Genomic DNA, 144,179 nt, shown 5'->3' with positions numbered 1-144,179 from the left:
ACAGTATGTTTTATTTTTTGTGTGTGCACTTATCATAGAGAACATATCTTAGAAAAATTTATAAATAAGGATTTTAGTCTTTAATGCATGTAATTATATAATTCATAATGTTAGCTGTGGAGATTTCTTCTTACTTTCCCTACTTCTCTAACTGAAGATGTATATGAGGGGCATATATATATATATATATATATATATATATATACACACACACAAATATATAAATATATATATAAATATATAAATATATATAAAATATATAAACATATAAATATATAAATATATATATATATAGAGAGAGAGACAGAGAGAGAGAGAGAGAGACAGACCTTTGAGATTTGCTATAGGAGCACATGTCTGTAGTTTGAAAAATGTGTTCTTCTGGGATAGGCATAGGATTTATAACAAAGGTTCAAATTAAATCACATAACCATGAGACTGCATTCCTCTTTTTTTTCTAGGCTGAAAGGTATATATGAGTTTTGATTCTTAAATTTGGACTTGAGAACCTGGTTCAAGCATCAGATGTAAGAGGATACTATGGGGAGAGTCAATTAATATTCATTGGATTTTATAGATTTAGCACAGGTATACACTTTGTGTCCAAGGGAATACACTTTCTTGGTACTGAATTTCAGAGAACATTGATCCCAAAACGTACCTTATATTATCAACTTGTTTAATAGGTTGAGAAGAAGGACAGACGTTTATATTATTAGGAGAGGAAGTAGAGGTTCATGTTAAATATGGAGGCAGCTTTATTTCTAGGAAAGTTATATTTAAAATCAATCTGTCATAATGGTCAAATCAGGTAAACACACACACACAAGCACCTCCACAAATAGTCAAACAGTTTGGACAAGACTGTTCTCAGTCAACATTTCTGCTTTTTCTCTCCTGAAGTCTAACTATATTATATCCCCTCCTCATTATTAATTAATATGTAAAAGGAAAAAAAAACATTAATATGGTAGATACTCTAGACTGACTATTCAAATGTCTTTCCAGCCTTCTTCTCTCTTGCCTACCCAATTAAAGGGACTTGTTTTCCATGCCCCCCCCCCTTTTTTGTAGCAATGGGTGTCCATGTTTGCAAATTATGGCCAATAAAATGTGAGAAAAATCTGCCTGTGAATTCTGGGGAAAAATTACCTTCCTCATTTAAAAGTACACGGGCAACTTCTTTATATCCTCTTTCTGCCTGAAATTTGAATGATGTTCACAGATTTGGCAATTTTTTTACCCTCGGAGTGCCAAGCATAAAAAGAAAAGTCAATATGCTAAGGACTGCAGAGCCCAGAGAAAGAGTCCGGTCCTTGAAGGTATAGTTGAACAAGTAAGGTCCTAAACTTCCTGCCTTGGGTTATCATTATGTGAGGACAAAAGATTTATTTTCTTAAGCCATAATTAGTGAGTTTTCTGACACTTCTGCTGAAGGAGTCAACATCTAGAATTGGTGGAGAAGCCCCAGGAACACTTTGGGAAGCATCTGAAAGTTAGGGGAAGGTGAACTGCCCCTTCTTTTTCTCAGAGGCAGTTTGATTATAACTTGGCCTTCTATCAAGATGAGAATAAGAACAGTATTATCAACTATCTAAGTTTTGACCCTTTCCTGGAAGTCAGTCAAGGTCATGATTTTGACAGAAAGAGAAGACTTATCTGGGTAAATTCCTTCTTCATCTCATTAGGTAAATGTATCTTCAGATCATTTGTACCACACAAAACCTGTTGGCTAAAATTTTCTTTTTAAGTGTTTTACCTAACAGGACTGTATGAAAAAGTCCCTATGCTTTATTTACTCATTGAGAAAATATTTGAGTATCAGCGTAACTAAACATAGTCTCTCTTATGTAGTGTAGCCTGATGACAGAGATGAGCATAATTCCAATAATTATAAAAGATGAATATACTTTTACAAGCTAAGTGTTATGAAATCAAAGGACGAAGTTCTAAGAGTGCATATACTAAAGATATCTGGCCTTTGAGATACTGAAAGTTAGGAGACAAGTCCTTTGAAAGTGCCACTGGAATATTGAGAGACGAGTGGGTGTTAACTAAGGACTAAGAGGGGGAAAGAGCATTCAGAGAAAAAGGAAGAGCAGGCACAGGGGAGTCAGGACAGAAGGCAGCATGGTGAGTTTGAGGATTGCAAAGATCCCTATGGTTGGAGTGCAGAAGATAAGAGGGAGTCTGGAGAGGTAGGCAGGAGACCATACACAGCGCTGTTGTCTATCTTAAAGTCCCTGGACTTTATCCTAAGGACCATGAGAAGGCATTGAAAACTTTAAATGAATTATAAATATTTCAGTATTTTGCAAAGATGAATCTGGCTGCATCGTGAAGAATGGATTAGCACACAGCCAGTCTGAATGCATTTAGAGAATTAAGAATTCATTGCATTAATTCAGGTGGGAGATAACGGTAGTTGATGGTAGAGTGGTTCTGTTGGTGGTGACTGTGATGTTATTGGAGGTGCAAGAAATGAAAGGATTTGAGAATTATATTCAAGAGGTAAATGGGTAGATTTGTTACTAGCTGGGATACGAGTTCTTAGAAAAAGATGTTTTCAAGGATGACCCCAAAGTCCTTTGCTTGCTACGTGGATGAGTCATGATACTATTTTCCCAGATTACGAACACAGGAAAAAAAAAAAAAAAGGAATCAGAGGAAAATACTGTGATTTTATTTGTAGATCCACTGAATGTGTTTTAATGGACTGAAGTATAAAGGGTGGTAGTAGAGAGAATTTAATGAAAAGCTGCAGTCTCATTTACTAGTCTGTTTATCATTATTGATGACATTTTTATTTCTCCTGTTTGTTGCCACTTACTTTTCTGATATCTTTAACTGATGGTGAGTTAGTTGCTGACATGGGGGCTCTCAGGATAAATGGTCTGTTTATGGCATCTAATGACTTTGAAGATGTTGTTCTTGGGAGGGTATTTCTCCCCGCCTGCCCAGAGTTTTATTTTTCAGCCCAAAATGCACAGTGCCTCTAATCTAAAACGTGGAATATGTTTGGATTAAAATTGTAAAGTCTCCCTTTTGCATTGGTTCTGTTAGGGGAAAATCTGTATTTAGAAAATGGTTTTAATTTTCGGAAATATTGAAGAGCTAGTTCAGACAGTTCCCGCACATTCTCATGTACTGTCCTCTACTTTTAACATCTTACGATAGTGTGGTACATTTATTATAATTAATTAATCGACATGATAGATTTTTATTGATTAAAGTCCATACTTTAAAAAAAAAAAGTCCTTGGTTTTTACCTAATGTGCTTTTTCTTTTCTAAGATCCTCTCCAACTTATTATATTACATTTAGTTGTCATATCTTCATAGGTTCCTCTTGGTGGTGACAGTTTCTCTCCTTTGTTTTTGATGGCTTTGGCAGTTTTGAAGAATACTGGCAGCTATATCATAGGATGGCCGTATACTGAAAAGTAATTTTTTTCTCATGGTTAGACTGGTATTGTGGGTTTCGGGAGGAAGAACACAGAGGCAAAAAGCTCTTGTCATCATACTGTGTTAGGAGTACATACTTCCAATGTGACTTACTACTTTTGATGTTAATGCTTAGCCAGGTGTTCATAAGGCTCTACTATAAAGTTGTGATTTTTCCGTTCTTTCTATACTGTATTCTTTGGAAGGAAGTCGCTATATGCACAGTTCCCACGGCAGGAGTGGGGAGTCATTTGGAATCCTTTTGCATGGGAGCTTTCTCTATTTATAAGTATATTTATCTTGTATAAGTCCTGCTCCAGTCCTGGAATCAGCCATTTTCCAAGGAGCTGTCATTTATTTTATTAGAGAATGGTATTAGAAATTAAAATCCGGATGCTAGGTGTGATGATTGCTATCGGATGTTATTTCTTTTAGGCCCTCTTAGTTGGCACAACTAAGAAATATATGTGTATATGCTAAGCCATGTATAACATGTGTCTGTAAATATTTATGTATTTGTCTGTATCTGTATTAAGCTAAATAAGATTTCTTCTTGAGGTCTCTCATCCATTACTGTGTGGATCATTCTAGCCTTTTCCCTTGCTTTTCTGTAAATCCTCACTTTAACATTGTGAATCCTTGCTCCCATAATCTGCCACCTTTTTATTTAATTGTTCCTTTCCAGCATATACACATAGCAGGTCAGGATTGTTACCTACCCTCCCTTGGGCAATAATGTTACCAACTAGAAATCGGTGTTTGTGTATAGTTCCTTTTGCCTCTAGCCTTACAAAATCTAATTTCCAGAGTTACTTAGGTTAGTACCTCTTCTTCCCTATACCCTTCAGAGAGGTTGTTTGAAACATTTATAACACAGTTAGAGTCTCTCCCTTATAGTCTGCATTGATCCATGGGATCCTGACCTACTAAATGACTTTTTTTTCTAATTTTCATACATCAAGGTTCACAATTGTTGTATGCTATGTGCTATATATGCTCGTGCTATAAGGTTCTATAGGTTTTGACACATGCGTAATGTTATACCATCATAAAAAATAACTTCAAATCGCCGAAAATCCCCAAACAGGATGTTTTCATTGATTCAAGAGGGTAAATGCGTCTAGTAAGAGGCATGAGCAAATGAACACTCACCTAAGTACTCTGAAACTCTAAAATGAGTGCAAATAGCTAAAAATAGAAAAAGAAAACTCGATACACAGAGAAATAGCTATCATAAGCCCTTATCACAAACCCAGGGTATTTTTGAACTACAGTGAAATTTGGTTTGAATTCAAAGAGGAAACCTAAGTTGATAGCATCCGCCTTGTTTTCGAGTAATGGGGGCTATTTTCAGGAAAGGGATCTGGAAGGCAGTATAAATTGTGCACTCATGGTGGCTATGGACATCCGTGAACTAGGGGACAAGCAGACAAGCATTCCCTCTGAGACTCATTTCCTCCTCACAAAGCTTTCCAAGAGGTGGAACAGAAATGAGCACATGGCAATGCCATTTTTACTTTCTCCCACTCAGCTTCCTAAATCGGAGTGGCAGCCTGGAGGCCAGGCTTGCAATGGAGCCAGATCCAGCTTTGCCAGTCCTGGGTGAGACTCGTTGAGCAGAAAGAAGTAAGTACCGTCCTGCTGAGTAGAAACTTCCTGAGATGTAGCACTTTATGCTCCGACCCCGTATCTACCCAGGAAGATCTACTCTGGTATGAGAAAAAAGGAAAAGCTTCTCCTTCCCCCCAGAGGACCAGACATTTCCCTCTCTGTACAGACACGGGAGCTTTAATGCTGTAGAAACAGGTGGAGGGTGGAACGCTGTGACCACATTTGCTCTGGAGAATGTGGATACAGTTCTTTATCCAGGTCAAGCAGCACTGAATACCCATAGTCCAGGTATGCTTACAATCAATGTGTTTGCTTTTTATTTCATCTTTCTCAGCCTTAAAACTGATGTTCTTCCCTTCTGGCATTTAGAGATAAGAACAGTTCACACACAGGAAATGCAAGCCTAGAGAAATTATCAATGCTTTGAGACCGAAATCAGCTTCTCTCTCCATTGACAGACTAAAACGTATCACCTGCTCGGAACCGGGGAGTAGGCTGTTCTCTTGCAAAGGGCCAGATGGTTTTGTCAATAATTTACTCTGACAGGGTAGAAATAGCTGGGCTCTAGGAAAAGAGATCCAGGTTTCTGATGCTCATTTTGCCATTATAGCCTCTCTATAGCTTATTCTTAGCTGCTATTAGTTTTAAAGCTCCTAAAATGGAACAGGCCTGTTAGACTATCTTTAGTCGATAATTCCCTTCCCATTCTGAAAAAAATGTAGTGCCTTATCTCAAGCAGAGATAGGAGAAGGGGAGGAGAACCAGTTTCCTTAAATGATGTTGCTAATGCAGTGGACAGTGTTAGTGACCCTGCGCCTCAAACTCTCTTGAGAACCTATCAATGCTGTCAATCTTGAACACCTGAGCAACCCAATAAATATGAGATTAAGATCACCAAGCTCTCACTGACTGCAATTCAAATGTAAGCTTGACTTCTTGTGAGTTTTTCAGAGTTCTCAGGTTTTTTTCTTTTTTCTTTTTTCTTTTTTTTTTTTTTACCTTTAGCTGTAGAGGAGTTATGAATGTTAACACTGGAAAATTAACTTATAAAGTGTTAGCACTGAAGGGCTTTTAATATCTAGTTCAGTCCCTTTGCTTCAAAGATAAGTAAACAGAAGTTCTGAGAGGTTGAGTAATTTGCCGTAGGTCACAGAGCTATGAAGAGGCAGAAAGAGGAAGAGTGTGCTGTGTGCTGTTGGAGAAATTGTGTGTATTTTGTCACCGTCTGCAGAAGCCTCGGGACCCACAGACTCCCCGAGACACTGTGATTTTCCATTGCTCATTTGTAGTTGAGCCTCAGTTTCTATATCTGGAAGTGGGGATAAAAATGGCTACCCTCACAGTGTGCTTCATGTGGGAAGTGTGTGAAACGGCTGAGTACACTCGTGTGAGTGAATGTATGCGGAGGGGTGCTGGTAATTTTGGTTTCGTCCATCTCGAAGCATGGCTTTTTCACAAGTCAAAAGCTCCTAGCCTGGCATTTAGCATTTACTTTCAGGTCACATGTTTGTTTGTTGTTTGTTTCTCAAAGCACTTCATTTGCAGAGCTTGCACTCTGTTTATAAAGGAGGCTGAAATGAGAAGGTTATTGTTAGCTTGGAAGCAGGCAATGTTGTCTAAGCAGAGTGGTCTTTTACTTGGATAGTTAAACTCAGATGCTAAGAAATGGTTGGTGTCAGAGCTGTCCTGACTTAAATCCTGGGTTCTCCAGTCCTCCTTCAGTATTCTTGCACAAAAGGAACACCACAAGTCTGTGAATTTCAAGAGTTTCATTCCACATATGGGTCAGTTTGGACTATCTTATTCCAAAGCCCCAAGTGCCTCAAAAAAGGAGTCTATGGTCATAAGAGTCGCTTAAGTAGGAAATACAGACAAGAACATATATTTTCTCAGCAGCCTGAGCTTGTGAAGAGAAGCTATTTTTTGTTTCTTTTTACCCCCAGGGCCTAGTGGGAGTGCAATAATAATTATTGAAATAAAAAACTGATATCTTTACCTCATACCTAAAAATAAAATTAATTCCAGATGGATAAAAATTTCAGTCTAAAAAGCAAAATGAAACAGAAAAATGCTAGAGGAAAATTGAAGTCTATATTTACATAAATTTGAAGTAACGCCACAGGCATAAACCACAAATGAGGGTTGATTGTTTCCATCAGATAAAATGATCAATTCTTACATGGAAAAACCCAATACAAAGTTTAAAAGGAACTTCTAAATTGGAAAAGAGATTTGCAACTTGGACAGCATAGGTTAATTCTTGTTATGCATAGCAAACCTTTAGAAAATCCCAATAGGAGAAAACGAGAAAAGGACAAAAACAGGCAATTAAACTAAAGAAGAAATGTAAGTGCTTAATAAACATGAAAACATATTAAATCCTATTAGCGAGCAAAATTACGTATCAGAGAACAAGGAGCTATTATTTGTAGCTGTTAGACTGACAGAGGCTTTAAGCACATAATAATGCCAGGCATTGATGAGGGTGTCACATGTATGTACTACAGTTCGGGTGTTTGGTAAACCTGTTTTGCATGATGTATTCAGTATCTTAAAATCATGCTTGCCTTTTGATCCAGAAATTGCACTTTTAAGAAGTATTTGAGAGAGTATACAAAGTGAACATGCAGGAGTATCTACTAAAGCACAGTTTAAAATGTAAAAAATTAGGGGTACCCAGGTGGCTCAGTCGGTTAAGTGTCCGAGTTCAGCTCAGGTCATGATCTCGTGGTTCACAAGTTCTAGCCCGCCTTGGGCTCTGTGCTGACAATTCGGAGCCTGGAGACTGCTTTGAATTTTGTGTCTCCCTCTCTCTCTGCCCCTCCCCAGCTCATGCTCTCTTTCTTTCTCAAAAATAAATAAAAAATATTTTAAAAATTAAGATGTAAAAAATTAGAAAAAGCCAAAATGTTCCAAAACATGGCATTTGTTTAAAAAATAATATATTAGAAAGTATCAGAATCTTGGGGTGGCTGGGTGTCTCAGTTGGTTGAGTGTCTGCACTTGATTTCAGCTCATGTCATGATCCCAGGGACATGGAATTGAGCCCCATGTTGGGCTCTTCATTGAATGTGGATCCTGCTTGAGATTCTCTCTCTCCCTCTGCCCCTCTCCCCACTTGCATGTTCTCTCTCTCTCTCAAAGTAAAAAAACAAAAGAGAGAGAGAGAGAGAATGTATTGGAATCTTAAAATTTGATATATATAAAATATAAAATTTAGAATGATGATGTAGAAATATAAATACTGATATGGAAATATATTTATAATATGTTACTGCATGGAAAAAACTTCATATATATTTATATGTACATGATGATACATAAGTTGAAGATTTGTCAAAGGTAATACACCAAATATACCAAAATATTGAAGGTAGCTATTTCTGGGTGGGGGAGGGGAGTTACTAGTGGTTCTTTAATTTTAAAATGTGTATACTACTGAAAGCAATCTACACATTCAATGCAATCCCTATCAAAATAACACCAACATTTTTCACAGAGATAGAAGAAACAATTCTAAAATTTCTATGGAAACAGAAAAGACCTTGAACAACCAAGTAATGTTGAAAAAGAAAACCAAAGCTGCAGGCATCACAATTCTGGACTTCAAGCTGTATTACAAAGCTGTAATCATCAAGACAGTATGGTACAGGCACAAAAACAGACCCATAGATCAGTGGAACAGAATAGAGAACCCAGAAATGGACCCACAAATGTATGGCCAACAAAGTAGGAAAAGTATTAAATGGAAAAAAAAAACAAAATAAATTTTCTTTGTATGTACTCTGATTTCTCGACTGAATACATATAAAAATTAATTTAAAAATAAAAAAAAACAAAAGAATAGCACAAAATTAGTTGGCAGATGTTATTAAAACCATACTGGGTCTTTTATGGAATTATCTTCACTTTTTAAAGGCCAAATGTTAAAATGTAGGAAGTTTTAGTTTTGATTTTCCACGGAGTCTGAGGCAAAGGTAAACTGTAAATTGTTAATTTTGGAGCCTTTCCCAGGGCAGTGGGGAAATGAGAGTGGGATGGAAACAAAGTTGCTGATGTTTCCATTTGGAAGTTAGTTGCTTTTGGGAGGAACTAGAGGTTAACTCTGTTAAGGAACTCAGGGAGATTAGGAGGAATGCTAATGGTGGAAAGCTACTCCTGGGGATGGGGTGCCGGGGGCGGGGGTGTGTAAATTTCCAAGATTTCTGACCTTTACTGTCAGGTAAAGTGATGCAAACTCTGGTAGTCAGAAATGGACTGGCATGCATAGAAATGCTAAGGGCTAACATCACGTGGATGGGACAGCAACAGCCTCTGCTACACTGGAGTTAGAAATTTGCCAATCAGCAGGGGAAGACACTTGGGTCATTAAAGGAAATACATTTATTTGTGTACAGTCATATAATTAATGGATGAGCCAGCCGCAAACATCAGGTCAACTAACTTGCATCCAGGAATTTTTTCATTTTACGATGACCAAGGCCATCTTTGTCATGGTCATTTCTAAGCATGACAGGTACACAAGCAGGATGCTTGTGTTCTTGTTCTTTTCCTAACTACCATGCCACAGAAGAATAGGACCCAACCCAGTGGTCTTTAAATGGATCTTAGCCATGCAACCCTTATTTATAAGGAAAGCTTATGAGGATGACCAATACGTTGAAAAAATGAATATGGTGCTGCTCAGATTGAAGGGAATGAAGTGGCCTTCTGTCCTCATTACATAAAAACCCTCTGAAGGGATTTCAAAGAGCGACATTTCAAAACACACATTTCCCTTGTATTCTGGCAAGAGAAAAAGGGAATAATTATCCCAGGTAGTCTCTGCTAAAGGTAGTTTTACAGAAGAAATGGTTAGGGAACAAAATTTTTTCTTTAAGGTTCTTCTACCTGGTCTAAGAATTGAAGTGACATGAGACAGGTTAATAGGAGAATGAAACCAAAGTTTAATTACAGGTGCATAGACACCCAGTAATAAAACGAGACCCTAAGAAATGACCAAAGACAAAGAAACAATATGTGAGGAATTCATAGCACAAAGAATACTTAAGATTGGGAATTTTACTTAAGGAATTCTAAACAGATTTAGGCCGGGGTAGTAAATTAATAAAAGTAACAAGGTTTGTTGATTCAGTCTATTCAGTTTCAAATTACCTATCTCTGATGATAAGGATGTCTCTTAAGTAACTTTAATTCAGAATAATCAATAAGCCATTTTGGTGTGTTTGGGGGTGGCTGGCCCCTGGCCTCTCAAAAAAACCCATGCAGAAAAAAATGAATATGGTCTGAAAAGCATGTGATGTCAATTGCAAAGGGATGGATTTTCCTGGGAAAAAGCCCCAACTTCTTTACTTACGCTGCTGATTGTTCTTCTGTAAGACGCTCAAGTAGAATGATGGGACCCAGACTTCCACAAGAGCTCTTTTTGTTTTAGAAGATTAAATGGTGGTAACTGTTTTGAAAATTATCATCTGAATCTCAGGATCTTTAAGTTTACAGTGCAGTTGTTTGCAAATAACCTTAACATATTGTTAGAAAGCACTGCTTTCTCTCTGGGTTATTTTTTGTGAGAATAATGACAAAGAGCCCATGGATCCTGTGACACTTTTTGAAATGGGTTACATAAGAGTCACTGTTACTTTGTAACTCACTTAAAAATTCCTCCTCTCTTCTAGCCATACTTAAGGGAGTTGATAAGGAAATATGTTTAAATACATGACCTATATTTAAAACTTTGGCTTAACTTATGAAAAATGGCTCAATTTTGACGTTCACTTAAAATATGCAGGTAATTATAGATAAAACTAGTATCTAATTTTCCTTCAATCCCAATTACAAAGTCTGATTTAACTGATTATTCACATCACCACCTTGATTTATATATGATGTTGTAAAACTATCAACACAGGGGCATAGTGGTTATGAACATAAGCATTTGAGCCAAATAAATGTGGATTCATATATCTTATGACCACAAATCAATAGCTGTTTGATGTTGGGCAAGTGTTAACTACTATTTTGAAAACAAGGCTCACTGTGATTGAAAATCAGATACAATATGCTTAGTATCGTGGCTGGCATATACGAAGCAATTAAAAAGTTACACCTAATATTCGTTGCTTCTGGCCTAGATTTCAAAAAGGAAAATTATTTGTAGCCATGGAAGGTGATGAGGTATTAAACATCAAAGTTTAGCAGGCAAATTTATTTCAAGCACATCAAATGTTACGCTAGCAAGAAAGATCAGTTTGTTGGCAAAAAATTTATGGTCACAGGGGGTATAAAAACTGATGGGTTATGTGGTGAGTATGTGTGTGTTTTAAGAAAGATTGCTGTTTCATGTCACCAGGTCATAAAAAACAGGAGGTCCCATGGGGCACCTGGCTGGCTTAGTCGGTTGAGCGTCCGACTTCGGCTCAGGTCATGATCTCGTGGTGTGTGGGTTCCAGCCCCGCGTTGGGCTCTGTGCTGACAGCTTGGAGCCTGGAGCCTCCTTGGGATTCTGTGTCTCCCTCTCTCTCTGATCCTCCCCCACTCACACTCTGTCTCTCTCTCCTTCAAAAATAAACATTTAAAAAATTTTTTTAAATTAAAAAAATACAGGAGGTCCCCATGATTTGTTACAAGAATGTGTTTAACAGGTGGTCCAGGTGTACAAACTTTGATTCAGAGGCGTAAACATTGCAGCCAAGAAGCAAGTAAGGAAGTATCTGTGTCTGAAATTAGAGTAGCAAAGTTCTTGCTCAAGAGTGGTGTCTAATAAGTGAAGCTAACATGAAAGAATGTCAACAGGGATCAAAAACGGTGACGACAACGCTTCTAAATTTTTTTGTGACCATGTTTTAATGTTTTACTTCAGACTAATAAAATTTTGAATAAATGGAAGCATATTATACATATGTTTTTATTGAATATTGTTAAACATTTTTTTTTCTGTTTTGGAATTCTAAATTACATTGTAAATGAATTTTAATGAAGTACACATACATTAAAATATACATATTTTGAGCATGACAGCTTAGTGAGTTTTGACAAATGTCTCTATCCTTATCACCACCAACCTGATTAATCACTGATGGGATTTCTATCAATGAAATATCAGTGATTATTGTTAATGAATAATACTAAATATTAATGAATACTAGTTTTTCCTGGTTTAGAACATCATATAAAATAGAATCATACGCTATGTAGTCTTTGCATCTGGCTTGTTTTCACTTAGTGTATATCTTCCGGATTCATTCATGTTTTTGCATCCGTGTTGCATTATGGCGGCCATGAAAATGTGCCACTCAGCTGTCTTGCTGCAGTGGATATAACTGACCAAGAGCTTCAGTTGCTGTGCCTCAAGTTCATAAATGTGTTCATGGCTGAGGCCCCACTTCTCTCAGGCTGCTCCCAGCCAGTAACGGCACATGGCAAGGATGCTAGGGCAGGACTTATCTGGTAACAAGCGTCAATTTCCACCTAGCAAGTTAGGCTCTAGCACTCTTTGTTGGTCTGGCCAAAATCTTAGCACTCTGCAGCTTTGTGAAATGCTTCTTATCCAATATTTCTACTTTCTTCTTTCTTTCACAGGAGCCAGGTCTCCATTGCTATTTGGTGTCTGGCTTCCTCCTCTTATCCCTCCCGTTTTTCTCAGAAGGTGTTTTCCCCAGCAAGTCTCTCCTCAAGTTCAGTTCCACATTATCTGCATCTTGGAGAATCTTAGCTGACTCATTTACTTTTTAGCATTTCATTCATACTTTTTTTTTTTTTTTTTGCTCACTATTCTATAGTAAGAATATATCACAATTACTTATCCCTTCTAATATTGATGCCCCCTTGGCCTCGTTCCTGTTTTTGACTGTCCTGTATAAAATTGCTGCGAACATTTATGGAAAAGCTCTTGTGTTTTCATTTATCTTGGGTAAATGTCTAGGAGTGTAGTTGCTGGATCAAATGCAATGATGCTGCCAATTGCTTTCCAAAGTGGTTGTACCATTTTCCATCCCCACAGGCAATATAGAATATAGAGGGAGTCCTCACCCTCACCAGTACTTGGTATTGTCACTCTTTTTAATTTTAGCTGTTTTAGTGAGCATATATTGATATTTCGATGTCACTTTTATTTGTATTTTCCTGATAACTAAAGATGGGCGATATCTTCTCAACTGCCTTTGGCCATTCAAAAACTTTTTTTTGGGAAAGTACGTGTTCAATTCCTGGACAATTTTTATTGGACTCTTTTCTCATTCTAGAGTTGTAAGAGTGCTCCATATATTTGAATACAAATTATTTGTCAGGGTATGTTTCGCAAATGTTTTCTCTCAGTTCTTGGCCTACATTTTCACTTTCTTATTTGTGTCTTTTGGAAAACAACTGTTTTAATTTTGAAAAACTCCAATGCATCGGCTTCTATTTTTTTTTTTTTAACCATTGGTGATTTTTTTTTTTTTTTTTTGGTCTTCTCTAAGAAATCCTTGCCTCACATGAGGCTGTGAAGGTTTTCTTCTATCTTCAGTTAGAAGTTAAATATTATAGCTTATATGTTTAGTTTTGTGATCAATTTTTGTTACTTTTCTTGTATAGGAGGTTGAGGTTAATATTTTTCTCATATGGGTATACACTTGCTCAATCACTACTTGTTAAAAAGGCATTCCTTTCCTCATTGATTTATTTTGATGTGATTGTCAAAAATCAATTGACTTTATATGTACGGGTCTGTTTCTGGACTCCTTAGTCTATTCTATTGATGTGCATGTCTATTTTTAATACCACATTGTTTTATTACTATAGCTCTATAGTAAGTCTTGAAATAAGGTGATAACATCTTCCAATATTGTACTGCTTTTCTTCAAAAATATCCTGGATATTCTAGGTTCTTTGCGTTGTCATAGGAATTTTAGAATCACAGAAAGAAACTGCTGGGATTTTGACTGGGTTTGTGTTAATCAGTTTGGGAATGAATCTTAACAACAATGAGTTTTGGGAACGTGTGCTGCTTTCCAATGTCTGTAAAGATATTTCTCATATGGTTTGAAAGGACTAGTATGGTTCTAGTTACTCTGTTGTGGCAGAAGGGGAATCTGACAATTCTAATTGTAAACAGATTCCAAATAGGCCATTGCTAGTGATAATTCTCTAACTGCAACCAAAGTTTGCCCAATTTTAGTTTTGATAATTCCCCCCCCCCCTTGAAAAAAGGGAGTAAAAAAGAATACTGGAAAAATCTATTTAATGTAGTTAGTCAAAGTTTATCATTAAGGAGACAGGAAAGGTAAATAAGAGAGAAAGAGGTTGGAAAGCCAAAGCTGAGTACTGGCTTCATTTCACACTCGTATGATCTTGGGCAAGCTACTTACTTTATTCCAATTTTAAGTTTCTTATTAGAAAAATGGTCTAATCCTATCTTTGTTTTTTTTTTTTTTTTTTCAGGGATATTGTAAGTCACTTGTGAAATAAAGAATGAATGTGAAAACATTCCTTAAAATCTAAGGCACCAAACACAACTAAGCTTCTCTTAGTCTTTACTAAAATAAAACCTTCTCTCAGATGACCAGTTTTCTCCACCTCTCCAATTACTTGGATCTTTGTCTCAGGATTCTTCTATGCCTCTTCTTTTCTGTTATTTTGTCATTTGCAGTAGGACAAGGACACCTCTGAGCACTCAGCTGGAAAGAAACACTCTCCAGAGCATTGACTTTGTAGGGAAAATTTTCCTCCTTTCAATGAGATTATACCTGAGAAATAATATGATTTGGGCTTTTGGTCAATCAAGACAGCTATAGCAAGAAAACCTTACTTTCATTTAGATAAATAGAATTTTCATTTTATAAGACTTCCTTATTTTAAAGTATTTTTGTATATTTTTAAAAAAAATTAAAATCAAATAAATCATTGCTTAAGAAAAGCATCATGACTATATATATTTATAATGGAAATTTTTTTGGGTTTAGTACCTATCATCGTCAGGAGAATTGAATCCTGTGACTTTTCACAAATGTTTATATATGAGATAAGCAGCTTACTTTGTTTCATTTTACCAAAGAAATCAGAACCCACAGATACTTTGGTTTTCTTGATAAGTTCTATATAGTCTACAGCCTGAAACCAGACTCCTTTACTTCTGATCTGAGCTCTTCTTATTATTACTTGTAACTTCAGGACGTTATTCAGCCTCTCGAGGCCTCAGTTTCCTCATCTCTAAAATGAGTTAACATGAGTACCAACACACAGAGCTGATGGAGGATTGAATTATATAATAATATTATGAAGCACTTAGATAATGTGAAGTACTTAGAGTAGTACCTTGTACGTGGTAAGTATACAAGGATTCAATAAGCTTTCAATAACAATTATTATAAAAATACTCTCTTGGTCTTGTGCTATACTTTTAATATATACAGCGCCAAATTTATTGTAGTACGAAAATTATTGGTAAGAGCTACTTCATTTTTGGAGAATCTGAATTAGGTATGCAGGAACCCTGACATTCCCCAGTCAGTTTTGTTCCAGATCTAAGGAACTCCTGTAACTCACCATCAACAAAGTTGAAGACATCTCAGTTTATGCAGTTTACAACTTGGAGCCTGGTTTTGAGGGTTGAAAGTGCAATTTTTATTTTCAAGAGTTCCATCTGTTTCACAGGTGGGGAGGAAGAATGCCTGAACATCTTTGGACATGTCTTTTTCCTCACCACCTTGGGTGGGTTTTTGGAAAGGAGAGAGCAAGTGTCCTTGCTTCCCATCAGTGCTGTCAGAGAGTCCACAGTGATTCCCCAGCACCCGGTAAGTATCTCCAGCCAACAACACTTCTCTCTTTGAGTTGCAGTTGTTTGTTTTACTAGGTCTGGCTTCCCTGTTACTTTGCTCTTTGTGAAAAGAGGCATTTGAGTCTTTAGCACCTAGCACAGTTCCTGGCACTTAGTAGTAGGTATTTAATAAATGTTAAATTAGCATGAAATCCATTCCTGGTTTTGGACTTCAGTCTTATTCTGTCTCTTTATGTTAGTTGGCCATTTAAGTGAGTGGTTAAAAGAGAGATAGAAAAACATTAGAAGGTAGTAGTCTGTCCCACTCTGTTGAAAAGTAGAGTCATTCAGCGTTTTGTACCTGCTCTATAGTGTTGGCTCCAAGGAGAGTTGGAATTCATGGAGACTAGGAGAGGGAACTAATGTCATTCTCTCAACGATGCATATTTAGCTCTGACTGAGACATTGATGAGAACTTCTACTTCTGATACTTTATTAAATATATTCTCCATGTGGCAACCAGACAAATGGTTTAGCAACGTGAGTCTGGTCATACACTTTCCTGCTTAAAGGTATATTCTTTCATGGCTTCCCATTGGACTTGGAAGGAAATCCATATCACTGTGGCTTCTAGGGTCCTAATGCTTTGGCCCTTGCTGAACTTGCCGTTGTACTTGAAACCATTTTCCCCTCATTCTTTGTGCTCCAGTCACTCTTTATTATTCTTTAAATCTTTTTTCTAATGTATATTTATTTTTGAAAGAGAAGCAGAGTGCAAGTGGGGGAGGGGCAGAGAGAGAGAGAGGGAGACACAGAATCAGAAGCAGGCTCCAGGCTCTGAGCTGTCAGCACAGAGCCTGACTGGAGGCTCAAACTCACGAACCGCGAGATCATGACCTGAGCCGAAGTAGGATGGTTAACTGACTGAGTCACCCAGGTGCCCCTGTGCTTCAGTTAGTCTTAACTTTGAGGTCCTCAAGCATGCCCTTCCAGCTTTAAAGCCTTAGCATTTCTTCTGACGGTATTCATTTCCCCTCTGGTATTTATGTGCTTGCTTTTTCTTCTTTTCACATCGTCTCTGAGAACCACTCTAAAGGAGAAACCTTGCTTTAATTGGCAGACTGCACTCTGTTTACATTGTTTCTTGGCACTTACCGCTATTTGTTAATTATGCATTTACAAACAAACTTTATTTGGTTTGTTTTCATGCTTGTAGAATATAAGTTTTATATGGTATTGGACTAAATATTTTCCCAATAAATACAAATATATAAACTTATAAAGTTATAAGACTTCCTAAGTTTTCTAAGTTTTATGTTTGTCTCTGTTATATATATATATATTTTAATATATGAAATTTATTGTCAAATTGGTTTCCATACAACACCCAGTGCTCATCCCAAAAGATGTCTTCTTCAATGCCCATCACCTACCCTCTGTGTTATATTCTTAATGCCAACCACAGTGCTGGTTTCTAGTAAATATCTAATGAAATAATTGTGTATTGGCCTGAGTTTTGAAATTTACTTTCTATCCTTTTTCTTGTGTCACTAGACAAGGAGGTGAGGATTTGGAGGTGATATACCCTAACACAAAAGTGTGTAGGTGGTTGTTAAGTGACTGCATTTTTAGGTCTCTAGATTGTGTTGGGTGGATTTCTCATCTTGGCTTAGCCGTAAAAGCATTATGTCTGAGAGGAAGTAATACATCAGATGAAAAAGAAGCTATCAAGTGACTTGGGAACTGGGTTTTCAGGGTGGAGAGCTGAAGCCTTACTCCTTCAAGTCCTGAAGAAGTTCTCATGTTCAAGGAAAGTGTCTAGTTACAAGAGGGATATTTTGGGAAAATGTAATATAATCCTTGTGCTCAGTGCTTGCACAAGACCTGCAGAAGGGCAAGGAAACTTAGTATGGTTAGCATTATTCTGAGATAGTTTTTTTTCATCCTTTGGACATGTTTAGTCACTTTCAAATCATTCCAGCAATTCACAAAGAAGGACCCGGAGTTATTGGTATATATCAGAGTGGGAAAGCACATGCAAATAAAATAAATGTCTTCAGTAGAAGTCAAACTATGAAATGTTTTGTACACAAAAATCAATCAAAATCTCAAACTAAGTATACATAGATCACCTGTTCAAGGCGATGAAATCCAAAGCCACATCATGATGGACTCTCCACATTGAATTGGATTGCCTCCCTTATTAGATAGCAATGCCTTCTACATTACATTTCTGTGTATTAATTTATTTGCATGATAAAGGGACGGCAGCACACCTTGCTTTATACCATGGAGAGCTCCTCTCAGCACAGAGATAAATTTGTATTTCTCCCTTAAGACAAAAACTTGGCAAATTATAGCTTCGAAAAATTTAGTTTTACCTCAGGGGTAATTGACGAGTTGAAATCAGTATCCACACCCCTGGCGCTCCTTCCTTTTTATGACTGATGTAACAAAATAAGGTCCTTGGGGCAAGTGAAGGAGAAGCTAAAGCTTTTTTAAGGGTGATTTGTCAGTAGAGTAGCAAAATGTCATGTTGCTCTCAAACTGATACTATTAGCAGGCCATAAAAATTACCTGTGATCAGTATTTATATAGTATAAGCTGTGTACTCAATTAATTGGGACACATACTCAGTGTCTTTTACCAGGTGGAATAGTCAGTTTCATTTGCTTTCTGTAGCATACTCAGCTACCCAGGAAGAAACTGCAAAGAAAAGTACTATTTAAATTAGCTTCTCTGTAAATGGAGTTCTTGTTGCCTTTGTCCAGATTCTTGTCAATATATAACTTCTCTTTCCCCTTAGTTACTTTCAAAGGAATGTCTGTATATACAGGAGAGTTCAAACGTCTTTCTAAAATTTCTGATCACTAACAGGTCTCTTTCCAGTCAATGCCAAATATTAACACTCTGCTATATTGACTTATTAAAAGGATGTAATGTTGTGGAACTGGAGGCTTGAAACCTGAAGGGTCTGCTTTTTATTTGAATTGTTAAGCTAAATTGTTGATCAATTTTTTAAATTTCTCTAACCCTCAATTGTTTTATCTCTAAAATGGGACTAATAATCGTGACTTTGGGGGTGTAGTGAGCATTAGTGGAGATTATGCATGAAAGTGTTTATCACAGTGCTTGGCATGTAGGCAATGCTCAACAGATGGTAGTTAGTAATTTTAATAACAATGACCCTGACCACCATAACTGAGTTAACCTGAGTAAAGTAACATGTTTGATTGGATTATACACCCTCTGAAAACAATGAAAAAGTCAGCATTTTCCCCCTCGGTTTTCAGTCTTTCCAGATTATGGTATTATTATTCTGAACTATAATATGTCCTAATTTTCTATTGACAAATGACAAGAAAAGCAAGATAAAATTTTCCCAGCATTGCTCTTACAACATTACTCACAGCAATATAGGCAAAATCAGGAGAAATGTCTCTGTGATGATCGTTGGGAAAGGTGTATCCTTTGTATGAATTACCCAGGTATGAAATATCCTTTTTATGCTAATCTACCTCCTAGGTCACTGTTGAACCCTTTGCTCTACTTGTCCCTGTAGACAGAGCTGTTGAGCCTGGACAGGTTTTGATATGTGGAAAGTGCAGGCAGGAAATACAGGTGCAGGTAGCCTCGGGAGCGCTCAGGAAAACTATATCCTGACTAAAAATAAGATAAGACACTGCATCTTCAATCCAATCCAGCGTGTAACCAGAGTCAATGGAACAGAAGAATAAAACGTATTTTGTTTGTAATGAACTGAGACTGCACATAAGAGAATCTTTTAAATATGTGAATGGTTAAAAATGGATTATATTTCCCTTTGGGAAAGGAAGTACTCAAAGGGATAGGGCTGATGAACTGAGCTTATTAAATTGGCTTTGGCGGTGATGAAAATGGTATTGACAAAAGCACAGTGGTATATATTTCACACACATTTGCAGGGGTAATGAACATAAAATAATCCTCTGGTAAAAGCTGAGATGCTTTATACTCTGACACCTGGACTCTGGTGGCATGCTTATCACCTGGAGTAGATTTCAGCATTGAGAAACCAAAGTAGTTTCATGAATAAACACCTTTAATCACTGGTGGGGTTAGTTTCCAACTTGAGAAGACGCTGTATCATTGGAGAAAAGATATGGGAATCGGACAGGTAGGTACCACTTGCTTCAGTTGACATTATTAGGGAAACTCTAGTCTTTTTCGTCAAATACCAGAGAATCCCTGAGCACTGTGATAGAATTCATGGTGATAGGGTTCATGGCAGGCTGCCCCCAGGTATGCCATGGTGGCATGTTGATTAGTCTGAATTAAAGTTGCTTAAGTAGCAACCTATGCAAAGACATCTTGGCATTTCCCTTTCCTTAGCGATGACAAAGATCTCATGGTCCCTGCCTATTTCTAATGTTTTCTTCACTATGAAATGACATAATACAGTTGAAAATGCTTGGTAAACTCTACAGTGTTCTCTAGGGTATCATGATTACTTATGGACAGGATATTAAGCTCTCAATTGAAAAAGAGATACTTGGAGGGGCACCTGAGTGGCTCAGTCACTTAAGCATCCAACTTCAGCTCCCCTTTCCCACTGGTGCTCTCTCTCTATCTCAAAAATAACATGAAAAAAAAAAATAAAAATAGATACTTTGAAATGTCCATTAGAAGAAAAGCCTAGGGTGCTATTAGCTCACAACATTCACTGATCCCCCTTTCTACTAAAAATTGGGGGCTGTTTTAGAGAATTACTTCATGTTTTAAAAATTTTGTATATGTACCACATTTTTTTATCTAATCATCTCTTGATGGGCATTTGGGTTTCACATTTTGACTGTTACGAATAATGACTGTTATGAAATGCTGTTGTTATTTCTTTGGGTGAATACGCAAAAGTGGGATTGCCAGATCATATGGTAGATCTATTTTTAATGTTTTGAGGAACTTGCACATTATTTTTCATAGTGGTTGGACCAATTTAAATTCCTATTAACAGTGTATAAGGGTACTCTTTTCACCACGTCCTCAATCAGCATTGGTTGTCTTCTGGACAGTAACCATTTTAATAGGTGTGGGGTCATATCTGATTTTGGTTTTGGTTTGCATTTTCCTGATTGTGATGTCAAACATCTCTTCATGCATCTGCTGGCCATTTTGGTCCTTTTTGGAAAAATGAATATTTAATTCTTCCTATTTTTAAGTGAGATTTTATTGTTATTGGTATCGGATTGACTGAGTTCTTTATATATTTTAACCCTTGATCTGACTTTTGTTTGCATAAATTTTCTCCTATTCTATAGGTTGTGTTTTTATTCTGTGTGTGTGCGCATATGTGTATATATACATATATATGTGTATGTAGGTATACATACACATATGTATGTATATATTTGTGTGTACATATATATATATATACACACACACATATATATATTTGCTGTGTAAAAGTTTTTGAGTTTGATATAGTCCCATTTGTTGATACTTTTCTTTTGTTTGTGCTTTTGGCATCATGTCCCCCTGCCCCCAACCACCTCAAGATTGCTATGACCAGTATTAACGACATTCTTCCTTCTTTTTCTCCTAGGAATTTTATGTTATCAGGTTTTATGTTTAAGACTCTGATCTATTTTGAGTTAATTTTTGTGAGTGGTGTGAAATATGGGTCCAATTTCATTGTTCTTTATGTGTTTCTCCAGTTTTCCCAGCACCATTTGTTCAAGGGACTACCATTTCCCATTGGGTATTCTTGGCTGTCTTGTCAAATATTAGTTGACCATGTATGCTGAGGTTTAATTCTGGGCTCTCTTCTGTTCCATCAGTTAGTGTGTCTATTTTTGTGTCAGTACCATACAATTTATGTTATTACAGCTTTGTAGTATAGTTTAAAAGACAATGTGACATATTTCTGGCTTTTCCACCCACATCAGGATATCTTTGACTAGTTGAGTCTTTTGTAGTTACATACAAATTTTAGATTGTTTTTTCTATTTCTGTGAAGAAGGCCTTTGGTATTTTGGTGGAGACTGTGTTGAGTCTGTAGATAGCTTTGGGTAGTTTGGTAATTTTAACAGTATTAGTTATTTTGATTCATGAGCACAGGATGTCTTTCCGTTTGTTTCTGTATTCTTTCATTTCTTTCAGCAAAGTTTTGCAATTTTCATTGTACAGATTTTTCACTTCCTTGTTGTCGTTGTTTATTTATTTATTTCAATATATGAAGTTTATTGTCAAATTGGTTTCCATACAACACCCAGTGCTCCTCCCAACAGGTACCTCCTCAATGTCCATCACTCACCCTCCCCTCCCTCCCACTCCCCATCAGCCCTCAGTTTATTCTCAGTTTTTAAGAGTCTCTTATGGTTTGGCTCCCTCACTCTCTAACTTTTTTTTTCTTCCCCTCCCCCATGGTCTTCTGTTAAGTTTCTCAGGATCCACATAAGAGTGAAAACATATGGTATCTTTCTCTGTATGACTTATTTCACTTAGCATAACACTTAGCATTTCCATCCACATTGTTACAAAAGGCCGTATTTCATTCTTTCTCATTGCCACGTAGTATTCCACTGTGTATATAAACCACAATTTCTTTATCCATTCATCAGTTGATGAACATTAAGGCTCTTTCCATAATTTGGCTATTGTTGAAAGTGCTGCTATAAACATTGGGGTACAAGTGACCCTATGCATCAGCACTCCTGTATCCCTTGGGTAAATTCCTAGCAGTGCTACTGCTGGGTCATAGGGTAGGTCTATTTTGAATTTTTTGATGAACCTCCACACTGTTTTCCAGAGCGGCTGCACCAGTTTGCATTCCCACCAACAGTGCAAGAGGGTTCCCGTTTCTCCATCAGAGATACTAGTCTATAGTTTTCTCGTGCTATCCTTATCTGGTTTTGATATGAAAGTAACACCGGCCTCATCATAGAATGAGTTTGGAAGTATTCCCTCCTGTTGAATTTTTTGGAAGTGTTTGAGGAGGATTGATGTTAATTCTTTTTTAAAGGTGGTGTAGAATTCTCCAATAAAGCATTTAGTCCTGGAGCTTTCTGAGTTGGAAGACTTTTGATTACTGTTTGGATCTTTTTACTTGTTATTGATCTGTTCAGATTTTCTATTTTTTTTCTTGAATCAGTCTTGTAGGTTCTGTGTTTCCACAAATATGTTCATTTGTTGGCATATAATTGTTCATACTAGTCTTTTATGATTTTTATGTAATATCAGTTGTAAAATGTATCCTCTTTCTTATCTAAGTTTGAATTTTTTTTCTTAGTCTAGTTAAAGATCAGTTTTGTTTATCTTTTCAAAGAAACAGCTCTTAGTTTTATTTATCCTTTCTATTGTTATTCTGGGTTTTATTTCACTTATTTCCCCTTAGATCCTTATTATTTTCTTCTTTCTGCCAACTCTGGCTTAATTTTTTTTTTTCTGGTAACTTGATGTGTAAAGTTAGGTTGTTGAGATCTTTCCAATTTTTTAATATATGTGTTTATTGCTATAGCTTTCTTCTCAGAGCTGTTTTTGATACATCTTATAATATTTGATACATTATGCTTTCATTTTCATTGTTTCAAGGTATTTTTTTTAATTTCCCTTTTGATATTTTTGACCCAAGTGTCACTTAGAAGTGTATTGTTTAGTTTTCATATATCTGTAGATCTTCTCATTTTACTCTTTTTGTTGATATCTAGTTTTTATACTATTTTGTTTAGAAAAGGTAGTTTTCAATCTTCTTAAAGTTGCTAGGATTTGGTTTTTGACCTCTCATAGAATCTCTGCTGGAGAATGTCCCATGTGCACTTGAGAAGAATGTGTATTCTGCTGCTGTTGGATAGAATATTCTGTGTATGTGTATTAAGTCAATTTGTTCTAAAGTGTGGTTCCAATAATTCCTTATTGATTTTCTATATGTAAAGTTTATCCATTATGGGTAGTGGAATATTGAAGTACCTCACAATTATTGTATTGTTGACTATTTCTCTCTTAGGATCCGTTTTTCATTGCTTAATTTATTTTGGTGCTTGGCTGCTGGCAGTGTATATATTTACAATGATTATATCTTCTTCATGTACTGACCCCTTTATCATTATATCATGATCTGTTTTCTTGTACTCTTTTTGTCTTCAAGTCTATTTCATCTGATGTAAGCATGGCTACACCTGCCTTCTTTTCATTTCCATTTTCTTGGAATATCATCTTCCATCATTTCACTTTGAATCTATGTGTGTCTTTAGAGCTCGAATGAGTCTCCTGTAGACAGAATATATTTGAGTCTTGTTTTTTATTCATACAGCTACTGTGCCTTTTTATGGGTGAGTTAAATCCACGCATGTTTAGGGTAATTATTAATATGTAAAGATTTACTAATGCCATTTTATCTTTTGCCTTTTGGTTATTTTGTTTCTCCACTGTTTGTTTTCCCTTCTGTTTCTACCTTTGTAAGCCGATGATTTTCTATGGTGATTTGCTCAGTCTCCTTTTTTTTTTATTGTCTTTGCTGTAGATTTCTGCTTTGTGGTTGCTATGTTTTCATAAAGCATTTCATAGATAAAATAGTCTCTTTTCTGCTGAGAGCAGTTTATCTTCATTCACCTATAAATATTCCATCCTTTTACTATTCCCCTTTTATATTTTTGATGTCACAAATTACCTGTTTTTATGCATGAGTTTGTTACTAAGTTGTAGTAGTTATTTTTAATATTCTTTTCCTTTAGATTTTATGCTATAATTAAGAGTTTAATACTCTTAATTTATTAATAATATTGTTTTTTAATGTTGAATTTTGAGAGGGAGAGAGAGGGCATTAAGTGGGGGAGGGACAGAGAGAGAGAGGGAGACAGAAGATCTGAAGTGGGCTCTGTGCTGACAGAAGAGAGCCTGATGCAGGGCTCAAACTCACCAAATGTGAGATCGTGAACCTGAGGTGAAATGGGATGAACTGCCTAAGCCACCCAGACACCCCAGAGTTTAATATGCTATTGTAAAAAATAGTTAAAGTTTTCTAATTCTGACTGTTTATCACCTCAATCAGAGTTTCATATACTTTTGTGTTTGTTTCAACTTGAAGAGTTCCTTCCAGTATTTCTTGTAAGGTAGGTCTAGAGTGATGAACTCCCTCAGTATTTCTTTGTCTGGAAATCCTTTATTTCTCCTCCATACATAATTTTGCCAGAAGGAAATGTGGCTGGGAGGTTTTTTTTATCTTTCAGTATTTTGAATATGTCATCCTCTCTCTACTGTTCTATAGAGTTTCTACTGGTAAATCTGCTGATAGCTTAATGTGGGTACCTTTATAGGTTACCATTTTATTTTCCCTTGGCTGCCGTGAAAATTGTTTCTTTATCATTGACTTTAGACAATTTAAATGTAATAGGTCTTAGAGAAGGTCTTTTTGCATTCAGATAATAAGGTGTTCTATTAGCTTCCTAGACTTGTATATCCAGTTTCTTCCCCAGATTTGGGAAATGCTCAGCTATTATTTCTTTAAATATGCTCTCTGCTCCATTGTTCCCTTCTCCTTCTTCTGGGATGCCCATTATTTTTTTCTTGGCTTTTCTAATGGAATCGGACAGTTCTCATAGGGTTTTAAAAATGTTCATCTTTAAAAAATTTTAGTTCTCCTTTTCCACCTGAAAAATTTTAGTTCTCCCTTTCCACCATTTCTATATTTGTATCCTCAAGCTCATTAATTCTCTTCCATATAATCAGCTCTCCTTCCAATGCATTCTAATGCATTTTTCATCTTACTGATTTCTTCAGCTCCAGAATTTGTGTGGTTCATTTTTAGAATTTTAATCTTTTTGGTAAAGTACTTTTTCTGCTCATTAATTTTATCCTGAGATTATTGTATCAACTTTCTGAGTTTTCTTGTAGCTTGGTAAATTTCTTCATAACTGCTATTTTTTAGTTCTTTATTCATTAGATGACACTATTTCCTGTCTTTGGGTTTGATTGTTGGAAAGTTGTCATTTTCTTTCTGTGATACATATTACCAAGATTTTTCCATGACTTTTGATGAGAAGTGACTCTGCCACTACATTTGAAGAAGTGAACACCTTTCTTATTTAGAGAAGGCTTTGTTTATGTTGATTCATTATGAAAATTATTTTTTTTAATTTAAGTATAGTTGACACACAATGTTACATTAATTCTAGTTGTACAACATCATGATTTAATCTCTTCATATGTTATACTGTGCTCACCACAAGTGTAGCTACCATCTATCACCATACAACACTACTATAACACTGACTAGTATATTATGTATTCCTGTGACTTCATTCCATAGCTCAAATCCTCTATCTCCCACTCCACTTCACTCCCTTTTTCCATCCCTCCACTTGCCTCCTCTCTAGCAACCATCAGTATATTCTCTATATTTATAAGTCTGATTCTGCTTTTTTGTCTTTTTCCTCATTTATTCTTTCAGATTCTGCATATGAGTGAAATCATATGTTATTTGTCTTTCTGAGTGTGACTTACTTCGCTTAGTATAATACCCTCCAGGTTCATCCGTGTTGTCATAAATGGCATAATCTCATCCTTTTTTATGTGTGTAATATTTCAGCGCGTGTGTGCTTGAGTGTGTGTACATATACCACATCTTCCTTATCTACTTGTCTATTAATGGACACTTAGGATGCTTTCAAACCTTGGCTATTGTAAATAATGCTTTAATGTTTGTCTACTTTGATTTGAAGAGTTCTACAGGTTGATAATAGCCCTACCCTTATTTTCCAGAGCATGGTGCTGTAACACAAGGGTTTAGTCTCTCTTAAGGGAGGTGACTCCCAGCTAAGATTGGGAGCCAGCATATTGAAAAAAAAAAAAAAAGAGAAAGAGAAAAAAAGAAATGGCAGTGGCACAGTGGGGTGAGTATGTACTTAGCACTTGATATACTGAGTGTGCCCATGGCCCTATGGGGGATCCTCAAGTTCCTAAGATCTGTGGGTGATCCTCTTGCCCTTGGGGCACATAGCAGGAGATGCTGTCCTTCATCTCTTTTTGTCTGCCTATATCTCTTTCCTTTCCCTTCCCTGATTTACACAGTATCTCCTGAGAGAGCAACTGGTCCCTACAGCTATAGGGTACATGGCCTACAGGGCAGACTCCTACTCATTCCTTCATGTTCCCTCTCCCCTGCTAGAATGGTCATGCTGGCTCAGTGCCTGGCTGGCCACTGCTTTCTCTGCTCTCACTGCCTCTGCCCCAGCAGCTCCACCACATTTCCTTCGTTCTGCTGCCTGCTCCAGGGTCCGGTTCACCCACTTCTTGAAGCACCAGTGGTTAGATCCCTTAAGTGTCCTGGTGTGCTACACAAAGGAACTTTGTTGTAATGGAAGTTCAATTCATTGTAAATCAAAGGGGAGGAAAAAAAAGGTATAATTCACACCACCACGATGCTGATGTCTTCTCTCAATTTTGTTTATTCTTTGATACTATACTATACCTTGGTACTTACGTAAACCTTTTGACTTTTCTGTTTTAAAACCATGAAGTTAGCCAAGTAACGTAATGCTGCAACTTTTTAGGTGCTGAGAGTTGGGGCAGAAACAAGATGAATATTTCTCTGCCTAGTCAGGTTGTTGGCTAGCCACCTTCTACTGAAGTGAAAATACATCCTTCCTGCTACTATTCCAAATAAGCCCGCCTTCCAATCTCTTGCCTGCCAACATTGCCTCATGGGATCCCACAATACCCATTATACTATGGCTGAGCAGAACAAAGAGGCTATTGTCTGGGAATAGATGCTGGAGAAGATTTTGCCAAATCGTGCATTCTGAGGTGAGAGGGTTTTCACAAATGGAGTGTTAATCACACTTCTTTGACACTATCAATTATGGAAGCAGACCAAGAATAAACCTGCAAATAAGAAGAGCCCTTTGTTCCTCTCTCAAATTAATAATGCAAGCATATTAGAAATGCAAAGAAAACGAATTTGCTCAAAGATAAATATCTCCAACAGAAAAAACTTCATAAAATATTTTTTAATGTTTGTTTATTTTTGAGAGAAAGAAACAGAGCATGAGAGGGGGAGGGACAGGGACACAGAGGGAGACATAGAATCTGAAGCAGGCCCCAGGCTCTGAGCTGTCAGCACAGAGCCTGATGTGGGACTCGAACTCATGAACTGCAACATCATGACTTGAGCCAAAGTAGGACGTTTAACCAATGGAGCCATGCAGGTGCCCCTTATGTAATATTTTCAATAATCAGAACAAACTTAATGTTTTTTTGTTTACTGGATGAGTATTTAGCAGAAGTACTTTCAATTATATATTGCATTGATTTCTTGTTACTTTATGTTTCATGGTATTACCTAGAACCTTGATATCTGAAGTGTGGTTCTGTAGGCTGGTAACATTGGAAGAACTTCAGAGCTTATCAGAAATGCAGAGTCATTGGCCCCTTCTCAAAGCTATCATGTTAGGATTTCCATTTCACTCAGGAGATTTGTATGTGCATTAAAGCATGAAAAATGCTACTCAAAAATATAAGGTTCTAGAAAGCAAGTACTTCCTATCTTTCCATGTTCTCCCATGTCATCTAGAACCTGGGTGTACAGGAGTTATTAAACATGCTTGGCTGCATAAAATGTAAACTGTTCCTTTGTCAGACTGTATAACTCTTAGCATAGTAGCTTTCTGTGGAATTTGGGTTATTGCTTAGACAATTTCATGTGGCAGGGAAAATAACATTTGCTCATGAGCAACCAATGTACAGAAAACTACATTTGCCAGCCACCTTTGCAAAAATCAAGGCCATACATGGCCTGCATGTTGGCCATTGGTGTAGATCAGTGGGTGGAAGGAATAGCCAGAAGAGTTCGTCTGCAACTTTCTGGATTGAGTACATAATTTTTTGGGCCTGCTGCAAAATGACAATGTGAAGCCTTTTGTTAGAAAATGATGAATTTCAAGACAGCAACAATAGAGCATGAAACCAAATGTAAGCCCTTCTAAGTGCAGAATGGGTGGGTGAGTAGGAGGCTATGCATTTGCATGCTAGGAAGCAGCCCTGATAACACTCTGGCTCCTCTCTTCTTTGTCCCTGGCGAACTCCTGAAACCATGTATGAGATTGTGGCATTATAAAATGTTGTAAATTGTCAGCCTAGGTCCCTGATAAACCTTGGAGAGCTGAGCCCCTGCCAAACACTCTTTGGACTTAGAGTGAATGAGAAATAAACTTTTGGTTCTAAAAGCCCCTGAAATTTCAGCATTAATTTGTTTGTTTGTTTGTTTATTTATTTTAATAAATGAATTTTAATGTCAAATTGGTTTCCATACAACACCCAGTGCTCATCCCAAAAGATGCCCTCTTCAACACCCATCACCTACCCTACCCTCCCTCCCACCCCCCATCAACCCTCAGTTTGTTCTCAGTTTTCAAGAGTCTCTTATGCTTTGGCTCTCTCCCACTCTAAACTCTTTTTTTTTCCTTCCCCTCCCCCATGGGTTTCTGTTAAGTTTCTCAGGATCCACATAAGAGTGAAAACATATGGTAGCTGTCTTTCTCTGTATGGCTTATTTCACTTAGCATCACACTCTCCAGTTCCATCCACGTTGCTACAAAGGGCCATATTTCATTCTTTCTCATTGCCACGTAGTACTCCATTGTGTATATAAACCACAATTTCTTTATCCTTTCCTCAGTTGATGGACATTTAGGCTCTTTCCATAATTTGGCTATTGTTGGGAGTGCTGCTATAAACATTGGGGTACACAAGTGACCCTATGCACCAGCACTCCTGTATCCCTTGGGTAAATTCCTAGCAGTGCTACTGCTGGGTCATAGGGTAGGTCTATTTTGAATTTTTTGAGGAACCTCCACCCTGTTTTCCAGAGCGGCTGCACCAGTTTGCATTCCCACCAACAGTGCAAGAGGGTTCCCGTTTCTCCACATCCTCTCCAGCATCTATAGTCTCCTGATTTGTTCATTTTGGCCACTCTGACTGGCATGAGGTGCTATCTGAGTGTGGTTTTGATTTGTATTTCCTGGATGAGGAGCGACATTGAGCATCTTTTCATGTGCCTTGTGGCCATCTGGATGTCTTCTTTAGAGAAGTGTCTATTCATGTTTTCTGCCCACTTCTTCACTGATTATTTGTTTTCCGTGTGTGGAGTTTGGTGAGTTCTTTATAGATTTTGGATACTAGTCCTTTGTCCGATATGTCATTTCAAATATCTTTTCCCATTCTTTCAGTTGCCTTTTATTTTTGTTGATTGTTTCCTTTGCAGTGCAGAAGCTTTTTATTTTGATGAGGTCCCAATAGTTCATTTTTGCTTTTAATTCCCTTGCCTTTGGAGATGTGTCAAGTAAGAAGTTGCTGCGGCTGAGGTCAGAGAGGTCTTTTCCTGATTTCTCCTCTAGGGTTTTGATGGTTTCCTGTCTCACATTTCGGTTCTTCATCCATTTTGAGTTTATTTTTGTGAATGGTGTAAGAAAGTGGTCTAGTTTCATTCTTCTGCATGTTGCTGTCCAGTTCTCCCAGCACCATCTGTTAAAGAGACTGTCTTTTTTCCATTGGATATTCTTTCCTGCTTTGTCAAAGATTAGTTTACCATACGTTTGTGGGTCTAGTTCTGGGGTTTCTATTCTATTCCATTGGTCTATGTATCTGTTTTTGTGCCAATACCATGCTGTCTTGATGATTACAGCTTTGTGGTAGAGGCTAAAGACTGGGATTGTGATGCCTCCTGCTTTGGTCTTCTTCTTCAAAATTACTTTGACTATTCAGGGTCTTTTGTGGTTCCATATGAATTTTAGGATTGCTTGTTCTAGCTTCGAGAAGAATGCTGGTGCAATTTTGATTGGGATTGCATTGAATGGGTAGATAGCTTTGGGTAGTATTGACATTTTGACAATATTTATTCTTCCAATCCATGAGCACGGAATGTCTTTCCCTTTCTTTATATCTTCTTCAATTTCCTTCCTAAGCTTTCTATAGTTTTCAGCATACAGATCTTTTAGATCTTTGGTTAGATTTATTTCTAGGTATTTTATGTTTCTTGGTGCAATTGTGAATGGGATCAGTTTCTTTATTCGTCTTTCTGTTGCTTCATTATTAGTGTATAAGAATGCAACTGATTTCTGTACATTGATTTTGTATCCTGCGAGTTTGCTGAATTCATGTATCAGTTCTACAGACTTTTGGTGGAGTCTATCGGGTTTTCCATGTATAATATCATGTCATCTGCAAAAAGTGAAAGCTTGACCTCATCTTTGCCGATTTTGATGCCTTTGATTTCCTTTTGTTGCCTGATTGCTGATGCTAGCACTTCCAACACTATGTTAAACCACAGCGGTGAGAGTGGACACCCCTGTCGTGTTCCTGATCTCAGGGGGAAAGCTTTGGGGAAAGTTTTTCCCCATTGAGGATGATATTATCTGTGAGCTTTTCACAAATGGCTTTCATGATGTTTAAGTATGTTCCTTCTATCCCGACTTTCTTGAGGGTTTTTATTAAGAAACGTTGCTGAATTTTGTCAAATGCTTTTTCTGCATCGATTGGCAGGATCTCATGGTTCTTTTCTTTTATTAATGTGATGTATCACGTTGATTGATTTGTGAATGTTGAACCAGCCCTACATCCCAGGAATGACTCCCACTTGATCATGGTGAATAATTCTTTTTATATGCTGTTAAATTCGATTTTCTAGTATCTTATCGAGAATTTTTGCATCCATATTCATCAGGGATATTGGCCTGTAGTTCTCTTTTTTTATTGGGTCTCTGTCTGGTTTAGGAATCAAAGTAATACTGGCTTCATAGAATGAGTCTGGAAGTTTTCCTTCCCTTTCTATTTTTTGGAATAGCTTGAGAAGGATGGGTATTATCTCTGCTTTAAATGTCTGGTAGAACTCCCCAGGGAAGCCATCTGGTCCTGGACTCTTATTTGTTGGGAGATTTTTGATAACTGATTCAATTTCTTTGCTGGTTTTGGGTCTGTTCAAGTTTTCTATTTCCTCCTGTTTGAGTTTTGGAAGTGTGTGGGTGCTTAGGAATTTGTGCATTTCTTCCAGGTTGTCCAATTTGTTGGCATATAATTTTTCATAGTATTCCCTGAAAAATGCTTGTATTTCTGAGGGATTGGTTGTAATAATTCCATTTTCATTCATGATTTTATCTATTTGGTTCCTCTCCATTTTCTTTTTGAGAAGCCTGGCTAGAAGTTTATCAATTTTGTTTATTTTTTCAAAAATCAACTCTTGGTTTTGTTGATCTGCTCTACAGTTTTTTTAGATTCTATATTGTTTATTTCTGCTCTGACCTTTATTATTGCTCTTCTTCTGCTGGGTTTGGGGTGTATTTGCTGCTCTGCTTCTATTTCCTTTAGGTGTGCTGTTAGATTCTGTATTTGGGATTTTTCTTGTTTCTTGAGATAGGCCTGGATTGCAATGTATTTTCCTCTCAGGACTGCCTTTGCTGCATCCCAAAGCGTTTGGATTGTTGTATTTCATTTTCATTTGTTTCCATATATTTTTAAAATGCTTCTCTAAATGCCTGGTTGACCCATTCATTCGTTAGTAGGGTGTTCTTTAACCTCCATGCTTTTGGAGGTTTTTCAGACTTTTTCCTGTGGTTGATTTCAAGCTTCATAGCATTGTGGTCTGAAAGTATGCATGGTATGATCTCAATTCTTGTATACTTATGAAGGGCTGTTTTGTGACCCAGTATGTGATCTATCTTGGAGAATGTTCCATGTGCACTCGAGAAGAAAGTATATTCTGTTGCTTTGGGATGCAGTGTTCTAAATATATCTGTCAAGTCCATCTGATCCACTGTATCATTCAGGGCCCTTGTTTCTTTATTGGTTCTTTGTCTAGATGATCTATTCATTTTTGTAAGTGGGGTATTAAAGTCCCCTGCAATGACCACATTCTTGGCAATAAGGTTGCTTATGTTTGTGAGTAATTGTTTTATATATTTGGGGGCTCCCGTATTTAGCTCATAGACATTTATAATTGTTTGTTCTTCTTGATGGATAGACCCTGTGATTATTATATAATGCCCTTCTTTATCTCTTGTTACAGCCTTTAATTTAAAGTCTAGTTTGTCTGATAGAAGTATGGCTACTCCAGCTTTATTTTGACTTCCAGTAGCATGGTAAATAGTTCTTCATCCCCTCACTTTCAATCTGAAGGTGTCCTCAGGTCTAAAATGAGTCTCTTGTAGACAGCAAATAGATGGGTCTTGTTTTTTTATACATTCTGATATCCTCTGTCTTTTGGTTGGCACATTATTCCATTTACATTCAGTGTTATTATAGAAAGATATGGGTTTAGAGTCATTGTGATGTCCGTAGGTTTCATGCTTGTAGTGATGTCTCTGGTACTTTGTGGTCCTTGCAACATTTCACTCACAGAATCCCCCTTAGGATCTCTTGTAGGGCTGGTTTAGTGGTGATGAATTCCTTCAGTTTTTGTTTGTTTGGGAAGACCTTTATCTCTCCTTCTATTCTAAATGACAGATTTGCTGGATAGAGGATTCTTGGCTGCATATTTTTTCTGTTCATCACATTGAAGATTTCCTGCCATTCCTTTCTGGCCTGCCAAGTTTCAGTAGAGAGATCCGTCCCTAGTCTTATCAGTCTCCCTTTATATGTTAGAACACATTTATCCCTAGCTGCTTTCAGAATTTTCTCTTTATCCCTGTATTTTGCCAGTTTCACTATGATATGTCGTGCAGAAGATCGATTCAAGTTACATCTGAAGGGAGTTCTCTGTGACTCGTGGATTTCAATGCCTTTTTCCTTCCCCAGATCAGGGAAGTTCTCAGCTATTATTTCTTCAAGTACAACTTCAGCACCTTTCCCTCTCTCTTCCTCCTCTGGAATACCAATTATGCATAGATTATTTCTCTTTAGTGCATCACTTAGTTCTCTAATTCTCCCTTCATACTCCTGGATTTTTAAATCTCTCTGTTTCTCAGTTTCTTCTTTTTCCATAATTTTATCTTCGAGTTCACCTATTCTCTCCTCTGCCTCTTCAATCTGAGCTGTGGTCATCTCCATTCCATTTTGCAGCTCATTAATAGCATTTTTTAGCTCCTCCTGGCTGTTCCTTAGTCCCTTGATCTCTGTAGCAAGAGTCTCTGCTGTCCTTTATACAGTTTTCAAGCCCAACGATTAACTTTATGGTTATTATTCTAAATTCACTTTCTGTTATATTGTTTAAATAGTTTTTGATCAGTTTGTTAGCTGTCGTTATTTCCTGGAGGTTTTTTTGAGGGGAATTCTTCCGTTTTGTCATTTTGGATAGTCCCTGGAGTGGTGCGGAACTGCAGGGCACTTCCCCTGTGCTGTCTTGAATAACTTGCGTTGGTGGGAGGGGCCGCAGTCAGACCTGATGTCTGCCCCCAGCCCACCGGTGGGGCCACAGTCAGACTGGTGTGTACCTTCTATTCCCCTCTCCTAAGAGCGGGATTCACTGTTGGGTGGCATGGCCCATCTGGGCTGTTTGCACACTGCCAGGCTTGTGGTGCTGGGGATCTGGCGTATTAGCTGGGGTGGATTGGCCAGGTGCACAGGGGTGGGAAGGGCAGGCTTAGCTCGTTTTTCCTTTGGTGATCGGCTTCTGGAGGGGCCCTGTGGCACTGGGAGGGAGTCAGACCCACTGGAGGGATGGATCCGCAGAAGCACAGTGTTGGGTGTTTGCGCGGTGCAAGCAAGTTTCCTGACAGGAACCGGTTCTGTTTGTGGGGTCGTCTGGGGGATGGGCGAGGGAGATGGCACTGGCTAGTGCCTTTGTTCCCCACCAAGCTGCGCTCTGCTGTCAGGGGCTCAACAACTCTCCCTCCCGTTGTCCTCCAGCCCTCCCGTTCTCCGAGCAGATCTGTTAACTTATAACCTCCAGATGTTAAGTCCCGCTTGCTGTCCGAACACTCTGTCTGGCCCCTCTGTTTTCGCAAGCCAGACTCGGGGGCTCTACTTTGCCGGCAGGCTGCCCCCCCCCAGATCCCTCCCGCCAGTCCGTGTAGCGCGCACTGCCTCTCTGCCCTTCCTACCCTCTTCCCTGGACCTCTTGTCTATGCTTGGCTCCAGAGAATCCATTCTGCTGGTCTTCTGGCGATTTTCTGGGTTATTTAGGCAGGTGTGGGTGGAATCTAAGTGATCCGCAGGACCCGGTGAGCCCAGTGTCCTCCTACGCCGTCATCTTCCCAGAAGCCCAGCATTAATTTGTTAATGCCTCATATATCTAGCCCATTTTGACTTACTCATCTGAGTTGTTCCCATAGATGAATTAAGTTGAGAAGAAGAGGTTAGAACCTAACTGAGAGACTACTGGCAGTGAGGAAGGAAGGGTTGGCATGGAGATCAGACCTGGAATGTTCAGGCTTGTAATAGAAAAGCATTCGAGGGAGGATTGGAACATTTATTTAGAGAGAGTTTGGGGAAAAGACACAAGGAGAGGAAAGGAGCTTTCAACTCCCTCTTTTCTTAGTTAATATGGAGTAAAAGTTACTGGGTAGTCATAGAGAGTGATACAAAATGTATAAAAACGTATTTTGACATAACTACTATTGGAAACCACCTACGAGACAGGGATGAATAAGGAAACATGTGTCAGAAAATATCAAGATGAATGTAGCCTTTGGGTGGGGTCAAGAAACCTAACTGATGGAGCTAGGGGTTACAGAAGGAAGAGAAGGCCCAATATCATGAACAGAAAGACAGTTTGAGTTCAATTTTACAAAATACCTATCTCCTCTGTAGTTAAGCATTCATTGGTCCATTAATGTAAATCATGACCATTTTCATAGTTTCAGATAGGTCCTTGGAATGACACATTGTGATTGTCACTTGGGTAGGGGTGCCTGACTGCTCCAAAAGACTTCCAAAAGTGACATTTTCTTTGGTAAAATTGCCACAATATGGATTATTGTTAGTTAGCCCTCCAAATTTAGAGGTTGATATTATAAGGGAAAATATAAATGTCAAACAGACTAGAATAGAGTCATCACATTCTTGCCCTCTACCCAAACTGCATAGGAAGCCAATTTAAAACTATATTTCTAGGGGCGCCTGGGTGGTGCAGTCGGTTAAGCGTCCGACTTCAGCCAGGTCACGATCTCGCGGTCCGTGAGTTCGAGCCCCGCGTCGGGCTCTGGGCTGATGGCTCAGAGCCTTGAGCCTGTTTCCGATTTTGTGTCTCCCTCTCTCTCTGCCCCTCCCCCGTTCATGCTCTGCCTCTCTCTGTCCCAAAAATAAATAAACGTTGAAAAAAAAAATTTAAAACTATATTTCTAATTCATTAAATTGGCCCCAAAGAAATAATGATAGTTGCAAACACTTATTAAATGCTGTGTGCCAGGCAGTCTTCTAAACACTTTATATGTGTTCCTGTACTTACAGCAACTCCCAAAGCCAGATTCTATTATCTCCATTTTTCAGATAAATGTGCTAAGGCAGAGAGAGACTGAATAACTGATTAAAGGTTATGTAAGTAATCAGATATTGAGCTGTGATTTGAACTGTTTATTTATCCATCCTGTGGTGATGGGGTTATGACAAGCAATGTGGTATCATACCATTGTCAAAAAGACACTGTTCTAGTTGGCTGGCTAGCCTAGCCTTTGTCTTTAGGAAAGCTACAGGGTAGCCATTAAAAAAATGTTCTTTTAATTTGTTTATTTTTGAGAAAGAGAGAGTACATGTGCACCCAAGCAGGGGAGGGACAGAGAAATTGGGACAGAGATTCCGAAGTGAATCCACGCTGGCATGATCTGAGCTGAAGTCAGATACTTAACCAACTGAGCCACCCAGATGCCCCAGGATAGCCATTTTTTAACAAGACTGATTGAAGGCAGCAAGACGGCTTTGTGCTTAAGAGCATGGGCATTGGAGTCACACTTTTTTGACTCCCATCCTTGCTCCAGTTGCTCATGTAATTTGGGCAAGTTACTAAACCTTTTGTTTGTCCCCTGAGCTGTAAAATGTGAAGCTCATAGTGTAGTTGTAAAGCTTAAGTGAGATAGGAGGGCTGAGCACCATATTTGGCCTGTTCAGAACTCCATCAATATTTCCTACTGTACTAGTGAGCATAGAACCAGATCAAAGATAATTCTTGAGGATTTTATTAGGCCTATCTCATATCATTGTCAACACACTTCCTTAAAACATTCCCTGCTACTGGCTCCCAAAGTTGCAAGGGCACCTTTCTGCCAGCAGGACAAAGTTCTAATTCTTCGGTAATCTTCCTTCTGCAATCTTGCACAATTTTTTTTTTTCTGTCCTTAATTTGGGCCCTTCCCCAGCATGGACACTTCAATATGGTCATTCACACAAGCTCGTGTGCCTTTGCTCATGTCGTTTCTCCCGTTCATCCTTCAGATCTAATTTGGATGTCACCTCCTATGAACTTTGCTTGGTACACCCTGTTCTGAAATAATGCCCTTTCTCTTCTGAGCTTCAGGAATACCAATCTCTGCTAGTATTCTTTGTGTGTATTAATTCCTACAGCATTTTCTCACTCTTTGCCTACAAATGCATGGGAGAGATAAAGCCTGATGGCATCAAATACTATATTTTAATGCAGTTAATTAGGCTCTATTATTTGACATGAGCACTTTGAGGTTAGGGATATTTTAATATGTCCCAGTATAAGAACAATTTCTAATGATCCAGTTTTATACACAAAAGGGATCTCAGAACCTTAATTCATCTCTGCCCTGAGCCCAACTCCATCCTCTGAATGGAATCAGGGATGTATTAGGGCCCAAGAAATGTCTTCTGCCTCTTAATTTAAACAAAGAAAAGAATGATGACACCAAACAGTCTGTGTGGTCAACGTGGCTTTGTGAAAGCGGCTTTGTAAAAACAGCACGTGCCTTTGTAAAGTGTTCGCATCCTATTTGAATCCTTAGTTGCCATACATTTTCTAATTCCTTATGGAAGCTATATATCAGACCCCACTATGTGCTAAGGCTCAGCTAGGAGATCTGAACTATTAAATGCTCAATAAATAGAGGCTGGAAACATGCATTGTCTTAGATAAAGGAATACCTTTCAACTCCTGAATTAAAAATGTCTGTATCTACAGATCTATTATTTCAATCTATATCTACCTACCTACCTACCATCTGTTTATTTATGTAAGTAGATAAGTAGATACATAGATCTACATAGTGACAGAATAATTAGCATTAATTTATGAGAGCACTCTTGAATCATTGTGCTTGCAGTACCCTGCAATATACTTAGAAGAAATTCAACTTGGAATTATAATGTGTGAAAACTGAAAAGTAAGCAATAAAAAAATCTTTAGAAAAATCACATTACAAAAAAGGAAGGCAAAGTGACCATTACAGCAGGGGAGATTGATGATTCTTTCTGCAGCTTAAATCTTTGTCGATTAATACATCTATTTTCCTCCTAGAGATATGTTTGTTAGCACTAAATCATGGACCCATCCATACAGACAGGATATATATGTACATATCCTAGAACTCCTGGGCATTTGAGTTCTACACTTGTCTTCAAGAATAATGGCTAATGTAGGTACGGGGCCATCAGTCATCATGAGGCACCCGGTGCCCTCTCAGTCTGATAATGGCTCATGCCTCTTCAGTAGAGTAGTTAGTGGTGGCTTTTATGAGAGTTTATTACTGCCTCCCCCCTTTAAAAGACCCCTCTTTCACTGTGCTGCACTTCTCACTTTAATTAGATGGAGCACACACACAGAGTGCTAAAACAAGAAATGGTTAAGGGAAATTGTGTGTTAAACACAAAGGTCTGAGAATGTGGAACTCGTACCACTCCTGCCAGGAGTCCTGGTAAAGGAATATGCATAGACGCTCTGGTCAATACTCTTTCTTGTGGTTTTGGAAACAGATGCCAAAAGCAAGTAGGATCTGAGTAAATCTCCCCTATTTTCCTGCCCTGATGGCCCTGCTGGTTCTGATGGTTTTGTTCCTATGACTCAGGTTCCCTGCTGAGGACATAAGAGCTATTGTGGGGCACAACTCTCAGGTCATCTCTCATCCCAACCAGAGTGCTCTACCCTGAACTGAAAAGACCTGGGACTCCAAATTGCCATATCCCCAGTGGAGCTAGTGTGCACTTGTGGTGGGTGTGGGTGGAGGTCAATTGAGTAAGAATGTCACATACCGAGTATTGGTAGACACAGAGATATGATACTTCATTTCATGGGCTTCTGGACTAGGTGGGCTGGATCAGATTTGACATGTTAGGGGTCAGATCACATGATACTCTCTATTTTCCCTTGAGTAGCAGAACATCTTTAGCAAGTATATCCATTCAAATGTCTTCCTAAATTCATCTGGGCTCATCCACCCAAGGCTTTTAGCTGCGTCTGCCACTGAGAGGCCACCGCCTATGTGAACTTCCTTCAGGGTGAGGCTGGGCTTGGCCTGGCCTCCATTGTACCTGCTACAGAGAAGGTGCATGTGCATGAGCAGGGGACAGGGAGAGGGAGAGGGAGAGAGAGAATCCCAAGCAGCCTCCATACCCAGTGTGGAGCCCAAACTGGGGCTTTGTCTCAAAATCATGAGGTCATGACCTGAGCCAAAATCAAGAGTCAGATGCTGAACTGACTGAGCCACCCAGGGGCCCCTGATGTATATTGATTTTATCTCAATAAACCTTGGAAAAATGCAACACATAAGTTAGATCTCCTACCTTTACAGGCATACCTTTATAGTGACAGGGTTGAAAAATATGAATCAAACTGTATTACTTATATGAATTAACACTGATAAAATATCAAAATACTGAATTTAAGAATCATGACAGATCTTGGTATTTTGTTGATGGACTAGTGATGTTTTGTGGAGTATTAAAAATAATGATATATATATATATATATAATTTATAAATTAATATACTTTTTTTGTTTTATTTCAGCAAGATATTTTATAATCAAGATTTTTATATAACTTGGGGGTGAACTGATATGAGTGCTTTAAAAGATTAAAAAATAAGGTTTATTCAGTTATACACAACTCAAGTCTATTTTGTCAAAAAAGTTAAGAGATGTAAAATAAATTATTTTTCACTTAGGTTTTTTTTTTTTTTTAATTTTTTTTTTCAACGTTTATTTATTTTTGGGACAGAGAGAGACAGAGCATGAACGGGGGAGCGGCAGAGAGAGAGGGAGACACAGAATCGGAAACAGGCTCCAGGCTCTGAGCCATCAGCCCAGAGCCCGACGCGGGGCTCGAACTCACGGACAGCGAGATCGTGACCTGGCTGAAGTCGGACGCTTAACCGACTGCGCCACCCAGGCGCCCCTCACTTAGGTTTTTAAAAAGTTTTTTTTAAAGTAAATAATATACATTTATATTTTTATGTTAAAATTAAAAACAAAACACGAATTAATATCAATATTAAATTTACTCATCTTAACATATTTCTTTAAACATTTATTAAATTAGAAAATTTAGTTAAAAACTTTTTTTATTCAAATATAATTAAAATACAGTATTTTATTAGTTTCAGGTGTACAATAGAGTGATTTAACAACTCTATTCATTACTCAGTGCTCATCATGATAAGTTATTATCCCCTTCATCTATTTCCCCCTTCCCCCTACCCACCTCCCTTCTGGAAACCATGTTTGTTCTTTAAATCACTAAATATTTTTATTAAACAAAACTATTCTCATTGGAAGGGCTCAAACTTAATCTAGTTGCCAAGGTAAACAATCAGCTACATATTTCATATGTGTTACATTCAGATCTACATGGAGTTGGCACAAATTTAAAAGTAATATTGTTTACTATTGCAAGATGTCTTTGAACCGCTATGTATTAATCTTATAATTGCTGCATTAATTTTTAGGTACTTATAGAATGCAGAATAGGTACCAAAGGAAAATGGATGCTTAGCATATCCAGAAAATAATTATTTGTCATGTAAGAGTCCGTTCCACTCTTGCTGTCTGAGAAGAGTGATTCCTTACATTCTCTGACCTAACTGTATCCATCCTTGCATCAGCAGTGGCCCACCATGGGCTTCTGCATAAAGATGATAAACAGGGTAAGAGTTGCAGAGAAGTATTTCCCCAGAGCCTGTGTAGTGTTAGCTACAAGAGCAACTGTTGAGGGTTCAGGGTTGCTCTATGCCAGGGCTGAGTGACAGAGATGCCCATGTCTCATAATAAATATTGTGTGTGTGTGTAAGTGCTTATGCTTGGCAATCCCTTTAACAAAACAGGACCTGAGACCAAGGGGCTCTCTTGCCTTGACCAGTGAAAGACAAGGGAAGAGAATGAGCCCACAAATAGATTCATTTCCTCTTTCCAGGTAATGGACTTCTCTGCTGAGTTCTCTACAACTGGCTAAATTGTGTGTGTTCATTATGGTACATCCCCCTGATACCCACCTAGTCTACAGCTTCCCTGTTTCTCCCCCTCCAGAGAATTACTATATAATCTTTGGTTAGAGTGAGAAGGGCAGTCACCTGGAAATACACAGTTGGATCTTTGAACCAACCACTATGTCTGTGGTAGGATCATCACTTCTGCTTGCAGAAGAGGTACCTGGTGCCACTATTTTCTGAATCTTTGGTGAAGTCTACATTGTGGATTGGTTTGCTTTTCCATTTTTCCTACTGCCAGTTTATTTCACATTTGCATATACATTAACTCAGCTGTTACTCATCCTTTTACTTTCCTACTTCCCAAAGTTTATTCCTATCATCTCTTGTATTATTCTCTTTATCCTTTTGGTCTAAGTTGATGCCGTAAAAATCCCTTCACTATCATTTTCAGTGAAATTTCCAAATGTAGTAGAAAGAGTTGTATGCATTCAACATGCCATCATTCATGACCGTGTAGTTTATCATAGTTACAAATTAAGAAAATCCTATGAAATAATTCTTAGTACTTCCCTATTCATTTATTCACTCAACAGATGTTTTCTAAATCTCTATTATGTCTCTATGTCAGGTTTTGTACTATATTACATAATTTTACAACATTGAAAGATTTTCTTAGAAAACTTTAATATTGAGAAATACTCATAAAGTCATTGTAATACGAATTTAAGAAGCAGAATGAAGTGTATGTACACCTTATGACTTAAGATGTGAAGAACTAAACATGTAACTAACAAAAATTAAGAAAAGATTCTTTTTTATTTTATTAAAATTTTTTTTACTGTTTATTTTTGAGAGAGACAGAGCCCAAGTGGGGGAGAAACAGAGAGAGAGGGAGACACAGATTCTGAAACAGGCTTCAGGCTCTGAGCTGTCAGCACAGAGCCCAATATGGGGCTCAAACACACAAACTTCGAGATCATGACCTGAGAGGAAGTTGTATGCTTAACCGACGGAGCCACCCTGGCGACCCAGAAATGATTCTTTTTTAAATTTTTTGAGGAACCTCCATACTATTATCCAGAGTGGCTGTACCAGTTTGCATTCCCACCAACAGTGCAACAGTGCGCCCCTTTCTCCAAATCCTCATTAACATCTCTTATTTCCTGAGTTGTTCATTTTAGCCATTCTGACAGGTGTGAGGTGGTATCTCATCATGGTTTGGATTAGTATTTCCTTGATGAAGAGTGATGTTGCACATCTCTTCATGTGTCTGTTAGCCGTCTGGATGACTTCTTTGGAAAAGTATCTAGTCATGTCTTCTTTTTATTTCTTCACTGGATTATTTGTTTTTTTGGGTGTCGAGTTTGAGAAGTTCTTTATAGATTTTGGATACTAACACTTTGTCCAATAATGTCATTTGTAAATATCTTTTCCCATTCCATCAGTTGCCTTTTAGTTTTGTTAATGGTTTCCTTCACCATGCAGGAGCTTTTTATCTTGATGAGGTTCCAATAGTTCATTTTTGCTTTTGTTTCCCTTGCCTCCAGGGACATGTGTAGTAAGAAGTTGCAGTGGCTGAGGTCAGAGAGGTTGCTGACTCTCTTTTCCTGTAGAATTTTGATAGTTTCCTATCTCACAATTAGGCCTTGCATCCATTTTGAATGTATTTTTGTGTATGGTATAAGCAAGTGGTCTAGTTTCATTCTTCTGTCTAGTCTTCCCAGAACCATTTGCTAAAGAGACTGTCTTTTGGAGATATTCTTCCCTGCTTTGTTGAAGATTAGTTGGCCACACATTTGTGAGTCCATTTCTGGGTTCTCTATGCTGTTCTGCTGATCCATGTGTCTGTTTTGGTGCTAGTATTATATTGTCTTGATGATTACAGGTTTGTATTACACCTTGAAGTCCAGAATTGTGATGCCTCCAGCTTTGGTTATCTTTTCAACATTACTTTGGTTATTCAGGGTGTTTTCTGGTTCCATATAAATTTTAGAATTGTTTGTTCTAGCTCTGGGAAGAATGCTGGTGTCATTTTGATAGGGATTGCACTGAATATGTAGATTGCTTTGGGTAGTATAGACATTTTGACAATATTTGTTCTTCTAATATATGAGCATGGGATATTTTTCTATTTCTTTGTGTCTTCTTCAATTTCTTTCATAAGCTTTCTATAGTTTTCAGTATACAGATCTTTTACCTCTTTGGTTAGGTTTACTTTTAGGTATCTTATGGTTTTTAGTGCAATTGTAAATGGGATTGATTCCTTGATTTCCCTTTCTGCTGATTAATTATTGGTGTATAGAAATGCAATAGATTTCTGTCTATGGATTTTGTATCCTGCAACTTTGCTGAATTCATTTATCAGTTCTAGCAATTTTTTAGTGGAGTATACTCTATGACTCAGCAATTGCACTACTAAGTATTTATTCAAAGGATACAAAAGTACTGATTAGAAGGGACACATGTACCCCCTTGTTTATAGCAGTGATATCCATAGCAGTCATATTATGGAAAGAGCCTAAATGTCCATCGACTGAAGAATGGCTAAAAAAGATGTGAGATACACACACACACACACACACACACACACACACACACACAGCATGGAATATTACTCAATGATCGAAAAGAATGAAATCTTGCCATTGCAACAATGGATGGAACTAGAGTGTAGAATGCTAAGTGAAAAAAGTCAGAGAAAGACAAATAACATGATTTCACTCATGTGAAATTTAAGAACCAAAACAGATGAACATAGGAGAAGGGAAGGAAAAATAAGATAAAGACAGGGAGGCAAAGCATAAGAGACTGAAATACAGGGAACAAACTGAGGGTTTCTGAAGGGGTGTTGGGTGGAGTGATGGGCTAGATGAGTGATGGGCATTAAGGAGGACACTTGTTGGGATGAGCACGGGGTGTTACAGGTAAGTGATGAATCACTGGGTTCTACTCCTGAAACCAATATGATACTGTATATTAACTAACTTTAATTTAAATAAATAAATTTTTTTAAGAAAGGAAATGCTTTTTTAAAAGAAAAGATTCTTAAGCCTCTTAAAACACATGGACACAGTTTCTCTAAAAGGAATTTTCCAACTACTCTGTGGTGGTGAATGGGAGCACTGAAGGTGATGCCTTTCAAAGCAAATGAGATGAATAATACTAAATAAACAATTTGTCAACCAAATTCCAGACTTTCATCCTAGTAATTTCAATATTAGAATAATACCCTCTTTTATTTGATGTCTTTTCTATACTATGCGTGTGGGGGAAATGTGTCCCATGGTGGTAGACCTAGTTTGACCCCACACAATGTGAATCTTTAAGTGGGAGTGACCTAATGAACAGAGTGTAGTCTTGGTGTTTAGAAGCATAAGACTTAAATCTTAGCACTGATGTAACTTTAATATTGCAAAAGTAGGGCTGTGATATATATTGGAAAGGCTGTATGTTTTAGTGTCAGAGGTACATGGGTTAAATTCTTGACTCTGACAGTACTTGTATTACCTTGAGCATATTAATCAAACTGAGTCTCAGTTTTGTTATCTCCGTAACAGGAATTATTAATCTCCTTTCTAAATTTTGCTGTAAAATGGACAGAAATAAAGTATTAAACTTGCCCAACTGGTCGTGATAGAAAAGATATATGAATAGGAGGGAAACTATTAAAACTATTAAAATATTAAGAGTTCTTATCTTTGGAAAGTGGAGTTATGAGTAATTTTTTTGTGTTATTTTGGAAAAGTTACTTTACCTTTCACATCTTCAATTTCTTAACCATGCAGGGTGAATAATAATAATGACACTTTCATAGGGATGTTGTGAGAATTTGATTCATAAAATTATGAAAATAAAGCATTAGGACTCTACTTGGCATGTATTAAGTGCTCAATATATGCTAGCCATTATGTGTTATTTTTATTTCTTTTGTACTTTTCACTGTATTTTGCCAATTTTCTATGAGTAGTCTGCTTTATTTTTTTAATCAGAAAATCCACCAACTTCAGGAGAAGTTATTAGGAGAAAATGTCCCTTCACCTGCATATTTCTAAATGGAAGCCAAATTAGGAAGGTGAAAATGAAGCAGCATATCAGTTGCTCCAATTCCATCACACCCAGCATAATTCCACTGACAATTCCAGTCACTCAGCATAATTATGTAGCCCCCACAGAAGCATCATGAGTGCTTCAAAAGACATAAAAAGACCTGCAACCGTGATGGTCATTTCCAATGGATTCACTTTGTCCCTGACTGCATCTTTGGGGTTTTAGCAGACAGCCATCATCATGAAATGGAGCCTTTATAATTGTAACAATCAAGGAGTCCCTTTAATTTGGTGCTGTCATACTTTTTATAATCAATAGAAATTCATTTAATCTAGTTAATTAAATGTTGGTGAACCCAGAGTGAATTCTATTAATTAATGTTTCCGTATAAAGACATACCAGACCACACAATGCTTTCCATCAAGCTCACAGATGGCTGCCCAATTGTGGCTGTCACATTTCTCATGTTGCTGGGGAGACGAAAAAAGAAAGATGAAGTAAACCTGTGATTCCCAGCCCAGGGTCTACAGATGTGACTCAGGGGACCATGAATTCACCATGAGAATTTAAACATGCCTCCTTTCTAGTTATTTCTAGTGATCTAGTTATAAATGTAATGTAAGATTCTGAATGTTCTGGATGATGACCTTAAATGAAGCATTGCCACACAATCATTATCAAGGTTATGTGGATAAATTAAGGTGGTAGTATTGATTTCACCATTTCGATTAGGTAAGCATCAGAAATAAACCTCAAGCACTGGCTTTAAAACAAAATGTAACTAACAGTGTATTTTTCCTATTCTTTGGGATGCTTTATCAGTATTAGTTAATTCTGACAACATTATAAGGATTTATATTACTCTTGTCCATTTGTGAAGCTCAGAAAGGTAAAGTAATGCTCCTAGTTGACATTACTAGCTAGTGATAGCAATGAGGTTTAAATCTATAATTTCATTATTCTGACTGATCTATTCCAAATATTGCCTGTGAGCCTAGAGCTTAAAAACTCATATATGGAGAGGGGCATTTGTACTGTGTTCACAAAATACCCAAGTCTTAATAGTGTTGAAGTCCAAGTTTACAACAGTGGCTTTATACTAGGCTCAAGTAGACAAACAATAACAAACCAGTGATCAACTTGAAGAAATAACTGATTAGCTGACCTTAGCAACATCGTGACATTTGGGACCTCCACTATGACAGGAGCTATCTGTGGATAGAGCTATTCACATATTCACATTCTTAAATATATTCAGAATAGTGCTTTGCACTTTATAGATTCTTAGTTATTGAAACTGAATCCAATTTGTTCTTCATCCTTTTTCAACATTTTTTTATTCAGAATAATACTGGCCACCTGATTTTTGTGTAACTTAAGAATAGATATGCAATATACATTATAGTCTTTGCAACAGTTCTGAGGTAGATATTACTAATCCCCATTACAGGTGAGAAAACTAAGGCTCATGGAGCTGCATTAATTTGCCCATAGTTCTGTAGCTAGTGAGAGGCAGAGTCAAGGTGTAGAGTTGGTACACTGCCATTTCCATCATACCATACTGTTTGCCATGTGCTAGGGATGTGGATATGTATGATATGAGCTCAAATCCAAAGGTTTAATAATGTAAGATCACAGAAGTAAATTACAGTAAACTCTAATAATTATACACAATTCAGTTGTAAAAATGACATCTTGGAATGGTTGATAAGTAGGCAAAATAAGTGATATAATGTTAACTAAAAAAAAAGTTATACTTGGGGCGCCTGGGTGGCGCAGTCGGTTAAGCGTCCGACTTCAGCCAGGTCACGATCTCGCGGTCCGTGAGTTCGAGCCCCGCATCAGGCTCTGAGCTGATGGCTCAGAGCCTGGAGCCTGTTTCCGATTCTGTGTCTCCCTCTCTCTCTGACCCTCCCCCGTTCATGCTTTGTGTCTCTCTGTCCCAAAAATAAATAAACGTTGAAAAAAAAAATTAAAAAAAAAAAAGTTATACTACTAACAGTCATTAGGAATTCACTACATCCCGGTGGTAAGTGCTAAATATATCTTTATCTCTAGAGCTAACTGTTCTTTAGAGTGATGTGTTCTGACAATGTAGATAAAGTATAACTATCAAAAGTTGGAGGGGAATAGAAAGGTATATGAAAAGTGTGATAATTATGGCAACTTTTTAGTTTTTAACTAGTTCTTGATGTATTACCTACTCAGATCAGATCCTGTGGTCAAGTTAGATAACTTCAGTATCAGAGTAGAGGATAATAGACAGGAAGCCCCCCAAAAGCAGGTGCTAGTGGTATTATATAAAGATATCTGTATAAAGGGTATTACTAGAACAAATATAATCATGCTTTCAAGAATGAAATCAAGAGATCAAATGAAGTGGAAAATTGATTCAAAAGCAAATTGTATTGATGGCCTGAATATGTCGATAAAATATTTTCAAAAGACAGATTGATTTTTTTAATATTTTTTATATTAGTAAATATAAATAGGTGTACTTCATCTATTGCAGTTTAAAAAATCATATTGGTTAACAATACAAGCTCTAATCCTGTGTGTACACTGAAATGTACTCTTAAAATGAAGATATTTAGAAAGGTAAAAAATAAAAGGATATTAAACTATATAACAGATGCAAATGAAAGGAGAGCAAGGGTCAAAATCTGGATATCGAGAGAGATGAAATTATCATCATCATCATCATCATTATCATTTTTAAAGTTTATTTATGTTAAGAGAGAGAATGTGTATGTGTGCATGAGTAGGGGAGGGGCAGAGAGAGAGAGGGAGAGAGAGAATCGCAAGCAGACTCTGTGCTCTCAGCACAGAGAACCCAATGTGGAGCTTGATCTCATGAATTGTGAGATCATGACCTGAGCCAAAATCAAGTTGGTGGCTCAACTGATTGAGCCACCCAGGTGCCCCCAGAAAGATGAAATTTAAATGAAAAAATATTAACAGAAGGCCTCCTTAAATGAATAAACATATCATATTTGAAGATTGGAAAATCCAAACTTTTTAAACATAAATTGTCTTCAACTTGATCTATTAAATCAGTGCAATCTCAATAAAAATGTTCATCTTAGTTTTTGGTGAAAATTGACAATCTGATTCTGAAATTATTTGAGAATGCAAATAATCTAGATTAAATTGAAAAACTACAAAAGAAAAAAGAACAAAGCTGAGTTATTTTAAGGTAACCTGTTTTTAATATGTATTATGAAGCTATAATCACCAAGATAGTATGGTTTTGGTGTGTGGATCTTCATATTGATAGAATAGAGTCTAGAAACTGATCCTAAAATATACAGGCAATTTAATTTTGACAAAGATCCCAATGAAATTTAATGGGGAAAAGACATCACTTTTCTACAAATGGCAGTCAAGCAATCTTGACTCTTACCTCACACTAGACACAAGATTAAATTGAGATAGATCATACATATAAACGTAACAGTTGAAAATATAAAACTTCCAGAATTAAACATAGAAAAGTATTTTTGTCACCTTGGAGTAGACCAGGATCTATTAGAAAGGACCCAAAAACATGAGCCATAAAAGAAAGACTGATAAATTTTGTTTAATCACAATTTAAAATTTTAACTCTTCAAAAGACACCACAAAGAAAATGAATATGCAAACCCAAACTGGCAGAAAATATTCATGTCATACATATCAGATTCAAGCATACTTAGAGTGTTACTACAAATGTGGTGAAATTTAAGATTTAATTATGGCACACGGGTTTTATTGTGTTTTTATACTGCTGCAGTGACCTTCTTTTAAACGTGTAATTTGAAATGAAATATGTAAAATACTGGATTATATATTGGATAATGTAAATATATGAAAGCAATAACAAAATATATAATCTATTAAATATATAACATAGTAAATAACATTAAAATATATACTGCGCTATGTATATGTTTTTAAAAAATGATCCTCTACTGTCATTCGGATTCTGACCTCATGGAATTCATCCATTAATGAATACGATGTTCTCTGTATCTTCTTTGTTTCTAGAAATCTCCTTTTTCTTGTCAGATGTCTTTCCTACTGTAAGTAATTACTAGTTTCTAATTAATATTCTCAAAGACTCATAAATGATCTCATTCTCTTTTTCTTAACAAAGTACAGTTTTTAAATGGAATTATTTACTCATTCATTTATTCGTTCATTCATGTAACAAATGAATGTGGTTGGTTCTTACATCACTTTCCTATGTGAGCATGAACAAGTCTTTTGTTTTCATTCTGAATCTCAGTTTTCACTTTGAAAAAATGATGTGCTTATGTCTTATGATCTCTGAAGAATTCTTCCAGCTTTAAAATTCTCTACAACAGTGATTCAATCATTTATTTCTATCTGACATAAGTTACTTTTATTCACATCCTGGGGGTACTTCCTGTTCTGTACTGTATCACACTTAGGCCATCAAATCAGCAAACAACTTTTAGTTTTCTTTGATTTGCAGCAAAACAGACGTCACTTAAACCTTCATTTCCCAGTGGGTCACTGAAAAAGGGTTTCATGATCAAATATATTTGGGAAACACTACAAAGTGGGTAGTGTTGACTTTTCATTATTCACCTAATTAGGGGGAGTAAATTAGATTAATATGCGTTTTCTTCCTCCTCTTCCTCCTCCTCCTTCCTAATTGCTATGTTTGAGAATTGAGTTTTCTTAATAAAATAATTACAAAATAAGCTCATCTCATAGAAATTTAGAGGTTATTTTTGGAGGGGGAGTGCCTGGGAACTCGGTTAAGCATCTGATTCTTGATTTGGGCTCAAATCATGATGTCATGGTTCATGAGATCTGTGCTGTCAGCAGAGAGTCTGCTTGGGATTCTCCCTCTCCCTCTCTCCTTGCCCCTCACTACTCATGCTTTCACTCTTTCTCTCAAAATAAATAAACATTTTTAAAAATATTTTTTGGAGGGCTGTATATAGAGAGATGTCAACTAAATACTTCTCTTTCATGTGCATAGTCTATAGTTTGCTGCACTGTGTTCCAGGGTATCATAGATGCTTCTACTTCAGTATGACATGTTGGGCAAAAGGGATGAGTCTGCTTACAGCCAAGAGCAACCAGCCCAGGACAAGCACCCAGCCCAGAATCTGAGAAGATCAATGTCTAGACTTCCCAGTAACTCTTTCATAGCAAAACGTTTGGAAAGCTCTGATAGATTTTCTTCTCTCATGGAATGAAAAACATATTTGTTGTTTGGACAGCAGACTTCTCAACATATCTGTCAAAAGAAAATTTATCCACACAGGAACTTGCATTTTTAGGCCAGTACAGTTGAGTGATCTCTTGAAGCAGAGATTCTACTCATAAGTTACTAGACCTTCAGGGAAATAGGGCATTAAATGCAGAAATAGAATATCATTGTAGAGATTCATGGCTCTGTCATGTAACTACATGAACCGGGATTAGTTTATTCCGAGAAAGCAAGTTCCTTACACAAGTTACATATATGGCTAATTACAAAATGACTTTAGTATAGTCTTTGGTATTTGTTAACAGTAACAAAGGAAAACAAATGGAAAACAAAGGTCTTAATGCTGTAAAGTTATGAAAATGGTAAAATATTGCCAATACAGAGTTAGCATTGGAATGGTAGACCTGTTGAAGTCACTGTGTATAATGTAGAAACTGTCACAGATTGAGTTCTCCAGAAAGCAGATTTAGACTTGAAGTGTACTTTGCAGGATATTTTTTTTTGGTATGGAGTTTCTTGGCATTAAACCTGTAAAGGTGGATAAGGATGCGTAATTGAATGGGGAGAGAAGTTGAATTGTGATCATGGCCCAAATATTTCCTCACATGACCCAACATGGAATAGAGCTCTGGATCTAGGATGGTAACCAAGCATTGTTATGTGTTGGGCACGGATGGCCAGGGCTTCATACTAACACAGCAAATAGTCATTGGATATGGGTCTTTGGGTGACCTGGAAGCATAACCTTGGGCCAGACAGCTCAGGCCATTACTTATGGGGCTGACAGGTGATGTCTGCTGACAGTACTCCCAGGAGCAGGGACAAAAAGTTCTTTATTAAAGGGGGATCTGGGCAGCATATCTAAGTATCTACTACAGAAACTGTAAAGGGGCTGAGTAAATTAAATCAAGATGTTACTGCAAGTGTCTTCAAGTTGGTTTCTTGCCTTTGATCTTTTCTACTCATCATCTTCCAATTCTCTTGCCACTTGGAAGTCAGAGTGTTCCTCCTCAGGTGTATGTTTCCTAAAAACTTCGATGATTCACTACAGTTGTGAGAATAAATTCCAAACACTTGAATATAATTCCTAAAGTCTTTCTTGAGCTATATCTTGCTTAAAGATCCCTGGGCTCTTTTTCTTGTCCTTGTAATTTCACTTCTTAAACCCAAGGTGCTCAGAATTGCTTAAAACCCCACAAAAAATTTATGTTCTCTCTCATCTGTAAGTATTTGCACATGCTGTTTTCTCTAGGGCACTCTCTCCTTCCTTCATTACTGTACTCTGTACTTACTCCCAAGTAGGTCAATGAAGTCTGGTATTGTCTCCCTTCCCATGGTCCGTGTCCCCTCCAAAAATTTCTTTGTCCAAGAAGCTTCTTTGATCTTGTTCCTTTCCTTTGTTCAGATGACACTTTTACTTAATCTGTGAAATAATTTACTTATATTGGAATTGACTGTTTACTTGATCTCCTCTCCCACCACATAAACTCTGACAATGAGCAATTGGAGGCAGGTCCTGAATTCTGTCTTGTTCATTAAGGAATCTTTGGCACCTAACTCAGTACCTGGTGTAGAGTATATGTTTGGTAACTATTTGATGAAAGTTGTATAACTGGAAGCTAAATGCCTCTTAGGTGACACATGGCAGGATGCCTTCAGGGGAATGATTTGCATTTGGAAAAAATAAAAAAGGGTAAAGTTACCAGGCCTTAAGTTTCTTGGCATTGTTCCACTTTTATTAGCCTCCTCTGGTCATCTCTGGGCCTCTAACTTGGAGTTTGGAGTGAACATAATATTTGCATCCCTGACAAATCATTGAAGCTTGGTGTTTTCTCACTGTCCATGATCCTTCTTTTCCTCTACAACTCCCCACCCATTTTTCATCTGGGAAAAATACCCATCATTATATTTCTTTTGTCTGGAGTCCCTGTTTGGTTCTCTAACTCTAAAATATACGTCTGACTTACATTCAACAGTGACCACAGATTGAACATTAACTATGTAGTAAGAGTTTTGTAGAAGTTTTATCTACATTTTTTGAACCCTTATGACAACCAATAAGGTTAATATTACTATCAAAACTGAATATAGGAGTAAACAAGGAGTTAAACGACATTCCCAAGGTCACAGAGCTACTAAGTTGTAAAGTTGCTCTGAATTTGTCTAGTCTTTCCATTATGCTCACACTAAACTACAAAGAATGAATTTGTATCACCATAGGGTCACCAGGCATTATTTCTTCCTGCTCTCAAGAGGTTGACAAGGTGGTTTAAATCATGGTGAAATGGTTATGAGTTCAGATGTGAGTTTCTGTCGCTGTTTGCCTACTTGCTATGCCTTTGAGCAAGAATGTAGCCTCTAAGCTACAGAAAGAAGCACCAATTAGAGCTACTACCTAGGATTATTGTAAAGGATAAAACATATTTCATGCCAAGTAGTGAGTATAGAATACATAGCGTAGCTCTAATTCTCAACAAATAGCATTTTCTTATAATAGAAATTATTTTCAAAGAATTTGTTCTAACCCCCACTATCCTCCCACCCTGCCCAGAAATCTCTGTAAGTAGTGGTACTTCAAATCCACATAACAAGGGTTGAAAACCCAATATGTTTATGAGAATTAGGCAGATAAGGTAAATATGTGAAGCTGGCCATGTTTTTAACAATTAGAATTGGTGGCGTCTGTTGTGAATTGTAGAACACCTGCCCTCTCCAAATGGAGAATAAGTGTTCAGCACAGTTTTAATGGAAATGAAGGCTTAGTGTTGCCGAATCCTCCAACTTTTGTAAAGCTAAGACTGAAACCTAGATTTTTATGAGAGTTTTTCTCATTTAAACATGTTAGAAATGACTGCAGTTTTTTAAAAATGATTTTTTAACTTTTTAAGTATGAGACACTTAAAACATACCTGTGACCTGGATTCAGCCTTTGGTCCATCAACCTGCTGCCCATTTATTTGCAACTTATGAAAGCTTATGACATCATCTTTCATTCAACAAATATTTGCTGAGTTTTGACGATGTGTGAGACTATGCTTGGAGTAGGGAATACAATAGTCACCAAGAAAGATGAGGTTCTTATCCTTTGGGATACTGCTTTTGTAACATCTGTGTGCCTCACAGTGGTTTGTGTGTGGGGAGGGGAAAGAGGAGTGTCCTGTTATTAATGCATTTTTATGAAGTCATAAAATGAGTCCTCTGTAGGGCAGGACCTCATATTTCATAATAAATCTCTCTCTTGTCTTATTTAGCCCTAATGCAAACTTCTTCCACAGCTGATATAAAAAGCACACATATGAACATTTAAAATTTCATAATATATATTTTTCTAAATCTGTGACTCCAAAGGAGAGTTTATCTTCTTCACTGCCTGGAGGTACAAATAAGAAAATGATTATGAATCATTTTCAGTTGATGTAAGAAATTTATATCACCATTTTTGTGTAGTGCCTAGAGAAACTGAAGTTTTTTTTTTCTTTTTGATAAATGATCTAGAGGAAAGGAAGAGCAATAAAATCTGCTGCAAATATAAAAAAATTATGAAAGAATTTAATGGATTATATCATCTATGGAAAATAACCAAATATTTAAAAATATAGCTCAAACCCACACCAATATAGTTAACTGATTTTTGACAAAGGTACAAAGGAGATTCTACCAAGAAAGGATTGTCACTGCAATAAATGGTGGAACATTTGCATGTCAGCTTGTGAAATACTGAACCTGGACACAGATCTGACACCTTTCACAAAAGCGAACTCAAAATGGATCCGTCAACAATTAAAAACAAAACAAAACTTTAAAATTTCCAGAAAAATACATGGGAGAAAATCTAGGTGACCTTGAGTTTGATGATGAGTTTTTAGATACAGTACTGAAGTATGGTCTTTGAAGGAAAAAAAAAAATGATAAGGTTGACAATGTTAATTTCCTAGGGCTGTCATAACAAAGTACCACAAAGCAAATGGCTTAAAAGCCAGCAATTTATTTTCTCACATTTCTTAAATCTCGAAGTCCAAAATTAAGATGCTGGCAGATGCCTGCTCCTTCTGAAGGCTGTAGGGAGGATCCCTCATTGTCTCTTCTTACCTACTGGTAGCTGCTGGTACCTCTTGGTGTTTAGGGCTTGTAGATGAGTTCATCCAATCTCTGCCTCCACCATCCTGTGATCTTTTCCCCTGGTGTTTCTGTGTCTAGATCTTTCTCTCTCTTTTCTCTTAGAGAGACACCATTCACTGGATTTTGTACTCAATCTAACTCAGTATGTCTTAGTCTCAACTTGATTACATCTGCAGAATCTCTATTTTTAATTAGTGTCACATTTGTAAATCCTGAGGGCTAGGACTTGGTCATGTCTTTCTGGGGAACACAATTCTACCTACATCATGAACTATATTAAAACTTCTCAGCATGTCTGGGTGCTTCAGTCAGTTAAGTATCCTACTCTTGACCTCAGAATCATGAATTCTAGCCCTGCATTGAACTCCATGCTGGGAGTGAAGCTTACCTAAAACAAAACAACACAGGAGCGCCTGCCTGGCTCAGGAGGTTGAGTGTCCCACTTCTGCTCAGGTCATGATCTCACAGTTGGTGGGGTGGAGTCCTGCATTGGACTCTGTGCTGACAGCCCAGAGCCTGGAGCCTGCTTGGATTCTGTGTCTCCCTTCATCTCTGCCCCTCCTCCACTTGCACTCTGTCTCTCTCTCTCTCAAAAATAAGTAAGGATTAAAAAAAAAGACAACAAAACACCAAAACAACAAGAACAAAAAAACAAATAAAGTTGTGCTCTGTAAAAGGCACTGTTAAAAGAGTGAAAAGATAAGCCCCTGATTAGGGAGAAAAATTGTTTACAAAACACGTATCTGATAAATGACTTCGATCCCAAATGAAAACAAAAGAATTGTCATAACTCAACAATAAAACAACAAACAACTCAATTAAAAATGGTTAAAAAATTGAACAAATATGCCACCAAAGAAAATACACAGATGAAAAATAAGCATATGAAAAGATAATCAGTATTATTTTTTCATTATATAATGTAAATTAGAGCAATGATGAGATACCAGTGCACATCTATTAGAATGGTTAATTAAAAACAAAAACAAAAACAAAAAACAACCTGACAATACCAATTGCTGGTGAAGATACTGAACAACAAAATTCTCTTTCCTTGCTGTTGAGATTACAAAATGACACTGTCACTTAATAAGACATTTTGGCTAACAAAGCTAAACCTTGTCTTATCATAAAATCTAGAAATAGTGCTCCTAGATATTTACACATCTGATTAGAAAATTTTGTATGATAGTCCATACAAAAACCTGCATGCAAATGTTTACCGATAGTACTTTAACGATCATCAAAAAAGTAGAAGCAACGACATTTTTAAACAGGTAAATAGATAAACTTGGTAGTCCATACAATGGAATATTACTCAGTAGTAAAAATGAGTAAGTTATCAAACTATGAAAAGGCATGGTGAATTGTTTTTCTTCCAAGTTTTTCTTTAAACTGAACTTAGGTAACATATAATGTATTGGTTTCAGGAGTAGAATTTAGTGATTTGTCACTTCTATAGAACACCCAATGCTCATCACAAGTTCCCTCCTTAATGCCCATCACCTATTTAGCCCATCCCCCCCACCTAACACCCCACCAGCAACCCTGAGTTTGTTCTCTATAGTTAAGAGTATCTTCTGGTTTTGCCTCCATCTCCATTTTTATTTTATTTTTCCTTCTCTTCCCCTATGTTCATCTCCTTTATTTCTTAAATTTCATATATGAGTGAAATCATAGGGTGTTTGTTTTTCTCTGACCTATTTTGCTTAGCATAATACACTCTAGTTCCATCCACATGGTTGCAAATGGCAAGATTTCATTCTTTTTGATGGCTGAGTAATACACACACACACACACACCAACACATCACATCTTCTTTATTCATTCATGAGTCAGTGGACATGTGGGTTCTTTCCATAATTTGGCTGTTGTTAATGCTGCTATAAACATTGGGGTGCATGTGCCCCTGTGAATCAGCATTTTTGTATTCTTTGGATAAATATCTAGTAGTACAATTTCTGGGACATAGGGTAGTTCTAGTTTTCACTTTTTGAGGAACCTCCACACTGTTCTGCAAAGTGTCTGCGGCTGTTTGTATTCCCACCAACAGTATAAGAGGGTTCCCCTTTCTCTGCATCCTTGCCCACATTGGTTGTTTCTTGGGTTGTTAATTGTAGCCATTCTGACAGGTGTGAGGTGATATCTCATTGTGGTTTTGTTTTATATTTCTCTGATGATAATGGTGTTGAGCATTTGTTTTTCACGTGTCTGTTAGCCATTTGTAAGAGATATTGAAGCTTAAATGTACAGTGCTAACTAACAGAAGCCAGTCTAAAAGAGTACATGTTGCATGATTCTGTAGGTATGACATTTTGGAAAAACGAGAATGTAGACAGTAGCAAAGTGATTTTCAGAGATTTGAGGGAGGGGGTAGAATAGGTGAAGCTCAGAGAAATTTTTAGGCTAGAAAAACTATTCTATATGATCCTGTAAGTGTGGATACATTATAGCATGAAATTATTATAACCTGTAGAACTTTACAGCATGCAAAAAGAGTGAGCTTTGATGTCTGCATATTAAACAATCATTTAGGAGGCTAGAGGAACTCAGGATGGAATGCATAATATTATGACAAAAAATATCTAAATATATTAATAATGTCTAAAACAACCTTACTGAAGGAGGCCAGTGGGGAAAGGTCTTGACCAAATAAAATAACTGTAAAAATGTGGTGTCTTAAGACAAAAGGCAAAAGGAAATGCATCTAATACTGTACGTACTTGATAAAGTTGTTATCCATGGGTATGCGTGGATGGTTCACATACTGCTACACATGTATCCTGGAACTGAACAATTCAATGGATGTAAATGGTGTAAGCCAAGTTTCTCATTATTATGCAAAGCTATAGCCAAAAAGAGGTGAAAGCTATAATGACATTGCAGTACATAACTGGAGATTTCCGTATGACCTAATATTTAGGTTAATAGACTAGAGATGGCTATTTTGTATTTTTAGGTATGTATATATAAACAGGTTAACACACACACATGTATCCTTGCTCTGTTAGCTGAGGAACGCTAGAAAGAAGGGCAGACGCTAGCAGCAAGCACATCTAACACTCAGATATTGGTTTCTAATACCATTCTCCAATAAAGGAACTTTGGAGAAGCCGTTGATTCTTGGGGTCTGTCAGAAAATACGCAGGTTGAATCTGGAGCATCCTGTAGTGTCAGAACTTTGGCTCAAAAACAAAATGAAGTACAGTAAAAGGAGTATGTCAGAAAGACACAAGAACCAACTGAAAGAGCTCTCAATAGTCAAAGCTAGAAAAGTTTGAGCCACAAATAAATCAAGTAGCATTGGATTGTAACCCCACATTGTTCAAGGGTCAACTGTATATTCTAAAATTAGGTGTGTTAAAAGAGAGAGAGAGAGCTTCAGAACTGTAGCCCAAACATACAGGAGAATCCCATTGATGTGTAAGAATGTGAGGCTCTGTGTTGAAAATCTAATGCCATTTTCTTTGTTTTCCCTCAGTCATAGATCATTGCTCATTGGTTCATAGCACTAAAGAACTACTGATGGAAAGAAATCCCTTCTTGAGAGGCATGATGAGGAGTTAGGCATGGGGGCTGAGCGAGATGAGTTGACTTTGAGTTTATTCTGATTTATTACGACTGGGAAGATTGTATGTCATGTCCGAACCTCAGTCTCCTTATCTATAAAAGGGGTCCAATAATTGCATCTACCTTACTGAATGAATTGTCATACTGATGTAGTGATACAACATGTATCGTATATAGTATTATCCTTACAGTAAAATACGAAGAGCAAACCAACAGAAAACCTTGTTGGGTTTTCCACTATCTTGATTCCTTATCCACATTATTCAGCATTGTTATCCAGCCATGACTGATGGACTTTTATGTCAGAACAGTTATGGTAAACACTATTTCCCAGTCTCTTGTTGTGTTCGCTTATTCTCAGTGCACAGACCATGTCCCTAAATATCTAACATTTAGTTAATGCATTCCGAAGTTAACTTGGTATTCATGAGGATGTAGTGATTTTTTTTTTTTTTTTTAGTGTGAGCTTTGAGTACCTGCTATGTATCAGACAATGTGCTGAGCAGTTCATGTACATTAATCCACAGAATGAATCCGTGAAGAAGATACTATTAGCCCTATTTTATAGTTGAATAATATGCTTAGATTAATAACTTTCCAAATTCAAACACCCTGATAATGGTCAGCTACATTTCAAGCCAAGATCTCTTCAGCAATGGCATTCTTAACTTTTAACTACTAGGTTTCAGGAGGCTCTAGAAACTAGGAAGAACAATAAAACAACCACCACTTCTCCCCTGAAAAAAAAAAAAAAAAACAGAGGGAGGTCTTTATAATAAGAGCTTACCGAATGCAGTGATGGTTTTTAGCTGAACATACATAATTAATTTCCTCTCAAATCAATTTAACATCTAAATAATGCAGCACCAGCTAATGGGCTCTCAGCTGGCCAAACATTAAGAGATATATTGTCCCATATACTCATCATAAAGAATGAAGATGAACAACTTGCCTGGTTACATAATATTGTTGTACAACATAAATAAAAGATTCTCTCGTTTTGGCAATTGTTCTGTACTGTTCTAAGTTTTGCTAAATCAGACTTCCTTCTAATCTAACAGATGCCAGCAGTTTAAAAGCAGTTCAAGAATTCTTATTTATATCTGGTGTTCAGCTTTGAATAAAATGGGCCAGCAAATGCAGAGGGAGAGGGGGGAAAAAAGCATAACTTAAAAATGGAATTTATTTCCAGCCTTCTAAACACAGATTTCCAATAAACATCCACTTAGAGAACCATTTCATTAAGCTAACTGCAGCCGAAAACAAGTTCCCTGATGTTTCTTTGAGTATTTTATTTTCTAAAATGAATCATTACTTTCTATGTTTTGGCTTGACAGTCTTTTCCCCCCCAATTGTGTAATTTCGCATTTGTCACTCAAATTGCTTGTATTTCTGGAGGATTGTTCCAAGACGTTTATGCTTTGGAATGAGACTCTTAATATGGTGGCATGAGTTTGGAGAAGCCCCCAAACCACTAAGGTGCATTGCTTCGTCCTTTAAAAGACTGCAGAGGGTCTTGACTTCCTCATTCCAATTAAAGTTTAGCAGCCCCTTAAGGCTGATTCTGGAGGTGGCTGCAATGAACTTGTAATAAATGGGATGCATAGCTGTGGCCCTTTGAGGAGGCAAGGGAAATGAAAAGCAGGGCTTTTGAAGCTGCCTTCTTTCCATGGTTTGGTAAATAATGCAGATATTTGCAAGCTCATTCTTAACCACTTACCCTCCAGGGGCAAAGTTTTAATGGAGAACTAATGGAAAGTGAGGAAAACTGAAGTGAAATGTCAGAAGGAAAACTTCCAATATATAAACTCCATATATGCAAATGACAATCAAGAATAACACTTTCGAAAGTCAGTTCATTTGGCTTTGATATCTTGGGTTAAATTTACTAAAAACTGATTATATTTCATGCCTGGTGATAAGCATAGGAAGTGCACCATTAAGAATGGTATGGTTAACTATGAAGAAACTCTCAATGTAGTAGCTACATGGTTACTCTACCATTCAAAAGATTAGGTACAGTAATGTTCATCATAGTAAGCAAGATGTAGGGCTATTTATTGAGCATTTACTATATGCTAGTAGGGTACTGAGATAATAAAAGTAAATTCTATTATAACAACTACATAGCAGCCATAAAAATGAGTATTATGATTAACAGGAGTAATAGCTAAATTTGTGGACTTCTTACCACATACCAGACAATATGCTAAACACGTCCTGTGGTTAAATCACTTCATCGTCGCCAGTAGCTGCTTTAATTATGCCCGATGTACAGATGAGAAAACTGAAAGGTGGAGTCATTTACACGTGTCAAGGCTACTAAGATCCTAATTCAGGCAGTCTAGCTCCAAAGTTAATGCCTTTCTGCACTGTGTTATCCTCCCACGCTTGGTTTGCAGATAAGATAGGAGGCTTAGAGAGGTTATCCCTCTGACCAGTGACTAGTAGTTGTTAAATGGCAGACTTGGGAGTCAAACACAGGTTCTCTGGGTTTTAATCCAGGGTAACTAATGGATCAGGCGTGGAATTAGTGAAAGCCCACTATAAAATTGTGTTCCGGAAGACCAAAGGTTGGAAGTCAATGACAACTATCTTTAGCTACCCACCTTCCTGTGAAAGACTGTGTGTATGAACTGTAAACTCTAGAGAGCCATATAAATGTAGGTTTCACCCCTGTACTCCATCTGTGCTATCCCTGTAATGGTTCCAAAACCTATGGGGTTTTATCCTCATTTTATGAGAGTAAAATACGTATCAATGCTTTTTAAACGGTCTCTGTGTACATATGTCTTTCCTTATAATGTGTGTTTTCTAAAAATTGAACATTGTGCTACATTTGCAATAGAGAGGTCAGAAAGAGTCTTTTTTGTGTGTGTTAGTTTCAAGTCCCTGTTCTTTTTTTTTTTTTTTTTTTAACAAATTCTTGTTTCCGCCATTGGTTTTTTTCCAAAGTATCAATTATTTCCTCAGTAGTTTTCAATATCATTATTTTTTTAAAAAATTTTTTTTTCAACGTTTTTTATTTATTTTTGGGACAGAGAGAGACAGAGCATGAACGGGGGAGGGGCAGAGAGAGAGGGAGACACAGAATCGGAAACAGGCTCCAGGCTCTGAGCCATCAGCCCAGAGCCCGACGCGGGGCTCGAACCCACGGACCGTGAGATCGTGACCTGGCTGAAGTCGGACGCTTAACCGACTGCGCCACCCAGGCGCCCCTCAATATCATTATTAAAGGCTGTTATTATTCCTAAAGATAACAGCTATTATTTATTTCATTCCTACATGACACTTGTGCTGAATTTCTGCTATGTCTAATCCTCATTACAAATCTGCAAGGTAAATAGATTTATCCCTATTTTAGAGATGAGAAAACTTAGGTTTGGAGAGGCTAAACAGCTTGTCTAACATGACACACTCAATTAACTTAAAAAATTGATTGCCCTAATTTACTGAGGACCTGAGCTAGAATTTTAACTCAAGTTTGTATAGTTCTAAATCAAATGCCTCTTCTGCTATATTGATACTGCCTTTCTCTCCTTGGAGTTAGTAATCTGTAATTATTAGGTTACTAGCTTGTTGGTAAAGCAACACATAAACAAGACTCTTAAATCATGTAGGGCAGGTGTGTGATCTCTGCTCATTTTATGTGAGAACATTACATAAACGTTGTATGTAAACATGGGTCCCCACAATCATTTATTTTGAAGGTGTTGTCATTACTGTCTTATTTCATGGTAGTATAGTAAGTATAGTATAGTAATACCCAGACAGGTAACCTGCTACAGGGTCAATTACTAAAAGGGTAGAAGTTCTAGCGTGCCCTACTAGGCTAGAATATCAATTGGCTCTGGACAGAAAAAAACATAATAATCACTGAAGGATAAGAAACTTCTCTGACTGCCTGCTGTACCTCAGTAGAACCTTTTCCTTTCTCTAAGAGACCTATGTCCCAAATGTACAGATCTCCTGGGTGTTGGTAGTGAAAACCGACTTTACTTCCAGGTCCAAGAAGTGAACAGTTGACCCACGCATAATGAATGAGACCTCCACATTTCTACGACTAGTGGTTGAATCTGAATTGGACATTTGGACCTAGCTGGAGCTCAGTAATCATTAAATTACTAAGAAAAAGGCAAGCTTTTTCAGCTCAAGTTGTTAGCCCATTAAGATACAATCTTGATTTGCTGGTCACCAATTTTGCCACTTCTTGGAGAGAATCTGAGAGCAGAGCCAACAAAGAAGAATGCAGAACAGAGAGATGGAGAATTTTGATTTCATCATTTGTGCATGTGGATACTGCTGGTTCTTTTTTTTTTAATGTTTATTTATTATTTTTGAGACACACACACACACACACACAGCAAGAGTGGGGTAGGGGCAGAGAGAGAGGGAGACACAGAATCTGAAGCAGGCTCCAGACTCTGAGCTGTCAGCACAGAGCCTGATGTGGGGCTCGAACTCACGAACTGTAAGATCATGACCTGAGCTGAAGTTGGACATTTAACCAACTGAGCCACCCAGGTGTCCCGGGATACTACTGTTTCTAAAGGAGGGTACCCCATGGTTTTTTCCATTTTATAAGCTAATTCCTCTCCTGTCCCCAAATCCAGTTTTAGTTGGGTTGCTATCATTTGCAACTAAAATTATACAGTGTATTCCAGTAAATCAGCAAAAATATATGAGAAAATACTCCAATCTATTTTTTAATGAATTGTGCTCTACCTCATTAAGAGGATCTATAAGCAAGCCAAATCTAGAAAACACATTTCTGTTCTTCCTCTTCCCATCCAGACAGAAATAGTAGATTCAAATACAAACATTTCTTGATTGCCAATACACACACACACACACACACATGCATTTATATGTAAATAAACTGCCACACAGAGATGCATGATTTTTCAGCTAATACATGCCATACATCACCACCCTGTTTAAATCCGTGATCGGGAGTATATTTCTTTTTAACAACATGAGCAAAGAAATTATTTCCAGTTGCATTTTTACAAATTGCTCTCAATTGTGACGTTTATCTTCCATACCAATCAAGTGTAATTTACCAGAAAGACTGCATAATGTTTCTGTATTTAAAATATGTGAGGTTTTTGTAAAATGCCCCCCTCCCCCTCAAGTTTCCCTACTGGGTGGGGATGGGACCAGCATGGTGCAAACAAACTCATCAAGTTGTAATAGCTCTCTCGAACCCCATTTACTGCAAAAATAAGATGACTGTTGAGAAGTTTCACTCGTTCTGTTCACAGAGAATCAGTCAAAAGAGATTGAAAGTTTGGGGTCCAATTTGGTTTGAGGTATCCTAACAAAAAATATGCATTGATGCAGGATAAACCTATCATTCATTCAGTGGTTGAGATAGAGAAGGGCAGTCATACCAGCTCTGTCGCTCTGGTCTGATGGAACGTTGGGCCTCTAATGCAGCAATTGCTAAACCCTAGCACTAGTGAAATCATCAGTGAAATTCCATGATGAAGTTTTCACCATGCATTGGCAACATAGATAGGAAAAATCAGTGCTGGAGAGTGGGGTTTTTTTCTCCAAAGCTAAATATATAACACTTAAAAAGACTATCTTTTAATCCAAGATTATGTCCTTTTAGGTTTAAACTATTTTTTCTTTGATAAAAGAATGGTGATACTAAATGATAGTTCTGAAGATGAATTTAATTAGAAACTTAAAAATTGGCAGCTTGATGTTTCTTGAGATTTTTTCTGTCTGGCAACCAGTCTTGTTCTTGGCAATAATGATAATGTTAGGCACTAACATTTGGGAAGTTTTATCATATGTTGAGCTCTATGCTAAATGGTTTGTTTACTTAGTCCTCAGTCAACTCTCTCTACTGAAAAAGTGCTATTATTATTATTATTATTATTATTATTTTATCCACGTATAATTGGAGTGTTACATTAGTTTCAGGTGTACAATATAATGATGCAACAATACTACACAGTACTCAGTGCTCATTGTGGTACGTGTATTCTTAATACCTTCACCTATTTAACCCATCTCCTCACCCACCTCTCCTCTGGCAACCAGCAGTTTGTTCTCTATAGTTAAGAGTCTCTTTTTTTGTCTCTTTTTTCTTTGTTTTGTTTCTTCAATTCCATATATGAGTCAAATCATATGGTATTTATTTTTCTCTGATTGATTTATTTTGCTTAGCAGGATACCCTCTAGATCCATTCATGTTGTCATAAGTGGCAAGATGTTAATAAATGCAGAAAAAGCATTCATCAATGTACTTCATCCATTCATGACAAAAACTTTCAACAAAGTAATTTTAAATTTTTTTTTTAAACGTTTATTTATTTTTAGGACAGCGAGAGACAGAGCATGAACGGGGGAGGGGCAGAGAGAGAGGGAGACACAGAATCGGAAACAGGCTCCAGGCTCTGAGCCATCAGCCCAGAGCCCGACGCGGGGCTCGAACTCACGGACCGCGAGATCGTGACCTGGCTGAAGTCGGACGCTTAACCGACTGCGCCACCCAGGCGCCCCTCAACAAAGTAATTTTAGAGGGAGCATACCCCAACGTAATAAAGGCCATATATGAAAAACCCACAGCTGACGTCACACTCAATGGTGAAAAACTGTAAGCTTTTCCTTTGAGATCAGGAACAAGACAAGGATGTCCAGTTTCACCACATTCATTCAACAGGGTACTGGAAATCTTAGATACAATAGTAGGACAAGAGGAAATAAAAAGCATTCGAATTGGTGAAGAAGGAAAACTTTCACTATTTGCAGATGACATGATACTATATATATAAAACCCTATAGACTCCACCCCAAAACTGCTACAACTGATAAAAGAATTCAGCAAAGTCACAGGATAGATTAATAGACATTTCTATATACTACTAATAAAGTAACAGAAAGAGAAATTAAGGAAACAATCCCATTTATAATTCAAAGGTGCTATTGTATCTCCATTTTACCCCTGAGGAAACTGAAGCTTATACAACTTAAGGAACTTGTCAGGCAATACACGGTTATAATGGAGAAGAAGCCATTTTTTTTTCTGCCCCAGAGGTCTTGTTACTCAGAACTTTACCATACCTGTCATCCAGAATGTGACTCTGAGAGATCAGGGAGAATGATGGTGACATCTCTTCAAGCCAGCTTGGCAAAAGAAACCTGAGAATGATGGCTGGTAGATACCAAAATGAGAATAGGGGTATGGATTTATATATGTCATATTCTGGAAGGCTTTTGGACAAGACAATTCATGGCCTGGAAGAATTGTAAAGAGCTTCAGAAACTAAGAATTCCTTTTTTATGTCATAGGTAATACACATTACAGGGTAAATTCTTTGGATAATTTGAAGAGAGCACTCCTGTTGCCATGCACATTCTACTAGGTTGCATTGCTGCAGTGTTGCTCTGGATAAGAGAGAATAGGGCCATCTCTGCTCACATTTTCTCCAACTCCTCAGAAAAATTCATCTCAGATGAGTTTTATTAACTCTAGGAGATTTCTAGATTTCTTTCTTTCTGAACTTTAGGTCAAATATCCCAGAAAGGCAAGAACGATAAAGCATCACAGAAGGTATTTGTTTTTATTGATAAAGTTAAGAAAGAGTGCCTTGAGGAGGGGCTAAAATAAAAATAATATAGCCCAAGTCATGGACCTATCCTAAGGTGGGCCCATGATTTTGCCTTCTGGTGTCACACCTTTCTGCAGGCCACTCATCATGACCGAGGGCAGTACCTGTGACTTGCGTCCAGCCATCTAAATATAGTAAGGGTGATGGGATGTCCCTTCTGTGATTATGTTACTTAGGATTGTAATACTTTCCTTGCTAGAACTCTCTTGCCCCTGCTGGCTTTTAAGAAGCATATTGTCATATTATGAGCTGCTTATGGAGAGGACCATGTGGTGTGGAACCGAGGTCACTTACACCTCTTGCCAACAGCCAATAAGTAACTGAGGGCCCTCATTCCCGCAGCCTGCAAGGAACTGAACTCTCCCAGTAACTACATGAGCTTGGAAAAGAATCCTTCCATTCTGATGGAGCTCCATCACTGGCCAACATATTGGCTGTAGCTTGGCAGAGGACTCAGCTGTTGCCTTTACTCCTGAGACAGAGAAACTGTAAGGTAATAAATGCATGCTGTTTTAAGCTGCTAAATTGGTGACGATGTTGTTATGCAGCAGTAGATAACTAATACACCAAGTCTGTGGCTTGGGAGGCTTACATACTGGTGGTGAAATTCCTTAAGAAGGAAAATCTAAGGGAAGATCAGAGTCTAAGGATGTAGAAAACGAGATGAGTTCAATCTGGGAAGGAAGGTAGAGTTTGAGGTGATTAAGGGAATTTAGATGGAAGATATTCAATAGGCGGAGAGGTAGATGATTCTGGGGCTTGTCAAAGGAGACTCCAGTGGAAATCAATTAGTTCTTACAGGTTCTCCAGAAGTAGACTGTCAGATGGAAATTCATGTGCAGGAATTTTATTAGAAGTGTCCTGAGATCAACAGCTTTGAAAGAAGAGGAGGCCACAGGGGTGGGGGGGTGGGAGGACATGTGTGCCCTGTCGACTCACAACACGTTTCCCCTGAGTCACTGGAGATTCTGAAGCCGGGATGGCACAGTAAGGGCAGGGGCCTTTACCCTCCCTCATCGCTGGTCATGGGGCAGACTGCTTGACCTTGGGCAAAATAGCTGTCGTCAGCTGAGAGAAATACCCTGGAGAAGGCTGAGAGTTAAGGTTTATTAGCTGTCTGCACTGCCGGAAGCAGGAGGAACAAGTCCTTTAGCAGGACAGGGAATCTGAGCATCTGTGATGATATCCATTGTATCAGCAGCTGAAGCTATGGGTATGGTTGTGAGTTCTCTCAGGAAGTTGGAAGGTGGAGAAGTGAAGAGGGAAAGGAGTGGGGTAAAATCCTGAGGGAACCCTGGGGACACCCTGAGGTGAAGAAAGGGATGATACTGTTGAAGTATCGAGTGAGTGGGAGGATTTAATTTTGTATAAGGTGAACAGCACGCTAAAGTTTTGGGGGACAAAGGATAAGGCATCAAATAACATGCATATTCTGTGACCCAAAATATATTTACTGTACTTTAGATATATAAGGCAGATATTCACATTTTAAAACACATGTAAGGTCACGATTACTCTTTGGCTCCACGTAATATATGTAATCTTACTATTTTTCTTTCAATGGTAACAAAGATTTATTGATTCTCACCACTCAGCAGAATTTACTGGACATTTGGTAAGTGCCAGATGCTAATGCTTGGGCAGAAGTGACCCATGAAGTCTGGTGGTGGTTACAAGCAGGAAAGGGATACATACTGTGTCCTGTGGCAATTGTCAGCAATGGGCAGCACAGAGCAGGTGCCCTGAGCCCCCATTCATCCAGGACACCTTCCACCATGCTTATTATTCCATGTAGGTGAGTTGACCAGGCATGGGGCGCCTTCTGTATGAGGAACACCTAGGCTTCATTTCCACTATTGTTACCACTAAACCTTCACCAACCTGAGCTGCTGCATTTGTAAAATGGAGAAATAACCATTAACCTGCAGAGTTTCTCTAAGAGCTATTTCTGATTCATTAATTCACCACTTATCGAGTTCCCACAACATTCCAACTTTGTATCAACTTTTTTCTGAAAGTTATATCCTCATATCGTTTAGATGTGAAATATATCAGACTGGCAAATATGAACATTTACTACTGTGGAAAGAGTTTCATTAACAGAATTATAAGCATTAATGAACCCACTAGATGAGTTGAGTTATCCTTAGTTAACAAGAGTAAGAAATTGAGCTGATATTTTTTAAGAGTTAGGACTTTGATAATTTACCATTATCTGACAGGGAGGGTAGGATAATTATGCTATTAACATCAGGGATAGCATTTTACATAATGAATCTTGTTGGTCTTGGCGATTTTAGAGTGTACCAATATTTGAGTGATTCTCCTCTGGACCCCTTCTTTAATTCAGAGACACTTGCTTTGCATCATAGTCTTTAACATATCAAATATGTACACTTAGACCATGTGGACATACACAAAGATGAAAAACTAAGCTGAAAAGGGAAACTTTAAATAAAAAAAAATAATAACGTTTATTTCTTTTTGAGAGAGAGAGAGAGAGACAGCGCAAATAGAGGAGAGGCAGAGAGAGGGAGATACAGAATCTGAAGTAGGATCCAGGCTCTGAGCTGTCAGCACACATGAACTCATGTGTGGGCTTGAACTCATGAACTATGAGATCATGACCTAAGCCAAAGTTGGGTGCTCAACCAACTGAGCCACACAGGTACTCTTGAAAAGGGAAACTTTAAACTGAAAAAGAGAGATGCAACTCTGATGAAACATTTTAATGGAAAGGGACAGGAGAAAGACATTTGATGTCCAAGACCACACCAGCACTTTTAACCAATGCTCATTCGTCATCAATGTGCTTCCACAAATTTCTTTAAAGGCCTTTTAAAGGAAACCCATGTCATAAACCAAAATGTTATTTGAGATCAAAAGAGGAACGAATCAATAAATGTTTGCTGAATCGATCATTAAGAAAATGTTCCCATTTTTGCCTTTATCCCACTTTCAAGTGATTTCTTCATGTGTTATATAGATTTTACTTCTTTTTGTTCCTCCAAACAATAGAAGTTGCCATATGCTGAATGTTACTATGTGCCGGGAACTGTGCAAAGTACTTTCCTTGTATCCACTTATTTAACTCCATATGTATGGGCTGTGTACTATGATGAGTCCCAATGTTCAGTTGAGGAAACATATACCTAGATAGGGTAAGTACGATAAGTAGGGAAGACAGACTTTCAATATGGGGTTTTATGTAAATAAGTAATTTAGTAATTGATCATACCTTTGCCACCTGCTGTAAAGAAAACTGAAAGGATGGAGGGTTGGAGAAGGGTGCCTGGAAGGGAAAAGGGGGCTTCAAGCCAAGTAAGTCTACAAGGGGGTGAGTTGATACACATAAAGTAAAAGCATAAATTTCTGTTGTTTAAGCTGCCCAGTGGTGGTGTTTTGTTATGGCAGTTCTAGCAAAATAATGTATTGTGTAATGACTGACACTCTCTGTATCAGACCGACCTTCTTTGAACTCTGATTTCCATTGCTTTCCGTTTGTCAAGCTAAGCCTTCCTCTTTACCACATTTTATCTACTCAGCTCTGTCTTCTTTTTGTCTCATCTTGACTTAAAGTAATTGATGGACTAGAATATATATATGCAAATGCTTTTTATTGTCTTTACTAGTGTTATTTATTACTTCCAGCAGGCTGATTACAATGATGTAAACTTCCGTGCCAAGGTGCCCACTTTTTAACCTCTAAGTCTGTGCCTATCTCAAACATCTATATAATCTCTTCAAATACTTGGCATGGAAGCTGTTCATGAGCAGATGATAGAACTTCTCCCAGATGCCATGGGGTCCATAAATTCAAGTGAGCTCATTATTTTCTTTTCTGATGCATAATGTCGCTCTAGAAAATTATCATTTAATCAGCAGTAATGACTCTCATATTTCTGTTGCTCTGCTTGTTAATCTCCGTACCTAGTATAAAGAGATTCTTTAGCAATGCAAATAAAATTTCCCCTTAGAAACTGAGCTATGGAGAAAGATGGGGTCTCACCCCATTCTTCTCTTGTCATATGTATAGCCTTTGACGTTCACAGAAACTAAACGATAATGTATTCCATCCAATATAGTAAAATATTCCATGAAAGGTGGTCAAAAATAGGAAGTGGTTAACTTGAATTTAATAATCTTATACCGGAATGCTTGTGTCCCATTGTCTATTTCAAGTATTCCACATTTATCAGAAGGTGATGACTTCACACCCTGCCAGGCCTTACCTTTCTATCATGTGTGCCACTGTCCCTCTTACCATGCTCTTGTCACTCCAGTGTTCACAGTATCCTTGAACATCAAGCCCCTTCCAACCTCAATGCCTTTATTCACGTTGTTGCCTCTATGACCATTTTTCCCACGTTCTTTTCCCGATAGCTTCAACTTTGAGAACTTGTTTCGCTGACACTTTTTGGATGAAGCCTTCCCTCAATATTCCAGGACACAGTTGTTTCCATAATTGGTCCCCAAATATGCATGGTAGTTTTCTTCAGAGCATTGGTCAAAATGACGTTAAATATTTATGTTCAAAATCAATAATCAATAATCCATTAGCTCTGTCCCTAATATTTGGAAGGGAAAAACCATGGGCCCATTCCTTTCTGGGTATTAATCACACACATGTATCCAGAAGATGCTACAAAACATTTTTTACCCCTTTGAGTGGCTTATTTCCCACACTCAGTCTTCCTGTCTGGACCCTTCACTCTTTCCTTCCATCTTGAGGTGCTTTGGTTCTATACTCTCCATACCGCCATCCACAGGGCTCCCTTTCTTCCTCTTAGTCTCTGGCTAAGACTGTTGATCACTTGTTTACATCAGATTTTTTTCAGTATTTGAAGAAGGTGGTCAAGGTGGGAGGACTGGAGGATTTGAAGGGCTTCAGACCAGAAGAGAGCAGTACAGAAAAGCATGTATTTCCTTTTCATCCAGGAAGGAACATCTGAAAGACAAATAAAGCTCTTTCTTAGTAATATTGGCTACTTCTTATAGTATAACTCAAGAAAAAATAATTCAGGAGTATCCTTGCTAATGTTTCTTCAGTCCATTCCCCACCCGAACGATTTTGCTAAAATACAATTATGAGCCCAAACTTTAAAATGCTTCAGGGATTCCCCTTGCCCTTTAGGATAATGTAGAATAATGTCCACATTTTTCAGCATGGGAAACAATTTCCTCTGTGATCTCATGATCTGATTTTAATCTACTTCTCTGGCATCAGCTACTGCTATTCTCTTCTTTGTCCCAGATGCTTTGTGTCCAGGCAACACTAGCATTCTCAGAACTCTCCAGAAGATGCTGCTCCCTCAGCTCCCTCTCACCTGGCTGTTACTTCATACTTTGGAACCCTCTTGACATGATTTCCTTTGCAAGATCTTCACAGATCCTTATCCCACAAAGAGTAAGGGAAAATTTTATAGAAAATTAAAATATAAGTATTATAAAATTTTAACATTTCCTTAGAAAAATTGTCTACTACCTACCCAACTATCTTAAAAATTATGTTGCACTTGCAGTGTTTCAGTTACTATTTTAAACGTGTTTTATGTACATATAAAAATATATAGCATATGTATAAAACTTAATCCTTTCAGGTCAACAACTCTTTTGACAGATGGGAAACTAAGGTCCCAAACTTAAGTGACCTATCTAAGGTTCCACCATTTCATAGGAGTGGTATGGGACTTTAAACTGAAGTCATCTGTTTTCAGAGCTCATGGTATTAAACAGTACCCAATTTACCTCTGCAGTGCCATATGTTGAACAAACAACTATTAATCATTTGTGTACAATTATGCCATTTATAGTAATTTATAGTTTTATTTTTTGTGTGTCCATTGTAAGACTGACTGTCCCAGGACCAAAAACTATTAGTGCTTAAATGTTGAAGAATTGGTACAGTCCATATCATAGAGTAATATTTGCTGAATTTATCTTCTATGCAGGTTGTACAAATTTTGAAGGCTGGCTTCCTTGCCTGATCAAGTCACTTACCTTTCATGTTATCTTCCAGCTAAGGATTGAAATGTTAATCTTCTCAGTATAATCAAATTTAATTATTGTAGTTTATGTTTCTGTGCCCAGAGGTGAAGACTGTGTCTTCTCAATAAGTCAAAGTAATAAATGAACATAGTGCAGTTGCAAGGTAGGTCATTTGATGCTTTGGGAAATAGAAAATGCCCCCATCTTAGCCTCCTAGATTCCAGGATTTCCACATCAAATGGGTGGGGGATCCACAGGAGAAAGAGCAACTTGGGAAACTTAATGTGATCAGGGAAGTAATCCACAGGGAATTTATTGGATATGGAATAAATCCTGCTATTTGAATATTAAAAGTCTCAAATTAACTACTAAAAATACTTTCTCACAATCAGTGCATTTTGATGACTTAGTGAGATATTTAGAAAGTAGGGTTGTAAGTCTTGGGGATGGATTGGATATTGGGGAATAGAGAAATGGCCACATTTGTAGCTTTAGCTTGTTCGTAAGAAGCACTAATAATCAAGAAGAGACCCACAGGAGGGAAAACATATCATATACATTTCTCCAAATCTGGAAGGAGGCCAACACAATAGAAGAAAACAGTAATGGTTCTCCTGCTTTTAATACACACCTCTTAATTTGGGAAGGACAGAAATCCAACAGGCACTAATTTAAGATAAAAAAGAACTAACTATGTTGGCTTTGGGCACCACACCTTAATAAGGGTAGGTGTAGATTTAACCTTGGGACAATTGAAAGTGGGAACTCACACATAGTCATGATTTTATATATAATTTACATGTAGTGACATGTAAAGATAGTAATTGTACAATTCTATGTAACATGCATGCCTGTTAAGAAACAGAATATTTTAAAATTGAAAACAAACATTCTTTAATAGTTATAAGGCAACTGAGATTTTCTGTTTCTTGTTTTGTCACTGTTATTGACTGAATTGTGTCTCCCCGGAATTCATGTGTTGAAGTTCTTACCCCCCTTCTGACTGTTTCTGAGGACAGTGTCTTTAAAGAGGTAATTAAAGTTAAATGAGGTCATAAGGGTAATTCCTTAATCCTATAGGACTGTTGTCTCTTCCTGTAGGAGGAAAAGATACCAAGGATGCACATGCACAGACAAAAGACTATGTATGGTCATAGCAAGAAAATCACCATCTGCAAGCCAAGGATACAGATCTCATAACAAACCAAGCTATCCTATCACCTTGATCATGGATTTCAGCCTCCATCTTGGGAGGAAATAAATTTCTGTTGATTAGGTCATCTAGTCCATGGCATTTTGTTATGGCAGCCCTAGCAAACTAATAGTCAGTTGTAGTAAGTTTTGTTTTTTTAAGGAATTTGTTCATCTAAGTTATGAAACATTTTATCATGAATTTTTTAAATATCCTATTGTTATTTTTGAATAATTTTAGGTGTTGCCCCTCTTTAATTTCTGATATTGATAATTAATATTTCTTTTTGATCTAATAAGAATTTCTAAATTTTATTAATCATTTTAAACAACAAATTTTTGACTCTTTTTTATATTGTCTTACTTGTTATCTAGTTCATTGATTTCTATTTTTATTTTTATTATTTCCTTTTTTCCACTTTTTTGGGTTTAATAATCTTTTTTGATATTTTTTTAAATAATAGTTGGGGCTTTATTATTTTTTTAATTTTAATTCTAACATAGTTAACATACAGTGTTGGATTAGTTTCAGGTGTTCAATATAGTGATTCAACAATTCAGTAATCACCCAGTGCTCATCACAAGTGCATTCTTTAATCCCCTTTACTTAGCTATTTCACCCATTCTTTTTTGAGGTTTTTAATGAGGACAGATGGATCACTGATTCTACAAATTTCTTATTTTTTTAATACATTCATTTTAAATGTATACATTTTCCTGTAGGAGCATATATTTTCCTGTATATTACTTGTAACCTACAAATTTTGATATGTTGTGTTTTTATTTTCATTCAGTTGAAAATATTTTCTGGGTTACCTGTGATTTCTTCTTTGACTCATGCTAGTTTACAATTGACTGTTTAATTTCCAAATATTTGGAGATTTTCAAAATACCTTTTTCTTACTGATTTCTAACTTCTAAGTCTAAGTATGGTCTGCATAATTTCAATTCTTTCAAATGTACTTAGATTTTTTGAATACAAAACATTAATCTATTTTCGGGAATGTTCCTTGTATACTTGAGAATGTCTATTCTGCTGTCATTAGATGTAGTGCTTTTTAAATGTCAGATATATCGGTTGATAGTGTTGTTCACATTTTATGATATGTCTCCTTTTTTCCTGTTTTATATATTCCTGTCGGTGGTGATTTAACTCTTCAACTTGATTTCTCCTTCTCTTTCTTTAGTTTTCTCTATTTCTGCTTCATATGTTTGGGGGCTTTTGTATCAATTGTACCTGCATTTAGAATTAGTCTGTCTTCCATTTGGCTTCTTTACATTATGAAATGACTTTCATTGTCTCTGATAATGCTCCTCATTTTGAAGCATGCTTCTAATATTCAGTTAGGTATATACCAGTTTTCCTATTGTTAATGTCTGTATGGCATACCAGTTACCTTCCTTTTTTTCAATTTTGTATTTTTGTTCATTCTTGAAGTATAGTTGATGTCTTATGTTTTCATCCTTCTGACAATCTCTGTCTTTTAATTTGATTCTTTACTCCATTCATAACATTATTTATATATTTATGCATTTAAGTCTGTCACCTCTGTGAGTTCTCTAAGTCCCATCTACTTCGTGTTTTTCTGTTTCTTCTTTTATATCCATTTTTCTGTGAGGTTTGAGTATTTTTAGTATACTTTTTATGTCCCCTCTTAGCTTTTAAAATTATACTCCCTTCTGTTATTTTTGGCAGTAATTCTGAAGATTACAATAGGCATCTTTAATTTATCAACATCTACTTTAACAAAATGGTCTTCTTCTTGCCAGCATAAGAATGTTACAAATGTATGCTCCATTTACTACCCTAATGACTTATGTAATCTTTTTGTCATATATTTTACTTTTAAGTATTCTTTAAACCACACAGTATGCTATTATATTATTTTTAATTTGAAGATTCAGTTTTTCAGGCAATTTTAGAAATTGTATATTAAGAATAATTTTAAATGTTCTTGAAATTTACTGACCTATTTGCTCTTTATGTTGTTTTCTATTCCTTCTTGCATCATCAAGTTTCTATCTGCTATTATTATTTTTTTCAGCCTAAGAAACTTTAAAAAAATATTTCTTGTGGTGCAAGTTTATTAAAAATGATTTAGTTGTCTTCTCAGAAAAAAATGTATTTGGCCTTTATTTTGGGGTGGTATTTTCACCAGATACAAAATTCTAGTTTGACCCGTTTTCTTTTAGCATGTTTACATTGTCTTCTATCCTCTAATATTTTTCTGATTAAATTTTACTGACATTTTTCTTGGTTGTTTCCATATACATAACGTACCCCGCCCCCCTTGTCTGCTTCTAAGACTTAAAAAAGTCATTATATTTCAGTATTTGATGTCTAGGTGTGATTTTTGTTCCCAGGTATGCTTTTCTTCCTATTTGTTCTGCTTGGAGTTTGCTGAGAGTTATGGATGTATGAATTCACAGGTGTGGTAGGCAGAATAAGATCCTCCAAGGACATCTGTGTCCTCATCTGTGGAATTTGTGCAATATGTAAGATTATCTGGCCAAAGGTAACTAAGTTTGAAGATGGAATTAAGGCTGGATTGTCAAGACAAACTGTGGGCATTAAACAAGGTGTAATGTCCATGAACAAACTAGGGTCTGGATATGTAAGAAACACAGAAAAAGAGGCCCCACTCTCCTGACAAGGGTGCGCAGCATTCCAATAATCTACCAAAGACCATGAGGAGTATTAAACTGAAATAGAGATGTTGGAAGTAGCCTGATGGAATGAGTACAGGCATGCTTGACCACCCATGCTCAGTTGAGGTGCACAGCCTACTCTCCTGGGTGGAATAATAAAGACCACCAGGCTTGAGCTCTCCTTTAGAATAAGAATAACTTCCATAAATACTATTAGCAGACAATTATTACATGGCAGAGACTCAGACTCTTGAGAATTCCTTCCCCAGGGGCTACAACTTTAGAAGGGCACAGAGTCCAGTGGAATACTCCAACTACAGGTTGAGAACTTCTCTCACTTGAGAAGTCTCCTTCGCCGATAGAGTTAGCTACGATGCTATTGTGTGTTCTATACATGAAAAATAATTGACTTGCTGGTTTAAGGTGATAATTAGGAAGATAATCCCCTATGCCTAGCAACTCTGTTATGCATATGATCCCAGCCTGAATATACCTTCCACTGCTCCTGGCTGCTGTGCTAATGGAGACTTGTCCGTACAGTGTTCAAGATCAGGAGCTGTTGGATGGATTAAGAAAATCTCCTTGATTCTTGCCTTGTAATCCCCTCTTCATCTAGATGTACATCTCACTGGGGGGAGAATTATCTAGCAGCTATAGATCCCTGAGCCATCTGCTGAAGCATCCAATCTTTATCATCTACCACTATCGTCTCATTTCAGAAACAAGTATGTTTTAAATAATCTTTTCTTTTTTGTACAGAGGTACTATTTGTTTATCATAGAAACTGAAAGAAGCTGGATAGAAGGTGAACGTAATTTACTAAGTGCTTATTTCAGATGTAGTGGTGAACAAATATTGTAGTATCCCATAATCCTATCTCCCATAAGTAATCACGAATAGGTTTTTGTTTGTTTTATTTTGGTTTGGCTTTATTGGGATCATGCTCCACATACTGTTTATATCCCAGTTTCAAATTGAACAGTGTTGGAAGAAAAATATCCCCTTATCATTACCTATTTATTTTATGGCTACATAGTATTAGTATTCCATTTCAGAAATCTAAACCACTCTATTCTACTTATTAGCCACTGACTTTGGACACTTCTTATCTAGACCATCTCACTAAGTCTCTCTGTCCCCTCAGACCAACCCTACAACCCTACAGTCTATAACTTCAAGTCCTTTTTCATCGTCATTTTCAACTTCCTCATTCTCTTATCAGTGATTTGATTGCAAGTAGGTCAGTCGAGCAGCTTCTTTATAAGACTCACTCTGATTCTCTCTGAAGCGGATGGCTTGGTTCAGACATCTGTATTTTGAATAAAGTCAGACATCCTTAATCCTCACAACCATTGACACAGAATAAGCTCCCTACACATATGTTTAAGGTATTTTAGGCTAGAAAATACTCTTAAAGTAGGATATATTTGGTTCTTTCCCCCCATAATTCATGTTGATGAGGTTTGTCTGTGCGTATTTGAGAATATATTTCAGTTTTGATTACCGTAATCCAACATAGTAGTGGTTTCTCTGTAAAGAACACAAAACCGGATACAATATTGCCTTTCCAAACTGCATTTTATAAAGGCAACACAATTGAAAGATACTAGATGCAAAAAGAAAATTCAGGTTTTGTATGTCCAATTAAATGTTTATAGCAAGGTTGTATGCACGGTGTAATTGGCCATGCATTGAAGAGAGAAAAAGGGAAAGAAAGGGATAAAAAAAACATGGAAATGGTGTTGAGAAAGAATGACATCCTGTGCTTCCATCACCTTGTTATTCATTGAGGCGAGTGTCCAAGGATTTTAAATTATACTTCTTTTCTGGAAAGAATCATAAGATTCCTTTAGGCATTCCAAAGCAGAGAACTGAACTTAATAGTGGGAGGTAGACCCAAAAATCTGTCTCCTCTGCTGGCTGAAATATAGTATTTTTCCTTTAAAATAATGTTGAAGGAAGGTGAAGCTTTAAACCTACAGATTTGCAGCTTAAAACTGTAATTTATTTTTCCTGGCAACAGTTGCAATGTTCCTAGATTTATGTGGAGAAGAAAAAATATAATTCCTCTATCTGAAGTGGACAAAGCTCTAGAAAGGAAATAAAATGAGGATTTTGACCTTCGCTGTTAAAACAGGAAATAGACTTTGGGAATGTGACATGCCATTGTCCAGTCCTCTGAGAATTTTGGAAGGTTATTATAGAAGGCATTTATGTATTCAAAGTACTCAAAATTAAGGATAAGGCTCAGACAGCCCAAATGCTACCGAATTAAAAGAATGTTATCAGCTAATAGTAATGGAAGGATGAAAAGGTTTAGAATTTGAAGAAGCATGAGAGAGATGACAGCAAGGTGCTGACTGACTAGCAGGAACTTGTGGGTTGGAAAGGGGGCATGTTATTTTTAATCAGCTTCATCTCTTTCGGGCTTGGTGCAAAAGCCAAACAGGAAAATTCTAGATTTCTATGTTCTTCAGCAAATTGCTAATTTGTGGTTTTGTAACTTGCTTAAAAATGAAGCTAGTATTATATTTCCTATGAAATGTGGTGATGCTTATTAACATGCAGGAAATACGCTGACAGCAATAGGGGAAAAATACTCCTGCATCTGAACGAACATCAGCACAATATTTATTGAGTTTATATAACTGAAACATATGATGACCTAAAATGATGGGCTGGCCCTAAAAGTTTTCATCGTGGTCCCTGAGACATTTCCTTCTTAAATTTAGTTGTTGGCACCTGATTATTGTTCCACTGGTTTGGTTCCCTAGGGTATAAGGTGAGAAGAGAATGCCAGGGAGCAGATAAACCTCTCTGACCTCACAACGACCTGCCAAAGATGAACTTAGAGCTGTGATATTTCCTGACTCTCCGATTCCTTTCTCCTATTAACACCGCTGGCTTCTCATTCTATACAAATCTATTATACATATTTTGTAATTACAATTTTAAATTAACTTTTTAAATTATAAAAGAAAACATGCTTGCTGTAGAAAACTTAAAAAAATATGTCTAAGCAAAGAGAATGACATAAATATCTTTGTCTCTTTATTTTATCAAGGGCTTCCCTCTATCCTTCTCTTTCCCATATACATACAAGAGTTGGGAGGGGAATGAAAATACAGGGATTTTGCCCTTTGATTTACTATTATGTCCTGAATGCTTCCCGCGATCATGAAGACTTTGTTGAAATATCATTGTTAATGGCTATTTCATATTTTATTATAATTTATCATAATATTTCTCTGCTGTTGGTTCAGTTAAATACTTGATAAAAATATTCTAACCATGATTTTTTTTTCATGAACTCCTGTGACTCTAGCTACCTTCTAAATATTGATGTTACTCAAAAGTCTATCTTTGACTTGTCTTCTTCATTCTTACCTTTCTCCTTCATCCATTTTATACATTTCCATTTTTTTTCTTAGGCCCCTTCTATACCCTTGTATATGTTCAACCTCTCTCCTGAGTCTGAAGCCCTATATTCCTGTGTCTTTCAATATCTTTGCCTAGGTTCCCACAAGTAACACAAATTCAAAAAAGTCCTCAAAGTTGATCCTTATGCAATGTGAGTAATGTAACACTTTTTATCTGGTTAGCCTAATCAGGACCTTGGAAAGCTTCTCAGTTTTCTCTCTCACTGAGCTTGTACTTGTAATGGAGTACAATGGAGCTTGTACTTGTACTTGGAACAGGTGCCTACCCCTGGGTTCCATGGTACACAATATCACTGGATCTACTAGCAATGTACAGGGCAATTTTGCTCAAAAACAACTGAGTGTAGTATAGATCCTGACTGGCCTAATACAGTCCTTGAAAATGGTTTTGTTTTTTTTTAATCAAGCTAAAAAGAACTGTGGTTATGATGGGTATGTTACTTAAATATTATATATATCCTAATTTCTATAGCATAAGTATCACTGTAGAGATGTGCTTCACAAGTATTTTGGGAATGTGATATGTAGAAGACTCATATCATATTCTCTAATCTTGAGAAGTGTAGGTGCAAGTGAAGACAAGTGTGGTTTATGGAAGAGAGTCGTGTAAAAATAGTAGGGAAGGACTGAGTGTTATATTGAAGAGTTTGGCCTTTTTTTTTTGTAGATTATAATAGCTACTAGCAGGTTTTCATGATTGGAAGTGCCATGATAAAAACTTTCTGAAAGATGAATCTGGAGTAGAATGTAGGATGGCCGAGAGACAGGAGATGCATCAGAGCCCTCTTGTTCTCCACGTCAGACCTTCTTGGCCTTTACTCTAATTCCAGCTCCTGCTTTGGGGACCAGCTTATGCAGGTGCAAGTGATGGAGCTTTGTCTAAGGCACATCCCATACTTCTTGCTTTTTCCAGGGACGTCTCTGCTGCAGGAACAGGCAGGACTGGTTGGCAGTCAATTATAGGCCTTCAGTCATGTGCATCCCAGAATTTGGGGAAGTTAGACCTCAGTGGAACAATGCTTGACTAATACAGGTCAGAAGCCCATACACAAATGCATTCTCTTTTCTTCCCTCAAGCAAATGGTACATAGAGGTATTTCATAAGATTTCTCAGATGTCTCTATGGGACTGAGCGGGCAGTTGTCTGGGATGGTAACAAATTGTGTAATATAGCCCTGTTTTGGCTCTCTGGCTCCCTATCTCTCATGCCTGCTACTAAATAAACTATGCCTGGCATTTGACTGAAGTGTGGGCTCTGGAAGAGCCCATGCTAAGGACTGGGGACAAATATAATCGCCTTTCTCCAGAGAGGCCTTCTCGGTCTAAATCAGAATACCTTTAAATACATCACACTGTCACTTTAGAGTAATTACTATATTTTAAATTTATTTTTTATCGTGTGACTATATTTGTATGATTCTCTTCCTCCATTTGACTGTAAGATCTATGAAGCAAAAAAAGCATGCTTTCTTTATTCATTATTATATTCCCGGAAGGTGATAAAAATTATTAAATAAAATTAGATTTTAACACTTTCTTTCAAAATCTGAAGTTCTGTGGGCTGTCAGAAGCCACACTGTTTTACTTCTGTTGGGTGTGATGGTTAGTGAGAAAGATCCAATTTTATTTTTCTCAATATCTTGTGATTTTCTTGTTATGGGATGACAGAAAAATGTATTTGACATTAATTAGGATAAAACAGAATTTCATGATCTCCTTGTTTGCCATATTTATGATTTTCTAGTTAATTTCTCCATCCCAGTTTTGTGTTTTCCAAGTAAAATACCCCCTCCCCAGTTCAAGCTTTCCATAGCCACACACACAACATCTACCTTGTGTCATGGTGTCCCAAATTAAGCCAAGGGTTCTGTGACCTCCCTCCTTTGGTTTCTTTCCAGAGGCTTCTTGGAAGATTAGTTGAGGCCAACTCAACTCGTAAAATGTAAAATACAAAAAGTGGAAATGTGTTAAGTACCAGAGTTCTTTCTACATTGACATACACAGTCCATTAAAGGAGGAATCCTTAGTCACATTTTACAGTTGAAGAAAATGAGGCCCAGAGAGATTAATTGATCTGCCCAAGTTTACACAGCTAGTAAGTGGTCTCATTCCAAAGCTTGTGCTGTTAACTGTTGGATTTAAGAGCTGCTTGAATCTGCTAAATCTCAGTTTCTTATGAGTGAACAGTGGCTCTTTCTTTCTTTCTTTCTTTCTTTCTTTCTTTCTTTCTTTCTTTTTTTTTCCCTGCCCTGTGCAGTTATCGTTAATCCTTCAGGGCAGCTAAGAAGTATCTTAATCAGGGCCTCTGACCTTGTCATTCTTTCTTTTTCTTCCTGTTCAGTTAACTGCAGGCACCCTAAGGAATGGAAATGGAAGGGCTTTGGACTTCAGAGGGGCAGACCTAGCCAGAGACACTACCCAAAGACCTCACAGAAAGTGATGCTTTTCCCATTACTGCCTTTTCTCTTTCTCTTCTCCTCTCCCTCTCTCCTCCCTACAGTATCTCTTTGCATCTGCCTGCTGACTGGTTCCTTTACTTTGGGTGGAAGGAAAAGATAAAAAGGATATCTTCATTTAACTTTATTTTTGCTGAAATGCAGGTTTATTTAAAAACGACCTCTGAGGATTTCTAGGAGTTTTTACCATTGGGCATTGCAATAATTTAAACTGTAGCTTCTCAGCATTGACTTGAAATCTATGGAAATAAATCATGGTGGAAAGCTCATTATTGCTTAATTACAGGACATATTAGTATCTAGCTTTAAGAATTCCCAGTGGGTTAAAGGAACATTTTGGTTTAGAGGAAAGTTTCTGCTTTAACCTTTCTGCTAGAGCATCATCAGTGGAGTATCATTATCATTAGTTTAAAATAAAAATGGAACAAACAGAAAAACACACAGGAATGAAAAGACACGCTTTGAACATTTTGGAGAGGAGCCAGAGAAGAAACAGCAATTGCTTTTTGTTAACAATTTTCTTTTTTCCTGTTTGGAGTGAGTCCTAAGGAAGACTCATAAGGTACAGTGTTGATTTTTTTTTTCCAGATAGAACTGTGGGTAGGCAGATTTGTTCTGCCTCCAGAGGAAAATTAGGGTAAAGTTCACTCCTGTCTGAGCTGGACTTCGATAAGTAACAGCCATCTCAAAAACTTAGGATTAGGTATTAAATTTTACATATTTGACCAACATATTCAGTATGCTATCTAAATCCCAGCTACACAGAAATTTACTATGCTCAAGTTGAGACTAGGGAATAATTTAAATACACTCTCCCTTTGGCAAGTACTGGGACCCTGTGTGAGAGAGCTGCCGGACTGCCCCAAATCCTCCTCCATGGCCCTAGTCCAGGGGAACAACATGGTCTCATAGCACCCTTTCCTCCTATTCATTCTCCAAAGCTGTGATACTATATATTCTTGTCTCTTCAGTTCAGGTCACCATGCTGACCTTTCATTCACTTTGTGGAGGTTGATGGAACTCCTGCCACCTGCCAGGCACTGTGGTAATGATGGGGTTGGAGAGGTAGACAAGACAGAAGTGGTCCCTGTTCTCACAAAGCTGTCAGTTTAGAGGGGAGAAGGGGATTGAGAAAATACGAAATGAAATAAATGTTACAGAAAGGTTGGGAGTGAAAGGGAAGAGATATAACAAGGGGGCCAGCAAACAGGACCTACAGGGCTCCAGAAAAATGCATGGTCTCCTTTTTGAAACCCTAGGAAAATGAAGCATTTATGAAATAATAACAGTGCTAAAAATAATAATAACTGGCACTTGTGTCGTATTTATTGTCTGCAAGCCATTAAACTAACTGTATAAACCTTAAATGAGTATTTCTGAGTGAAAGAGACCAATCCAGAAGGGCTATGTACCATATGACTCCCACTATTTGATATTCTGAAAAGCCAAAACTATGGAGACCAGATCATTGGTCATCAACAGTTTGGGGTGGAGGGAGGATGAAGAGGTGATGCGCAGATTTTTAGGGTGGTGAAACTATACTGAGCAATATTCTAATGGTGGATGGATGTTAGGCACTTGTCTAAACTCACATAGCACAGAGTGAACAGAATATAAACTATGCACTTCACTAGGTAGTAAATATATCCACAGTGGCTCATCTGTTTTAACAAATATACCACATTAATACAAGATGTGAATAAGGGAAGTTGTCAGGACAGTGAGGTGGTATATTGGGCTGTACTTTCTCCTCAGTGTTTTGTAAACATAAAACTGCTGGAAAAAATAAAGTCTGTTCTTCATCGTCATCATCATCAAAGAGGCACTTTGAGGAAGGCACTAAATTAGCATAGTTTTTTAGGCGAGGAAACAAAGACTTGGGGACTTGCCCAATTTCCCACAACAAGTAAGGGGCTGAACTAGAACTTGAATCTATGTGTATCTGCCAGTGAGATCAGAAATGCTTCATTGTTCTCTCACTCTTATTTCTAACCTCTCTATCCTTCTCTCTTCCCTTAGCTGTCAATGACCTCATTATTCCTAGGGGCTTAGAACCTAAGAAATATATCTGTCTGCATTTTTTCTCTTTTACAACCCTTCAGCTACAGTCATGTATCACATCCAAAGATCCTCCTTCCACTGTTTCTTGGCCTCACCAGGTCGTTTTCTAGATGGCTGTCCCTGGCTTGGTCCTCAGATTATCCATTTCTCCTCCATTTCTCTCACTTCTTAGGGATTTCACCTGCCTTTGGGATCATGGTTTCTCTTTTCTCTCCTTTCATTTCTCGCATACTAACTCCAGACTGATCATTCTAACAATTAATCTGCACTATGCCAGGCTTTTGACATTCAACAAACAATAAATATTTTTATGAGGATGATGATCATGATCATGGTGATTACATTGAGGGAGATCATATAAATGATTATATCTTTCATCAAGCTTGTCTCCCAAGATATCAAAGCAAAATTTGGGTGTCAATCTAAACAGCTATGGTGGGCTTGACCATTTGAGTGTTTGCGTTCTTTTTTGTTCTGATTTGGGAAAGAAAACTTGGCCTAGCCTCTGCATTCCTTTTTTATTCTCTTAGTCCTGTTGACATCTCCCTAAGTAATTGGTTGATTAAAGTTTCTTCATTTGAGTCATCTGGGGTGAATTCTGTTTCCCGCTGGCATGCTTATTAATAAAGAGGGTATCAATGCGTATTTACCAAACTGATTGAAAAGTGAAAGACATTTCTGTCTTTACTTGTTTTGTTTTGTATGTGTTCAATTTAGCATAAAAATTATACAACAGTAACAAAACAGGTTGAAGTGCCTTTCAGTTCTCACTCTGAATCCCTACTTTGTGTTTTGTTTGGAATATTCTCACTACATTTTCAAGAAAGTATAATTTCCTTTTAAATGCATGATCATTTACAAGTTTTTTTTTTTTTATATCTGTGTGATTTTATAAAAAGGTCTCTTAGCTGTTGTTCTTTTTCTTTTTTTTTTTAATTTTTTTTAATGTTTATTTATTTTTGAGACAGAGAGACAGAGCATGAACAGGGGAGGGTCAGAGAGAGAGGGAGACACAGAATCCGAAGCAGGCTCCAGGCTCTGAGCTGTCAGCGCAGAGCCCGACGTGGGGCTTGAACTCACGGACCGCGAGATCATGACCTGAGCCGAAGTCAGATGCTTAACCGACTGAGCCACCCAGGCGCCCCCTGTTGTTCTTTTTCTAAAGAATTATATCTAAAATGGAATAATGAAAATAAGTGGGAAATAAGATTTAAACATATAAGTCTATGTTCTATAGCTGTTGCTCAGGAAAACATGTAGAGGTTAAATCATGCCATTTAAAGGTAAATGGCACTTAATAAATCACTTCAGTATTCTAAAAATTAGTTTTATTTACTCTTTCTGTAAATGGTAAGTTTTTAGAGTGGGGCTTGGTAAACCTTGAGTATTTCAGATATTTTTACTGAGATTATTGGGTTAGGTTTTAATCCAATGCTCATTAAGTGATTCAGTTGTTCTTTTCTGTGCTTTAAACAGGGCTTAATTCAAATACATCTTTTTGTTCACATTTTTCTCTTATAGGCACATCTGTAACTGTTAACATTGATTAACTTGATCGTATCTGTCCCTTCGACCATTTTCAGAATATTCATACATGAAAGTTGAAGCCTACACATCACTTAGTAGGTGATTGTTTGCACTGCCTGGTAACCTTATCTGGGTAACCTGGGACAAGCCCTTTAACCTTTCAGGATTTCATTTTCTGTTGGTGGGAGGTTGGGGGGGGGCACTGATAATGCCTTCCTAAACACCAAACACATTGCAGAGCATGATGTAAATGTGATATATATGTATTTAAGTTTATACATTATAAATATACATTTAATATAATATATTTAAGTTTGTTTATTTTGTGTGAGAGAGAGAGAGACAGAGAGGGAGAGATAGAGTGGGGGAGGAGCAGAAAGAGAGAGAGAAAGGAAGAGACAGAATCCCAAGCAGGCTCCTCGCTACCAGTGCAGAGGCTAACTTGGGGCTCAAACTCAGGAACCATGAGATCATGACCTGAGCCAATATCAAGAGTCAGTCACCCAAATGACTGAGCCATCCAGGCACCCCTTAGTTCTCTATTTAGAAAGATAAATTTGATGGTGTTCTTTAATATCTTATAGTCCCTTGAGAGTCACAATACTCTGGAAAATATTTCAGCTAGTCTCAACTAGAAGCTTTAACCTAGAAAATAAATCATGTGGTTAATATTTCAATAAATTTTTGCCTCAATACTCATAAAATGACATGTGTATGTATATATATATAGTCTATATTATCCTTGGTATCCTTTTTCCTTTCCCTTCCTTTGGTAACAAACAACATTTTTGTAAAATAAACAATACTCCAAATTGAGCATTTTTCTTTCATGTTTGTTGTCCTCAAGAGAAAAACTTTGATATATATTCCTGTTTGGTATGACTTTGCTTTAGACATTTTAGAACCATTATAGGGAAGTTTCTCTCATTGGTGTTGGATTTTTACTTCTCTTCTTCTTTTTTTTAACGCAATAGCCTTTCTTTGGACTATTTCTCTTTTTTCCTGAAGTATGTTTCCTCCTGGATTTTTTTAGCTACTTCTTTGGAATTTATGGTCCAAATGTTTTAATAAATATAAGAAAAACAGTGCTCACCAGTGAAGCTAAGAGGGGATACAAGGTATCTGTGTTTTTAAGTTGAGTAAGCCCACTTAGCTCTATTGAGATTAATCTCTGTAGCCCGGAGTCAAATGGGGGATATAAGAAAGAGATGAGGTAAAATACATTCTAGATAAATAAATGACCTTTGAATTCATGCATTGTCAAGTTGTGGACTCTGCAGAAAATGTTTTATTCTGAACTCCTTTCATCTATTTCTTCTTCATATTTTGAGAACAAAATTCTTTCTTCTTTAAAAAAGATAGTACCTGATAAGAGAATCATGATAGGCAACTCTGTTGGTCTAGAAAGGCTAACTGCTATGACAGGAGCAATAAGCCATTTCAAATGCAACACAGTATGGATGTATTTCTCACTGCTGTACTGATCGTTCATTGTGGTTGGTGGAGGTAGGGTTCTTGTTCTGTACAGTCATTCATAGATCCAGGCTCCCTCCATCCTGAGGTTCTACCAGCTCTAGGTCCTTGGAGTTGTCTCTATTCAGCTAGCAGATTGGGAAATGGATGAAAATCATGTCTTAAATGCGGGTCAAGCCAGTAAGTGACACTTAGCAGTTCATTTCAGATAGTAGTCTCATAGGAATACCTAACTGCAAGGGAGGCTAAAAAATTAATTTAGCAGTGTTGCCAGGAAGAAGGAGAGAATGTGTAGCACTTACTGAATGCTTCCAAGTGCCAGGTGCTGTTCTGAATCCATTGTATGGATCAATTCATGTAATCGTCAGAAACAACCCTAAGAGAGATTTTAATTTTCTTGTTTCCAGATGAGGAAACTGAAGCATAATGAACTTATTTAAGTTACTGGAGGCATAGAACTAGGGAAGGGCTAAACCAGGATGGGAGATCAAGTAATCTGACTTGAGAACTCACTTCATAACTATTACACATTCTGCTTTTGTACACCTAGACAGGGTTTATACAATCATGTTCTTGTTCATTAAATGTAGAATATAAATGAATATTAAAAAAAAATGTTTTCCTCATCATATAGGCTTATACAACAATAATACCTAGGATTGACACAGGGCTGTTCAAGACTGATCCAGAGAGACATTTAGGCCTAGGCCTCAGGAGCCCTTAAAATGGTCTCTCCCTTTGGCCCAGAAGTTCTACTGGTTTCCTTGCATTCTCACGTGAGTGAAAGAAGTTGTATGGATGAACACCTTTCTCACAGTGTTTTTTAATATAGAAAAAAGTTAGAAACAACCTAGCTGTCTGACAATAAGTACAGACTAAATACATTTTGAGATATACAAATGGATTGTTTTGTAACCACTACAGATGGGAATATTCATGAATACTTAGGACATGAAATATGTTTATTTACTATTTATAAGTAGTACATATACAAGTCATGAAATAATACATACATCAGGAAAATATATTTTCAAAGTGTGTATTTGCATATGAAAGCCTTAAAAACATCTTACAAAATATTAATATTGGTTAACTTTAGGTGGCAGATTTTTTGATCTTTAAAATGTTACTCATTTTTATTTTCTAACATTTCTATAAAAACATATTTTATTTGTATGACAAAAAAAAGAGAGAAACCAATAAAACAGAAAGTTTAATTTAAAAAGAAGATATATTTGCCCAGCATGGCGGGTGATGGAGAGATGTACAAGTTTATAAATTCCACAGAACTTCAGGCCATTCCAAGGGATAGTCAGTTAAAATCATTTTCATGCATTCAGCTAGCGTGTACTCATTCATCCCATTACATGTAAGATGCCTACTCTGTGTCTCCACTTTGGCAGGACCCAATGTATGTCAATAAAAAGGACACAGGCTCTCCCCCTTAAAGAACTTACTTAGGGTAGGAAAGGGGCTGAAAATACCCCTAGTCTGAGAGAATAGAATGTATAGGTAGGTTTTGGTGGGGTCACAGTTTTATGTGACATAATTTTGTACAAGTTGTGTAAAATATCCATCATATTTAGCTGTCATTACCAACTTTAAGTCATTCATTGGCAAAAAAACAAAATTAGGTTCTAGATTTGCCAGGCTCTTGGATTCCTTTACCTTAAGTGTCTGAGGAAATTCTAAAGAAGCTTCTATAAGGACATATTCAGCAAATCAAAGGGCCCTTTCGATAAGACAGACTCTTACAAAGTTTCTTAAGAACTTTATGGGTTAAAATCTTCTGGAAGACCTCCATGGGCAACTTATTGGGAAGGCCTGAATTAAAAAAAAATCCAATTTTCATGGTTCACATTTGAGTTTCTGGAGAGCAAGGCAGCGATTTGATTTAATTCAATTCCACACACATTTATTGTAATTGCATTATAATATTTATTATAATAGCATTATAGCATTTACCATCACTTCAGGAGGAAGCTCTGTAATTAGAGACCTCTGCAGTCAGTCATATTTGCCTTCCCTCAAAGTATAGGATACCCCTGGGCCTCTGAAGACCCAGAATACTGCATTGTAATTGTCTGTTTATCCCATTAGACTATATCCTTGAGGCCAGAGACTGTGTGCTCCTGTCACCCACTGTGGTTCCTGGAATATGGTAGGCTCTCAATAATTACATTCTGGGAAGATACACTCTTCATTCTCTTGTTCCTTTTTAACATTTAATTGCTCATTAATATTTCTTTCAAAGGACTAGCTAGACATGGGGAGGGATCCTTGGTCAGTTATAAACATTTAATAAGATAGCTGAAGACATTGTAGTGGGAATTAGAGGATTATAAAATAATTTTAAAGTTGGTACTTGTCCTAATAGAGCTCACACTCCCACTGAAATGATGCATGATGTCCTAGAAAAAAATGAGCTTAAGATACTTAACTGTATGCTGCTCAATAATGAGCCTTAATTTGTAGATATATAGCCATACCTCAGTTATTATAAACTAGTATCAGAAAATCAAACCTAACAAAGCCGATGAAAGTAGTTATTCAGAGGATTAAATGACTTTTTATTATAGAAAAATGGTTTTGCACAGAGCTTCCTTTACATTGGGAATGTCCTGATTAATTTTAACTCTGAATTGCTTTATGCTTAAAAATGCATGGACTGTGTAGCATGGCATTGACTTGGAGGGTGGAGGCAGATGGCAGGAGTGTAATGTTGAAGAGGAGTTACAGGAAGGTGAGGGGAAAAACAATTTCATTCATTTAGTCATGTATTCATCCAACAAAATTTATTTAGTTCACATCTGCCATGGAGGAGAAAGATGTGGAACAGTAGAGCTAGGAACATTCTAAGTAAATGCATTTAGTGCTACTCAGACACATTTACTTCACTGAAGTTGACATACTCTTTTGAGGAATAATGAAATTGCCTGAAATCTAAGAGCATTGAATCAAATCAAGAGTCGGGAGTGTTGACTAGTAGAAGGTGCTTTAGGGCTGATGTCACAAGACCTGGTTTTAAATCCTAGCTCTGCGTCTTGGTTGAGCAAATAACTCATGCTCGGAGCCCAGTTTTCTCATCTTTAAAATGGGAATAAAAATAACCACTTGTATGGGTAAGTGAGAGAAAACATTAAATCTTCTCTAATACCACCCTACTACATAGAGGTGCAGGGCAAAAATTACTTCCTTTCTAAATTTGTAATGTCACTCTCTTCTTAGCAAGCTAATGGGAGAGACTTGGGTAACAGTATTTGTTACAGTGACCTGTAGATGGCGCTCTAACAATGTAAGAGTAGTTTGTTGGAGGGTGGCTTTTTGTGAGGAATATGGCATATGCTCAGTGCTAATTAATGCCTGATAACTACATGAAACATGTTCGTGGTCCACAGTTTATATCCCAGCCTAACCCTGAGTGAACTAGTAGGATTGGCAGAAAGAGGGTTTTGTGGAGCCAACCATACTTGCTTTTGCTCTGTGAAGACTTACATGTATTTTATGTCAGCTGGTTAGAGTCAGTAAATGGATCACTTCTTTCAGAAGTATAGGAAAGAGTCATCAGAGGGGGAGAGCACATGGGCCAGTCATCCAAGGAAAAAGGATGAGTGTTTACTCTGACCCTTTATTTAATTGATGGTGGAAAAAAGCCAGCATCATTTACCACCGCTCTACCAGCTACCACAACCAAAGTTGTGAGACTCCAGTGAGAGGCAAGGGATATTTAGAAGGATCCAGAGGAAGGCAGAGGACAGTGGGGAAAACACAAAATTTATTGCTTTCAAAGGCTGGAAGGGTGGGAGACACTGACGCTCTAGACTAGCAAACATGTCACCTGTGTCACTGCCTCTTCCATGCTAAACGCAGACATTACTAATGAATTATGCCAATGTTCCCTGTTGAAGATGGAGACCACTGAAACGTTCTTGTTGTAACTGTCTAGGCAGCCTTTACAAAATCTTAGGAGTCGACACACAGGATGGAGATGAAAACTCAGCCCAAAGCATATACAACCACCCTACTCAAAGGTGGTGTTTCCTTTTTTGGCTTGGCTTGTTTGATTTTTACCTGAGTCATTAACAGCAAAATCTAAAGATCTCTCCTAGAGCTCACATTTGCTCACACAGCTCACATTTGCTGCAGTAATAACAGTCCCACATTCTTAATGACTTATGATGCCAATTTGTTTCTTACATTACATGTTGGTGACTGTGGATCAGCTGCTGTGGCCTGGCTCCACTGTTTTTCCATTTCTGCATTGTAGGCACCAGGCTAAAGGAACAGACCAAGTTCAGCAACAGGGCTGGTAGAAACAAGCAATGCCTCTTAATTCTTTTCCTCTGATGTGGTGAATGTCAAAATCAGTCACGTTCTTCTAGTCAAAGCATATCATAAGGCCACGCTCAATATCATGAAAGATGCCTGGATACCGAAGGAGACATGGCAATGGTTGAGGATTTATAGGGAAGAGGGGGCACAGTAACACAGTCTACCATAGAAAATTCTTTCCTTGTGATCTCACTAGGGCAGCGTCAAGCATTTTATGGTACATGGATGGTGACTCAGTACCTTTCAGATTTCTTCCTCGATTGCAGTGAAGAAAGAGAGAAGCTATATAGAAAGCTGAGGTCAAGCATCTTGTAGCAACTTAGTCCAATTCTCACAGAGAGGGATAACCTCTTCTCTTTGCTGAACTTCTTACTGCACTCTTATTTAAATTTTTTTTTAATGTTTATTTTTGAGAGACTGAGAGAGAGAGACAGGGTGCAAGTGGGGGAGGGTCAGAGAGAGACAGAGACACAGAATCTGAAGCAGGCTCCAGGCTCTGAGCTGTCAGCAGACAGCCTGACGTGGACTCGAACTCACTGACTGTGAGATCATGACCTGAGCCAAAGTCACATGCATAACTGACTGAGCCATCCAGGCGCCCCCTTACTATACTCTTAATATGATGATTTGATTAGAACAGGTAACTTAATCTAAAATTCTTTACATGATTTAAGCACTGGCCCTTGTTCACTCCCTTGGCCTCCTATTTCAACACTCTTCACCAGAACCTTTATGATGCAGACAAAAAAAAACACCACAGGAAGTCAGGAATATGCAATATTATTTGCAATAATTAATTAATGCAATAATATTTGCATATTATTAAAAATCTTCAACTGAGTATATTTTAAAGATCTAATTGGCTTTATTCAGTGATTCTTGAATCAGGCAACATTCCGTCTAGCATACAGAAAGTTGCTGAGTTGCTATACAAAATGAAAGACTTTTATAGGCAGAATGGAAAGGGATAAGGTAGTTATGCTAGCAAGAAGCAGATTGGTTGTGGCAAGGTCACCTTCCTTTAGGGGACAGGGATGGCAGGAGTCTATCAAGAGATTACCTCACTAGCACTGATCAGGTAATTCCAGGTTTAAGATTCCATTCCTGGGAGAGGCTGAAATTGTAAGTAGATACTAAGTCTTTTTTTTTTTTTTTTAACATTATGCCCTTCAGTTTGCCTGGAATATATTTCCCCCTATGTTAGACACTCAAGGTTTACCATACGAACATATGTATGCACTTCAGTGTGGCTTCTGTCCTTTACCAACCTATAGGATGGTAAATCCACGCCATTACTTTTTGCCCTAAAAAAATAAATCAGATCTTTTAAGCAAAGAAATGACTGTGGGTATCATTCCAAAAAGAAAGAAACTAATGTTTCAGCAGAAGAAAAAAGAACTGTGCTCTTTTTTAATGCTAATTTCCCATTCCCACCATATCAGTTTGCATACAGTTGATGTTGGAAGGAAAGCAGCCAGTTCTAGATTTTCCTTGATGCCTTCAGGCCAGCGCAGTAGCTGATTACAATACCCCCTCTGGGCTTGCATGCACCTGGAAGAGCAAATGTACCCTATCCTTGAGTTGGCCAATGAGTAACAGCTGTTTAGTTCTGCAGGAAATGTACACCTTACCCAAAGAAAAGAACAGACTGGGATTATGGGACTGAAAGGCTGTCACCCTACCACAAGAACACCAGCCTGTGACCCTCTTTCTTTGACTGTATTCTGAAGGCTAAGTCTTTGACTCTCAGTTATGTTTGCATTTGATTATTTTTATATACATTTTTATGTAGCAGTGAGAAGGAAGGGGATAGTTCACTGAAACATTGATAGCGTGCCATGGTCACTGGAAGATGTGACTCTATTTCTACCTCTTCCATCAGAACATTATTGTCTTATTACATTTCCTTTTCATATGAAATACTACATTTCCTCTTACTTAACTGATGGATCGTTGGGATTGTTACTTTTGATTTGGGTAAACCCATATAGAGAAGCATTCCCGATGTGCTGGAGGGATAGGAACAGAATAGATATTGAGGTCATGGCTCACATAAATACACTTTGCCTTGCTAAATCCTCTTCATCCTCAGGTCTTAGCTTCATCAACACTTCCCTTGGGTCATTCTGAGCTGGGGGCCCAGCTATATGTTTCTATGTGCATCTTGTACACTGAAAAAGTCAACTCTAAATTTCTTGAGGCAAGAAAGTCTCTTCAGTTATTGATATTTCTTCAGTGCTTGACATGTGTTTGGGTATATAGACCAAGTCCTCAGCAAGTATGTATGGAATAAATGGAATGAATGAATGCTTACTTCCCCTGCGTGTTCCCATCTTGGGGGCCAAAGAGAAGTCTTAGATTGGTTTAGGCCACAAAGAGAATGGTACTGGGAGTTGGGCTCCTTGTTAGGAAGTACTGTGACCAAAGCAGACATGTTTGAGGAGGCAATGGTTTTACTAACTCTGAGCCTGTCCTTTATAGGAAGGCTTTATGGTCTGTGTGTCAAGAACAGAGAGTAATGGCACACATATCTGACGTTAAGTTCTCCCTCTACTTTTGATGAGCAGTCAGAACTTGTTGGGTAAGTTGTCTTAAAAACTGTAGATCTCATTTTTTTCAACTGTAAAATGGGGGGGGGGATAATAACACCTACCTCATATAGTTGTTGTGAGATATAAGTGGGATTTTAAGTGGTTGGGTCTCAGTAAACACTCAGTAATTGCTAGCTGTTGTAATCAATATTGCTATTAATTTGTATTTTTTTCCGATTTTATTATAAAAATAAGAAGAGGCAAGAGAATGAAGCAGAATGATACTCAGTATCTGAGCAGATTTTAAAAGGCCATGGGATTAAAGATGTCGATAACTCAGATCCTCTTGCTTGTAAACTCCCACTCCCATCAATACATTAAGTATGATCAATATAAATATAATCACCACTCAGGATGGTCTATTTGCTACTCACTTTACAGAAAAGAAACCTAAGCATAAATGTAAAGACTGTGAAAGCAGTGTAGTGAATGTTATTACCAGCCCTCCCCAGTCCTACTCAAATCCCAAGGTTGGTTATATTTTAAAAGCACTCTTGCTTCATTAATCTGATTTTTAAAAAGCAGGGAGAAGTTTACTGTTGATTATGCATGATGCTTAGAGTTAGAATAGCTTGTAAGAAACTGGTATTTGGTGTTGCTAAATAAAATTTGTTTTCTTTGTGATCACACAGTAGATGAACTTTGCTACAGCAGAGATGTTGAATGCCCTGAAAGGGAATAGGTAACCTGGGTCTGAGTAGACTCCCTCCCTGCCATGAATGGACTAGTGTTTGATGAGATATGCTGGACCAGTGAATTCTTTTTTCAGGAACAAGACTGCTTCTATCTGATAAGCTGGAGAACAGTGGGGATAGATGACTGTGTTCTAAGTTTGATTTCCAATTGGTGAGGAATTCCAATGTCCAGTAGGACCCTAAATAGCTACTGCCTCTTCCTAGTCTGTCTTCCTTCAGATGCCAGAGAGCTACTAGTGAGAGCATCACTGAAAAGGTGGAATTTGTCCTAAGAAATGTTGTATCCCAGGATAGAAAATAGGACTGAGAGACCAGGAGAATTCGTATCAATCATAACTATGTATGCATGGTCAAAATCTGATCTTCACGTCTTGTGGGGGAGAAGAGAAGTGGGAATCTGGCTTAGATTACCCTTTGTTTTATCAGAAATAACACTGACTTTGAAATCATATGCACCTCAGGTTATATTCTAACTCTTGAACATTTTAGCTATGTGATCATGGATAAATTAAGTTGACCTTTCTAAGCTTCATTGTTGAAATCAATAATATATGTAATGTATGTAAGTCATCTCCTAAAGTGCCTGCAAGATATTAAATTATTAAGCAATAGTAATTTTTACTGTTTTAACAGAAATACTAGTAGTGTATATAGTGAAATATAAATGTACATATAGACCTATAGATAGTTCATTTTGAACCAATGGAGACATGTGTATTTTAATAATAGTAGGAATAAATTACATTGAGCACCCAGTATGTGATGGGTTGTACTAATATCATTAAAAACATTATCTCATTTAGTTTTACTCTAACAAGACTTTAAGAGGTGGATTCTATCATTTTAAAATGTAAGAAACTGAGGAATGAAGAGTTAGTTTCTGAACAACATAAAGAAGTGGTATAATCGACTGAGAGTTCTGAAAATCATGTAATTTGTTTTTCCAGTATAGAGGGTATTTACCCAGCATCTCACACATCATCAGGAGGGAATAGAAAGGCCATAAGACAGACTATATGCATCAGAATGCCCATTAGTTGAGAGACAAAAATACACGTCCAAACAATGAGTGATCATGCCTTGTTATTGGTGGTCATGATGTTATAAGAGATAAAGAAAAAATGTTAATAATAGGACTTCTACTACTCTTTCTTCTTCCTCCACACCCTCCTCTACTAAGTAATTATTTCAGATGCTAATTTTGTGCTTAAGTCAGTGCTAGGTACCAACATGAGATCTGACTTCAGATTTCCTGAGTTTAAAGCTTTGCTTCACCCCTTATTAGCTGGCTACCCTCAAGTGACTCACTAAACTTCTCGGAGACTCAGTTTCTCATCTATCAAATGGGGAGAATAATAATATTATTCATCTCTATTATTATGAATAATGTTATTTACATCAGGATTATTGTGAGGAAGAGAGGAGATAATATATTTCAAGCACGTAGTACAATTTATGAAACATGTAGGCATTATTATTATTATTATACTTAAAAAATACTTCCACTCTTGTCGGGATGCTAGGCTTCTCAAGGGTGTTACTTATAACAACTGAGAATGTCTCTTGGATTCTTTGCACTTCAAAGCAAGACATTAATGTTCTGAAAGTTTCACTCCAGGTTCTAAAGAGCCCTCATATATTAGTTAGGATGGTGAATATATGAGTGTGTGTGTGTGTGTGTGTGTGTGTGTGTGTGTGTGTGTGTGAGTGAGCTAGAGAGGGAGAGAGAGATTGATTCATCGATTGATTGTTCATTGCATTTTGCATCCTGGATGATCCAAGCAGCATATGCAATAAAGACAGAGGAGAGGCAGAAGTATTCTTTTTTTTGGGGGGGTGGTTCATGTGTCTCCTCCATCACCCCACAGAGAGAATTTTTAGCAGAATTTGACCTCAACTTTTCTGACCTGTGGAAACAAGAGGTCTCTTCCTCTCTTGAGTTTTCTGTCCAGGGAATAACTTAGCTGTCTCTTGTTCCACTTCTCCCACCAAGATGTCAATACATTGATTTCAGCTTAGCAGAGAGGAGAAGGCTGTAAAATTGAACATGCTCAAATAAAGTGTGGGGGATTAGAAGGATGGAAGTCCAATGCTATTGTATCCTTTGAAGCTCTTCCAGACACAAGTCTAGTGGGTGGTCAAACTGTCCATGAGAGGGAGAACTGTTTAAGCCTTCTATTTCTTTTCACAAACTGTCCTGAAATTGCCAGTGTCAATTTCAAACCATTATTTAAAGCCTTGCAAATAACTATAATGCCTTGCATTATCTCTTGTTATTTGACTATCTCCTCCATTGTAGGCCAGGGATAATGGCATGCATGGGATTGGCATTGTTTTCAGTTTAAAGAATGGATCATCTCTAAGAGCTGCCCTCACATGATACACAGAATATGGCAGAGTCCTGAAAAAGACCCTGTGGTGTTTTTAATTTAAAATGAGTCAACAAATGGTTTGATACTCTTCCCTTCAAAAGGTGAACCCTAGGGGCACCTGGTTGGCTCAGTCAGCTAAGCAGCTGACTTTGGCTCAGGTCATGATCTCATGGTTCACAAGTTCGAGCCCCACATTGGACACTGTGCTGACAGCTCAGAGTCTGGAGCCTGCTTTAGATCTGTGTCTCCCTTTCTCTGTCCCTCCCCTGCTCAGGCTCTCTTTCTCCACCTGAAAAAAAAAAAAAAAAAAAAAAGGTGAATCCTAATTCTCCTCCTTTTAAGTGTTGGTTCACTTAGTGACCTGCTTCTAACAAATAGAATGTGGAGGAAATGAAGTTGTGTGATGCTTGACATTAGGGTATATAGGTGTTAATGGCTTCCTCCTTGTCTTCTCTCTGTGAATGCCAATCATCATGTCACAGAAATATTCAGCTGACTTATGGAGTAAGAAACTGAGGCCTATTAATAGTCATGTGAGTGTGCCATTTGGGAAATTAAGCCACCAGTTCCATTCAAGCTTTCAGATGACAGTAAATCTGATTGATGTCTTGTGTGTACCAATTTATGAAAAATTCTGAGCCTGAGTCAGTCACTGAAACTATTACTGAATTCCTGACCCACAGATAAAATGAGATTAAAAAAATTTATTGTATTAATCCACAATGTTTTGAGGCTTTTATCACACAGAATGGCTGACTCATTTTATTATTTATTTATTTATTTATTTATTTTACATTTAAGTTGTTAGCAACTTTATATATATATATTATATATTATAATTATATATATAAATATATATTATATATTATTATATATTATATATAATATATATCATATATATTATATATATATATAAATATTATATATATAATATATAATTTATTGTCAAATTGGTTTCCATACAACACCCATTGCTCATCCCAAAATGTGCCCTCCTCAATACCCATCACCCACCCTCCCCTCCCTCCCACCCCCCATCAACCCTCAGTTTGTTCTCAGTTTTTAAGAGTCTCTTATGCTTTATTTTTTTTTTTTTCAACGTTTATTTATTTTTGGGACAGAGAGAGACAGAGCATGAACGGGGGAGGGGCAGAGAGAGAGGGAGACACAGAATCGGAAACAGGCTCCAGGCTCCGAGCCATCAGCCCAGAGCCTGACGCGGGGCTCGAACTCACGGACTGCGAGATCGTGACCTGGCTGAAGTCGGACGCTTAACCGACTGCGCCACCCAGGCGCCCCAAGAGTCTCTTATGCTTTATAAACCACAAATTCTTGATCCATTCGTCAGTTGATGGACATTTAGGTTCTTTCCATAATTTGGCTATTGTTGAAAATGCTGCTGTAAACATTGGGGTCCAAGTGCCCCTATGCATCAGCACTCCTGTATCCCTTGGGTAAGTTCCTAGCAGTGCTATTACTGGGTCATAGGGTAGATCTATTTTTAATTTTTTGAGGAACCTCCACACTGTTTTCCAGAGCAGCTGCACCAGCTTGCATTCCCACCAACAGTACAAGAGGGTTCCCGTTTCTCCACATCCTCACCAGCATCTATAGTCTCCTGATTTGTTCATTTTAGCCACTCTGACCAGTGTGAGGTGGTATCTCAGTGTGGTTGTGATTTTATTTCCCTGATGAGGAGTGACGTTGGGCATCTTTTCATGTGCCTTGTGGCCATCTGGATGTCTTCTTTAGAAAAGTAATACTCATCTTAACAAAGCTTTTAAAACACTCTCCATTTCAAATAGTGTTTTTATTTTTATTATTATTTTTAAGTGTTTGTTATTTATCTTGAGAGAGAGAGAGAGAGAGAGCGAGCAGGGGAGGGGCAGAGAGAAAGGGAGAGAGAGAATCTTAAGCAAGCTCCATGCTGTCGGCGCACAACCCAGTGTGGGCCTTGATCTCACCAGCCAGGAGATCGTGACCTGAGCTGAAACCAAGAGTCAGATGATGAATCCAGTGAGCCACACAGGTGCCCCTCAAATAGTTTTTTAGAAAGCATAAAAGAGACTCATACAAAGAAGTTGGTGGATGCCGCCAAAGTAGGAGCTGTATGTCTTTTTGCTAACACTTCTAGCTTCTAATTTATTTTTCATTGGTTGCCTCTGAGATCACATTCTGGGTATAGAATCTCTCTGTGGCCAGGATGGAGGAGGGCATACTTGGGAATCCTAGCTGGTTCCATGAACAACAGTTGAGGCTTTCCTTATCTTTAGCTGATGGGCATAATATTCTTGCTCTAGAAGACCTAATCCTTAACACTTGAGAAAGATTTGGGTGAAGAGGCTGTTTTTGAATAGAGACCTCTCAATGGGCTATAGAAGGCCCAGTGAGTGAGGACTAGGTGGGTAGAGATAATTATGTCTTGCATATATGCAGTAGTGTAGTTTCTATGTTCTCTGAAATATCCCTTACATCATTATTTGCTGGGTGATATTGTAGATAAAGCCTTGGTCTTGAAGTCAAGAGGCTTAGCCTAGAGTCCTAGCTCCAATCAGAGATAAATTTAAATTATGAAATAAATTTTTCTCCAGAGAATTGTTTTCCTCGACTCCTTTAATGCAGTGGGGCAATAGGCTTATAACTGAAAGACACATTTTCCAGGAGACTGTACAGAAAATAGATTCTCATCATGATAATGGTTTGAATGAATATTTTGGTCTTGAGGAGGATGCTTTTGTTCCTATAATTTATGTTACAATCAAATTAATTCATCTGTACAGTGAGACCAATGGATGAAAAGGTCTGTAAAGTGCAAATTGTTGTTATAAGTTTATAAGATAAAGTACTTGCTGTTTTGGGAATCAGTCCCAGGGCCCACTGTTTTCACATAATCTTATATTGTGGGTAATTATACACAGACATTAACTTAATAAAGATAATTACAAGAATCTATCATTGCTGGGGTTTCGATTTATTTGATTGTGAACTTTTAGGGACTTTGGATTAGATGATTAGCTTATACTGGGTATTAATTTGTTGGTAAGTGCCTGAAATAGTTGCTGAAATTAATACAGAGCACGTTTTTACCTTTTCACATGAATTTGTTTGATTAACAGTACTGTATTTATTCAGGTGGGGATCTGAAATATCAGATGCAAATTTCAAATAATCACTTGAACAATCGAGTTCAAATATTTAACAGATCAGTGCAGAAAAGATTAAGTGGGAAATTCACTTTAAAGGACAAGTGAGTGAGTTAGAGAAGTAGAGAGAGGAATGGGTAGATTTTTAACTACATCAGACCTTATGGTATGGCAGATATATAGGTCATATCAAGGTGATGTTTTCAATTTGGGGAACTTTTCTATTCTTTACAACTTTTTATGTAACCTTTTCTGGTATGTTAGAGAATGGCTCTAACCCTGGCTGTGTGTAAGCATCACCAAGAGATCTTGTTAAAAATACATATTCCTGGGCCCCTCAGGATTCTGCATCATAGGTCTGGTTTGGTGTCTACACATCTTTATTTTTAACAAGCTCCCTAGGTGATACTGATGCATCGCCTGCTTTAGGAAGTACTGAATTAGAACATGCCTATGTAAGTCTACTCCCAGCTAGAAACATGATATCATACTAATTTGCTCCTAAGATCATAAACAGGAAAATAGAAGAAAAGACACATGATTTTTTCTCTTTTTCCCCACTCATCAGCCCATTGTCCAAACTTTGCATGTCTTCTCTTCTCATTGCCAGAGACTCCTGTTACCTTCATGCTATGTCTTTCCCCAGTTTCTTACCTAAGGAAAGAGACATTTGCCCATTCTACCCTATCCTTCTGGGACTTGTACTCATATGCTCTCAAGGCTAGCCCTGCTCAGCACTGGGCTTTACCCTGTTCCCTGGACTCTGTGCCCATATTGTGCTTTAGTCTCTAGTAGTTGACTTCTGGCTTCTTCCTTAAGACTTAGTCCTGAAATTCCTGTCCAGTAGCTTAGTTCCCCTAGGGTTGGCATTCTGCCTTGATTTTCTTTTAGTCTCTCCCTAAGAACATAAATCTTCTTTCAAAACCTTGGTCCAGAGGTCAGGACTATCACAGGGTAGTAGATTTCCTCCATGCATCCTGGCATGCTTTACTCCCTCTTCCTTCTCTATGACCATATTCCACCCGCCCACCCACCCAACTGTATACTCTGAGTTGGGCCTTCCTGATGGCCCTGACCCAGGGAATGTCTGGTTATTTGATCTGGTCAGGCAATATTATGAGACATGACCTTGCATTTGAAGCATCTATAAATCTCTTGAGACTGTATAAGAAGATTAATAGAGAAATTAAAACCATGTACTTTCTTTCCTTTTTAAAAAGATTTTATTACAATTTTTTATGTTTATTTTTGAGAGAGAGAGAGAGAGAGAGAGAGCGTGAGCACAAGTGGGGGAGGGGCAGAGAGAGAGGGAGACACAGAATCTGAAGCAGGCTCCAGGCGCTGAGCTGTCAGCACAGAGCCTGATACACGGCTCGAACTCACAGAATGTGACATCATGATCTGAGCCCAAGTAGGATACTTAACTGACTGAGCCACCCAGACATCCCTAATGATTTTAATTTTTAAGTAATCTCCACACCCAATGTGGGGCTTGAACTTACAACCCCGAAATCAAGAGTTGCATGCTCCACGGACTAAGCTACCCAGGTGCCCGACATGTACTTTCTTTTCTGGTTTCCTTTTCCTCTCTTTCTCTCTGTTCTGATCATGAACTTGAATTTGTGGCTATTTACTTTTCTCCTAATCTGTAAACTAAGTCTTTTTTCCCCTTGATTTCAAAAAAAGTAATAACAAGAATTTGTCCTGTAAAAGAAAGATTCAAAGGAGTCCTGACTGCTGTCTTCAAGTATATGAGATTGTCATGCAAATAAGGGTTTAAACTTGAGCCACGTAGCCCAAAGGATGGCCAATGATGTCTCAGAATGAGGAAGATATTCTCCCAGTCTAAAATGGAGTGAGCAGTCTCTGAAGAAGGAGGGCTTCCTTTTACTGGAGGGATCAAAGGAATCTGAATGGCTAGAGTAGACATCCCAAGGAGGGGACCCAGGAGTACAGTGGATCTCATGCAGCTTTGACAGTCAGGAGTTAGGATTCATTGATAGGTCAGTGGCCATAGGTTCAGGCAGTGTCATTTAGTGCTCTGTGGAGTGGCATGTAGGTCCCTACCCAAGAGATTATACTGGTTGGTTCAGAAAAGGGTAATGGGCCAGCTTTGTTCAAAATAACATGAAGAGTGTCCTGACTATATGTCCTTGGTAATTTTAGTCTTTTATCTATCCTGAGATAAAAGTACTAGGGCTAGCTTCTCTGCAGTACTGGTAACAAGTCAGTTCTGAAAAGATGTCATATCTTATGGTAGACCTAGGTGGTTAAGGCTGGTACTTGATAGTTTAGGAAATATGGTTTTGCATTGACTTCCTAAAAGATCTTGGAAGTTTAATTATTAATTAAGTTTTACCCAATCTCTATTATACGCTAAACACTGGATAGAGTTGGTTTGATTTCAGGGTTATCTGTGGGTCTTGATGGTTCATTATACAATGTGTTTAAAAAAAATTTTAATGTTTATTTTTGTGTGAGAGAGAGCATGTGCAAGTGGGAGAGGGGCAGAGAGAGAAGAAGACACAGAATCCGAAGCAGTCTCCAGGCTCTGAGCTGTCAGTACAGACCCTGACAAAGGACTCGAACCCATGAACTGTGAGATCATGACCTGAGCTGAAGATGAACGCTCACCTGAGCACCCCAACAATATGCTTTAACTAGAATATAGTTTTACCACCCAGATGACAAACTTTAATAATGTTGCACTAAGCAAGCCACTCTGGGAGTCATGCAGGTTCCAATACCAAATCTGGAGTAGGATGGAACTTTTAGGTTCTAATATGGACTGGGCTTCCCCAGGCTGGCCTGTATTTCTGAGCAAGAACCGTCATCTAAGAGGGGTGTTGAAAAACAATTTCAAGGCTTACTCTTGACTGTCCACAAACAAGACCAACTCTCTGGGCTGGATTGCAGCAGAGTTTATCTTTCAGTCATGGCTGGCAATAGAATGCTAAGCTTACTCCTTAGATAGGAATTCATAGGTATGACTATGAGTCTAGGGTCCACTAGAGATGAACACACTTTTTCATTATCATCCTGCCAGCATCCTGTCAGCATGTGTTAGATCCTATCTGTCCCCTTTATTATGTATCTGGAAACTGCCCCACATGCTCACCCTCTTCCATGGTCACTGCATCTGTTTTTAGATAATGTAAAGGCTCCAAGAGCTGTGTTTAAGCAGAGTACTGTTCTGAGCCTCCATATTTGTCTGACTCAGTCACCTTACATTTAAAAACAAAACAAAACCCCAGACTGAAAGAAAAACCTTAAAAAAGATTCTCTAAAAATATCCACAGAGTCAATTTTAGTAAATTTAACAGTTTGGTTAACTAAAGATCAAATTCCTTCACCTTTTCTTTTGGTTCGTGACTATGATGGCAAGGGCATTGCAAGCTGCTAAAAAGACTCAGGGATACATTTTGGACTCAGAAGCTGAGTCTTTGAGAGAAGTCTTCAAGCTAAGGAGAATAATTTCAGGACATTCTCCCAAGTTATTTAGAATCATCAAATCATAGAACTTGGATTTTCTGTGTTGACGTTGATACTCACAAAAGCTGCAAGAAACATATCCCTATTTGGGCTCCTGGGTGGCGTAGTCAGTTAAGCATCTGACTCTTGATCCCACTGTTTGAGATTTAGAGCCCTGCATGGGGGGTCTGCACTGATGGGGCAGAGCCAGCTTGGGATTCCCTTTCTCCCTCTCAATTGCTCTCTGCCCCTCTCCAACTTGTGAGTGCTCTGTCTGGAAATACATAAACTTAAAAAAACTTTTAAAAAGATACCCCTATTTGCATTTGTTTTATCAACTGTTCTTTCTGTGTTTGTGGGGTTGGTGGCAAAGTATGGAGAAGACACGTTCTCTCGGCTTACATAAACAAGTCAAAAATTAGTCTTCTTTTTTCTCAGAGTGGGAATATAGGGAATACGGGCATTCATAAGTATGTTTCTATTTGAGAAAATATAAGGAGAGGCTTTCAGTTCATAGGGCTCATTTTTTCTTAGGGCAAATTATGCAAATAACTGGAACTTAAACATATTGCTACTGCTATTATTTGAACATGCATACTTTTGTAGGATTTTTCATGATTGAAAAAAGAAATCTGGGGCCTGTGCATTTGCAGTATTCAATAACATAAATGCTCATTTCTGAACTGTGATTGTATATTGTCTCACGGCTCATGCTGACACATGCTCAATTCCTGTCATAGGCAGGATGGTGTGCTTTGGGCTGATTACATTTTTGACAAAACTCTCTGTGGAGATTTTAGACATGGCCGATGTATAACAATGAGGCATATACTGCGTGTATGTTTGTGTGTGAGGCAAATGTAAACTTCCATCAGATATTTGATTGAAATGTAGCACTTTTTCAAATTTTGAAAGCCATATTTGCCAGTATAGAACTCAAATTTGCTAATATAAAGATATAAATTTCCAAACAGGTATGCACTTTCTTCTTTGGAATGAAAATGGACTTGTCCAGTGAGTACCAATTTTGTTGCAAGTGGTGATATTGTAGAGAAAGAACCATGGAAAGTGGAGCAGAGGATAGTGTGATTGGCAGTGAAATAAACACCAAAAACCACACAGAGACTGGAGGTATTTCTTTGGAAAGCAAAATAAACGAAACAATGCCTAAAACAAAGAGGCAACTTGCAGATGATAGGTAGGTAGGTACATGATTGATTGATAGATAGCCACAAGGAATTTGTAGTTCTCCACTTTTTTTCCTATTTCATTAAACCTATTATGTGTAATTAGAATATCTCATAAGAGCTGGAAACCAAGAAAGAGCTATGATATACTATATGCAGGGAGTTACCTAACATGTTTGATACTATTTACTTCATTGCTGCACTTTCCCCCACCCATCCCATCTTTAGGAAAAAGTCTGAAGTCCCTTACATGGCTATAAGTCTTGAGATGATCCAGCCCCCACCTACCTCTTTAGCTTCATTCATGCCTTTTGATTTGTTTATTTTTATTCTGCCTCTGTCACACTGACTTCTTTTCAGTTCCTTGACATGCCATATCTTCTATGGAATGAGAATCTTCATACAATCTGGTATTTTTTTTCAGTATATGAAATTTATTGTCAAATTGGTTTCCATACAACACCCAGTGCTCATCCCAAAAGGTGCCCTCCTCAATACCCATCACCCACCCTTCCCTCCCTCCCACCCCCCATCAACCCTCAGTTTGTTCTCAGTTTTTAACAGTCTCTTATGCTTTGGCTCTCTCCCACTCTAACCTCTTTTTTTTTTTTTTTTTTCCTTCCCCTCCTCCATGGGTTTCTGTTAAGTTTCTCAGGATCCACATAAGAGTGCAATCTGGTATTTTTGATGTGGTTACCCCTTCCTCTCCTCTTACCCCAATGCTTTCTCATGGTGAAAAGATACTTGTTTTTTAGGTCCAAGTTCAAGTATCACTTTCTCCAGGAAGCCTTTCCTGATGTCCCCATCTCCCTAATGAGTCTAAACTTCCTCACTGCATATTCCTACAACATACTCAACTCCTCCTTCATGGTACTCAACACTGTTAAAACTGCCTGTTTAAAGTTTGTCTATTCTACTGTCAACTCCATATCTTCCTTGTTATATCCAAGAACCTCATCTGATGCCTTTCCCTTGGTTTGTGACCAAATATTCTTACAGTTTTAAGTAGTAAAGCTGACTACTGAGGCCTCAGGGAAGTGAATGTGTGACTGCAAAATGTGAGGTATAGTTAGTATTTTGGGGTTGTTATTGAAATTAAGTGATGTAAAACATCTACTGAAGTTATAAAGGACTTATAAATTTGTAGCTTGTAAGTAGCTTCAAGTTAGTTTTTGTAATTAAGCAGCATAGAAATAACAAAGACTAACATATCTCTACTTGGATGTGTCAAGTCTTCAGACCCACCAGATAAAAGATCAAACCTAAAAATTTTTCCCCAACTTGAGAAGCTTAACAGAGGACCATGGGGGAAGGGAAGGGGAAAAATAGTTTCAAACAGAGAGGGAGGCAAACCATAAGAGACTCTTGAATGTGGAGAACAAACTGAGGGTTAATGGAGGGGATGGGGTGAGGAGGAAATGGGTGATGGGCATAAAGGAGGGCACTTGTTGGGATGAGTGCTGGGTGTTGTATATAAACGATGAATCATGGGAATCTACCCCCAAAACCCAGAACACACTGTATACACTATGGGTTAGCTAACTTGACAACAAATTATATAAAAAAATAAAATAAAATAATAGAATAAAATAAGAATAAAAATAAAATAAAACAAAATAAAATAAAACAAAACAAAATAAAACAAAAAGCAAAACAAAACAAAACAAAATAAAATAAAATAAAATCTTTTCCCTCAATCCTGTACTAATGAGCTATTCACAACACCAGTGGACAGAAACACCATGTCTAGCCTTGATAGCCATCTTCAACACTTTGATTTTCCTCCTCAATAAGCAATCCTCAGCAAATCCTGATGATTTTACATTTCTCCAATCCATCCATTTCTCCTCATCTTCAGTTTTCCATCCTTGCCCCCCTACCATCATTTTAGTCCTGGACAGCGGAGTAGCTTCAAGAATGGTCTTCTTGTTCTACCCATGCCTTCCATTCAATCCAATCTTCTCATTGTAGCTAGAGTGATCTTTTACAAACTTAGATATAACCATGCCATACACATGCAGCTTATATATTCACTTTCCAACAGAATAGTGATAGTAACAAGTAACATTGTTATATGGCACTTTATAGCACTCATTATATGCCAGACACGGTATTAAGTGCTTTATGTATGTCAACTCATTTAATCCCCCATAAGTTGTGTTGTTATTATGGATTTAGTCGATTGTGGAGGAAGCAGTACAGAGAGTTTGAGCAATTTATAGCAGGCCATACACACTTAACATTCTTTAATCTTTTCTAATTTGGAGAAGCAGTGTAGAATGATTATGAAGAATGTTGACTCTGGAAATGGTCTGCCTGGCTTCAAATCTTGACTCAACCACTTGCTAGCTGATTTCTACCCTCTCTGGACTCTGTTCTCTCATCAGCTAAATGGGGATGCTAACACATCTCCTTTATAAGTTTCTTGTATCATATGGGTAAATAAAAGTAAACTGTTCAGAATGATACTTGGCACAGAAATAGAATTCAATAAAAGTTATTGATATTACCTTAGGAGATAGACCCTGTCTACCCTTCCTAATTCATCCTTTGCCACTTTTCTCCCTTTCATCTCTATTATTTTTTTAAAAATTCTGGTCTTGTTGCTGTCTCTCACAATATCGTGCTTCTTGTCATAGTACACATGTCCCCTATTGTTCTCCAACAATCCCCATCTTCCCTATTCAACTCTCAAATATTTTTACTTCCCACATTGCACTTAGGCTTGGATGTAAACCCTTATTTGCCCACAGTCTAGTTTAGATCTCACTGTAGTGTATTCTCAGTATACCCTGTAACTTTTCCTGGGAGGTGCTTATCATAATTGTGCCTTTATATTTATTTGTATGGTGTTTTAGTTGTCAAACTTTACTATTCTTCTATAAGATCAATTATAAAAGTATTTTTATAGTCACCATTATACAGTGAGCTTGATACATATTTTTGTTCATGAATGAATAATATATGTCTCTATTATTCAGAACTTGTGGTTAGAGGGGTACATTTCTATTTAATAAACACAAGCTTCACTTAAATTTCTGCAGGTGTGGTGGTTAAAGATGTTAAATCCATAGAAGTAGATATAGGCTCTTTTCATGAATCTCTGTGTAACTGGAACCAGAGATGATGTTTGTTTTGTGTTCATAGCTGAAGATAAAAATTAAGGACTACTTTTAAAGTGAACATAAATTAGGAACTGAATATGGATTTTAGCAGCATTTTAAGTCTCTCATTAAGATCTAAGAAAGATTGCTTGATCATGGATATTCCCATTAATCATTCTTGAGAAATTCTTTAAGTCATGAAGCAGAACTGTACAAGTGGAAATTACCAATTAAGTAGTATATCTAAGAAGGGGTAAATGTTCTAGTGAAAGGATTAGAGAAGAAATGTTGGCATAAACAGAATAAAGGGATTTTCATTTGTACTGGGCAGTCATAAAGGTGGTCTAAATCCTGATGAATCTTTTGCTTTCTTTGGAAGCAACTGGCCCATTAAGCATTTAGTACTACAGTCCCATGTGGTGGGAGCCATGGCACTTTTCTACAGCCAACATGTTGGTCATGCAGGTGTGAGCAGATGAAATTGTGCATTGGAGCACAGATGAGATGAAAAAACAAACCACTGAAAAGTTGAGCTAAAAATGTCCATATCCATTTGGCACAAGCAAATATAATACCATGGGAAATGCCACAGAAAATTAACTTCAGCTGTCTTCTTCCATTTTGGACTCATGTGTTAGCTACTTTAAAGTAGTATGGTGGTTATTTGTGGAGAATACATATCCACAGAAAGGTCTTTTTTTAAAGCTTCTTGGTTATTTCCTCCACATAATAAAATTCCTGATCTCACACAGAATGTAGATGAAGGATTAGGATGAGAAGCATTTTTACTAAAATCTTTGAATATAGATATAGATATAAGTCCCCATATTCCTAAGGCAACTCATGTCCTTTTAATGGCCTCAGTATTAGTTGAGTCCATTATTATTAACGGACAGTAGTTCACCAACGTGCTTCATCTATTGCCATTGGAGATTAAGAAGTTTGGCTTCTTTGTCATAAAAAGCAATGCATTAAATGTGTTCCCTGGAAGAAAAAAAAAGTAGATTTGAAACAAAACTTAATAGGGGTGCCTGGGTGGCTCAGTCGGTTAAGTGTCCGACTTCAGCTTAGGTCACGATCTCACAGTCCGCGAGCTCGAGCCCCGCATCGGGCTCTGGGCTGATGGCTCAGAGCCTGGAGCCTGCTTCCGATTCTGTGTCTCCCTCTCTCTCTGCCCCTCCCCCGTTCATGCTCTGTCTCTCTCTGTCTCAAAAATAAATAAACGTTAAAAAAAATAAAAAAGAAACAAAACTTAATAATTTATAAAAGCTAACACCAACTTACAGATATACGAGAGATGGAAAGAAATAAAAGACCATACAAAGTTAATGAGCACATAATAATTAATAATCATCAGTTCTTCTAAAAATATTTTTTACTGAGGATAGTTGATACACAATATTAGTTTCAGGTGTACAGTATAGTGATTTGACGGTTCTATACTATACATTATAAAATGCTCACCACACTAAGTGTACTTACAATATGTCATTATACAGTTATTGAAATATTATATACCCTATTCGCTATTCTGTACTTTTTATTCCCATGATTTATATATTGTACCTCTTTATCCCCTCACCTGTTGTGCTCATCCCTCCCTCTCCCCATTCCTCTTCCCTCCCCTTGGGCAATTACTAGTTTGTACTCTATATTGCCGGTCCCTTTCTGTCTTCTGTTTATTTATTCTTTTTTTTTTTTTAGATTCCTCATATAACTAAAACTGTATGGAATTTGTCTTTTTCCTTCTATTTCACTGAGCATAATACTCTCTAGCTCTACCCATGTTGCAAATGGCATGGGTTTTTTTTTTTATGAGTAATATTTCACTGTGTGTATAAATATAAATACAAATAATATAAATATATAGTGTGGGTTTGTGTATAGATAGATAGATAGATACCACCTTTTCTTTATCCATTTAACTATTTATAGACCCTTACGTTGTTTCCATATCTTGGCTATTGTAAACAGTGCTGCAGTAAACATAGGAGTGCATTTTTTTTTTTTTTGAGTTAGTGTTTTTGTTTTCTTAGGATAAAACCAAGAAAGGAATTAATGGGTTCTATGGTATTTCTTTTTTTAATTTTTTGAGGACACTTCATACAGTATTCCATAGTGGCAGTACACGATAATGCCCTTTACCCCACAATTTCACCAACACTTCTTTCCTGTCTTTTTGTTAACAGCCATTCTGGCCAGTGTGAAGTGATAACTCATTGTTTTGAACTGCATTTCCCTGACAGTTAGTGATACTGGGCATCTTTTCCTTTGTCGCCTGGAAATCTGTATATGTTTGCAGAAATGTCTAAGTCCTCTGCCCATTTTCTTTTTTTTTTTTTTTTTAACGTTTATTTATTTTTGAGACAGAGAGAGACAGAGCATGAACGGGGGGAGGGGCAGAGAGAGAGGGAGACACAGAATCAGAAACAGGCTCCAGGCTCTGAGCCATCAGCCCAGAGCCTGACGCGGGGCTCGAACTCACGGACCGCGAGATCGTGACCTGGCTGAAGTCGGCCGCTTAACCAACTGCGCCACCCAGGCGCCCCTGCCCATTTTCAGTTGGATTATTTGTGGGCATTTTTGTTTGTTTTTGTTTTTGTGTTTTGGTCTTAAGTTGTATAAGTTCCTTATGTATTTTGGATATTAACTTGTTATTAGGCATATCATTTGCAAATATCTTCTCCCATTAACTAGGTTTCTTTTTCTTTTGTTGATGGTTTTTTCACTGTACAAAAGTCTTTTATTTGGGTGTATTTCCTATAGTTTATTTTTGCTTTTGTTTCTCTTGCCTGAAGAGGCATATCCATATATGTATGTTGCTACCACCAATGTCTAAGAGATTATTGCCTAATATTTGCTTAAGAATTTTATGGGTTCAGGTCTCAGCTTTAAGTCTTTAATACATTTTGAGTTTATTTTATTTTGTTTTTAATATTTTTTAAAGATTTGAGAGAGAGAGAGAGAGCACGAGAGAGAATTTGAAGTAGGCTCCAGGCTCTGAGCTGTCAGCATAGAGCCAGCCATGGGGCTGGAACTCATGAACCACAAGATCATGACATAAGCTGAAGTCAGATACTTAACTGACTGAGCCACCCAGGTGCCCCAATATTGAGTTTATTTTTGTGTATGGTATAAAAAAGTGATCCAGTTTAATTTTTTTGCATGTGGTTGTGCAGTTTTTCCAACACCATTTGTTGAAGAAACTGTTTTTTTCTCCATTGCCCCCTTTGTTGTAGATTAATTGACTATGTAAGTGTTGGTTTATTTTGGGGATCACTTCTGTTTCCTTGATCTGTGTGTCTGTTTTTGTGCCAGTACCATATTGTTTGGATTATAATAGCTTTGTCATATCATTTGAAATCTAGAGGTGATATCTCCAGCTGTGTTTCTTTATCTCAAGATTGCTTTGGCTATTTTGTGTCTTTTTTGTTTCCATTTAAATCTTTGAATTATTTGTTCTTATTCTATAAAAAATAGTATTGGTATTTTGATAGGGATTGTATTGAATTTGTAGATCACTTTGGACAGTATGGACATTTTAACAATATTTTTTCCATTCTATGAGCGTGGTATGTCTTTCCATTTGTTTGTGTTGTTTCCAATTTCTTTTATCAATGTTTTATAGTTTTCAGAGCACATATATTTCATCTCCTTGGTTAAATTTATTCCTAAGTATTATATTCACTACAATTGTAAATGGGATTGTTTTCTTAATTTCTCTTTCTGCTTCTTCATTATTAAGTGTATAGAAATGCAACATACCTCTGTATATTAATTTTGTATCATGCAACTTTATTGAATTAATTCTAATTGGGTTTTTTTTTTTTGGTGGAGTCTTAGTATTTTTTATGTATAGTATCATGTCATCTGCAAATAATGAGAGTTACACTTCTTTCTTACCAATTTGGATACCTTTTATTTCTTGTGTGTACTTGCTATAGCTGGGACTTCCAGTACTATGTTGAATAAAATCCTTATCTCAGAGAAAAAGATTACAGTTTTCCACCAATGACAAAGATTTTAGCTGTGGGTCTTTATTTTGTTGAGGTATGTTTCCTCTAAACACACTTTATTGAGGGTTTTTACCATAAATGGATGTTAGATTTTTTCAAAGCTTTTTATGCATCTATTGAGATGTTCATATGTTTTTTATTTTTCATTTGTTAGTGTGGTATATCACATTGATAGATTTGTGGATTATGAAACATCCTTGCATTCCTGGAATAAATCCCACTTGATCATAGTGAATGATGCTTTTAATGTATTGTTGAATTCACTGTGAATTTTGTTGAGGATTTTTGCATTTATGTTCACCAGGGTTATTGGCCTATATTTTTCTTTTCTCTTTTCTTTCTCTTTCTCTCCTTTCTTTCTTTTTTTCTTTCTTTCTTTCTTTCTTTCTTTCTTTCTTTCTTTCTTTCTTTCTTTCTTTCTTTCTTTCCTTCCTTCCTTCCTTCCTTCCTTCCTTCCTTCCTTCCTTCCTTTTCCCATTCCTTTTCCTTTTTTCTTTTCTCTTTTCTTTTCTTTTCTTTTTTTTCTTTTCTGTTCTCTTCCTGTATTTTTATCTGGTCTTGGCCTCATAGAATGAATTTGGAAGAATACCTTCCTCTTCTATTTTTTTGAAATAGTTTGAGAATAGTTTTAACTGTTTCATAAAATTTACTGTGAGTTATTCTGGTCCTGGACATTTGTTTGTTAGGAGTTACTTGATTACTGATTAAATTTTGCTAGTAGTAATTGATCTAATTATATTTTTATTTTTTTCCAATTTGGTGTTGGAAGAACGCATATTTCTAGGAATTTCAACATTTCTTTCACTTTGTCCAATTTGTTGGCATAAATTTTTCATAGTAGTCTCTTAAAATCCTTTGTTTTTATGTGATGTTTTTTGTAACTTCTTTTTCATTTTTGATTGTATTTATTTGAGTGCTCTTTTTTGTTTGCGTCTTGCTAAAGGTTTATCAGTTGTGTTTATCTTTTCAAAGAATCAGGTCTTAGTTTCATGGATCTTTTTTATTGTGTTTTTTTAGTCTTTAGGTCATTTATTTCTTTTCTCATCTTTATTTCCTACTAACTTTGGGCTAACTTTGGGCTTTGCAAATTTATTTATTTATTTATTTATTTATTTATTTATTTATTTATTCATTCATTCATTCATTCATTCAGTCCCTTTAGGTGTAACATTTTTTTTTTTGACATTTATTTTTGAGAGAGAGGGAAAGAGACAGATCATGAGCAGGGGAGGAGCAGAGAGAGGGGGAGACATAGAAACCAAAGGAGGCTCCAGGCTCTGAGCTGTCAGCACAAAGCCCAACGCAGGTTGAACTTAGGAACAGCGAGATCATGAGCTGAGCTGAAGTCGGACGCTCAACCAACTGAGCTGCCCAGGAGCCCCTAGGTGTAACATTATATTGTTTACTTGAGACTTATTATTTTTCTTGAGGTAGACCTGGATTGCTATAAACTTTCCTTTTACAACTGCTTTTGCTGTATCCCAAGATTTGGGTTTGATTTGTTTCAATTTTTACCTGTCTCCATGTATTTTTAATTTCCTCTTGGGCTTCTCATTGACCCATTGGTTGTTTAGTAGTATGTTTTTTAGTTCTCACATTTTAAAAAAAGTTTTTCATTTATTTGTTACAATTAATGTCTAGTTTTATAGTGTTAACATTGGACGAGACACCTAATATGTTTTTACTATTCTTAAATTTATTGAGATTTGTTTGGTGGCTTCACAGGTGATCTGTCTCAGAAGGTTCCATTTTCATACCTGATAGCAGGTAAAAATGCACTTTTTGTAGGATTGAGGTCACATCCCTCCCCTACTGTCTTTGGGCCCCCTTCAATTCCATTTCACAGCAGAATCTCCTTAACATTTACCAGCTGCAGTGCAGTTAGATTATTCCAGTGCTTATGTTCTGGGGCACCTGCCATCCTTGTTTGAACTTTTTTCTGTAGAAAAGGTAGAGTTATAAGTCCTCATGCAGTCATGTTACTTATTAAAATGTTCTTTGGGTTGTTTTGTACAATTATAATATCTATTTTTTTCCTCAATCTTGACTATATGTAGACTATACTTAAAAGTACCCAATTTAGTAACACAAATAACAGAGACAAAATTAGTTTCTCTCTGTCTCTGTATAAATTTTGGTCCTGGGAAATGGGTATTATGCACTTAAAACACCATCCAATTTTTGTACAGACTTTTTATAGTTCTTCCCTGTCATATGGTTTCTCATTGCCTTTAGAATAAATCTAAATTTCTTACCATGATCTACAAGGTCCTAAGGGTTCTGGCCTCTGTGTTACTGTCCTGACACATATCCTGTGTCTCTGCTCCTTTCCCACTAAACTCCAGTCCCACTGGTCTTTTGTTTTTCAAATAGGACCCTTTCTTCCTTTCTTCCTTTCTTTCTTTCTTTCTTTCTTTCTTTCTTTCTTTCTTTCTTTCTTTCTTTCTTTCTTTCTTTCTTCTGTCTTAGGACCTTTGTACTTGTTACTCTCTCTCTGTCTCTATTTGGAACACCATTACCCTCAATCTTCACATGAGAGACTCCTAGATAAAATTTAATATTCTCAAATATTCTTTTCCAGATCATTCTGCCTGAAGTAGATACACTCTTTATAGCACTTAATATGATCACATGCAATTAATGAATTGGTTTGCTTATCCTCCCTCCTTTTTTTTTTTTTTTTCGGTCTGAATCTCATGATAAAATGCAAATCCTATAAAGGTAGGGTCCATATATGCTTAACCATCACAGTCAAGATACTAGTGTCTATAGTGTCTTGCACTAATAAGTGTTTGAGAAATACTTTTGGGAACATGGGAATATTACAAGAAACTTCTTGGTTCAGATAAAGTGTTCTTATTTTTAATAAAATTCTTTTAAACAAAACCAAAATTTACAGAATTGATAAAGTGCATTGTGAAACCAACATCTCCATCTAAGAAAGGAGTATACAACACACACTGCACACTGACATCTTCCTGCAAACTCCAACATTGCATTTTAATTGTTTTATATCTCAAAAACAATCAAAACATAAGAGAAAGGCAACTCATCTGGGAAACTAGGGAAAATGTGACATCAAACTTGCCCCTAAGCATGGGATTTAAGTCCCTCACGTAAGGCATGAATACCAATCTTGGAAAGGGCTATAAGGTATGGCATTTTTGTTTTAGTCTCTGCTGTATCTTTAGTCCTTAGCATGATGCTGGGACCTTGGAGGCTTTCATATATTGTTGAATGAATTAATAAATCCATGCAACATCTCACAACCTGGTAATCTTTATTTATTCTGAAGCTATTTTTATTACTCAAGTTAGTCATTTCTTTTTCTTGCTAAAACAACACTTTGCTGGTTTTATATCAAAAGTCTGTAGGGAAACACAGTTCACTTTACAGCCAATTTTGCTGAAATGCATTGGCCCTGCAAAGCAAGAGACATTTCCACTTTGAAATATGCATTGTCATTTACTCTTCAAACACATAGTAGTTTTCTGTGGCTGTCTCTTGGCTTAATCAGTCCCCAAAGCTGAATAAATGAAACAAATAGAAAGTTGGTGAGAATTATACTATACCCTAGCAAGGTGAATTTTACTTTGCTCATGGTAATGTAATTCTTAATGAACAACTGTTTTATCTAGATAATTATTTTCCTCATAAATTATTGTTATTTGCAATATGAAATGGTGATTTCTGGAAAAAGGAAAATGTTCCTAGTTTAAAGTCTAATCCCAAACCATTAAGTTAAAAGTGCTGTTACAACATCACTTTCACATGTTCAATTTCTAAAATCAAAGACAAATACAAAATAAAGGTAAAGCTACCATAGATATGGTGTTCTTAGATATTGCTAGTGGGAGTAAAAACTGGTGTCACAATTTTGAAAGCAATTTACTTATATATACCTTAAAAATGTCACTCTTTGGAACCAGTAATAGCATTTCTAGGAATTAATAACACTCATAGAGATAGAATTACACCCAAAGGTTTGTGTGCAATAATGCTTATCACAGCATCAATAAGAATAACAACAACAACAAAAAAAAGTCAACAGAAATTTTAAGGATGTAGGATAAGAAGCATAATGACATGTGTTTATGATTTAATTAAAATGCCATCAAAATTAATGTTTATATTTAGAAAGACTAACGATAGGAGAGACATGTTAAGTTGGTAGTGAAAATTGTAAGAAGTGAAAGAACAATACAGAGGAGGTAAAAAGGTTTCTCTTTGGTGGAATCCAGCCCATAGATTTGTTTGGTGTTAATTTTTTAAAGCAGTTGCCAAAATTTAAGACTCAGGATATTTGACTTTATTACTTTATTTATTTTAATATGTCTAAATATTTTATATTTTTCAATATTTTTATTATGAAAACATAATTGACATGCAGTGTTATATTAGTTGCAGGTACACAGTAAAGTGATTCAACAATTCTATGCATTACTCAGTGTTCATCATGATAATTATAGTCACCACTTGTCACCATACGGTGCTATTGACTCTTTTTCCTATGCTGTAATTTTCATCCCCATGATTTACTTATTTTATGACTGGAAGTTTGTATTTCTTAAACCCCTTCACCTATTCTGCCCACTGCTCTTCTCCCCACGTCTGCAAACCCCCACTTTACTCTCTGTATTTATCAGTCTGTTTCTGCTTGTTCAAGCACTGTGTTTTTCAGATTCCACATATAAGTGAAATAATATGGCATTTGTCTTTCTCTGATTTATTTCACTTAACAAAATACCTTCTAGTTTCATCCATGCTGGTGTAAATGGCAAGATCTCATTATTTTTTATGGATGGGTAATATTTTATTGTACATATGCACTACACTTTCTTTATTCATGTATTGATGGACTCAGGTTGCTTCCATATCTGGGCTATTGTAAATAATGCTGCAATATATCTTTTTTGAATTACTGTTTTTGTTTTTCTTTGGGTAAATACCAAGTAGTGAAATTACAGGGTTGTATAGTATTTCTATTTTTAATATTTTGAGGAACCTCGGTACTGTTTTCCATTGTAGCTGAGCCAATTTACATTCCCATCAACAGTGCACAAGATTACCTTCTCCTCCACATCCTCAGTAATAATGGTTATTTCATGTCTTTTTGATACTACACATCTCACTGGCATAAGGTGATATCTCATTGTAGTTTTGATTTTCAATCCCTGATTAGTGATGTTAAGGATCTTTTCATGTGTCTGTTGACCCTTTGTATATTTTCTTTGGGAAAATGTCTATTCAGATCCTCTGCATATTTTAAAATCATGGTTTTAGTTTTCTTGGTGTTGAGTTGTATGAGTTCTTTACATATTTTGGATTAATCCCTTGTCAGATATATCATTTGCAAATATATATACATTGAGTAGGCTGCTTTTTCATTTTGTTGATTGTTTCTTTTGCTTAGAAAATATTTTTATGTTGGTGTAGTCCCAATAGTTTATTTTTGCTTTTGTTCCCCTTGCCTAGGGAGACACATCTGTAAATATGTTGCTAAAGCCAGTGTTTAAAAGATTACTGCCTATGTTTTCTTTTAGGAATCTTCTGGTTTCAGGTCTCACATTTAGATCTTAAATACATTTTTAAAAATATAATTTACTGTCAAATTGGTCTCCATTCAACACCCAGTGCTCATCCCAAAAAGTGCCTTCCTCAACATTTTGAGTTTATTTTTGTGTATGATGTGAGAAAGTGTTCCAGGTTCATTCTTTTACATGTAGCCGCCCAGTTTTCCAACATCATTTATTAAACAGACTCTCTTTGTCTTATTGTATATTTTTCTTTTCTGTGTCATAGTTTAGTTTATTGACAATATAAGGTTGGGTTCACTTCTGGACTCTATTCTATTGATCTGTGTGTCTATATTATACCGTTTGAATTATGATAGCTTTGACATAAGGAATTATGATACCTTCAGCTTTGTTCTTTCTCCAGATTGCTTTGATATAGGATCATTTGTGTTTTCATATACGGTTAGGATTATTCTAGTTCTGAAAAAAATGCTAATAGTATTATGATAGAGATTACAGTGAATCTGTAGATTGCTTTGGGTAGTATGGTCATTTTATTTTATTTTTCAATTTTAACATTTATTTATTTATTTATTTATTTATTTATTATTTTTAATATAATTTATTGTCAAATTGGCTTACACAAAGCACCCAGTGCTCATCCCAACAAGTGCCCTCCTCAATGCCCATCACCCATTTTCCCCTCTCCCCCACCCCCCATCAACCCTCAGTTTGTTCTCTATATTTAAGAGTCTCTTATGCTTTGCTCTCTGTTTGTAACTACTCTTTTTCCCTTTCCTTCCCCCATGGTCTTCTGTTAAGTTTCTCAAGGTCCACATATGAGTGAAAACATAATGATAGTTGTCTTTCTCTGACTGACTTATTTCACTTAGCATAATACCCTCCAGTTCTATCCACGTTATTGAAAATGGCATGACTTTATTCTTTCTCATTGTCAAGTAGTATTACATTGTATATATAAACCACATCTTCTTGATTCATTCATTTGTTGATGGACATTTAGGCTCTTTCCATAATTTGGCTATTGTTGAAAGCACTCCTATAGACATTGGGGTACAAGTGCCCCTATGCATCAGCACTCCTGTATCCCTTAGGTAAATTCCTGGCAGTGCTATTGTTGGGTCATAGGGTAGTTCTAGTTTTAATTTTTTGAGGCACCTCCACAGTTTTCCAGAGTGGCTGCACCAGTTAGCATTACCACCAACAGTGCAAGAGGGTTCCTGTTTTTCCACATCCTCGCCAGCATCTATAGTCTCCTGATTTGTTCATTTTAGGTACTCTGACTGGTGTGAGGTGGTATCTCAGTGTGGCTTTGATTTGTATTCCCACTCATTTGTATGGTGAGTTCTTTATAGATTTTATACTAGCTCTTTATCCGATAAGTCATTTGCTAATATCTTTTCCCATTCTGTCAGCTGCCTTTTAGTTTTGTTGTTTCTTTTGCATTGTTTTGTTTTACATTTATTTATTTTTGAGAGACAGAGACAGTGTGAGCAGGGGAGGGGCAGAGAGAGAGAAGAGACACAGAATCAGAAGTAGGCTCCAGGCTCCGAGCTGTCAGTACAGAGTCGGATGTGGGGCTGGAACCCACGAACTGTGAGATCATAACCAGAGCCGAAGTCAGACACTTAACCGACTGAGCTACCCAGGCGCCCCAGAAGAAGCTTTTTATCTTGATGAAGTCCCAGTAGTTCTTTTTTGCTTTTGATTCCCTTGCCTTTGGAGATGTGTCAAGTAAGAAATTGATGCTGCTGAGGTCAAAGTGGTTGTTGCCTGCTTTCTTCTCTAGGGTTTTGATGGTTTCCTGTCTCACATTCAGGTCTTTCATCCATTTTGAGTTTATTTTTGTGTTTGGTGTAAGAAAGTGGTCTAGTTTAATTCTTCTACATGTTGCTGTGCAGTTCTCCCAGCACCATTTGCATAAACTGTCTTTTTTCCATTGGATACTCTTTCCTGCTTTGTCAAAGATTAGTTGGCTGCACAATTGTGGGTCCAATTCTGGGTTCTCTATCCTATTCCATTGGTCTATGTGTCTGTTTTTGTGACAACATAGTGTGGCCATTTTAAAAATACCAATTCTTCCTGGGGCACGTGGGTGGCTCAGTCAGTTGAGCAACTGATTTTGTTTCAGGTCATGATTTCAGGTTCGTGGGTTCGAGCCTCCATGTCGCACTCTGTACTGACAACTCAGAGCCTGAAGCCTGCTTCAGACTCTTTGTCTCTCTCTCTCTCTCTCTGCCCCTCCCCCACTTGTGCTCTGCCTCTGTCTCTGTCTCTCAAAAATGAATACATGTTAAAAATTATATTTAAAAAAATAATAAATAATACAAAAAAATACTAATTCTTCCAGTCTATGAACATGGTTTATCTTTCAATTTGTTAGTGTTGTCTTCAGTTTCTTTCACCAGTGTTACAGTTTTCAAAGTACAGGTCTTTCATCTCCTTGATTAAATTTATTCCTAGGTACTACATTTTATTCTCTCTGGTGCAATTGTAAATGGGATTGTTTTCTTAATTTCTTTGCTCTGCTACTTTATTTTTAGTGTATAGAAATACAACAAGTATTTTTGTATCCTGCAAATTTACTGAATTCATTAATTAGTCATAGTAGTTTTTGGGTGGGGTCTTTGAGTTTTCTGTAAATAGTAAAAATTTTACTTCTTCCTTACCACGATCAATGCCTTTTTTTCCTTGCCCGATTGTTGTGGCCAGGACTTCCAATAGTAGGTTGAATAAAAGTGGTGAGAATGGTCATCCTTGTTTTGTCCTGATCCTAGAGAGAAATCTTTCATTATCTACTAATGAGTATCATGTTAGCTGTGGGGTTTTTTTTATATACGGCCTCTATTATGTTGAGGTTTGTTCCCTCCATACCCACTTTGTTGAGATTTTTATCAGGAACATATGTTGGATTTTGTCAAATACTTTTTCTGCACATATTAAGATTATCATATAATTTTTATCTTTCTCTTAGAATGTGATATATGGTGTTCATTGATTTGTGGATACTGAACCATGCTTACATCCCTGGAATAAATGTTGATTGTGGTGAATGATCCTTTTAATGTGTAGTTGAATTCAGTTTGCTAATATTGTGTTAAGGATTTTTGCTTCTATGTTCATCAGAGATAATTGCCTGTAGTTTTCCGTTTTAGTAGTATTTTGTTGGTAGCATCAGGGGAATGCTGGCCTTGTAGAATGAATCTGGAAGTCTTCTTTCCTTTTCTATGTTTTTGGTAACATTTGAGAAGACTAGGTATTAACTTTTATTTAAATTTTTGATAAAATTCACCACTGAAGTCATGGTCCTATACTTTTGTTTGTTGGGCGGTTTTTGATTACTGATTCAATTTTGTTACTAGTAATAGCTCTGCTCATGTTTTCTTTTTCTTCCTGATTGAGTTTTGGAAGATCTGTATGGGAATTGTTTTAGGAATTGCACTATTTCTTCTACGTTGTCTAATTTGTTGGCATTTAATTTTCATAGTATTCTCTTATAATCTTTTGTATTTCTGTAGTATCAGTTGAAATTTTTCCTGTTTTGTTTCCAATATGTTACTTTTTCTTTGAGTTCCTTCCCTTTTTTCATTGATGAGTTGGGTAAAGGTTTATAAATTTTGTTTATATTTTCAAGAAAGCAGCAGTTTTATTGGTATTTTTCATTTTTTTAGTTTCTAAATAAAGTCTATTTTTATAGTTTCAGATCTTTATTATTTCCTTTCTTTTACTAACTTTGGGCTTTGCTCTTCTTTTTCTGATTGCATTAGTTGTAATGTTAAGTTGTTTATTGGAGATTTTTCTTGTTTCTTAAGGTAGGCCTGTGGCACCTCTTAAGAGCTGTTTTTGCTGTATTCTGAAGATTTGCTTCATTTTTTTTTTCAATTTTCATTTGTCTCCATGTACTTTTAAATTTTTCTTTCTGATTTCTTTGTTGACTCATTGATTGTTCAATAGCATGTTGTTTACTGTACATGAGTTTGGTTATTTTTTCCATTTTTTTCTTGTAATTGATTTCTAGTTTCATAATGCTGTGGTTGGAAAAGATGCTTGTATGAGTTCAGTTTTCAGTACATTTACGTAGACCTGCTTTGTGGCCTATCACATGATCTATCGTGGATATTTTTCCATGTGCTCCTGAAAAGAATGAGCGTTCTTGTTTAGGGAAGAATGGAATGTTCTGTATATATCTGTTAAGTCCATCTAGATAATGTTTTGTTCATAGCCACTGTTTCCTTATTGATTTTCTGTCTGGATGATCTATCCATTGATGTAAGTGGGGTATTAAAGTTCCTTTCTATTATTGTATTACTGTACTTCTCCCTTTATGTATGTTAATATTTGGTTTGTATATTTAGGTGCTTCTAGGTTGGGTGTGTAGATATTTGCAACTGTTCTATTTCCTTGTTGGATTCACTCCTTTATCATTCACTCCTTTATCACTCATTTATCATTATGTGATGCCCTTCTTTGTCTCTTCTTAAAGTCTTTACTTTTTTATTATTTATTAATTTATTATTTTATTTTGAAAGAGAGAGAACAAGTGATCTGCATGGGCATGATAAGAGGAGGGGCAAAGGGAGAGGGAGGGAGAGAATCTTAAGCAGGCTTCATGCTCAGCATGGAGTCCCATGCAGGGCTCAAGCTCACAATCATGAGATCATGACCTGAGCCCAAATCAAGAGTCAATGCTTAATTGACTGAGCCATCTAGGTGCCCCAAAGTCTTTGCTTTAAAGTCTGTTTCTGATAGATATTGTTCTATCCTAGGTTTTTTTTTTTTTTTCTTCTATTTGCATGTTATATCTTTTTCTACTTCTTTACTTCCAGTTTCTATATGTCTTTCGGTCTGAAATGGATCTCCTGAGAGCAGCAAATAGATGGGTCTTGTCTTCTTATCTATTTAATGACCTTCTTATCTATTTTTGATTGGAGTATTTAGTTTATTTACATTTAAAGTGATTACTGATGAGTATGTATTTACTGTCATTTTGTTAATTGTTTTCTGTTTGATTTTTTTGGTAGGTATTCTCTTTTTGTTAAAAAAAATTAATGTTTATTTTTGAGAGAGAGAGAGAGAGAGAGAGAGAGAGACAGAATCTGAAGCAGGTTCCAGGCTCCAAGCTGTGAGAGCCTGACACAGGCCTTGAATTCGTGAATTGTGAGATCATGACCTGAGCAAAATTCGATGCTTAACCGACTGAGTCACACAAGCACCCCAATTTTTATCTTTTTAAGTTTTCAGTGAGATCATCCACTGTTAAGTCCAGTGAGTATTTTTATGATCATTACTTGGAACTCTTTTCTGGGTAGATTGCTTACCTCCGTATTGTTTAGCTTTTTTTCTTTGATTTTATGTTGTTTAGGATATATTACTCTGTTTCTTCATTTGGTACAACTCTGTGTTTGATTCTCTGTATTAGGTAGGTTGGCTGCATTGCCTGGTCTTGAAAGTTGTGTGGCCTTGCGTAAAAGTACGTTGGTGACCTATAGTGCAATCCCCAATGGTCAAAAGAAGGGGGAGCCCAAGGGGTGTCCCCTGTATGGGCTGCATGTGCATTCCTGTTACAGATGAGTTTCAGTAGCTCTGGGCATACTGGTGGGTGGGTCTTGCCATCAGTCCAGCTTGCTGCAGTGACCCGTACACGTGCTGTAAGTATATTGGGCAGTGTTGTGTTTCTTTTTTTTTTTTTCTTTTTTTCTTTTTTCCTATATTGTTGAGAGGTCCAGCTGCAGAAATCTTAGACTCACTGGTGGGCAGGCTGTCCATTATCTTGGCTATGTGCAATGAGCTGTTGTAACAGCTACAGGTACACTGAAGGTCAGGGTTTGCTTCCTGCATAATTAGCTAAGAGGCCTAGCCACAGGAACTGTGGACACACTGGTGTGTATGGTTATCTACCCCCTCCCCAGGGCAGGAGTCATTGTGGAGTTGCACTGGTCCTGGCCAGGAATGCCTAGCAGGTTTGTTGGGGTAGGAGATGCCGGGAGTGGGGTTGTCTGCTCAGGCTGGCAGTTTGGGTGGGACTGGTAACTAGTGAAATATTATAGTGGGGCACATGGTACTAGCATGGTAGTGTTAGCACTGGCTTCTAAAAGCATCTGGCTACTTAGGCTAGGGGAAGACCAGAAAACTGGCACATATCAGCAATTATTTTACTTTGTTTTTTTGCTGCCGAAACCTGGGATCAAACCAGAACCAGAAATTTTGTTTCTAGAGAAATGTCCTGCAAATCCCTGCCCCTCCAGCACAAACCCTGAAATTGGTCAATAAATTGCCTTCAGGTATACCGCAGATGATTTTCAAACATTTGCCTCTGTGCTGTGTCTCAGGCTGAGTTACGTAGCAGATGGGCTTTTATTTATTTATTTTATTATTTTATTTTATTATTATTATTTTTTTTTAATTTACATCCAAATTAGTTAGTAGATAGTGCAACAATGATTTCAGGGGTAGATTCTTTGATGCCCTTACCCATTTAGCCCATCCCCCCTCCCACAACCCCTCCAGCAACCCTCTGTTTGTTCTCCATATTTATGACTCTGTTCTGTATTGTCCCTCTCCCTGTTTTTATATTGTTTTTGTTTCCCTTCCCTTATGTTCATCTGTTTTGTCTCTTAAAGTCCTCATATGAGTGAAGTCATATGATTTTTGTCTTTCTCTAATTTCACTTAGCATAATACCCTCCAGTTCCATCCCCATAGATGCAAATGGCAAGATTTCATTCTTTTTGATTGCCAAGTAATACTCCATTGTATATATATGCCACATTTTCTTTATCCATTCATCCATCGATGGACATTTGGGCTCTTTTTATAATTTGGCTATTGTTGATAGTGCTGCTATAAAGGTTGGGGTACATGTGTCCCTTTGAAATAGCATACTTGTATCCCGTGGATAAATGCCTAGTAGTGCAATTGCTGGGTCGTAGGGTAGTTCTATTTTTAGTTTTTTGAGGAACCTCTATACTGTTTTCCAGAGTGGCTGCACCAGTTTGCATTCCCACCAGCAGTGCAAAAGAGATCCTCTTTCTCTGCATCCTCGCCAACATCTGTTGTTGCCTGAGTTGTTAATTTCAGCCATTCTAACAGGTGTCAGGTGGTATCTTATTGTGGTTCCTGATGATCATCATCATCCCTGATGATGAGTGATGTAGAGCATTTTTTTTTATGTGTCAGTTGGCCATCTGGATGAACAGACTGGCTTTTAAAGGGCAGAGTGCCAGTTTCTTATAACCTTCTGGCTCTCCGGGAGTTAAGCCCTACTGATTTTCAAAACCTGATGTTATAGGGACTCTTCTTCCCAGTGCAAGTCCCTAGGGTAGGTGCCTGGTGTGGGGTCTGATCTTCTTGCTCCTTTGTACTTGTGATATACCTCCCATTTGTGGTTCATCTCTGAGGGACTTTGTTTCTCAGCCATTTCTTTGCCCCTCCTACCCTTTTTGATGTGGCCTTCTCACTAAGACTAGCTGTGGAAGATATGTTCTGCCTATCTTCCTGTTGTTTTCAGAGTTAGTTAAAATATACGTGGTTGTTGCTTTGATGTGTCTGTAATGTGTCAGGATCTTCCTACTCCATCATCTTTCCTGCACCCCCCTAGTTTCACTTTATAACAACCTATTTTTAGGTCATTTCTAAAATCCTGGATATATGGCAATACTCAAGGCCCATCCACCTGGAAGCAGTAATGACCTGCATATGGGGAGGCCTGGCAGCTTTAGCTCTGGCATATGCTCTCTGGTTGCAATCTTTAGCACTCCTGCTATCCCTGACCTGTTGCCTTCCTGGCATGTGAATTCTTGGCTCCTATACACCATGGTCCAGTTTTGCAAAATATACATGCATATGTATGATATGTTACCAAATTTCTCTCAGAGTAGTGAGGTAATGAATGATTTTCACTTTCTTCCTTACAGTTTTTGTAATTTCCAAACTGTATTACAAAAACATGTATTGCCTATCTGATTTCAAAAAAAGAGTAGCTTATTTTTTAGATGTAAATCATTAAACACCATAGATCCCCATGCTAAAAGATTACAAATTACAAATGTTAACAATATATTCTTAAGGGAATATTGCATTCCTGAATTCCCTTAACCAAAATACTAGACCAGATTATTGATGATTTTTTTCATTCACTGTGTTTTTCCCATTATTTAATAAAAACACATTATTTAAATTCAAATGAAATGAAAAAATCTTACTAGGCTAAATTGCTTTTTTATTGCGTAGTATTGTATCTCTACCCCAATTCTAAATGAATAATAGCCTCACCTTTAAGAAAACCATTTTGCTCTCTGTGTAAGAAATAAATACTTCTGATAATATGAGGCAAAGGAATGAAATTGTTATCATTCAGATCTTTGATTTCATGGAGAATTTGTTACACTTAAATTTTTATTAAAATACTAGTGGATTAGATAAACTAACTGCGGCATAAAGAATATGCAGTATCCCTGAACTGGTGATCTAAAACAGGTTTTGCTGATTTTATGATTGACATACATTGTATTAGTTTTAGGTGTGCATAAGGTATACACAATGATGTGATATGTGTACATATGGCAAACTGATTACTACAGCAACTCCACTTAACATTAATCACTACATATAGTTTTGAATTTTTTGTCTTGTGATGAGACCTTAAAAGGTCTACTCTCTTAGCAACTTTCAAATGTACAACATTATATGGTTAACTGTAGTCACGCCAGTGAACTTTATATCCTCACCTGATAACTGGAAATTTGTACGTTTTGACCATCTTCATCTAATTCTCCCATCCTGCACCCCCTGTCTCTGGCAACCACTAATCTGTTCTCTGTTTCTATGGGTTTATTTATTTTAGATTCCACATATATGTGAAATCATACAGTATCTGTCTTTCTCTGTCTGATTTCTCTTGCTTAGCATAATGCCCTTGGATTCCACCCATATTATTGTAAATGGCAGGATTTTATTCTTTCTTATAGCTGAATAATATATGCATTACTAATTATACAAATCTATCCATTCTAAAGTGCCAAGGTCAAGAGAAGGTTGAGAAACTCTTCTAGATAAGAAAAAAGACATTACAACTAAATGTGATACGTAATCCTGATTTTGATGCTGGACCCTCAGAAAAATATCTATAAAGGTCATTGTTACAACAACTGGAAAGACTTAGAATATTGACTAGGACTAATTAATGGTACTGTATCAATATAAATCTCTGATCTTCATAACTGCATTGTGGTTATATAAGAAGATGTCTTCATATTTAGTGAATTCATTGTGAAGTAACCGAGTAAAGGACAATACTTTGTCCTACTTTTAAATAGATCAGAATAAATAATTTGCATATAAGCATACACATATATATCTACATCTCTACGTACTCACCTATCATCCCTCTATCTATGAAAGTAGAAGAGATAAAACTAATGGAAGAAAATATAAAGTGTACATGGAGGTAGTTTATACTGTTCTTGCCGATTTACTATAATTAAAAATTACATCAAAATGAAAATTCTAAAAATATTCTAGTCACAACCTATCCTTTCTTGTCTCATCACCAGATGCTCCCAACACTGAGCTCCAGCCTCACCTAGACAACCATGTGCTTTCCTGGCTCTATACTTTTCATCCCACTATTTCCTCTTCCTCAAAGTCCTTACTTTGCCTTCTATGCCTATCTAAAGCCACGCAACCTTCTAGACCTAGGCCAATGGTTATCACTTCTGGAAGACTTCTAGCATTCTCCTAGCAGGATTCTAGCCTGGCTCAGATTGAATTGACCCTATTCTGTTGTTATACATTATCTGATCTCTGTTGCTAACAGAGTCTATTAGAGTAGACTAGGTTGTACTGCAGTATCAAGGCCAAAATCTCAGGGGGTTAAAACCACTAAGGTTTCTTTTTCATAATAGTGAAGTGTCTTGAGGATGAGTGAGTAGGGCTTTGCTCGTTGTGGTCATTCAGAGTCTGAAGATGATGGAAACTCTGTCTTGACATGTACTTCCATGATGTACTTCAGTCAGAGGGAAAGGAACATGGGAAATCACGTGCTGGCTGTTAAAATTCCTTATTAGAACTCAATCACTGTTTTCCTTTCTCCTTGGTAAAAGAAGTCATATGGATATGCCTAATTTCACAGGGTTGGAAAGTGCAATCTGCCTGGAAGGGGATTTTGAAGAGTTCTAAGAATGTTCACTCATAGGGTTTATTGCCTCCCACAAATGTTACCGTGTATGCCGGTTTCGTCCAGTGAATTGTGATAGCAGTTCATGTCCTGTTTATCCTTCCATTCAACCCTTCAAGCCCAATGTGTAATACAAAGTCACTGCTTAATGCTTCTTGTCTGATGGAGAAAATCAAGAGACTTGCCCAACGTTGTGGAGCCTCTGGGATTTAGCTTCATGTCTCAGAATTTCTAGCCCTGTGCACTACAGAAAAAACAAACAAACCACAACAACTCCACAGACTTCACTGATAGGGTCCCACCCGTATTAAGTTGCTATCTGCCAATAGGAACTGCTTCTACCTTAATATACTGGTTAATATTTTGCATTCTTCAATCTATAGACACTAACCCATTTTAGAATTCCCCTGCAGCCAAAAGATACCAAAGGAATATATTGATTAAAATCCCATAAATAAAAACACATTTTATTTTTTTCAATCTGCTAGGAGTTTTCACTTTTGCTTTTGAGACTCTTTCTCCCATCATTTCTGTTTCATGGCTCTTTTCATTTGAACTTCACCACAGGGTCTTTTAGAATTGTCTGCTTTTAATAACAAAGGCCAAGAAAATTCTAAAAGCCTTCAAAAGATACAGGAAATACTAAAGTCTAAAACAAGTCTTCCAAAACAAATTCTACCAGGATAGCATATGTTCTTGGTTAACTCATGAAATTAAAAATCTGATTATAGTAAAATCAGATTTCCATCCATTTTTGTTTTTCTGTATTTATTATTGTTATGATTATTAGTATTACCCATTCCTCAGATCCCAGTGGAACACTGAATTACTAATTACTATTTTTCTGTCTTGGAATGAGAAGAGTAGAAATTGGCTTCGGAGGAGTAAGATGCTCTGAGTTTGCCTGTTAGGTATATTGAATCATCATCACTTCAGTGAAATGCAAAAAAATAGGCAATCTTTGCAGATCAGCATGCTTTGCCATTCAAGTCAGAATTTCAATGTGTGGCACAGAATGAATAGGGATGATGAATTCAGGAGACACTATGCAAGAGCAACTCAAATGCAAAGCATCTGTTGTTGCCTGGATCCCAGGAAGCTGGGTTCTGGGGAGGGTTTCTTATCGCTCTGTAATGTCTGCCATGTTGTGAAGCCATGTCAGTGATTGGTTTAGTATTGTGGCTACTTCTACCACCAACCACGGAGGCATGACAAAAGTCTAAGTTCCTTGCTTGCTCAGATTTCCAAATGCAAAATGGAAATGATTTTTGTATCTTTGATTTCAAATAAGGTTTCACTATCTCCCTGGGAGGGTGAGCCAACTTTCAGTGACAGACCATTTTATGAGGCTTCTAACTATGATGAGCAAGCCTGTTTTGATGACATAGAATAGGCAGGAACTTGAGCTTGAAATTTGAATAGAGCTCAAACTGAATGTCTGTACAAGTTTGAAGAGGCACAGATGATTTTATGCAAATTGTTTGTTTAAGGAATGCTTCCCCTGGGCACATCTGCAGGCTCACATGGGCTGAAGGTGGAAGAAGAGATGGAAACACTTTAGTTAATATGACTATTAGTTTTTTTGTTTCTTCCTAGCAATTAGAAATCCAATTAAAAAATTAATAATATCCAACATTCATGGAACACTTTTAGTGAGTTAGGACCTAGGCTAGGTGCTTTGAAATTATTTAGAGGTGCTACAACTATTCTCATTTTCCTGATGAGAAAAATTGGGCTCAGGTATGTAAGGACCTTATTCAATGCCACAGCAGTAAGTGGCAGACAGGGTTTTAAACTTAGGCACTCTGTTTCCAGTGTAAATGTACCTCATTTACACTGTACCAAATGTTGAGCTTCCTAGATAAAACAGAGTAACTCTAAGGGATTGAGTTATTTCAAACTCAAATTGAATAGTATGATGAAAAGAATGACAGAAAACTCAGATAGAAAACTTCAAATTTGTCACTCCTACCCTAAACTCTGCAGAACATTCTTTTGAAATAGGACGGCTCTATTCATTCCCAGGAAATTGAGCAGAAACCTTATAAATGAGGCCTTTAGACTTCTGACCATCTAATCAGAGTCCTCCATCATGCCATCAGTGAAAATGTTGGAGAATTCCTACCTTTCTCAATCTGAGATACACAATTTATTAGGATTATTGAGGGTAGACATAGGTTGCACTAAGAATGTTAATGACTTATTTACTTACTTATTGCTCCCCTCACCTCTGTCTCCCCTTCTCCCAGGATGCGAATTTTTAAGTTGAGGTGTTGTGCCAGGAGGATGACAAAAACGGAGGAAGGGGACTTGAGGATATACTGCAGTTCAAGGGCCTATAATATCTTAGGGATCTCCTCCTTGTGAGTGAGGTTTGGCCAGGCCACAGATGCTGGAATCATCCCTGACTCAGGGCCAACCTCATGTCACCTCTCACTGTCTTAACAGGTGTCTTTTCTTCCACCTGATACAACTGTAGTCTATCCTCCTCACAGGGGCTAGAGTGATTCTTTTAAACTGCAGGTCACATCCTCTACCTCTTCCAAGGTAGACTTCCAAGGTAGTCACCTCTTCCTCTAAGTGACTTCCCCTTTCACTTACTGCCTTTTGGATCTCCCTGCTCTCACTTCCTGCTACCCTCCCTTGTCTCAGTCTGCTCCAGCCACACTGGCCACCTGCCAGCATACTCCTGGCTCAGAGCAGTTCCCTGGACTGTTCTCCTGTCTGAAACCCTCATCTCCTGGGGCCTCTAAAGACTCTCTCCTCACTTCACTCAGATTTGTAAATATTAACTGAAACACTTTCCCTCATTCCCATTTTTTTCCAAAACAATGCCTTTGACCACTCTCTATCCCCTTACAGTGATTCACATTCCTTCTTAACACTATCACATGACATATTCTATAGTTCACGTGTTTATCTATTTATTGTCTGTCTTCAAATAGAATGCAAGTTCTAGGAAAGTTTGGACTTGATTTGTTCACTGCTTAGTGTTTGATAAATGATTGAGTATCATGGAACAATGCTGTAGGAGCCAGTAAAAATAGTTTTAATGGGTATTACGTTTGTCAAGTTACAATATATGAAACTAGAGGCCAGAAAGTAGAGGATAAAATTAAAGCTAACGTGCAATGTGTAAAAAAAAAAAAAAAAAAAAAAAAAAAAAGCATAATCTATAGGCACACCCAAAATACTATATTTCACAGGCAAAACAAAAATCATATTTCATAGGCATCCAAATTGTCCCTAAAGGTTGAGAAGGTCTAAATCAAATTTTGATGGATGAGTTTCAGAGGGAAGAAGGAAGGGGTCTGAGGAAAATTCCATCATCCAAAGTCTCTAGGATAATAGTTAAATGAGCCCATTGAGATCGACCTGGAGTCTGGGATTTTTTGTGTCTTTAAGACACAGCTCATATTCTACCACATTTGGCAGAATTTCTTGCACAGGAGGGACTGTGCAAGACAACTTAGGCTATCATTTCTGTATCTCATAGCAACTTAGTGATGTATATATGATGTATGTATATATGATGTGGTGTATATATGATCCCCATATATAGATGAGAAAATAGAGTCTCCTAGAGATTAAATTCTGGGTCCAAGAATGAAGAACTGCTCTGATGACTTGACTTTATAAAATCTTACCCAGTGAGTTTGGATCTGAAGGAGAGCTCTTCTTCCTCCCAAGTGCTAGACCGTTTAATGGACTCTGATCATATACTGACATATTTTAAGATATTGCTTACCTGTCTCATCAGAAAACATTCAATTACTTAAAAAATTGTTTTTATTCAAATACATGTAGACTCCTCAAATAGGACTGGACATATTCTATGAATGCCACACTTCTTTGAATAAAAAAGCAATCTCTATGAAAAGGAACTCCATTTTCTAGGAACAATCGATTTTGAAAGTACTCATACTTTGAAATGACCACATTTGCAATAGTTGTTCTACACAAAAGCTTGGTCATCACTTTTACTAAAACAGTCCAACATAGCCATTCTTTAAAAAACTATTTTTAATGTTTATTTAGTTTTGGGAGACAGAGTGAGAGAGAGAGAGAGAGAGAGAGAGAGAGAGAGAGAGAGAGCGAGCCAGTGAGCATGAGTGGGGGATGGGCAGAGAGAGAGATGGAGACACAGAATCTGAAGTAGGCTCCAGGCTCTGAGCTGTCAGCACAGAGTTGGCTCAGAGCCCAACAGGGGGCTTGAACTCACTAGTGGTGAGATCATGACGTGAGCTAAAGTCAGACGCTTAACTGACTGAGCCACCCAGGTGCCCTTATTATGCCCATTTTATTTATTTATTTTTAATGTTTTTCTTAGAGAGAGAGAGAGAGGGAGACACAGAATCTGAAGCAGGCTTCAGGCTCCAGGCTCTGAACTGTCAACACAGAGCAAGGCACAGGGATCAAACTCACAAATGGTGAGATCATGACTTTAGTCGAAGTCAGATGCTTAACTGACTGAGCCACCCAGGCGCCCCTAATGCAATCTTTCTACAGATAGAAATAGATGATAAGCTTTTGTTCAAGCTTTTGTTAACATTTTGTTTAATGCTAAGAAAACCAATTGATAATTTTCACAATAAGGAAAAGATTTCTTCCAGCCATTCCAAAGATGCCAACTAATTCCAATTCCAATTAATACAGAAGAGGTCAAGAGTTAACAGTGTAATGGTTAAGGACATTAGTGTGACCAACTAACTGTGACACCTTGGGAAAATTTCTTAGCAACTCCCAGAGTCAGTTTCTTCATGTCTATAACAAGCTAATGCAGTTAAACATTTACCACAGTGGCACATAGAAAGCACTCTATAAATGGTATTGGTTATTGTATTATAACCATTGTTACTAAAAGGAGGTGTAATACAGCAGAAGATCTGAAATCCTACTCCAATTATACCCCTAATTTCAGTCCTCAAACCATGTACAGTTATGGGAATTATGCTAGGATATCACATAAATCAAAATTAATAGAACTTGAGTCCTTTAAAATTATATAAAAACAACTCAAGTGTGATGACACAATGTGAGCAATTATGTGGAATTTCACTTCACGTGTGCCACACTGGCAAACGGAAAATAAAGCTGAAATGCAACATGTCTCTGTTGACATGAAACATTACCACCCCTTCCCATTTGTTACCCAGGTTCTCTGTTGTGTTGTTTTTAAGCCATGTTGTGCTGTGGTGCTCCTCTTTCTTGACTCAGTCCCTTTTCTCAGAAATTCTGCCAGGAGATCTAAGAACATATGGTGCCTTATTGTTCAAGAAAGTGGTATTTTTGTTGAGTGTTTGATCACATTGTTCTGTTGGGGACTGGCTTGTCAGTGACTTGTGCCATCAGAATAAGATATATGCCAAGTAAAATGAAGACAGCATATTTGCTAAGCCTGTCAGAGGATATATTAACAATTGTGTCAAAACCTGAAACCATGTCTTCAAAAGTTATAACATATGACAGGAGTATTTTCATTTTGTTAAATAAATCCAGGGTTTGAGGCCATGTATGTACCATAACAAAATGAAGGCAGCAATCCACACAGATGGTGACCCTAACTTGTGAAAACACCCACCTAATACAGAAAGGATAGAGATTATCTCATTTACTCAGTAGCCATTATTGAATACCTACTGTGTCATGCATTGTGCTATGAAGTACAGTGAGTAAGATGCAGTCCCTAAAGTTGAGGTGATCTCAGTCTTGTGGGTGAGAAAAACACACAGATAAAGTAAGCAATATAGCCATTCTTTACTTTCCTATACCATAGATTGATTCTCTGTGTTTCCTCTGTGCTCTGGGAGGGAGGCTACCCCAGTGAATTGCTCCCTTACCAACTGGCTTCAAGATGAATTCAGCAAATTGAATGTCTGGCAGGAGGGTCAGAGGGCTCACATTTTCCCTCTCACCCCTCTGTGCTTTGCCATCTAGCTTCTGGCGGTGGCTTTGTGCTTCCGTGGCTCCTCCTCCTCTTTCCTCTGCTCCTCCAAAGCTCCAGCTGTCACCAGGTTCTAGGCAACACTGTTTCCTTCTCAATTGAAGGGTGGAAGTCTTCATACTTTGGATTTATTTGACAAAATAAAAATACTCCTTTCTTCCCACTTCACCTCTCCTGGTGGTAGCAACTTGGATCGCTGCTATTCTCCGAGTGCCTCAACCCTTCTTGTTTATTCCATTAACTCTGCAACATCCCAGAAGTAGTCCTTTATTGTAACTCTCTTCACCTGAAACAACAGAGTTGAGGGGCGCCTGGGTGGTTCAGTCGGTTAAGCGTCCGACTTCGGCTCAGGTCATGATCTCGCGGTCCGTGAGTTCGAGCCCCGCGTCGGGCTCTGTGCTGACCGCTCAGAGCCTGGAGCCTGTTTCAGATTCTGTGTCTCCCTCTCTCTCTGACCGTCCCCTGTTCATGCTCTGTCTCTCTCTGTCTCAAAAATAAATAAACGTTAAAAAATAAAATAAAAAAAAGAAACAGAGTTGAACTCTATTTCTTGACAGAATTCTGACACATGCAAGGACTATAATAGAAAAACTAGTTTATTCAACACGCATTCTATCATAGACTATTTATTGAGTGCCTCTATGTGACGGCATACTAGTTACCAGGTATAGACTAGTAGTTTCTAGTAGAACTTGATGGAAATATTCTGCACTACTCCAGATACTAGCTACTAGGCTTATGTCATGACCGAGCACTTGAAATGTGGCTAATTGTGACTGAGCAATTGAATTTTAAATTTTATTTAACGTTAATTTATATTGCTGCACACAGCTCTTGGTTTTTGGCTACCGTACTAGACAGAAAGGTGTGGACTGAATAACTCTTTTGGGTAGAGATAGACATGGGGGAAGATCAGGATTTGTTGTGAGATATGGCTAGGAAGGTGACATGTGGGCTGCTCTGTGGATGTGCAGGTTCTCACCAGACAGAGTAATGTGGAACATGCATGCTGGGCAAAAGGAGCATCTCATGTAAATGCTCAGAGGCTGTGGCATATGGAAGGTAAACTCAGAGGATCACATAATATTCAAAATGGTTAGATAATAACAATCAAGAGGGGAGTCTTGGAAAAGGAGCCAGGATGTTGCATTGGGGCTACATGGTGATGACCGTTGTTTCATGTCCATATTTCACTGTTCTTTTAAACTCCATAGCAATACCATCACATAGATCATCTTAAAACATAAATATTAAGCATGATAGTAATGATATGTTCATATTCCTTTTAAAATATTCCATTGAGCTTTCAATTTCAGTATAGTAGTGATCATTTACAGTATGCTCAATTTTGTTGCCCCTATTCTTTGAGATTTTGCTAGAAAAGTGAATTTACTATTACTTCTACAATAGTGGGGGGTCCTGGGTGGCTCAGTTAAGTGTCCAACTCTTGATTTCAGCTCAGGTAATGATCTCCTAGTTCTTGAGTTTGAGCCCCTCAGTGGGCTGCATGCTGACAGCATGGAGCCTGCTTGGGATTCTCTCTCTCCGCCCCCCCTCCTCCTTGTGCATGCATGTATGCAGGCACACACACTCTCTCTCAAAGTAAATAAACTTCAGTAGTACAATAGGTACAATAGATAATATGTTAGTAATCTAGCTTGATCCAGGGATCTACAAGGGGTCAAGGAGCGTAAATGAAGTACATGTAGACATGACTTAAAAAGACCAGAAAAAAATTCCTGGATAAATTGTGAAGTTTGTGCTTAGCCTGAACAACTGGTCAGAAATTTTGAGGCGAATCTGTGTAGCTGTGTGGGTTGGGTGTTGGAAGAGAGGGGTGATGAGCGTGGAATGGAGTGTGTTTCTGTCAGAAAACATTAAATGTGAGATAACGAGAGAAATGAGAGAAAGGTGGAGCCGTCTGAAGGTTTAGATCTCCAAGGATCTAAGTTATAAAAGGATCACTCCAGATGAATGTTTTTGGAGAGATGTAAGACTGAAACGTCAGTTGGAAACCTGTAGCAGCAATGCAGGGAAAACACGATGATGTTTGAACACAGGTTCTGAGAAATAATATGTCTCATTCATGATCTTTGATGCTTCCAAAGATTAGTATGTTTCTTTGAAAAATAAAACAATAACTTCACTTTGGCTCTGGGTCATAATAGTAATAGTTGCTATTTAGCAAGAAATTACTACATGCCAATCACTCTTCTAAGCCTTCACATGCTCTGTATTAATTCACGTAATTCTTATTACAACTCTAGGAGACAGGTGCCAGTATTACTCCCTTACTTTACAGATGAATAAATGGTGGTTCAGCAAAGTTAAGTAACTCTCTCAAGGACACCCTCAGAAATTTATAGAGCAGGATTTAAATCCTGGCATCTGCTTCTAGAACAACTCATTAAGTTTTACCCTCTTTTATAAAAATCTTACAATTTGCCCTATGCTGATACTCATGGTTTGTTGATGAAGTTGGCTTTTCCTTTACTTTGAATATTATATAATAATTTTATTTTCTATAACATTCTCTAATAGCATATGAACATCAAAGTCTTGTAGACTTTGAACAGAAAAGGATAGTCATTTCAAGAAAGATGGAAAAAAATAACTATGAATGCGGCCAAGATCATCCACTATTCAGTCATCTAGGATTATTAGATTTACTATACCATGATTGTCTTTCTCATATTGATTAAAATACTTTCAGTTTAAGTAATTCAATGTGAGTAATGTTAAATGTGGAATATAATTTTTTAAAGGAATTTTAAAGAGGCATGCTTGACAGATTTGGAAAATATCTTTCCTTATTATAGACTACATCATTGTCACTGAATACTAAAATATGTAAGTTTCTGGATGCTTGATGAATATCTGCAGCTATTAAGATCTGTGTTTATAGGACTTACCTTAAGGTCACCCTCTGCAGTGTTGTATTACTAACATTCATCTGCTTATTTTATAAGAAATTTTCCTGCCCAAAGGTAGAATTCAGTAAACTGAGGCCAAGAACCATGTAGTTGTACTATTTTTTTATTTCAAATTTTTTTAATGTTTATTTATTTTTGAGAGAGAGAGAGAGAGAGAGAGAATGAAAATGAACAGGGAGGAGCAGAGAGATAGGGAGACAGAATCAGAAGCAGGCTCCATGCTCCGAGCTGTCCGATGTGGGGCTCGAACTCACAAACCGCAAGATCATGACCTGAGCCAAAGTTGGACGCTTAATTGACTGAGCCACCCCAGTACCCCATTTTATTTTTTTATTTAAAAAAGTTTTAAATTTATTTTGAGAGAGAGATTGAGATAGAGTAGGGGAGGGGCAGAGAGAATGAGACAGAATCCCAAGCAGGCTCCGTGATGTCAGCATAGAGCCTGACGTGGGCTCTAACTCACAAACCATGAGATCATGACCTGAGCTGAAATCAAGAGTTGGACACTTAACCAACTGAGCCACCCAGCTGCCCCTAGTTGCACTATTCTAATACAAAGCATATTGTTCTTAGAAGAATCACCAAAAGGACTTGATATAGGATCTAAATTTCTTCTCACTTCAAATACGTTGTAAAAAGAATATAATTTGTTAAGAGGTGGGACACTGTCTGGGTTCCCAAAGCCCAACACTCATTTAGTGCCCAGCTTAGATATCTAATACCTAAAACTTCTGTATCATTCACTTATACATCCTGGCTGCCCAACAGTCTTGCAAAATTCCATCATAGTTGCATTAGATGGCACTCACTGAAATAGAATATGTTAACTCATTCAACCTTATAAGCTTCCTACGCTCCCACTGAGCCTGATCTCACACTGGTTTCTTCTCACCACAACCTATCATTCTGATAAATAGAATTCTGTGAATTTTCATTAAAACAGCTATATGCCAATTAGATGAAATCAAGTGGGGGAAAGAGCTTATGACATTTGCCATCTTTTAACACTCTCCCTAAATGAATGCCTCGGATCTCACTCTTTAGTTGAGCACTGCATAGAACAAAATCATAGTATAGTCTAGTTATTAGGGTAATAATGGCAAGTCAATATTTACAGACAGAACTTCTTCAGGTGAAGAAATAATGGATACTGTGATATGTCTGAGGACCCAGGACCATAATCATTTTGGTTGTGTTGAAACAAAGGAAATGTGGAAAATACTAGTGAAAGATGAAGCTCTAAAGGGATGTCAAGGCCAGGTCATAAAAGATCTGGTTCCATGTTAAGGAAGTTGGATTTTATCCATCTGTAGTACACAACTGCTGAGGGCATTAAGCAGAGAAATTACAGAAACATTAGAAAGCTCCTTGAACTTGGATGATAAAACTGTAATCCAGAGCTTCATTATCATCAGACCTATCGCAGCATAGGATTTGGAAACTCATTACTCCATTCTGGACCAGTATGTTATTTAAGTAAAGGACTAGAGGGCTATCAACTATAAAGTACTGCCCCCAGGTTTGGCAAGGGAGATGGCTGGTTTGGTTGAAGCTGACAATGCTTACTGTACTGGGGGTCTCTCAGTGGAGTTCTTCTTTTTCCAGGGAGCCTCAAACCAAGAGAATCAGTTGAAATCAGGTCAAGTTATCATTAGTGAGTTGAAATCACAAGAGTGGCTAATCAACTGTTGTCAAGGAAAATCCTAAGTCAAACATATGGAAAATGAGACTTATGAATCATAGCACCAGCTTGGCTTCAGCCCTCAGGCAAATGAAACTCAATCAGTAAAAATATATTCAGTAGAAACATGATTTGTTCTAATTCTGTCTAAGGCACCTCAGATTCAGAAGCAGAGCGCCCTCCAGAGATCTAAAAAGAACAACTGTTCCTTTACCTCTCAAGTCAGACTGCAAGTTTAATGTTCGTCTGACCCTCTCCAACTGTGTAAATATTGGACAAGTACCTTAAATGCACCAGTTCTTATTTTTATCATCTTAAAAAATAAAATGTAAAAATAGCCTCTGCATTATGGGACTTTAAGCTCCAGGAGAGCAGGGACTAGTCTGTCATCCACACAGCTGAATCCCTACTGAATAGCACAAAATCAGGCACATGGCAGGCATCTAACAGATGTCTTTGGAAGAAGTGAATGAGTGTGTGAGGAGAACTAAATGTCATAGTACATCATGAAAATGCTCTGTAGGCCATAGAATACCATATGTACAGTGATATTATGATGTTCAGATTCTAAGTTCAATAAAAATCCACTCAGATTTACATCACAAGTACATCACATAGTAAAAGATCTCCAGTCACTTCTTTCCCCTCGCACCAAAAGGCAACAGCTATACTAATTGTCACTTATTATTTGTTAGACCATCGCATGCATTTTCTCATGCCTTCTTTATAATAATTTTAAGGAGGAGGAATTATCATTAGCCCAACGTATAGACGAGGTGAAGTAAACTCCCCAGCATAGCAAAGAAACAAGAGGTCACACCAAGATGCAAATTGAGGTCTTTCTGCCTCCATAGCCAATGATCCATGCTACTTCTCAAATTAAAATCTTAGACTTTCCCTTTTATTCTAAAATGTATCATGGTTTTAAAAAATTCAATGTCAAACTGTCTGAGTTTGTCCTACTGAATGAGTCTACTTGGTGAAAATAGAATTACTGAAAAAAAACAGGGTATCACATATAGTTCCGTATATGTCTCCTCAACCCCCAAAGTCTATAATTTTTTCTACTGTTTCTAAGGACTCAATTTATTTGGCTGCATCTATACAAGATAAATGTGGGAGAAATGTTGGGCTTTTCATTCACAGTCCTGGGTTTCTATGATTTTTTTCTTTTTTAAAAAAATTTATTAACTTTTTTTAAATGTTTATTCATTTTTGAGAGACACAGAAAGATAGCATGAGAGAGGGAGGGGCAGAGAGAGAGGGAGACACAGAATCTGAAATAGGCTCCAGGCTCTGAGCTGTCAGCACAGAGCGGGGCTCGAACTCACAAACCGTGAGATCATGACCTGAGCTGAAGTCAGATGCTTACCTGACTGAGCCACCCAGGAGCCCCTTAAATTTTATTTAAATCCAAGTTAGTTAACATATAGTGTAATAATGGTTTCAGAGTAGAATTTAGTGATCTATGATTTGTGTGTGTGTGCAGTTCTTTTTATCTATTACTTTTCATTTGTAAAGCATAAAATTCTCCTTAAACAATGCCCTTCTCTAGAAGACAGTAGTTTGTTCTTAATGCATTTATATATTTCTGATCATTTTAGAAGTTAGAACCACCAAGAACAGTGTGACAATACTGCCTAAAGGTGTAAGATATCATCTTATTACAATGAAAAGAAATCTAAAGTAGTTCAAGTCAAGCAAAAGGGAAGCCTATTATAAGTATGTGGGGGAAATTCTTGGATTCCTTTGGCCATAATTACTGCCCGTTGTACCCACTTTTTCTCTGCTTCTGTGTTCACCTCTTTTTTCCTTTTTCCTTCCTCCTCCCTTCCCCTTCCTCCCCCCCTCCTCTCCTCTCTTTTCCTCTCCTCTCCTGTCCTCCTTTCCTTTTCCAACTCCTCCCTTCACTCATAGGCAGCTGTGGCTGCTCAAAACAGGGAAGCATTAGCTTCTGAACCTGTCTTTCCCAGACCAACTCACTCAGTGTTGCAGATAGTATTTGCAAGCCATGGGGACGATCATCTAGGAGAGCATCCATTCTGTTCCGATCACCTGTGGTCAGGACAGGTGGGTTCATGTACCACACTGCATGTGATACTTACCAGCATATACAGGCTCTTTAACAAGGCAGTATCATCCAGGAGAAAAGGACTGATGACTCTTCTGAAAATGTAACAAAAACCATTAAAAGAATGATTACCAACTCTTGGAAAGGGAAGTCTCAGGATGTCATATCCATATATGCTTCAAAGGAAACTGAATCTAAATTTTCAAATCAAAAACAAAGTTAATTTCTCTAAAATATTGGGTTCATGGATAAGCCTGAGGAAGAACCAATACATGTTATCCTTTTAATGCATTTTTTTTAGTATAGACCAGAAGTACATTGACCCCAAATAGTTCTGTGAATAATGAAAATAGCAATTACTAAATTGATTTGGGTTATTTGGCAACTTTACAAAAAGAGCTGAAGGAAATACTGTCTGAAAATACAAGTGCTATATTTTAACTTTATAATGGTGTGGACTGGTATCACATACATTTACTTGTAGTTCATTTGTTCAGTGTAGTTCAATTAAACCTTTTATAAGCTATTAGCTTAGGTATTAGCATCCACAAAAGTTATCAAGAGAAATGGGAGCTCATCTAACTGAATTCACTACGTACTTCTGTCTTCTTTTTCCCTTAGAATCTCTGTGCTTCATTTCCTTTACCTGTCAAATGGAGATCCCTCCGTTTGAAAAAAAAATGTTTTTTGAAGACCTACTGTATGTACGGCTAGAACATTTCTTCAGGGATTTGAGGGTCAAGGAGCTAAAACATGGAATTAATTTGAAAAGAATAAGTACTAATACACATACAAAACATTGTTATTTTCCCTTTTTGGACCCTGTAGAGGATCTAAGCAAATATAAAAGTCTTTTGATCTTCCAAGCAACTGAAAATGGAAAGCTGCCACAGGAAGAATCAACTGCACAAATAGTGATTAATGTGAAATAGCAATTGGACCGAGCCCCTGGAGAAAGTCCAGTAAGCTGAGAGATGGAGAGGTGCATATTGCTCTGTTTATTCTGGCAAAATGAAAGTCTTCTCCCGTTTACATTTCTTCTTATTAATATGCTACATGGACTATTGGCATATCCCATTTTATTCTGTTTGCAGGGCTTTAAGAAGGTGACTCAGGGGCAGCTAATGAAGAATGACAGGCACCTAATATCAGTCAAATGTTTCATTATTCCTTTTACATTAATCTCCCCTCTTGCAAAGATTATTCAAAGTGCTTAGCTGGAGAAACTAGGAGGAAATATGGACAGCACGGAGATCAGATTAATCTGGCCTTTTAAACAAAAGGAAAGAATTTGGCTGAGTGTTGAAAAAAGTCGTAAAAACAGATTCCCTTTGAACAAGAACAATTTAATCACTACCCAAAGCAGAATAGTCTGTATTTGGGCATCCATGGCTTTCAGTGAACTCATGAAGAACTGTGTGTTTTGTAGATTGTGTGTCTTACCTCAAGTCTGAACTGGCAAATAAAAAGTCCTGCACCTTCAGGCTGAATTATAAACTCATTTTTTCCTCTTTTTTTTTTTAGTTTTCCTCATTATTTCTAGAAACATTTCTCAAGCGCAGGAAGTAAACTGTCAGCAATTAATGATCCACGCTCCTTAGAACAAAAGTTTTCTGCTCCTTCTCTTTCTTTTATCAGAGAAATCCGGGGAGCTCGTCCATGTTTGGACAACGGATACAGCTTCATGACAGCTGGGAAGAGCACTAGGAAAAGAGGTTGGAATAGAGTAGACTCAGTTTACCCATCTGAACCAGAGAAAGAGACTGGCTTCTGTAAACATCATCCTGTTTCTTTTCCATAAGTCACCAGCCATCTTCTGCCTAAATTGGCAGAGAGTACTAAGTAGAAAGAATGCTGTTATAATAAGCCCTTTATTGAACTCTTGCTATTTGCTACACATTGAAGAACTTTCCATCAATTACCTAATCTGGGTCTCAAATGGCATCACTATATTTTTATTCCATAGATAAAGAAATTGATTTTTTGTGAAGTAACACTAGATGGTGAAGTAAAATGTATTACTGATACAGAGGTAAGTCCATCTGGGATAGAAGATAAAGGTACCAGTGGCAAGACTTCTCTCCAGTTAAAGCTCCCTTAGCCTTCCTGAACCTACCCTGTAAAATGAATCTAGGCATTTAAGTCATTGTTCTGGGGGAGGGGTATAATAAGGTGCAAAGGATTGGGGAATTCTAACTCTGAAGCAAATAAGATCTGCTTTCTTCCATCATCTTTCTCCTAACACATGCTTTAACTTAAATTCAAAGCATGGACAATATTAGGCAACCAAAGAAACCTGCTTCCACTGATCAAATGACCCTTTTAAATTGTTATTATCCAGAATGAAGGGGCCAACATTAGAAGGGGAGAAGTATACTGGTCTTTTGACACAGCTTTCACATTCAGATAGTCTGAATCCAAAATGGATTCTTTAGGGGCGCCTGGGTGGCTCAGTCGGTTGAGTGTCCAGCTTTGGCTCAGGTCATGATCTCACAGTTTATGAGTTGGAGCCCCGCGTCAGGCTCTGAGCTGACAGCTCAGAGCCTGGAGCCTGTTTCGGATTCTGTGTCTCCCTCTGTCCCTGCTCCTCCCCTACTCGTGCTCTGTCTCTCTCTCTCTCTCTCAAAAATAAATAAAACATAAAAAAATGGATTCTTTAAACCTTTTCCATGCAAACTGGGGTCCAGGGAACAATAGCATCAGCATCACCTAGGAGTCTGCTAGAAATGCAAAATTTCAAATCTACTGTATCATAATCAACATTCTATCAAGATCCCCACAGAGCTAAGGCTTCACCTGAGATTTTAAAGGCACTGCTATCTGTCATTATTTCCTTGGTGCTCAATCCTGACAGGCATCAAAATCACTTTGAAGTTTTGTAAACCTGCAGTCTTGCCAACCTCACTGTATACCTTTGGGGTGAGACTGGGCATCCATAGGTTTGCTACATTCCATGAGGGATTTTGATATTGAGCAAAGTTAGTTTTGACTTCAGCCTTGGAGATTTTCTAGACAGGTAACAAAGATCTGACCAAGGATGGAGAAGCATCTCTCAGTAGCTGCAGACACTCTCTGGGGCATGTTTTAGATGGTGGCAACAGGAAGTCCTGTGTTCTCCTCAGCCTTTAATGTCTTCTCTGAACTTTAAAGATATGAAAACCCTTCCAAAGCCATTCTGTTGAGTCTTTAATCAGATTTCTCCTCCTTCTTCCAAACTCCATGTCACCACCTTCCACTCATCATGAGAAGAGAGAGAAGCAAGATAGCATGTAGGTAAAAGACAGGAAGGTCTCTTCTTTTTTTGTCCTCTTCCAAGTTTTGCTTCTGAGGAAGGAATACAGCCAATAAAAATTGGGAAAACCTCCGCTTTATCCTCCATTATACTTTTTAAAGTTGACTCCATTTTTTTTCCTCAGTCAACAACAAAGGTCTAAACACTTGGTCTTTTATGTGTCCTGCTTCATCTTTATTGATAATGTCTCAGACCAAGGACATACTTTGAGAAGGTGAACATTTCAAAGTGGGTTGTTCAACAGTCAAACCCTTTTACTCTTTGCAAGACAGGAGAACTAAATGTCTTTGCTGAAATAACCAATGAATACATTAATTCATAAATGTACATCTGAGTTTATAAACAAGCTTCTCCATTTTCAATGGGTTATATATTTGTATTGTGTCTCTAGCCATTTGTAAGCAGTTGATGTGGAACTCCTTTTCCAGAACTACCTTGTAAGACTCTCCTAACTTGATCTCCTAAAGAACAGAGAGGAGGCATTTAAAAGAAAAAGTAGTAGTGATACTTTGCTTTGACAACCATACTTTCAATATTTTGTTTTTCTCCCACCCTTAAAAATAATCTCTTGGTGATATTTATATTAATAGCTACATTTTAATAATCGTATTTTTGCTTCATGGGCTTTAGGGCCTCTGGGCTCCTGAATAAAATTTACTAAACAAAATGACAAAATTCACCAAATAAGACAATAAATGCAAATAAAGAGTACATAAGCCTAGAACAAAGACTAAAGTAACAAAGGCAACATAATACTGACTTGCCCCTAACAGTGCAGAACTAAGCAGTCCTATTTTGGGTATACATCTGTTCATGTGAGCATAGATACCCTGTAGCTGATGGGCAGGGGTGCAATCATCCGATTTTCATTTAAGGATTGTTATTTGTTTTCTTCTTAGGGCAACTTTTTTTAATGGACAGACTTCTTCAATAGGGACAAGGCTATTAGTTAGACATATTTGATATCGTAATGGCTTTGATTTATGTTAGTGTTGAGTTTCAATTCCAGTTGTGTCACTTACCATCTGTCACCTGAGATTCAAGATTCCTCCTCATCTGTAAAATTGTGCCTCTATTATTAGGGCTGTTGTGAAGGATTAATGCCATCACTCATGAAAAGTCTTCATCCCAGTAAATAATCTTAGATACTAGTTATTATAATCTGTTATCAGATCTGTATATCATTGTTTTTGTACTGTCATCT

Source organism: Lynx canadensis, chromosome A1 (genome assembly GCF_007474595.2).
Source record: "Lynx canadensis isolate LIC74 chromosome A1, mLynCan4.pri.v2, whole genome shotgun sequence".
Classification (NCBI taxonomy): Eukaryota; Metazoa; Chordata; class Mammalia; order Carnivora; family Felidae; genus Lynx; species Lynx canadensis.
This window is presented reverse-complemented; position numbering follows the sequence as displayed.